A 110,238-nucleotide genomic window follows, 5' to 3' on the forward strand; every position below is an offset into this window, starting at 1 on the left:
ATTCACATATCACAAATGGGTTGCTGGTAACTAGTTTAACCCCCCCCCAAAAAAAACCCTATAGATTTTTTGTGGAAGGGGTAAATCTGAGTTAAATGGGGTGGGGGGAATATGGGATGGAATTTTGATGCCAACAATATTGTGTGGACACTGCAAAAGGTTTGCATACATGACTACCGATCCCACAATAAACATCCATCTGGTAGCACCCTCTTTTCCTTTTTTTTTAATTTAAAAAAATCTACGCATTGTTATTAGGGTTGAAAGCATCAGGCAATGAACATGTGATAAAGATTTGCTGGATGAAAATGAATGCATTGATCGTATTTTAAGTGCTGCTGTACACTTTGCAAATGTACTGATGCCATGGTAGTAAACAGCATGTTAAGCCTTTTGGTAAACTGGGCCTCATTAGGCAGAGTTAGACAGGCTGCATGTGGTGGCAGATGGAGATGGGGTAATATTAAAGGATACCAACTTGTCAAAGACAGTCCCTCTGAATGTTCACTTGAAGTTCCTCTTCCTTTCCATAGAACCTATTGGCAGAGCCACATACTCAGAGCATGTGACTCCCACAAAGAATCCCGGGAACTGTAGTTTGCCCCCCACACAGCTAAAATTCACACCACCCTTATCAAACTATAGTTCCCAGCCATGTGCTTTAAATGAGTGTTGGATGTGCTTTACATGTGTGCTGTGGGTCCTCCCTAGGCCAATGCCATTTTCTCCTTAGACAGGAACATAATCTTTTCGCTATTGGTTAAGGCAGTCTCCCGCAACATGGAAGTCCTCCAACTCCCATCAGCCCCAACCAGAATGGCCAATGCTCAGGGATGATGGGAGCTGTAGTTCAACAAGAGCAACGGAGGGCGACAGATTCCACACCCTTGACTTAGGGGAAAGCACTGTAATAAAAGTATTACAGTGGTCTTTGTAAGATTCCTCCGCTTGATGCGGAGAGCAGCAGCTGCTGCTAGAAACAGATAGCGTTCATGTGGAAAGTTTCCACAACGTGCGGAAAAATTATGAGGAGAGGGCTGCTGTTATGGGAGCAGTGGAGGCAAGGCACCACACGTAGGCTGTTTTAAGAAATTCCTGCATGTTTAAAATAGCATGCAGGCTAGACCCAGACATGGGGAGCCAGCTTGGCATAGTGGTTAGAGTACTGGACTAGGACGTGGGAGAGCAGGGTTCAAATCCCCACTCATGAAGTTTGCTGGGTGACCGTGAGCCACTCACTGTCTTTCAGCTTAATCATTGAATTGTAGAGTTGGAAGGGGGTTCAAGGGTCATCTATCCCAACCCCCTGCAATGCAGGAATCTCAACTAAACCATGCACAACAGATGGCCATCCAACCTCTGCTTAAAAACCTCAAAGGGTTGTTGAGAGAGCAAAATGGGAAAGGGAAGAACCATCTATATACCACTTTGAGCTCCTGGGAGAAAAGGTGGGATATAAACATAATAATACATAAAATGAATGGGAAGAGACAAAGAGTGTTCATTTTCTAAGTGAAGGATAACTTCTTGTGTTTTAGATGCAGGGCTACAGTATCTCCCTCAATTTCCACTTCAGTCCCTGACTTTGAGGTGTCATCAAGCAGTCATTAGGAGCTGTGGAGCAATGGGTACTCTGAGCACACACAACTCTACTTCTCCATAACCCCTGAACCAGGAGAGGCTGTGAAATATCCGGATCAGTGTCTGAATGCAGTGGTGGACTGGATGAGGGCTTGAATCCTGGTGAGACAGAGGATCTTTGGGTAGGTGGTCCCCATGTCCTGGAGATAGGAAAGTTACCTGCTGCAGATGCACTCCCTCTGAAGGAGCAAGTGCGTATCTTGGGGGTACTTCTAAATAAATCGTTGTCATTAGGTGCGCAAGTGTCCTCTGTGGCTAGGAATGTCTTTTGCCAGCTTTGTTGGGTTAGCTGGCTAGAGCCATTCCTGCATGGGGATAGCTTGACCGGCGTAGTTCATGCTTTGGCCACCTTGAGGCTGGATTACTGCAATGAGATCTACATGGGGCTGTCTTTGGGCCTGGTGAGGCAACTCTAGCTGGTGCAGAATGCTGAGGTGGGCAGCTGGCTGGCACCATGTGATGTCCTTGTTGAAACCTATGCCCTGAACAACTTAGGTCCCAGGGTTCCTTAGGAACTGCCTGAACCCTTATATCCCAGATCTATCACTGAGACCATCTGCAGGGCTGTTGTTAGTTGTTATTTTAAGTTGGGGAGGCTCCTCTGACAGCAACAAGAAACCGAGCCTTTGGTGTCATCCGGCCAGCTTTGTGGAATGCTCTGCCAACAGAATTTCAACAGGCACCTTCTGTTTCAATTTTTTAAACGCCTGATGAAAAGTTCTACATTCCATTAGGCTCATGTGGGCCATTAAGAACACATCTTTCCACAGCAGAGAGCTGAGCTCTGATTTTAAAATGGTTTTTATTGTATGGTTTTATGTATAGCTGTTGTAGACCAGTCCCGTATTTTTTGATGAACAGCAGCATATTAATAAAGAGATAAATATATTTCTGTTGGTTGAAAATGAGGTAGTTGTAAATAAGTAATCAAAGAATAAGAAGCAAGAAGCAAAATAGTAATGAACTGATACCTGAACAGTCTCAAGAAGCAAAGACAGTCAGAATGGACTAAGAACTATGGTGACCTTCATGGTACTCGATCCCTAGCAACATAGATTTTAAGTCATGGCGTGAAAGCATTTTTTTTTTTTACTGATTTCTTCCTCCCAAAGCAATCAACATCATGAGAACTGAATGGACCTTCTCATATATAAATGAACAGATTATTCAGGGAATTGGCTTTCTCAATCTATCTTAATTCATGCTCTGAGCTGGGCATTATTAGCAGCTGGAAAAAAATCCCACAAACAGCCGCCAGTTGGGATGCACTTTTAGAATCTTCTTTCTGTGCTTGGTTTCCACCAATGTCATCAGTTTTAGAAAGTTACCCAGCCTCCTTCCCCTCCTCCGACTAGGTCGTCTGCAGCGTGTCCCCTTTCTAAATATATCTGGCACAATCTAGACCAAGTTAAACACTTCTAAATGCCTCACTAATTTCAGTAGGATAAATTTAAGCACATGCTATAGGTCTGCAGTTGGAATCAGTACAACATTAACAGTGCTTGATGTTGTCTGGAGTGTGTAGTGATATTTTTAAAGACAGTAATTTCAGATAGCATAATGCAGTGCTTGCCCCTCCTTGGAAGAAGGAACTCTGAACCCAGGCAAATTATCTGGGGGGCAGGGAAATAAGCAGACGTACAGTAGACACAGGCGGGGGGTGAAAATGAGAGCTGAGACTCTCAGGAAACTTTCTTTTGTGACTTAAAATAAGGCCATGCAGAGAAGCACAGAAGATAACAAAAGATATATGTTAGAGCTTTGATGTCTTTCCCAGTGCTGTTCATTATAGCCAGGATCCAATAAATCATGAAAACGATTTTACAAGCTCAGGGATGAGGAATCTGTGGTCTTCCACTTACTGTTGGACTCCAACTCCCATCAGCTCCAGCCAGCATGGCCAATAGTCAGGGATGATGCAGTTGTAGTTCAACAATGGGAGAACCAGAGATTCTTCACCCATGCACCAGCTCATGAGTACTTTAGCTGCCCCCGTGACAAATCACTTTTGAAATGGAGTGGAAGTTCAAAAGCAAATTGCAATATTGCATTGTAGACCTCTGGTGAATGGGGGGAAAGTCAGAAAAATTCCCATTGGGATCATGAAAGAGATAACTTTTTGGATTGCAGGCTATGTATTTTTGACAGTAAGCAAAGGAACTGCGCATGCACAACACTGAAAGTGCATTTTGGATCTTGATAGGGTATTAAATGTGCTGCTGTACTTTCAATGTCTTTGGTAAACCATTCAAACCAAGACAGCCGTAGTCAAAATAACTTCCCAATCTTTCTTTGGTCATTGTTCTTCAGTACAGCCAAGCAAATACATGCAAGATTGAAAAAAGCACTCTATAACCAGTAGTGTATCTTTTAATTTTTAATATTTGTTCCTAATTTATCAGTGGCTGTCTTTCTGAATTAGCACAACCACATTCTCACAGAAAGCATTCTCTTTTCAAAGAGCACAGCACTGGAAGACATTTCCCCAATTTCAAAGCTGAAGTAACAATTTCCATGTGTGAAAGTGACAGTGAAGCTCTTATCACATTCCTTGTGATAATACTTTCTCTGTAACACAATTTCCTCCCAACACATCCCAAAAGATAGGTCCACAAGACCAAAGTAAAAAATATGGATTTGAGTTTAATATTTTCTCTTCAAAAATATACATGACATATGTTGTGAACCCTGTATAGCTATTTATCTGGAACAAGTTCTTTGCTTTTATAATCAGGATTACTGTACAGGAATAAATTTATCAAGGGACCCACTGATAATGCTTTGATTATTTGAAGGAGATTGCTTCAAGCAAATGGCAGAAATTGACAGCAAATCTGCTGATAGCTGAGAAAAATATTGAAGGGAAGGGAGATCCGATGCAGTTGGCTCCTTGAACGGAAGCCCCTTCCATTCATAGAATGATTGCTGTGCCTGTAAGAATGTGAGTGCTGCTCTCTTTCATTTTACACTAGATCCCTCCTATTAAATGCACGATATTGGAAGAAGAGCAACAAACCCCCAGAAACTAATGAATGGGTTCAAAAGATCTGGGGTGGTGCCAAAACTATGAAACTGGCATCTGCTCAGGCAGAGGAAATTTGGACAATTCCCAAGCAATATGGCAACCTATTATACTAAATGCAAAATGGCATTAACAGGGTTTTTGTGTTATGATTTTGCAACTTTATTTCTCCTCAAAGAGCCAATATCCTCATGTCAGAAATCCTTAGCAACTTCAGAGCTCTGTGTTGAGCACAGACTGAACTCTCCCCCACCTCAGCTTCTCCTATACCCAAGTTGAGGCTTGCCACACAACAGAGGAGGAAAGTTAGGACTTGCCTGGTGCAAAAAGAAATCCAGGTCCTGTTAACCTTAAATGTACTTAAGTAAACAGAAGGAACTGATGTCTTTACAGTACTTTGTTGTTCAAGGTTGCAATCCTATCCCCACTTGTCCGAGAATAAGCCCCATTGAATTCAAGGTGGATGTGGGTAGAGGTACAATTAAAAACAAAACAGAAGCTTCCATCAGCAGAGTCTTTGTGGGAAAAGGAAACAAAAAAATTACTCGCTTCACTCAAAGTGGTGGTGAGGATTCCGTTTTCTGCATCAAAATGGCATCCTCAGTGAATGACAGTTAAACTGTTGGTAAGTAGGCATAAGATTGCAGGCTGCACTCCTGTAGTTACTCACCTGGGAATAAGCCCCACTGAACTCAATGGGCCTTAATTTTGAGTAGGCATGTATATAGGATTGTGCAGCAAATTACTTTCATCACCACTGTACCGTATAATGTCTTTTTAAAAATAAAGTTGGAGTTCTAGCCTGCCATGAGCTGGAAGCCTCTCCACCTCTTTCCTAACACCCTACTAGGCTTAAGAACCAGGTCAGACTTTGGTTTTTGATGGAGTGGGGGGCGACAAATGCACTCTGTGCATGCTCAGAGGCCCCCACCCTTTCAACTCTCACATCTTTCCGCTATTGGGCCGCAGTCACGGCAAACAAGACCAGTGGCTGAGCTCGTAGGGGCCCTAAAATGAAAGGAAGAAACAAATAATCCGTAGCCTACCGACTTTTCAGCGCGGGGTGCATGGACAACGGCTTTAGGACCCGGGAGGCGTCGTTTTGCCTACGGCGGCGACAGCCAGCAGAAGAGCCGAGGTGAGCGGGAAACGGTCGGAACGATCGCGCAGGCGCCTTGTCGGTTGACAGGGGGAGGGGAGAAGAGAGGGAGCAGGAGGGAGAGCACGCCGCGCGCGCGGGCAGATCATGCCGGCGCTAGGACCACCTCGGCGGGCTCGGCGCGGGCGCCGATAAAGGGCTCGCGGCGGCGTTTGACGTCACGGGGAGTTAATTTTAAACCTGGACAAGATGGCGGAAGGGGACGCGGCTCGGTTCGGGCAGCGAGTAGCGCTGCCCCGGCTACAGCCGGACTTGGCAGGTAAACCGGGCGCCTGCCTGGGGTCTGGAAGGCGCGGCGACGAGAGAGGGAAGAGCGCGGAGCCTCGCCGCTCTGGGCGGGGGCCCGGGGCCTAGAGCTCCCCCGCTGCCTCCCCGTCCCCCGGTCTCTCTCTCTCGCTCCCGTAACGGCTGCGGGCGGGACTGGCTTCCCTCACAGGGGCGCAGCGTGGCGGGAGGACGAATCGAGGGGCGTGGGGGGGGAACAGAGCGCCGACGGCAGCGGTCCCTCGGCCTTTCCCCGCTCCCCGGCTCCGGCCAGGCCGCGGCACGGTCTGTGCTGGTCTGGGGGAAGCGGGGTGGGTGCCGTAAGGCCTCCTGCTCCTCGGGGGAGGTCGGTGGGTGGTTGGGCAGCCGCCTTTCCCCCAGGAGGGCGTTGGCATCTGCTGGCGGGGCTGCGCCTGCAGGTGCTAAGTAAGGGGAGTCCGTGGGTCTATTAGGCGGGCCAGGGAGGAGGCGGGTGACACAGCGTGGCTGGTGCGTGGAGGGGAAAGATCTGTAGGATCTCTAGTGGATTAGGAATCGCTACGGCAGGCCCGAGTCTTCTCCCCCACCCCCTTAGAGAAGAGAGAATGTGTGTGTGTGTCTGTGTCTTAAGACACACACACACAGCAGTGCCTCGGAGGCATGTTGTGTTGCAAGCTCTGGCGGGTGTACAGAGCCGGGTGGAAAGAGCCAGTGCCCCACGTGGTAGAGGCTAGCTGGTCTGCGGGGCATGGGAGTTTGTGGCCTCCTTCCCGGGTGCTTCTGGAGCAAAGTGGAGGATTTGCTCATAAAAAGGTGCCTTATACCAAGTCAAGCCCCTGAACCTTTGAGCTCCGTGTTGTCTTCACCAGACTTAAGATTTTTTGTCGAGCTGCTGCTGCTGCTTCTTCCCTGGACTCCTGAGACCTACCATATGGAGCCAAGGACAAAATAGCGGAGGTGGTGGGGTCAGCCTGCTCCCAGAGTTAATGAGCATACTTGATTCATGCTCAGTCCAGGGATTTGTTTTCAGAACTAGAACTGAGCTCACAGTTCAGATGCACAAATATTTGCTCTTGGTTTTCCTCCCAAGCTTTATTCAGCTTGGTTGCCTGAATAGAGAAGGAGAGAATATAGAGAACTGGGAGCTGGAAGTCTTACTGATCTCCTGTTATTCACTTCAGTTTATATTCTGCCCACTCCTGGTCTACACTTACTGGCAGCTATTCTCCAGAGCATGACTCCCAAAACATGAGTCTCTCTCAGCTCTACCTGGAAATGTCAGGTTTGAATCTTGCAGGTTCTACATTCAGAACATATGCTCAGCTATTATCTGTGCCCCTCCTTCATGACTTCAAGGTTGAATAGGTGAATAATTTGTTTATGTGGATCACATAACTCAGTCTTTTGAGGTATGATGTTAGACTTTTTTCAATGTCTACTTCAGTGATATGGGGAAATGTGTAGATCACAACAGTGTTAGACTGTAGAGCTAAGGTATATCAAATGTTCTATATGCAAAATATGGCATACTGGAGATTTTCAGTTGCTAGTGTTAGGAGGAAAGGTACTGTAGCAGAGCTTCACAGGTGTAAGGTACTAACTTCATGATTGTGAATGGGGAGATCTGTTTCTGGCTGGTACTTGGGAGCCATGATTGGTAGTTTTGGATGCAGTGTTGCATGGAGAAATGTCTGATTGCAATGTTCACAGCTTGTATACTGTGACCTACTTCTTAACAAAAGTAATTTCTTTTCTTTCACTCCTGCTTTTCCTACCATCAAAAAGAATCTCAGTTATACTGTTGTATACAGCTAGTTCATGCAACTTGCCCAAACTAGCATTTGCATGTCTTTGGTGCATCTGAAAAGTTGTGTGGGGCAGGGGGAGAAATATGAAATCAAACTGATAACCGGAGACCTTATTTTCCCCTCTAATGTGGTCCAAATTGGCAAATGCCCAAGAAGTCTTGCTTTTGTGTACATCATGTGATAAACTTGTATGCAGGTTTGTTGCCAAACCACTAGGGGGATTTGCTTGTATAATGCTTGTTCCACTTCTTTCCATAAATAAACCTGGCAAATGATAGTGCTTTGACACCATTATGTGTGTAACATAGAAATATTTAAATAAAGTCTCTCTTCAGGGGAAATTCTGTTCTGTTAGAAAGCTCATGGAAACAAATCTGTTAAATAATTGGTGGCATCTATAGTAGCTGGCTTATTTTAACACTTAAAGCTAAGCATGAAACTGAATTAATCAACCCCTTTTCTGGAAAAGTTTTTTTTCTTACAAACTTTTCTAAAAGTGTGTGCAGTTTACCCAAAATAAAGCCTTTGGAAGTCTTAGTGTATGAACATATTCAGAGCTACAGGTATGTGTGTACATTCTGTAACTAGTGCCACACAGGTAAAAAAGCAAATTCAAGGGCTTGGAAGGGTAAGTAAGGTGTGACTGTAGACTTATGGAGAGCTTACATGAGTAAGCATCTCTGGAACTCAGTAGAAATGCTTCTGAATAAATTGAATTCCACACTTGAGGCCAGGAATCTGTTTGGCAGTCACCTCATGGAAGGGCATGAAGTGAAACCTCTTCCAATGGCAAAGTTTTCTGGCACATCCAAAATGAAGGGGCCATTGTCACTTGACTGGTTCAGTACTTTAGAGGCATGTGGAAGTGGTGAGAAGTGTATGCAGCTTTAAAGTTTCAAATGTAAAGCTAACCCTTTATTTCCTCCTGCTTCTTCTGCATCGGCCAGATGACACTGAATGGAGGTTTATTGCAAAATTTAGTGAAAACATGTTGGTTCCCTGGTAAAACATGTATAGGCACATACTGTACTACATATTTGTTCATCTTGGGTACCAAGCATTCTAACACCTTATCCCAACATACTAGTGTTGTCACCAGGCAAAATTTCTAGTGTTGTATACCTCTAGCAATCTTGCTTAAAGTTGCTGGATGTTGTACTTTATGGGTTCATCATGTCACAATTAATAGCAAAAATGTTTTGAGATAGAATTTTAAACTAACTTTTGTGCCCATTAGTTTCTATTAAATTTAATTTTAAACTAGTTCCTAAGTGGTATATCTGCACTACAGTTGTGACTTCCTGTAACACCCATGCACTTCAAGTTCTAACCTTCATCTGTGAGCATATCACCTAGTTTTTAATTAAAAATGAAACAAAAACTTATTCCTTGTTTACAGCAGTAAAAAGCATCAAACCTGCTTTCTAAAGCTGCTGCTTGAAGTCATTCAGAGTTATTTGGGTGGCTTGTTAAAGGGTTCTTCTGGAATGAAGGGCATCAGAAATCTTGCATTCACAGTGCTTGTAATTGAGCCATATGGGTTGGGGTCTTACACAAGATGTGAATGCATTTACTTCTCTCTAATGACCTAATCTCAAGTGTTGGCAAACTAACAACTTTAGATGAGGGTGTACCAGCAGGTGTCAGCTGTGTGTTACGGAACCCTTGCATGAGGGGTACAAATGTCGGTTAACTCTTCACTGCTAAACTTTTAGCTGTAACTCTTTGCTACCATGTACGGGTAGACTTGTAAATTCTTTTCTCTCTCCCCTCCCCATATAGGGCAGGAGTCGCCTAATAAACCCTATCAGTGAAAGCCCTGCGCAAGGACTTCTGCTTGCGCAGCAGGACTTTCCCAGCCCACTGTCCCCCCAAATTGGCTCTAGGTTGGTTGGGAGAGCCCCCCAGGACTGAGGGAGAGGAGGCTCACGCTACCTGGCAAACTGATAAGCTTGTGCAGGTGGAACATTTTTATAGCATGACTTGAATTCTACTCATTAACTTAGAATCATAGAGTTGGAAGAGACCACAAGGGCCATCGAGTCCAACCCCCTGCAAAGCAGGAAACACCATCAGAGTACTCCTGACATATGGTTGTCAAGCCTACAGATACATCTTCTAGCAATGGGAATAATAATTGACAGATAATCCAGTTGCTTGTCTGGTTCATATATAACTCTAAAGTCAGGCTTCTCCAGTCTGGTGTCTATCAGATGTCTTGCATCAGCCCCAGCCAACATGGCTGATGATCAGGGATGATGGAAGTTGTGGTCCAAAGCATCTAGATTCTGGAGGGCATCACACTAGATATCACTGGTTTGGTGTTATATGAGGTGTTGGGAACCTTAGGCACAGGAGCCAAATACAGCCTCAAGGCCTCTCTATCTGGCCTTTCGTTATGCCTTCAGGTGCTTTTGTGTGACTAGACTGTGGCTTTGATTTATAATACTGGATGGAGAAATATGTAGAAACCTGACTTTTGTGTGAAGGGAATATAACAAGCAGGGATAGGGAATCTGTGATTCTGTGGATGTTGTTGGACTCCACCTTGTGGCATGGCCAGTGGTCACGGATTGTGGGTGCTGTAGTCCACCCAGCAGCATCTAGAACAGCTCCAGCCAGCAGGGATAATGGGAGTTGTAGTTCAAAACATCTGGAATGCACCATGTTGGCTATTCCTGATCTAGAGTTCCTTATCCTAGTGCAAAGAAAAAAGGCACATCAATTGCTGTACTCACTTGTCCTGGTCCTTCCCACTGCTCGTCTGTAGCCCTTGGAAGGTTGCCCCAAAGAAAGCATGACAATTGGGCTGAAAAAGGCTTCCCATCTCTGTGCTACATGGACAAGCTTCAGTAAACTCCATGTCAAGCATACACATGTGCACACATACACACACCTCTCCTCTAATGTGGCCAGGATGAGGACTACTTTCCAGAGGTACATTCAGTCTCAAAAAACAACAACAAAAACTTGGCTTAGCATTGCATGTGAATCAACAATCCTGGTTTTAAACAACCAGTAGTTGCTAAATGAGCAAACATCGAAACATGGGTTATGAAGCTGTCTTGATTACCTAACCATTGCTTTAAAGCAAGATTCTTGCTTTGCATGTAATTCTAAACTGAGATTCTTTGAAATTAAAAGTAAATATCAGCAGGGAAAAGATGGAGCATATTAGTTTCGACATTTCACTTGATCCCGCTGAATCTGCTAAACTATGATTTAGTGCTTTTGTCAGTAGGAAAGCTAATCATAGTTTAGGTTACAGTCTGGTTTTGGATGAGGCTGCACTACCCTTGAAGTTTGGGAATGCACCTGGACTCAGCCTTTCTCTTTGATGGCTATGGACACACTAGTGCTACTAGTGTTACTTTACCACTGATCTCTGGATAACCAGTTTTCATGCTGATCTTAATAGCATGAGAGGCAAAATAGAACCTGAAGACACTTCATATGACAGTGGCCATCTTCAGTCCCAGCACCACTCACCTCATCACTCCTTCCCAACTAGGACAATCACAAAGTCATGCCCCTACCCTATTCTATCCTGGCCAGGCTATCCAGAATAATGCCAAAGGCAACATTAACAGCCATTGAGAGGTCCAGCAGAACCAGCAGTTACTGGTTTAGGTAATCTACCAGAGATTCAGGGAATAGGCTCTCTTTATACCCAGTCACCAGTACAGGCAACAACTGTTTTGCACGGGGAGTGCGTTCCTGTCCCCCGTGCACTTTGCCAGAGCACATGTAAGCCCACAATGCCTCCTTTTCCAGTCACTTCCCGTTGCGGCGATGGGAGCATGCATTCTTTCAATGCATGCAAAACGGGAGTTGCCTGTACAGACAAATTCATGGTGCTGCTGTGATGGCCAGGTTCTACTAACACTGTTGGAGACAATATGCATCTGAATACCAGTTGGTGGAAAGAGTGCCAGTTGGTGGAAAGAGTGGAGAGAGTGCCGTTTTACCTGAGCCCTGATTGTGGCCTTTCTTTAGGCTTTTGAATGGCCACTGTGAGAACAGGATACTGGACTAGATGGACCTCTGGCCTGATGCAGCAGGCGTCTTCTTTTCCACCCATTTCTTTAAAAAAAAATAATTAATTAATTTTTATTAAATTATATGCAAGCAACATGTAACAAAACGCTATAAATTTTCTTTATGAACAATACATATATAAGCAATTCTGTTTAAAATGCCCCGGCTGTCAATCACCATACATATATACATCAATATGTCAATTAGTTACAGATTATTTCAGAATTGTCTAATAGTTTTATTTATAAATAAAAATCAATAAATGAAATGAGAATCTGATTAAGCCTTACTTAATGCTCCAGCAGAGCTCTTCTTATGTGCAGCAACCTATAGATAAGTCTGGTTCTAGATCTACTGCTTGGTATACAGCAGGGAGTGCCTTATTTCTGCTTAGCTTGGTGTGTCTGCTGTACCTTTTTTCTGGGAATGATAGATGTAGCCCAGGAATCCCCAAACTCGGCCCTCCAGCTGTTTTGGGACTATCATTCCCATCATCCCTGACCACTGGTCCTGTTCACTAGGGATGATGGGAGTTGTAGTCCCAAAACAGCTGGAGGGCCGAGTTTGGGGATGCCTGATATAGCCATTGGGTGAAACTGGGTTGCATTAATATAAAATTACTGCGATGCAAGTTATGTGTGCCTGCCTTTGCCCAGAATTTAATTATCCAAAATGCAGTGACAGGGCTCCTGACATTAAGGAGCTGTACATGTTGTCATTATGCTTCCAGGCCTATTTCAAAGTACTGGTACCTGCCTTTAAGCCTTTCTTGCATAGATCACCTGCTCCCTCCAGCATAACACACCACATGGGAGGATCAAGATCCTGGGGCATTTGCTGAAGTGTCACTGCTGTCCTATAATTTCCTACCCAGCGTAGTCTGATAGAATGTCAGCTTGGCAATCTTTTGAACTCCTCAGGTGAGCTTTTGGGGCTTTGGCTTACTGAGCTGCTGAAGTGTTTTTAAAAGGCTGACTAATGCTGTTGTGTCACATATGAAGGATGTTTATCAGAAACCTATTATAAGCTAGTTTGGGTACCATTTTGAATTTGGTGTGCATTCCTGCCATTTAGGCATGTTTCTAGTGTCTGATAATAAACACGGGAAGACAACACGTTGAAAAACAAGTTAGGGTCAGTTCACTAGGTCAGCAAACTAGAAATGCCATGCAAGTACAGCAGCTAGAGTAGTGACTGCTGCTAAATGGAAGTCACAAACTACCCTCGAGGGAGGAATGGATTTGTAAATTAAATGAATACTTCGCTTTGGCAAAATTAGCAGCTATTATAAGAAATCAGTCAAATCAAAAATGAAAAAAGGAGTGGAAATGTTTTGATGAATATATGGGAAAATATTGCTCAAAAATATGCTAATATCCCTAGATTAAAATGTAAAGTATCTGAGGGAAGGTAAATTAGTAAGGAAGGATAATAAGAATACATAGAAGATTGTAGAATGCAAAGATGAATGTAATCTCAAAATGTAGAGGAAATCGAGTGGGGGCGGAGGGAAGGACAAAAGAATATTACGTTTGATTGATGATTTAAATGATAAATATATGTGGGGATGGCTTTGGTACATTTGCATTGTGATATAATATAGAAAAAAAACAATAAAAAATGAAGAATAAGAAGAAATGCCATGCATTCTATCCACTTGTGCTCACCACTTCTTCCAGTAAGCTTTCCAGAAAAAGGAAAAATGGCAAGAACTGTCATTTGTATTTGAAGCTTTAGGATACAGCACCATTTCCATAAAGATTTATACACATGCTGGGTTTGGGTAATGTAATTACACAGCAACATAATACTTCCAGTTGTCCAATCATTGGGATATTTGAGAAATCTTGAGCCTAAACCTTGAATATTCCATACCAGAGGCTACAAATTGGAAGGAATACAATAAATTCTTTCCACACTTATTTTAAAAAAGCTACTAAAAATGCCCAAATACTTAAATAGTCACAACTGTTTAAATACTACTGCCCAACATCAGCCAACCAACTTGTTTGTTCAAGGGGTGCAGTAATAAGACCTGACCAGGTTTTGTTTGTTTGCTTGACCCAAATTGCAGGCTTATGCATTTTGGTGATAATAAATAAGCTTGATTGTACAATGTGTTCATTCTTAAAGATGTAAAGAGACTTCTGTTGGTCATACAACATACTGAGTTCCATATGCTGTGACCTGTAGTAGTAGATCAAGTCCATGCTCTTGTTTTTCAGCTGCTATGAAAAGCTGGTCAGTAACTGTCAATTGATCCTTGTTATATAAGCCAGACATTTTCTGAGGAAACATTAGCTAGGGCATTCTTGCTATAGTAACATATGAACTTTTGATCTTGGCTGTAATATCTAATCTAGGGATGACCAGCTGAGAGTCTGTAGGCATGATGTAGTCCCAAAGCAATTTATCTGGCCCCTGGTCAGGGTAACATTTCCCATTCTGTAACTTGGGTATTCTTGAGGTGGGAAATGTATATACATGTATAACACTTAAAATATATATTTGCAACTCAACTTTCATACTGCCAAGGAGCATAATCCAGCACCCTTTGTTATGCAGAGTAGAAGAGTACAAGACCACACAGCTGGATTCAGTAGATGATTAGAATGTGATACAGGACTTGTCTGTTGTTGCATCCAGTAAGGCCAATTCATGACCCCCCCCCACTTTTTAAAAACAAAAGCAGCTTTAAAATTGGTATGTTGATTTTACAGGTTATGAGTCACAGTGATGGACTTGATGCAAGCAAACCAATTTAAACTTAACCCAGACAAGATAGAGATGGTATTGGTCAGTAGAGCTGTCTTGGGCATAGTTTAAGAGGGTAGCACTTGCTTTGAAAATGCAGGTTTAGAGTTTGGATGTGCCCCTGGTTTTATGCTTAACCATGGCTGCTTGTGCCAGATAGCTTTTGCCTAGCTAAGCTCATGTTGCAACTATGCCTGTTCTTGGAGGCTGCAGAGCTCACCAAGATGACATGTGGCTTAGTTCTATCAGGTAGGGACTAACATTTTTCTTTTTAATAAAAAAAATCCTTCCAGTAGCACCTTAAAGACCAACTAAGTTAGTTCTTGGTATGAGCTTTCGTGTGCATGCACACTTCTTCAGATACACTGAAACAGAAGTTGCCAGATCCTTCTATATAGTGAGAAGATGGGGAGGGGTATTACTAAGAAGGATGGTGGGAATGTACATGACTAGCTATTTTTCACCTTCTCACCCCTTGCCTTTTCCTGTAAGACCTATTGCAGTCGTTAAGAGTCGTCAACAGGCTCATCTCAGCTATCTGCCAATCACCCATTCCCACCACCCTTCTGAGTAATACCCCTCCCCACCTTCTCACTATATGGAAGGATCTGGCAACTTCTGTTTCAGTGTATCTGAAGAAGTGTGCATGCACACGAAAGCTCATACCAAGAACTAACTTAGTTGGTCTTTAAGGTGCTACTGGAAGGAATTTTTTTATTTTGACTATGGCAGACCAACACGGCTACCTATCTGTAACATTTTTCTTTTTGAGATTATTTTTTAAAGTCAGTTACTAGACCAGATGAAGTTTTATTTTTTAACTGATTGTTCTTTATCTACTTTCCTCATATGGCTCAATCAAACATTCTTTAAATTAAATGAAACAGCAGCTCCATACTTTTAACATTACAAAATAAAAATGACCCATGTTTAATGTAAATATTACCTTGTTTATTATCTTCTGACTATTTGTATTATTTTTAAACTTTTAAAATACAATAACCAACATTAATAAACAATTATACAACCACTGGCTAAAGAACAAACTCTGAAATATTAACTGTTTCCACTGTCACTGCAGATATATGAGCAGTTGAAATGGATCTAATCTATCCTGTCAAATGTTCTTTTTTACTGTTAAATACTATCAAAAGTGGAGGAAGAGGGGGATAATGCCTCCTAGCAAAAGTCATGAAATGGTGAAATATTTCTGTGTCTTCAACTGTTTCAGAGCAATTTCTGTGACAGTTTTGTCCAACCTGTCTAACTGACTATTAGTCATAAAGACTCCTGGCTGCTCTGAGAAAGTGTGTAGCAATGGCATATTTAAATTGGCCATAATATACAGTGGTGCCCCGCAAGACGAATGCCTCGCAAGACAAAAAACTCGCTAGATGAAAGGGTTTTTCGTTTTTTGCGTTGCTTCGCTAGACGAATTTCCCTATGGGCTTGCTTCGCAAGACGAAAACGTCTTGCGAGTTTGTTCGCTTTTTTCTTAAAGCCGCTTGAAGAGGCGCAGTTGCGATGGACCGTGCTTCGCAAGACGAAAAACATTGCAAGACGAAAAGACTCGCGGAACGAATTAATTTCGTCTTGCGAGGCACCACTGTACAGGCTTTTAGGTCAGGGTATCATCTTACGTAAACAGCACTTCATCCCACTTGAATAGCTGAGACTGTGTTCCAATATCATTCTGATTTGCTGTTAAATTGTGCTACATCCTGCTGAGGGTCTCAGGTTGCTTAAAATGTTTCATGATTTGTTCAGTTCTGTCTAATACACTGACAGGTCCAGTAACAACTAGAAGTAGCACTTTCTTCTGTTGGTCTAGTACAGTGTGGGGAGTGACTCATTAGTGTTTTAAGTTGTGGACTAGCGGTTAGAGAATGGCAGGAGGATGACTGGATTGTTGTGGGATGCTGTCTTGGAAGAATAATATTGAGTCTGTCACGGCTAAAATGGCCGCTGTTTCTTTAATGTGAATAAAGCTGGGTCAGCATGACTCAGCGGTCTGAATCAATCTGTATATATATAAGTGAGAGATGTTAGTTTGTTGGTGTGGCTGGTGTTTGGGTTGGTTGGTGCTGGTGTGTTTCAGTCGTGGTATTCAGTCGTGTTTTGCACAAAGACTTTTAATAAAACTCTGCAAGGATATTCCCGTGGACTCTTTTTGTACCGACAAGGAGACTGAGAAGATAAAGGGAGGTCAGAACCCTTTCCTTCTTCTTTTTTTGCTTTCTACAAACACTGACAGGTTATGGGCCCAGTGTTTCTGAGCATGTGCAGAGTGCAAAACGACTAACAGCATTTCAGCAAGGAGCTGGTGAGTCCTGGTGGTGTACGGAGACAGTGGCTGTGCGTTGGAGCAGTTGGTGGCAAGCTGTAACTGTCTGCAACGACGCTGGAGCGGCTAGGATCTGAGGATCAGGAAAGCACTCAGCGTCGGCTACTGGAACAGTTTGAACTGCTAGAGGACCACAGCAGACGACTCACAGAGCGGCTACACCAGTTGCAGAGCCAGGCGGGACCTGAGGGTCAACAGAGGCAGCAGCTAGAAGCCGGTGAGTGCCAGCCAGGACCATCCAGTTGGACTCTAAGGAGAGAGTCATTAGAGATTGCTGGAGACCCCACAGAAGGGGCTCAGCAAGCACCAGCAGAGATGGCAGATTTCCAGTCTTCCCAAGTTGTAAATATTGGGGGAGGCATCCCTTTTGAACTTCTCTCAGAGAGCAACTGGCTGAGTTGGTCAATTAAAATGCAGCAGTTGTTAAGGAGAGATGGACTATGGGACTGTGTTGAAACTGAGGTTTTGAGACGGGACCCTGCTGAGAAAAAACGGCTGGATGAAAGGGCCCGTGCCCAATTTATGCTGTGTTTGAGCAACTCTCAGTTATTGCATGTAGCAAATGCCAGCACAGCGTTTGAGTGCTGGAATTTACTAAGGGCAATGCATGTCAGAGAAACTGCTGGAACTATAATTTCTCTGACCAGAAGGCTGTTCAGGACTGTTATGAAAGAAGGTGAGAGTTTGGCAACTCATCTTCAAACGCTGAAATCTCTGTTTCTTCAACTACAACAGAGAGGTAAGCATTATGATGAGACTGACCAAACCTACATTATCCTTTCAAGTTTGCCTGAAAGCTGGTTGCCTGTGATTAACAGCATGGAGAGTATGCGTCCCCGAGATCTGACCCTTGAGTATGTGGTTGGCAGATTGACCGAAGAAGCAGAAAGAAGGTCAGATAGACAGGCTGAACTCCAAGAGCGGAGGAGTTACAGCAAAGGGGGCCAGCAGCAGAATCTGCCAATGGAGCAACGCCAAGGTTTGGACTTGGCCATGGCGGTGAGGAGATGCTATAGATGCAACCAACCCGGGCATCTCCAACGTCAATGCAGGGCAAGACTTCCAGGAGACGACATGGAGCAGAGACAGCAATCGACACAGAAACGTAAGCAGAAGGGGTTCTCTTCAGGGAAGAAGAACACGCGTTCTGCTCAGTTTGTGTCTGCGTTTTCTCGAGAGGAGAGAAAGATACCTCGGGGAACATGGTTGCTGGATTCTGGCAGCAGCAGGATTATCTGCAATAGTCGGGAGGACTTTAAGACCCTGGAGAAGCCAGCTGATGGAAAAGACTCAATTTATCTTGCTGATGGTCGTAGAAGCAAGATTGATGGCCAGGGAACATGTTTTCTGCAGTGCTTGAACACTACTCTACCAGAGACTCTGTTTGTCAGCAGTTTGGACTATTGTTTGCTGTCTGTAAGCTGTTTGATTAATGCAGGGTATAGTGTTAAGTTCACGCAGGATGGCTGTCTGATAAAGAATGGAACTCAGGTATGTGGCCATGCAAAGTTGGAAAATGGGTTATATGTAATGCAGGACAAGCCTGTTAAAGCAGCCCAGGTGGTTCAGCATAATTTGCCAGTTCATAAGGGGTGTGTACATCAACTGCACAGAAAACTGGGTCACGCCAATTTCCGTGTGCTTTCAGAAATGCAAAAGGTGTGCAAGAACCTAAAAGTAAATAGCTGTAACTGTTTCCTAGATTGCAATGTATGTAAAATGGCCAAATCTAAGAGGAAGCCTGTGGCTTCTAAAAGCGACAGAGTATCTAAAGAGGTTTTAGAACTTGTCCATTGTGACGTGATAGGCCCTTTTCCACAGAAGACTGAAGGGGGCGCCAGATATGCTTTTCTGGTAATAGATGACAAATCACGTTTTAGTTGGCTGTTTTTGTTAAAGCAGAAATCTGAGTGTTTCCCCACATTCAGAGAATGGGTTGCCCAAGCTGAAAAGCTCTTCGCTCGGCCTGTTGTGCAGCTGCAAACAGATAGGGGCGGAGAATTTCTGAACAAACAATTTGGGGCATGGTTGCGACGTAAGGGGATCACTCACCGTTTGACTAACCCTTATAGCCCTGCTGAAAATGGTCTGTGTGAAAGACGTGGGGCTGTGATACAGTCAGTAAAGGACTGCCTGCTAGTGGATGCAGGATTGGGCCACAACCATAGGCTGTGGGCCGAGGCTTTTCTGACCGCAAACTTTTTGATTAATAGAACCTGGTCTAGCTCTATAAAAGATATTCCATATCGTGTATTGTTTGGGAAAGAACCAGAGTGGACAATGCTCCATAATTGGGGTTCTTGGGCACATGTAAACATTCCCAAAGCTCAGCGCCAGAAAGGGGGCGCTAGAGCGCAGAAACTGCGGTTTGTGGGATACCAGTCCTATGGCAAAGGGTGGCGTTTCAATTTACGCCCAGGATGCGTGGTTCTGTCACGAAGTGCAGACTTCGCTGACCAGGACAGATGGACTGCGATCCATGCCAACCTTGATTGCCTACTGCCCCTACAAGTAAGAGAAGAGGCTTCTTCTCAGCCATTGGCAACACAGGAGCAGAATGAGGAGGAGGCACAGATTTCCCCAAAAGATGTGGCAATAGATAATACTTCTCTAGAGGAAGAGGAAGAAGAGCCAGAGATAAGGGGGGAAGAAGAAGTAGTTGTGCCTAGGCGCTCCCAGCGTTCAAACAAGGGTGTACCTCCTCAGCGTTTGACCCTAGGAGGAGTGAGAGTATGCAATGGCAGGTCAAAATGATTAACTATGCCGAGCTAGATAGATTAACAGGCAGAATACGAGACCAAGACGACCAGAAATTTCAAAAAAATTGGAGTAAATTTTGGAAATATATTGGAACGGATATATAGGAGGAACTGGCGGTATTAGAAAAACTCTATCAGCTAATAATTATAAACTTTAATAAACTAATTACGCAACCCGGGATTTATTTGATACTTACCAAAAGGGTGAAGGGAAGTCAAAGGCTAAGTAGAGCCTAATGTTTATATTATTTTTTTGTATGATTGTACGCTTACTTTTTGTATAGCATGAAAATAGGATGAATAATTTATGTTAAAATGTTTATTTTTGTATCTGTTTGTCCTTTTTTTTTTCTTTTACAAATTCTGAATAAAAATTTACTTGCAAAAAAAAAAAGAGAGTATGCAATGTGAGTTGTGTGGAACCACAAAGTTATAATGAAGTCTTAGACTTACCCCCTGGGGAACGTGCTTTGTGGGAACAAGCTATGAAAGAAGAAATGGACTCTTTTAAACGTAACAAAGTGTTTGAGGTCATAATGCCGCCACCTGGTGGCAGAGTGGTATCATGCAAGTGGGTTTACAAAAGGAAAACCCTTGCATCTGGGGAACCACGTTTTCGAGCCAGATTAGTAGCCAGAGGGTTCACTCAAATTAAAGGGGAGAGTTATGATGAAGTGTTTTCTCCCACGGTAAAGAGTGAAACTTTTCGTTTAATGCTTTCCATTGCAGCTGTAAGACAACTAGCAGTGCACCATTTTGATGTTGATGCTGCATATCTGCATGCAAATTTAGACCATGAAGTGTTAATGAGACAACCCCCTGGGTTTGAAGAGGGGAATGGTGCAGTCTGGCGTTTGAGAAAAGCTGTTTACGGTCTCAAGCAAAGTGGAAGGTGTTGGAACCAGTGTTTAAATGAAGCCCTTGTAAAACTTGGTTTTAAAAGGAGTGTGGCTGATCCATGCTTGTACACCAAGGGGACAGGCAACAAATATCTAATGCTCTTAGTCTTTGTTGATGATTTGCTTGTAGCAGGGAGTTCCACAGATGAGATCCAGAAGCTCACAAGTCAACTGGAAAAGAGGTTTAAGCTTAAAGCCTTAGGGCCTGTAAGCAATTACTTGGGAGTAGAAGTAAGGCAGGAAGCTGATGGAAGCTTCCTATTGAGCCAGAAAGAGAAAATTCTTCATTTAATAGAGCAGTTTGGCATGGAAAACTGCAAGCCAGTTCAGACTCCCATGACACCAGATTTCCCAAAGACACTGTGTGATGATGAATTTGATCAGCCTGAGTTGTATCACTCAAAAATAGGATCACTGTTGTATTTAAGCCAGTGGTCAAGGCCAGACATTGCATGTGCTACAAATGTTCTGAGCCAACGTGTATCTAAACCCAGTACTGCCGATTGGTGTGCTTTGAAAAGGCTTATCAGATATCTAAAGGGGACATTAAATGTATGTTTGAAGATCTCTAGTACACAAGATGAAAAACTAGAAGTATTTGTTGATGCGGACTGGGGAAGCTGTGTAGCTACTAGAAAATCTACAAGTGGAATGGTTATGATGTTTGCGAATTCCATAATTGGATGGAGGTCAAAGAAACAAGGATTTGTTGCAACCTCATCCTGTGAGGCAGAATATGGGAGCCTGTCGCTAGCATGCAATGAAATCATATGGTTTATACAGATACTAAAAGATCTAGATTGTAAAGTAGATTTGCCTATCCAAGTGTATGAAGATAGCCAATCGTGCATTGCATTAGCAGGCTCGGAAATAATGAAATCCGCATCAAAACATATTGCTATCCGTCATGCGAATGTGAGAGATTGTGTACAGAATGGGGTAATCAAACTGGAGTATTGTCAGTCACAAGATAATATTGCTGATTTGTTTACCAAGCCTTTGCCAGCAACATGCCATAATGAATTGATGACAAAACTGGGTTTATGTATATAATGTATTGTATTGTTGTAATGTATGGTTTCTGTTGGGGTTTTTCGCATTTAAGAAACAGAAGGGGTGTCACGGCTAAAATGGCCGCTGTTTCTTTAATGTGAATAAAGCTGGGTCAGCATGACTCAGCGGTCTGAATCAATCTGTATATATATAAGTGAGAGATGTTAGTTTGTTGGTGTGGCTGGTGTTTGGGTTGGTTGGTGCTGGTGTGTTTCAGTCGTGGTATTCAGTCGTGTTTTGCACAAAGACTTTTAATAAAACTCTGCAAGGATATTCCCGTGGACTCTTTTTGTACCGACAAGGAGACTGAGAAGATAAAGGGAGGTCAGAACCCTTTCCTTCTTCTTTTTTTGCTTTCTACAAACACTGTCAGAGTCTTCAGTATCCTTGGGCTAAGAAATGATTTATTTTAAAGGTACTAGCAGTGCCATATTTTAACTATTCTGTAATGTAGATCTTTCCTAGCATGCAACTGGATCCAGGTAGGGGAAAGGGATCTGGTGTTGCTTTCTTGTTGGACTCTGGCCAAAAGTAGTAGGCTAAAGATGAGATACTTAGGGTGTGTTTGAAAGTGTGTCAGAAGTGGTCCATAATCCATGCAGCAGGGATGCTTAAATTTGGCAACCTGAAAATTAATACAGATCCAATAAGAGGGAGATCACTTATTTGTGCCGCTGAGAAAATTGGTGGGGAAGATGCTAAGCGCATATAGATAAGGCTTCTGATAATAGCCTATCAGTGTGACCATTTAAAGAATTCTATTGGGATACCTCTGACATGTTTAAAAACACTTATTATAAGAGTAGCACTCCCTAAGCTATAGAAACTGTGGTCCTTTCTACTCACTACTTTGAATTTTTATTGGTGTTTCATCTCCATTGCTAGGAACGTTGTCTATTGAACTTACTAGCTGTTCTGTTCTGAGACCTTCACCTGATCCATAGGGGGTTCCTAATCAAAGCAGTTTCTAATCAGACTTGTGGAACAACTACTTAGATTTCAGTTTGTAAGAAATCTGCAGGGAAGCAGATTCCAAAAGATAGTATGAATAATGCTTGCACTACTGCGATAAAAGCTACAATTTGGTATGTACCTAGTTAAAGTAAAAACATGGGTAGATAAGACATAGTTTCCTATTTCAGATACATTTTTTGGTTACTTGAGGAGTTTAGTTGCTAAATTTGGATCTTTATTTGAAGGATTTTTTCATCTTATAGAGATCAATAATACAGCACTGGTTATAATTGGACCTTAAAAGTGGGAGGACGGGGATGTTGATGGAAATTCTAAATATTTTTCTGCAGCCTGAATGAATAATTATCAGAAGCAGGTCACCCAAAAATGCCCATGCTAACTTCAAACTGTTGTTGCCAGAGAAATGCTGTATTCAGTTGTAGCTGAGATCCATTAATAGCCATTGGCACAGAACTACAGGCTGTGGAATGTAGTGCATTCCTTGCCGGTTTGTCAGGAAGACAGCCAGTAAAACACATCTTCCAAGGTAGTGTTCTAATTGTTTTTCTAAAAATGTTTCCATTTAAACAGTTAAATTTTTCTTGAAAAATTTGCATAGTAATAGCAGAATTCGGTTTCATACTGAAAATCTATTGTGCAAGAGATTACTAGACCCTCAATCCATTTCAGCTGACAGCCAAAAAAAAAGAGACCATGATTTGTATGTGGTGTGTTTTAAGTAACCCCCCCAACCCCCAACCCCCATTTCTTTAAGTGGAGGAAACAGTATGCAAGCTGCATGACTAAACCCCTGGGCTCATCTCAGGCAATCCAATATCAGCTGTTGTGGAGTTTGAAAAGTGAATTCTTCATGTTTAGTTCAGCAAACCCCCTTGAGTTCCTTTAACACAGAGTGATGTCCAACTAAGCCACACTCTGCGTAGACATATTGAAATAAATGGACTTGAGCCCGTTGATTTCAGTAGGTCTACTTGGAGTATGATTAAGATTGGATATCATTCACCAGTAACATCTACTAATGCAACATTCAGATAAGTGTTGACTCCCTCTTCTGAGAGCTGTCTTGTATACAAATGGTGCTAACCAAATGTGGTGTTTTGCTTTGGCAAACCGGATTTACCCTTCCCCTCTTCCCTTAATGCCCACCCAAAGTTTGCTCTAGAACATTGGGTGACCCTCTGTGGGTGGTGAGGCGTAGAAGACATGGAAATCATATTGTGTCTGCTGGCATGACATTGGATCTTGCTCAAATACTCTTCTAATTTTAATATGTAATCTGAATTGCTTCCTTTGTGGGGTGAAGGTTTGAGTAAACATTTGGTATGTGCCCAAATGAATGGAATGGTGCCATATCCAACAATAGTTCATTGTGGTTCTATAGATTGATTTTAGACATTTTCTTAACAAATGCTTTTCTGTATTTCTCCTTCACAGAAAACTTTATGCATGCATTTCTGTTTAAATCTGAAGTGTTGGACTTTGTAGGTTATGCAAGTGTCAACATGTATTTTGCACACAAAGTCTTAATTCAGCACAATTCAGGAATTAGGGAAGTCAGTCAGCTTAAAACTGTTTGCTAACTTCAGTTCAGCTGTGCTACAGTGTTGCAGAACCAGAGCAAGCAGACAACCATTTCTCACTAATATTTGGCATTCCATCATTTGAAAAATAAGACTTTAGAGCCTTCTTGCTCAAAAATGGCAACTGGACATTCCATTTTGGTGCCTGCAACCCTGGTTTAAGGAGCCATTTGGCGCCTAGTTTATACATCTGAATTTCTAACACTGGCACTAATAGCCACTATGTTTAGAAGCGAACAAGAACCCAGAAAAAAATTTAGGAATTTGCACCGTTCAGAATAAAATAATTCCTTTTCTAAAACTGCACAGACAGAACTTTAATACATTCACAGGCACAGTGGGATAAAACCAGGACACTACGATGAGTTTTGTCCTTCTACTGTAAGTTGACGCAGGGCTAGAAGGAAGAAGTGTGCTTTCTGAATGTCCCATGGTGGGAAGGAGAAAGTTGGCCATCCATGAGAGCAGGTTTGTGGTTCTGGCTTTGGACCAGAAGGTTCTGTTGCATTCCATTTAGTTCATTGGTTCTTCAGCTGGTAAATTGGGTCTCAGTCTGACCCTAGATGGAGCACAACAGAACTACTACCTTTCAAATATATGGTAAGAAATTCAAGAAGTGGATTCCTAAAGGTGTGTTTAGGGTAAAAGTGGGTCCCAGGTCTGAAAAGTTTGAAAGCTACTGATGTAATTCAGCTAGACGGAGAACTACTATATAGTTTTCTTTAATATTGACAACGAGACTATCAGGTCTTCTTTATTGTGGTTTGCTTAGTTTTGGGGCTTAACACAGAATTAAAATGCATGCGAGCTTACTTGATAAACCAAACTGTAAAGTTGCTTCCCAGGTTGAAAATATTTTCTAGACTTGCTGTGGTAAGCGGGAGGGAAAAGGTAATTTTGCTGAAGGGGCAGCTGTTCTGAGATGACTTACCAAGTTGTCATTCCTAGTGATAAGAAACCTATGTTCCATTTCACTTAATGTATAAATGAACAGAATTGTTCTAACAGAATTTGGAAAGAGAATGTAACTAATGTTAAAAAAATTATTTCCTAGGGGAAAACTTTGTGGACGCAGAAGAGAACGCCCTTTTGGATACTGATGAAGAGGTGGTTCCGGAGAAGCCACGCCCAATACAAATTGTTCTTGCTCATGAAGACGATCATAACTTTGAACTGGATGAGTCAGCGTTGGAGAGAATTTTGCTTCAGGAACACATAAGAGATCTCAATATAGTAGTTGTTTCTGTAGCTGGTGCATTCCGTAAAGGCAAATCTTTTCTCTTGGACTTTATGCTTAGGTATATGTACAACAAGGTGAGTAGCTTAAAGCACACCAGCTTGAAAATTCAAACTAGTTTGAATGCAAGTCTGTTTTATTGAAAACATTTACGTCCTACTCTTTAACTGGAAATGTTAAGGTATTTGATTCTTAGGGTTCATTGTAATGCATTCCTAAATAAAACCCCAGTTTGTTCTTAAACTCTTGTGGCTTCGACAGAGTGATCCAATATTGACTTTGGAAGTAAAAGGCATAATTATTTTGGTATAAATTAGTTTAGTGTAAGTGGTTTTTCAGAGAATAACATGCAGAATATGGCCTATGTCCGGTGGTTACTTTGCAGTAGTGGAAAACACAACCACACCTGCAGGATTATTAGCTAATTTTGTCTGATCCACTGTAGATCCCAGGGCCACTGAAAACACTAAAATATGGAGGAGGGAGGAAAACTGGCAAAAATCAGTTGCCTTGCCTTCTGTGAGCTGAAACACTTTGCTATGCTAAGGGAGCATTGGGTACAAACATGGGTGACCAAGCAGTGCCTTTATGAGCAGGGAAGAGCTCAGTGATAGAGGGACACTACTTGCGTCTCTTGATGTTCTAGTCTAGGCATCTAGGCAGCTGAGAGAGTCAGGCAGCAGTTCTGGAAAGAACACTAGTACTAACCATGACCTCTTAAATTGCTATGAGCTCATCAAAGACATGATGGGAGAATTGCTTAGGAATACATGCTGCCTCCTGCAGATAGGTTAGACTTCTTCAGTGTGGACGCACTTGTACAGAGAGCCACTTTGGAATTCCCTGCATCTTGTTTAAAAGGTGTGTGGGTGTGGGTGGGTGTGTGGGTGTGTATGCGTATGCAAGCCTTTACTGATTGATAGAGCTGAAATGGATGGGTTTGTATAAAAAACAGCATGCTGATTCTTGCACAGTTAACATTATTCATGATAGTGACTCAAGCCATACTCGTGTGTAGGCCTATAGAAATCAATAGGTATTACTTAAATCCATTGATTTAATGGGTTTATATTGTGTATAACTAACATTGAATATTGCTTTATGCATTGTGAAGTTGGTTAAAGCGTAGATATATTAAAGGGTAGGGCAGAATACTTTAACAAACTGCTTGGCAAGTGCTGACAAAAGCCAAAGAAATGGAACACCATTACAAGATTTTATGGGAACATAATATGAATAGAAATGCAAATAAGATTACGGGGTATCTTAACTCAGCAGGATCTTTCTTTACAGGTTCTATAAATGTAGAAAGCTTGTACTGTCCTTGAAGTAACATGGACCAAGAATTGTGTTCTTTGAGAGCAGTCACTTTAACTTCTGACTGGTATTGAAAATTCCGCAAAACTGAAACATTCATTTTTTTATTGAAATAAGATTTCCCCCTGACTAGTTATTTTACATGTTCTAATGTAAGATTACCTAGAACTTCTTAACACACTGAATAAGTATGTGACTCCTGTTACAGGAATCATCTTCTTGGATAGGTGGAAGCCAAGAGCCTTTGACTGGGTTTACATGGAGAGGAGGGTGTGAGAGAGAAACAACTGGAATTCAGATTTGGAGTGAAGTGTTCGTAATTCCCAAGCCTGATGGGACAAAGGTATTACTTTAAATAGCTGGCAGGTGTTTACTGTCTGAAGTACGTTGGGTGTGACTGTGGCAAACCTTGGCTCTCTCCTCAAGAGTTGAATAATTTTTTGTAAACCACTTTGAGGGGTTGGTTTTTTGTTTCATTGCAATCAGGTGGCATATAAACGTTATGAAATAAATAATATTAGCTTAATATATTTTATATTATTACCGTGTTTTCTGCATATCTTATTTCCTGCCACTTTGAAAAAAAACGCTGCCATTTTGTAAAGTTGAAACAAGATACGCAGACAACTTGTTACTGAATGTCAGTTGCATGAAGCTGATAAGGTAATCTTAAAGCTTACCTGTTTATGACTTGAACAGTGTGTGCAATAGCCCGACCCCCCACCCCCCAGAAGTTAGGCCATATTTAGAATCTAGTTAGGATCCTGGTTCAGTCTAGTGCAGGGGTCTGCAACCTTTAAGACAAAAAGAGCCACTTGGACCCATTTCCGAAGAAAAAACAACAACTGGGAGCCGCAAAACCATTGCGACATTTAAAACAAATATATCTCCGGAGCCACGATCTGACAGCGGGCGGGAAGGTGACGTCGGGACGGTGCGTGACTAACGCACGCACCGCCCCCATGCGACGTCACAGCCAGTACAGCGCCCGCCACAGTGAGGAGTGTCGGGCGCACAATGCGCCTCCTCCCCTCGCTAGTATCCGCCCCGGAGCCGTGGCAAAGGTGTAAAAGAGCCACATGCGGCTCCGGAGCCGCAGGTTGCAGACCCCTGGTCTAGTGCATAAACATGTATAAAAAAACCAAAGTGCAAGAGAGTGAAAGGTGGCTGGGTTACTTGGCCAGTCCTTAGGCTGCCAATAAAGCAGTCTCTGGCTGGTGGAATATATCTTCTGACAGCCAAATTGAGGTAATTGAGATGGCTTAATAGAAGACAGCTGGGGTAGCTTAAGTTTTTAGCATAGAGATGTCAGAGCTGCCTGTTTAGTAATTTTGCTTCTTCTTTTTAATGGCAACACTCCTCTAGGTTGCAGTATTGCTAATGGATACCCAAGGTGCCTTTGATAGCCAATCAACTATCAAAGACTGTGCAACTGTATTTGCTTTGAGCACCATGACGAGTTCGGTCCAGGTAAGGACCCTTGTTTAAAACTGAGATATGAAAGCTAGGAGCTAAATGGCACCTTAAACCTAGGTTATGGGCGCCACAACGGAATGTCTAGGCATGCTTTTTTAATAAAAAGAATAAAAGCTGAAAATGAATGAACCACAGCTAAAATATTATGTTCATTTTTCACATGGTCTATTAGTCCTTTCCCTGTCCACCCCCCTAATATTATTAAGAGAGTCTCTTCTCCAGTCTTCGGAGTAGCTGGAAATGGGGAGGTAGAAAAAGGTCCTCTTTTTCTTCTACTCTGCAGTTTTAATCTGAAATCTTAGGCATAGTAGTATACCCAGAGCTCAGAAACTGCTTGCGCTAATGAAATTCCCTGTCTCAAAATGCACCTAGAACAATGGGAGTTTCGAAAACTGCTAAGGATATATGTTTTTCAAAGTGGTGGTAGCCTCTGAATATCCTCAGGCTACAGCTTCAAAATGCACAGTCTGAAGCCATATGACACCGCAGCTTTGCTTAAAAGCTAAACAGTCTTAGATCTGGACATTGATTGTGAACCCTCAGTAAGGTTTTTAGAACAGTGTCACCAGTATTTTGGAAAACTGTTCCTATGAAGGCAGACATTGACAATTTTGGTATTTCAATGCCTATTGAAAATAGTTTTAGTTTTGCCAAATGATTTTAGAGAATTAATTGATTCGGCATTGGTCCTGTTTTACAATTTTATGTTTTAAACAGAATCATATATTTGCTGGACAAAGGAAAGTGCCTTAGCACTCACTAAAATGAGAAGGAATGCTCACCATTGCTAAGCTGGGGAGTGTTTTGAAGAGCTCTGGCATATGATGTATGCCCAACCACATAATACCTAGCAACAGGGCTCTGTCTGCTTAGTTAACCACCCAAATCCCATTGGTTTTGATTCCTTATTTCTGTGGCCGTCACAGGTTAGCATTTATTAACTTTTGACACGAGGCAACTTAAGAAATGATCATGCTAGTGTTTGCTTTGCTTTAAAAACTCCCTTTTTACTTCTGATGTGAAGCATTCTGACTAGGATTTAGGACAGTGTGACCCCATCCCTGATTGTTAGTTTGGGTAGTAACTCACTCAGTGCTGGTGTATTTTTTCATAGGAAAATGTATAAAATCTGTTGCAGAAATGTAAAAAAACTAATAACGTGTTTTCTAGGTGTACAATTTATCACAGAACATTCAAGAAGATGATCTTCAGCATTTGCAGGTAAATGTGTCCATAAACAATGACAATCTCCCACTAAGGAACATGACTGTAGAACATGGATTATAATTAGTGTTGATTTGTTGAGTTGAGTGTTGAGTTGTTCATAGGACAGGTCAGAATTCTTGGGGGGAAAATATTCATGTAAGCAGAATCTGGCAAACTTCCTTTAGTAGCTGATCTCAAGGAGTGCTGTTTTGGAATGTAACTGCTACTAAAAGTAGGAAGAGTGATGGGATGTTGAAAGACATGATGTGGACATAGGACACAGCACAGAATGCTTAGGGTCATGGCCATTACATTGCAATGGGCTCCCCGCCCTTTACTTCTGAGATATTAGTCGTCTTCTTTTTTTTTAAGTATACTGATTGTAAAAAAATAAAATAAAATAATATTTGGATTCTATGGAGTTCTAAGCAGTTATGTAATTTTTGTCCAAATTGGCTCTGCTAAATTTGGGCCCCTATTGGAAAATACTATGATGATTCAACAGAAGGATTCTAGGTTTGAAGAATGAAATTATTTGGTTGGTAGAGCTGCTTGGTGGAAGAGTAATGGAAGCATCGGGATCTTGCCACTAAAAGATGATCTTTCTGGTTTTGAGATAGTTTTGAAGTCGGACAGCATGGGTCAAAAGTAACTTTGACATAGATAATATGGGGAGGTGGGCACTGCTGGTACATACCGCTAGAAGATAAAATTAAAGAATTGGTAAATATTCAGATTGGAGCACAATTTTTAGAGCTGCCTATGGTACAAGCTAGTCGATTTATTTTTCAGTTATCAGCTTTAAAGGGAGGTGTTCCCAGACATGCTGAACATTGTGACCCCAAATGGCTAATGCAGCAGTTTTTCCTTTTCTTTTTACAAAGCAGAAATATTGTATAGTATAATGTATTTACAGTAGTCATTTTATTGCCACAATTGGCAAAAGTAGGTTGGCTCCTATTAAACAGAGGATTACTGTTGAGTCACAAGACAGTGGAAGTAGGCAAAAAGTTGTTTAGTACTGCAGGCCTTATTAATGGATTGGAATACAGTTGTACTATGGTTCTCAAACGCCTTGCGACTTGAACATTTTGGCTCCCGAACGCCGTAAACCCAGAAGTGAGTGTTCTGGTTTGCGAACGTTTTTTGGAAGCCAAATGTCCGACGTAGCTTCCATAGCTTCCGATTAAGTGCAGGAAGCTCCTGCAGCCAATCGGAAGCCGCGCCTTGGTTTTCGAATGTTTTCAGAAGTCAAATGGACTTTGGCAACAGATTCTGTTCGAGAACCAAGGTATGACTGTATATTGCTTTCCTTTGTATTATAAGCTTGGTCAGTGCAAGCACCTAACAATGATGAATAATGACTTGAAATCCAGTATTGGGCTACTTTAGTGTCTGTCTGAGCATGTGTTGCAGTACTGTCTGTTTCTGTACTCTCGATGCATGCTTAATGGCTTCGTTTTATAGTTGTTTACAGAGTACGGAAGGCTAGCTATGGAAGAAATTTATCAAAAGCCATTTCAGGTAATAGCATGATTATATTGGTCATATTTAATTAAATTTTGTATGTATATTTAACAACATAGGGCAGTTTCACACACTACAGTAGAATCCAGTAAGCATTAATCATAGCATATACCAACTTCAGCAAAACATTTAAGGCAGTTACATAGTTCCTAACCTTACACATTGATAGTACGTGTAGATCAGGGCAGCCATATTTTCCCTGGGCTCCATCACGTGTTTCATGGTGATTGTGTGTAAGTTGCCTAAGCCATAATGGGCAAAGGTTCCTGTCAAAGTTCATATAGTGTTGGCTCAGTCTGCTATAAAGCTATTGGCCTTAACAGGCTTGTTGATGGTAGCCAAAAGATGTATTTTTATGACCAAACCTTGTGCACATTAAGCAATGACGGTGCACATGGCAAAGCAGTTGGTGTATAATTTTTATGGAAAAGCCAAGGTTAAACTAGGGCTTCCATGGTGGCATTTTCAGGCTACTTGTGTTTTGGGGATTAAAATCCTACTTGTTCAGCTTCTGAGTATTTCTAGTTATGCATGTTCTTCTGTTGGCCAGGGCAACAGTTAACGGTTACTTTTGTCTCTCTCATATAGACACTAATGTTCTTAATTAGAGACTGGAGCTATCCTTATGAACATCCATATGGCTTAGTTGGAGGAAAACAATTTCTAGAAAAACGGTTACAGGTAAGCTATGACCTGCAGTAAATCCTTAGTAAGACCATGTTCCTAAACAAACGAGAACTTGGTTCATGAGAGCTGCACTACATAGAACCTAAAAGCAATTGTTTTGGATTAGGTCAGCTTTAATATTCTCTATAATAAAAGTAATACTAAACTCTGGAGCCAGAAGGATGTATATCATCTCTGATAAGATTGTGTTGTGAAAAATGTGTTTTGCTTGTAGGTTAAGGTGCACCAGCACGAAGAGCTCCAGAATGTAAGGAAGCACATTCACTCATGTTTCAGTAATCTTGGCTGTTTCCTATTGCCACATCCTGGTCTTAAAGTCGCAACAAACCCAAGCTTTGATGGGAGGCTAAACGGTATGAGGTTTTTCACTTGTATTCCTGGCTTTAATAGATTACTGATTTGAATCTGTATTCAAGTGCAAATGCACTGAAGGGGGTAGATGAAGTGCACATAATTCTAAAATTTAGTACGGATGAGCTCTGATATATAGAGTAATATGCTTATTGGAGAAGGAGATGTTCGTATAAATTCTGTTTGAATGCTGTAGTCAAATATTCAGTTGATGGGTGTTGTGGGGGCACTAGTGTATATATTTGAAACGTATTTTATACGCTTCTGACAACAGTGAATGGGATGTTTGATTGAAACCTACACAGTAAGGGGAAGAAAGCCAGACTGTTGCCAACATGGTTTCCCATTACATCTGAACTGGGCTTTTGTTTTGAGAAACTTACTGTACTAGAACTGTATAGGCATGCTAGCTGGGAGTGGGGGGGGGGGGAGCTTCAACAGAATCTAGACATGCTTAAAAAACAGCAGCTGCCTATCATTGCATATTTTTAATGCTGCATTTTTATTTATATTCTTTCGGATGGGCATAAATAGAAACTCTTACACACACCTGAAGCAATGTTTATATTTCACTGATAAGTTTTTGCTCACTTCTTCTGTGCTTGGAATAGAGCACCCAGCAAAGTAGCCATCAGCCAGGGCATATATTAAGCGACTGAATTTTTTTATGTGAGTACTTGTTAGCTCTAACATTCACAGCATTTTAGAAATAAACTGGGACAATAAAGATCTTGCTTATCTTGTGTTTCTGATTCAAGAACACAAATCGATAACAGTGCTGCTGTTGCTGCTCCTCTGGTTTTTGGATAGCCTTGTTATAAAGGACTGGCAATCTTTTAATGAAACAACCTTCAGCATTGGCTAAGGTTTGAAGGTTTTTCTTTCTTTTTGGATATCCAATTATTGAGTTGGGATGTTTCACATCATGTTAAGCCGCCACTGACTCTGGAGAGAAGGAGCGTCTTGTTAATTGCGGCAAAATTGCAACTCCTTTTCTGTGACTGATTCCACTAGACATTGATGACGACTTTAAGAGTGAGCTACGGAATCTGGTTCCATTGCTGCTTGCTCCTGAAAACCTGGTAGAGAAAGAGATCAGTGGCTCGAAGGTGACATGTAGAGATCTTGTGCAATATTTCAAGGTAGGCAAATACTTGTGCTCATTGATCAGTTCTTTAAAATAGTGAACCTATCATAAGCCCTTCAGCTTGTAGGTCAGCACCCTGTTAAGGGACAGAGACCCATTGAAATGCAGTAGTCTGCACATTATGGCCAGCATAATCAAAGGCATGGCAGTTTTTTGGTCATCAAGCTTAGTTCTTTTTTCTGTTCTGTTAACTATGCTCTTGCTAGAGAAATGAAGCTTTCTGCAGCTATATGGCCCCAATTTTCAGTTGAGACTTTCAATGTTGTTTCCTTTCCTGGCTCTTCCAGCATATTGATGTACATAAACCAACCCTTTGCTATATGGGCAACTTCACTCACCCCAGGTTGCCCCAAATCTCATTAGACTGTTTTGCTCTTTATGATGCAAAGTGGTTTCCAGTTGCCCCTGGAGTGATGCAGGAACACCATCCAGGAGCTTAATCTGCAAACTCCTGTTCTTGAAGTAGTAGTCTCCTGCTCTGGCTGGTGGTTGCAGTGTTTTGTAGCGAAGAGTAGGCCATCACATCTGATTTGTCATCACCCAAAGTTGGCATATGTGGGGCAGCATGGAGTCTACTTGTCCTTGAACTGTGTTGCTGCACCCATCTATTGGTGCAGAGTGCTTCCAAAAAGCACACCCAACAAAATGCTCTTAGGAAAACCACCTTTAATTATGGTTATGCTTCCCTACAGCATGGCGGTTGCTCAGTGAATCCAATCTTTAACATTGCTAAAAAGTATAACATTTAATATTGGTGGACATGATAGACCACCTTAATCCAGTAAATTATATTATTTAATTGAACTTGAATTTTGGGTGTTGTGTTTAAAATCTGCTTTTCCAGTCGATTGAAACTAGACAGTAAAACCTTGTTTTGTTTTTAGGCTTATATTAAAATCTATCAAGGAGAGGAGTTGCCTCACCCTAAGTCAATGCTTCAGGTAAAGTTTTGTACACTTCTGTCTCTAAAGGTATCTGACGCCAAGAGTGTTTGATATAGATCAGCCCAGCTGATGGTCAGAGGCTGTATGCTTGTGAATAAAAGCTGCTGGAAACTGCAGGGAGGGGACAGTGCTGTTGTGCTCAAGTTCTGCTTGCAGGCTTCCCATAGGCCTCTGGTTGGCGACTCCTGCCAAAACCGCCCGTCACCTCTCCAGCCGGGAGAGGGTCTCGGGGGGCTTGTTTAGCTAAAGAAGCCCCCCGCGACCCTCTCCCAGCTGGAGAAGTGGTGTGCGGCTAAAGAGGCTCCTGCCATAGCCGCGCGCCACCTCTCCAGCCGGGAGAGGGTCGCGGGGCTATGGCTTCTTCGCTCCATAGGACGCACACACATTTCCCCTTCATTTTTGAAAGTGCGTCCTATAGAGCAAAAAATACGGTAAATGTCAGCGTGACAAACCAAGGTGTACACTGATTCTGCACATGGCCAACTTGTGCTGTCAGATAAACTGAGATTAAATGGGTCTTTCCCATCTAGTACCTTGACGTGCCTTTCTTCAGTGTGAGTTTCTCGTAAAGCAGTGTTTTTTTAGGATTTTCTTTCTGGTAACTGCAGCAGATTAGCCCAGAAAACTGTTTTAAGATTGCCAAGCAATTCTGTCCAAGAGCTGACATCAGAGGGTGGGTGTTGCAAGTAATGATTCAGGAGTTTAGGGTATGAAAATATGGTAAGAATACATTCATTTGGTATTCAGATCACAAATATGGAAACTATGACACAAATGAAACTCCTCCAAGCTGTTTAGTGTCACTTGTTATGCTTTGTTTTTTTAAAATTTAAGGCAACAGCAGAAGCCAACAACCTTGCTGCAGTAGCTGGAGCAAAAGATACTTACAACAAAGGAATGGAGCAGGTATTGATGTGAATGGACGATATGTTGCATGCTTTTAGTTTAATCTAAGAACTGCTCTGCACTGGGTAGATGTTTGAGCTTAGATCTCATAAACCAAGAGTAGGTAGATCAAGATCTACCAATAAATCTCTGAGTGATTTGCAGTGGATTGTCAAGGATGTTTGAGAAAGGCGCACCCTGTTCCTTAATTCTGAATACAGACACCGTGAGCTACTTCTTTGCACCTGGTTCCAGTATATAAATAAATCAAAGTCTGAGCTGTGGTGTTGCCTGCTTCTCAGACTTTTTACTTTTTATTTGCAAATTGAACACAGAAAAGGAAGTGGGGGAAATATTAAAGGGGGTAGGGAATAATGCCGCTCAAATGTACCTGAATATACCAAGATTAATGTTAGTGCAGAGAAACTTTTTTTTGAGGGAGGTAACGGGGACAGCTGGTAAGGAAGACTGATTCCGCAGCATGGTCGCTTAAGCATGGATGTTATGCCTGCATCAGCCCTCGGATGAATTGCTTAGCTAGTACACTGGAAGGATCGTGAATGGCTCTGGAGCTGTTATGTGGTGCTATATATATAAAGGTGATGTAAAATTAACACATTAATGCCCTTTGGTTGCCCTTGCTCCACATGCGTCAGTCTGATTTAGGCACAAGCAGCCGTCTTTCCGAAGGTGATGCTGGAGAGCTACTACATTTTTTAAAAGGAGCAGTGAAGGGAAGCTTCCTCCTTCACCTCCTTTTTTTAATTTATTTAAACTTATTCTGCCTTTTCTGCAAAGGTATGCATGGTTCTCTGCCTCTCACTTGTCCTCGCAATCTTGTGAGATAGGCTGGTCTTGAGGGATAGTGAGTAATCCAGTGAGTTTTGTAGCTGAGTGAGGATTTGAACCTAGATCTTCCCAGTCCTTGTCCAATAGAATAAAACTGCATCTGAATAAACTTACACCTGTAGCCCTCGTACCCCTATAACGCTAGGCGAATTCTAACATAATGCAAGCTAATAGGTCGATTCTGCTTATTCCAACAGGTTTGTGGAGGAGATAAGCCTTATATTGCTCCTGCAGACTTAGAGCGAAAGCACTTAGATCTAAAAGAGCTTGCCATAAAACAGTTCCGTTCTGTGAAAAAGATGGGAGGTGAGGATTTCTGTCGCCGTTACCAGGACCAGCTTGATGAAGAGCTCGACGAAGTCTATGCAAACTTTGTGAAGCACAACGATGGCAAGAACCTCTTCTATGCTGCCCGTACCCCTGCTACTCTCTTTGCTGTTATGTTTGCCATGTACATAATCTCAGGACTGACTGGCTTCCTTGGAATGAACTCCATAGCTACCCTATGTAACCTTGTAATGGGGGTCGCGCTCATCTCCCTTTGTACTTGGGCGTACGTTAAATACTCTGGGGAATTCAGAGAAGTTGGAACACTCATTGATCAGATGGCTGAGCTACTATGGGATCAGGTGGGTACCTTTGATCTAAAAGTTTTCCTTCCAGAAGAAACTTGCCAACTTTGCTGTTCTTGAGCAGTAGTTGGTCTAAATGCCCCTCCTGCAAGAACGAAGAACACCAGAAATAAATCACTAGAGAATGAACCTGGTGGAAATAGCCTTTGAAATCCACCCAGAATATTTTTAGTACCTCCGTGCCCAATCATACAACCAGATTTTGAAAATCCCTAGAAGGCAGAGGCAGTAATGTAAGTTCATCTCCTTTTGTGTGTGTCCATAAAAGGCACAGGTTTGGTTTATACTCTTAAAAAGTAAGTAAGAACTATCTTTCCAAAGACAGATCCTAGCAGTTCTGATTCCATATTTGGTTGTCATGACACTGAATGGAAATTTCATGGAAGTTGAGCTTGAGTACATTATAGGACCGTCTGCCGTAGCATACGTTGGCTTGTTTACTGCACACTAAAATTGCTCGTTCATAAAATGATCAGCTCTTAAAGACTGGTATACAGACTAAATGCATAAACACGTCAGCAGGATATTTGGAATTGGAATGTGACAAGCAGAAAGCTTTAATTAGGCACATGGTAGGAGGTTTTTCATTAAAATTCCTATTGTGTAGGGGAAGGACTATGAGCCATCAATGGCTGGCCACATCAAGGTATGTATGCACTTCAGCAAAGGGTTTCCGAGTTCTTTGTTCAAAAAGATTTTCACATGAATTCTTCTTGATTAAACCTGAACAAAAGAAGCATACATTGTGCTCTGCTGCAACAGCTTCCAAGACATTTGAGAGTGCCTTCTCATCAACTAATTAATAGTTCCCTTAGCACAATCCTTTGCATGTTTTATCTAAGGTGAGTCCCTCTGTGTTCAGTAGGGCTTACTCTTAGTAAAGTGTGTTTGAGTGTAGCCTTAATCTGAAACTAGAGATGGGAGGAATCTTGAATTGTAAATATGTAAAGAATGAACCACAAACACACCACGTGTAGCCCACCATTGGCTCTGATTTTGTACTTTGTGGCTTTTCATGTACACATGTTGAGTCCCCTCATTATTTAACCTAGGTTAGACTTGGCCTAAGAGTCATTTTTTTCTGCTGAGTCCTGTTGCACGACTAAAAGGATGCCCTTATATTGCCACCTGCTGGCTAACTGGAATTTTGCAGCCAGGAGCAGCCGCAGGTCCACTTCTTTTAGAAGTGTAAGAGTAGGAAGGTTGTTCCGAGCTTTTATAGAACTAGGATGTTGCCCCCCACAAACAACTTTTATAAGATTTGGGTACTGAATATCACTAAGGTGTAGAAAGAGCACAAGAGCCCTGATCTATTCAGGTATCCTGAGCGACCAACCAGCTACCAAAGATACATGATTCAAGCAGTCCTGTCGTGGTCCAGCTACATTTCTGTTTGTAGACAATGTAGTAGAAATCTCTGTAGCCCATGTGCTAAATGAACACCCCTTCTGCTGCATCTGGAGACCTTACCTTTACTGATGGGGCTTGGAAATAAAGGGTTGTATCCAATAGTGGCTTTGTACTAGCAGAATGGGACACCCTGCACTTTGGGGGACCCTCCAAAACAGCTTGCAGTATGGCTGGATGAGCTGTGGCAGGATTGGGATCTCCCGGCTTCCACTACTGCAAAGCCACCCATGGATATAGTACATGCAGCTTCTGTAGATTTACTCAGAATGTTTTTTAAATTCTCACTTGCATATTGATTCTTCTCATGGAAATGACCTTTTACTGATTGAAACTTGCTCCATGCCCAGGAACTTGGGAATCTCCCTTGTACAGAGTTGGGTCATTGGTTCATCTTGCTCAGTATCATCAACACTGACTAGCAGAAGCTCTCTAGGTTTCTCAGCCCGACCTGAAAATGCTGGAAACTGAACCTGTGTCTTCAGCATACACAGCAGATCCTGTACTGCTAATAGCCAGATGCTTTCCATTAACCTTTGGAGAAAGCTTTTTTACTGTTCTTGAACTCTCTTTTGGTGCAGTACCTTGGTAGATTGTGGTACAGTGGTACCTCGGGTTACATACTCTTCAGGTTACAGACTCCGCTAACCCAGAAATAGTACCTCGGGTTAAGAACTTTGCTTCAGGATGAGAACAGAAATTGTGCTCCGGCGGCGCAGCAGCAGGAGGCCCCATTAGCTAAAGTAGTGCTTCAGATTAAGAACAGACCTCCAGGACGAATTAAATACTTAACCTGAGGTACCACTGTATAGAACTGTCAAAGCTGCACTCCAAATCTTTTGTGAATTTGAATAACCTGTTCTAAACTTTTAAGGCCCAGCAGTTAGGATTGAAAAGGCAGACCCCAGCCTACAAGATCAGCCTGTACATTTTGAAAGCCAAATTTGTCTTGTTCAGTGTCTAACTCCTATCCTTCACTACTGACCTTACACCTTCCTGTCTCTTGTCTCTTTCTTCCTTTGCTTCAGAGGAGTCCCAAGAAGGTGAGAATATCAGTGGGGACTGACTTTAACACCCAGACTGCTTTCCCCTTCCCCCTGCTCTCTGCCAACTGCTTTTCTAACAACTCGCTTCCATGTTTTAGGTGTGTTCCAAATTCTTTGAAGTTGTTAGACGTCGAGTGATTCGCCGTGCTCTTACCTCAGCACAACGGCAGCGGCTCTCATCCAACAATAACAAGAAGAAAAATTAGCCAGTATTTTTACCCTTTTTCTTTTCTTTTCCTTTCCTTTCTGAAGCATTCACACTTAACTCGTATAGACAGTAAGCAGGACCATCTGGCCCACTTTACATAAATGCTATAGACATACCAGGTTGAAGATGCATTATAGGGTATGAAATTGCACCTGACGTTCTAGGAATTGTAAAGTGATTTGGATTCAGTCAAATACTACCTAGGAGGAAACCACTTAATGCTCTGGAAATTATTAACCATATGCTGGTAGCCAAACTCATCTTTTTTTCCTTTTTGTATTATACTTTGGGATGCATTTCATACATGAATTTAATTTTTGTTCTGTCTAATTTCTTTTTTTATGTTTCAGCGGGTTTGGGGTTTTGAGTTACGTTTATTTATTTTTGTACATTTCTCATGCTGCAGGTGATAAAACCTCTTGGTGATAATTTGATTGAGGACACTATGAGACAATCGGTTACAAACTCTCTCAAAGCAGGCCTGACTGAACAGATGTCTCAGCATGCCAGATTAAAGACAGATTGACCATTCATCTCCTTTCATCTGCCTGCCCATCCTAGACTTGCTTGCTGTACAATGAGAACTCAATAAACCAAAGTTTACATTGACTCTAGAGAAGTAGATTATTCTGACTGGCTTCTCAATTTGCTGCCGTCACGTTGGGGGAGGGTGCGGGTGCAGGGTAAGAAGTTTTGATGGCTTTTAAGGCGTTCTCCTCTTTTTTGCTTCTGAGACACAGCCCCAATGCCACAGAGAACAGGAAAGGGAGGTATCTGCTTCAACACTAGTGTACCCAGGGGGAGGTGGTGTGGGCTCTGTCTTGCAGAAACATATCCACTGTAAAAGGGTTTTTCAGGGAAGTAATTTATCGAGCCTATACAAGGAAATCTTTTAACAGAATGTATGTAGCCACAAAATATCCCATCAAATATTTTAACTTTGTGAACACTTGTAAACCGTTAACATGATGAATCCAGCTGACTTATCAGCGGTCGCAGTCAGCTGTGGAGTCATGTTTGAGCCACTACATTTAGCTACTCCTTGCTTTTCTGCCTTTTCTACCAGTATTACCCAAATGCATGTGTATTATCTCCACAGAAATTACATTTAGAGGTAACAATTGTAACAAAGGAAGCTATCTTCAAGTGTACATTGTCTTGCCTTTTAAACTTTGGAGACCTTGTCCTACAGGATACGCGTATTGAGAAACGAGAGCAGATTTTCTCTGCAGTTTTAGCCTTCATGTATATATAATGCCATTAATACGACTCGCGGGGGAGAAAATCCATCCAAAAACAAAAACCGTTGCCTACAGCTACAAAGCAATGAGTTAGGATTGTCTGTACAGTGTGTCTAGTTATTTTTTAAGAAACCACAGGGCATGTAAAAAATATAAATATATAAATACAATTTTGTATCAAAGTTTTGTAGTTTATGGCAAAACCTGGTTCTGTGATAGGCAAAGTATGGTCCCTGTAAAGGAATGTTTGTGGCTCATGTAAATGTGTGAATGCATCAACACAATTTGGAGTTTTTTGATATATTTGTGATATTTACTGCCTTGAGCACTGCAATCTCACCCCCATGGGAAATCAGTGGGAATGTTTGTTGTGAAACTTTGTCCTCAGTTGCATTTTAAAGTTATTTCCTGTAATTTATTTTCCGGTACATTATTAAAATCAATTGTGTATATATGAAATTAAACTCATGATTTTTATTTAGAAATGTTGATGTAACTTTACTGTATCAACTATATAGCATCTCTTGATGTGCTGGCCAGCAATGGTTATTTGTAAGCATAAGAGACTAACTTTTACAAAATGGTGTTCAGTTCTCTGTGCAACTTAAGTGCCAGTCAAAGTTCATGACACGGCAAAGAGCCCAACAGCGTTTGACCCAGCAGGTGCTGCTACTAAAGAAGAGGAGGGGAGGCGGCTATTTTTCACAACTCAGCCTTCAGCTGCCCCATACTGCTTTCCACCTTGTTCTGCAAGGTGTCTCCAACTCTCTGGAACAAATTTTAAAGAGGTATTGCAATGGGGAGGAAGAATCAGCAAAAGTCAGCTATCAGCAGAGGTATGTGCTGGATCAAAAGCTGTCCAACTGGATTCAACCCTCAGATGTTTAAATACAGTAAGCATTCTGTATAGGAACATCGAGGGAGACAGGGCTGCTAACTTTCATGTAATTCACCTTGGAGAGGAGCTCAACCATTATTGTGGTCCACACTTCAAATGAAGACCACTTTAACAATGATACTCAAGTTGGTCACTAAAAGGCTAGAAACAGCATTCAACCATTTAAAAAGCACTACAGAATGAAAGTCCACATGCAAATGCTGCCTAACTAGATAGTTGATACATTACAGTCACTTTAAGCTAACTCAGAGTGTACCTGTATTGCTCTAGCAAAGCAGTGAATCTTAACATACCTCTGCATCTGACGTAAAATATGGTGTGGTAAAATCTCTTATCAGTACTTGCAATACACACAAATTGTAAGTTACCACTTCCCTGCTATAAATACATAAATAAGATTTTAGAACAGTGAAAAAAGCATGAAAAATGTCTACAGTGCGTTCACTTGCACTGCACCTTTAATTAGAAAATATATAAAATATCATCATCAGAAACTTCATTTAAATTGACCTCTTCACTTGCTAATTAAAAATTGTTTGACCCTGTCATGAGAGGCATGACACCAGAACAACTTGTTCTAAAGCACCAGTTGCCATTCAGCTGACAAGGAATTTATATGAAAACTTCATTGTTTTAATCAGAAAAAAAGATAGTAGCAGGCAGGATGACAATGAACACCTTATTTACAGAGATGCTACTTTTACAGCTTCCATCAAGAAAATTAAAAAGACAGTTTTCTACATTTAGGGTATTCCCACAATGACAATGTTTTTTTAAAAAAATATCACCACAAACTTGTAGCTGCTTCCAATATGCTTTTCACCAACTCTGATCTTTCAGAACCATATTCAGAAGTACAGGCCTAATTGAATCAGATGTACATATAGCTATTTTAGAGTTACAACAATATGGTCTTAAGATAAGAAGCAGTGAACAGCAGCCGGTGCTGTAACAAATCACAGCTAAAAGTCTTCAGTCCATCCTGTTCCTTCAAATAAGGTCAGCAACTAGATTAAAGAAAGAGATAACATAATGAAGGCATGATAATGAGCCAAATGCAAACAGTATTTATCACAATACTTGTGCAGTCTGCTTCAGGGTCAAGCCAAACATTTATCCCTTTGGCATATGGCTTACAACTTTATGTGCATGAACAAAGAGATGAAATTATGCTTAGGGACCAGCTGGAGAGACGCGATTGCAATACACAGAAGGCTGGGAAGACAGTCTGGCACAGTGGATAGTGTCCAACACGGAGGAGCACAGAGCCCTGGATTCCTAATATCCACCACATATTCCATTATCAAGTATATGGCTAAGAAAATGCAACTAACTTTGATAGGGAATGCATGTTGACAGAGCTGTTGGAAGCTTATCTGAACTCTCAGGGTTCTGTTTTTATTTCCTTGCTATACTGTATGGCAGCAGTAACATTTGCACAGGCTTGTTTAGCATTAATATTTGTGCATAAGTCCATAGCATCATCTCTCATCTATCAACAGGATTCCAGCTGGGACAACAGGTCCAATTTAAACTGTCTATACTGTACAGCAGAAATACAATTATGGAGCCTGTTCATCACTGAGCTGGCATGCTGCGTGTGATGGAAGGCCTATCTTCCTTCTCTTCAGCAATCTTGAAATCACAAAACTTCTGTTTGATTTGTGAACAGCTATTTATTTCATACATGCAATGTAACCAGTCAATCCAAAGAAGATAATGGCTATCTGCCTGAGTAGGACCAGGTTAGGCAAAGAATCAGATACTCACCATTCATGGGCATTTCATCAATCTGAGTGGAATAGTACTGCTCAATGTCTCGCAGAATACGGATGTCGTCGTTCTTTACAAAGTTGATGGCGACACCTTTCCGGCCGTAGCGGCCTGATCTACCAATCCTGGTGGGGCAAGAGTGGGACTCAGAATCAGTGAAATTAAATAAGCAATCGCACAAATCAGAATTTTCCTATACTGTTTATTTTTTTACATTTGTTTACATTTATCTTGCTGAGGGCAACCAAAGGCAACTTCAAGCAACCAAAAAACTAATGATGGACATGTGCCATATATTCTAGACAATTCATCTTACAAGTTTTTTAAAAGACACATCTTTCATGTTAAATGTAAGTTTTGTGAAGGACTTAAAAAAGCAGGAGCATTTTCTTTGTTAAACACCATATTCTGAAATCTTCCATCATTTTTTCTGGAAGAAATCTTAAGTGTCCTCCCAAAACATCTGAGTATCTCCCTTTTCACTTGCTCCCCCATTTTTAGACAGCTGGAGAGGGAAAGCTGCTCCCCCAAAACCTTTTTCAAAGCTTCCCATTGCAAAATAAGAGTTTAATATACGTGCACACTTACCTGTGTATATACAATTCTCTGTTGTTTGGCAAGTCATAGTTAATAATCAGGGACACCTGAGGAACATCCAAACCTCTGGCCCAAACATCTGTAGAAATAAGAACTCGGCTGTATAAAGAAAAAGAAAAAAGCAGTTATTGAATTGCAGAGACCCTCATAAATTACACTTGTTCCTTTGTCTGCAAAAATTACTGCAAAAGATCCAAGTAGAAAGGAAAATGTCTTCACAGACTTGTGTTTTCTGCAAATATGCAAAGCGTTGTCCATGATTTTATAATGGCATGCATGCAATTTTCAGGATGAAATTTCATTTCAAAGTTCTATGCAGCTACTTCACAAGACTTGTTCAGCTGTGCATTCATTCTATCTGCATTCTTCTGCTAGGATAACCCTGTTCTTTTTGCCTTTTGCAAAGCAAGGACAAAGGGTACTGGCCAACTTAAAACACACACACAACCTTGGTAAAAGTCTCTGGGGAAAGGTGAAACGTGAATGGATTTAATAATTATATATATACTTCTGTGTCCATGGGAAATAGCTTGGGATCTTGTTCTGCCCAATTCTGGGTCCTGCTCTGCCCACTGTTGGGGGGGGGGGCCCTAACACTACCCAGTAGGATAACGTGGCTCTCTTTCCAGAAATGTTCCCCCATCCCTGCTATATTCAAAAATTACTGCCATACCTTGCCCCAGATCTGAATTCTTTCATGATGGACTCCCTTTCCTTCTGGGGCATGTCACCATGCATGGATGAAACAGTGAAGTTTGCTTCTCTCATCTTCTCAGTCAGCCAGTCAACCTGAGCCAGGGAGCAGTCAGTTAATTTTTAAATTTGGCAGGAGTAATCCTCCCAAAAAAGTTAGTTTTAGTTCTGCCCAACTGTCAGCGCCAACATGAATCATGACTTGACTAAATCAGGCATTGTTTGTTGCTGACGTACCTTTCTCTTGGTGTTACAGAAGATGACAGCCTGTGTGATGGTGAGTGTGTCATACAGGTCACACAATGTATCGAACTTCCATTCTTCCCTCTCCACCGCCACAAAGAACTGTTTGATCCCTTCTAGCGTCAACTCATCACTGGATTGAGACAGGAGGGGGTTGAAATTTTGAGCTGATTGACTTTAAATTGTTAAAGACATTACATTTATAAAACTGAACATTTATCACTGCAGTGTTATTCTCTAGAACTGCCCATTCAAGTCTACAGGAATGCCTATAGTTAAATTGCCAGATGGTAATATAGTGCAAATCTGTCCAATTTTAAAACTCAGTAGTTGATTCTGCAATTAACAAGGCAAAGAGAAGTGACACAATGTGGTGGATAAGAGCTGGAAAGTCCCCACCTGAGCCACAAACCTATTAAGTGGCCTTAGGGTAGTCAATAACCTCTCAGCCTCTGTTTGCACCTTCCCATTTGTAATATGGGGATAACAATGACATGCCTTACAGCGTGCTTTTTGAATATGCAGGCAAAGTGCTATACAAATGCTAAGTACAATGTTTACAAAACACTTTTGTATCTGCCTCAAGAAAATCCAATGGGGCCAAAATCCCAGTTTTCATACCCTCCAGAAGAATTTAGACAGCAGGACAAGGATCAGGAAGGAAACAATCAAACGCATTCAGAGAAAATACTTCAGATATTTAACACTGTCACTGTCATCAGATTCAGAACTACTAATATAAGAGGAAGCACCAACGTGAGCTAAACTCAAACTCACTCACTCACCGCTTGACCAGAATGCGGATGGGGTCAGTCATGAATTTGTTGGTCATCTCCAATATCTCATGTGGCAAGGTGGCACTGATCAGAACCACCTGTGTTGCTGGAGGAAGGTATCTGTACACATCATAAATTTGCTCTTTAAAACCTAGATGAACCAACCAAACAAGAGAGGGTACATTTGAGAACCTTATTGTATCTTGGTGCACATTTATTACAACCAAAGCCACTCCAAATTTGTTTCCTCCATGCCCGATCGCTATGGTCCATGTGTTGGCAACCTCTAGGCTGGATTACAACGCACTCTATTGGGCTTGGTCTGGAAGCTCCAGCTGGTGCAGAATGGACTGGCTGCCCATTTACTACCAAACAAGGTTTAAGGTCTCTGTATTCCTTTACAAAGCCTCAGGCAACTTAAGCCCAGAGTACCCCAGAAACTGCTTGGGTAAGGAGTATTGCTGGCTGTCTGCTGAAATGGTGAGGCTCATTTGACATAGGTAAAGGTAAAAAGGTAAAGGACCCCTGGACGATTAAGTCCAGTCAAAGGTGACTATGGGATTGCAGCGCTCATCTCGCTTTCAGGCCGAGGGAGCCAGCACTTGTCCACAGGACATGTGGGTCATGTGGCCAGCATGACTAAACCGTTTCTGGCGCAATGGAACACTGTGACAGAAGCCAGAGTGCACGGAAATGCTGTTTTATCTTCCTGCCACAGCAGTACCTATTTATCTGCTTGCACTGCCATGCTTTTGAACTGCTAGGTTGGCAGGAGCATTTAGTCATTTTATATTGCCCAGGACAACCCAAAGTGACTTGCAATCAAACAAAATACAAGCTAGCAGTTCTGCAAGCTGTTAATGAATGAAGCACTGGCAATCGTAGAACTGAAGAGTTGGAAAAAGACCACGAGGATCATCTAGTCCAATCCTCTGCAATGCAAACATCTTTTGCCCGACATGGAGCTCAAACTCACCTTTCATCACTTTATCCCTTCAATCTAAAAAGGTAAGGTGCACTCACACTTGTTTTAATGTTATGGCATAAAGCTTCAGTGTGTGGGGGGCTATAGCTGCAGATGACATTTGGCCATAGATTTTTCCTGCCTACTCCCCAAATAATTATTTGGTGCCTTGCTGATAATTAACAAGTACACTGGTACCTCGGTTTATAAACTTAATCCGTTCCAGAAGTCCATTCTTAAACCAAAGCCGTTCTTAAATCAAGGCGCACTTTCCCTAATGAGTCCTCCCGCCACCGGTGCCTTCCACTGTTTTGTTTCTGTTCATAGACCGAGGTAAAAATCGCTAACTGGAACACCACTTCCGGTTTTGCGGAGTTTTTATACCGAATACCGTATTTTTCGCTCTATAGGATGCACTGGCCCATAGGACGCACCTCGTGGGGTTTTTTTGGGGGGGGGGAATGAATAAAAAAAATATTATTCCCCCCCCCCCAGCCACGGGGCTGGGGCAGGGGAAGCCCAAGCTTCCCCCAACCCCAGCCCCCATAACAGGCTGCCGCCCTCAAGCCTTGTGAGCCCGCGGGAACTCCCCCCCTGATGCCACCTGGAAGGAGTTTCCAAGTATTTGTATGACAGAAAAACACACATTGCTCCGACATTTTAGGCAAACTTGTTTTGGATTTTTATAGGAAAAAACCCATGACTTGCATCCACAACAAAAGTTCAGGACACTGGGGTTAAAATAATTCTTTACCTTTATTGAGCATCTCATCAGCTTCATCCAAAACCAACATTTTGATGGCACGAGTTCTTAGACTTCTGCGACGGATCATATCTGAAAGATTTCAGGTTTGCGTCAAGAAACAGGGATCTAGCAGAGATGCTGAGAGTCACTTCTTATTCTGCAAACTGATGGCTCAGAGGAGCAAAGGGAGTCTGATCTCAATTGGGATTATGACAGCAGTGGTATACTTACCAAGCACACAAAAAATCTGATTATACAAAAGTTACAAAGCAACAGCACTACTTAACCTAATTTTCTGTAGTTGCATTTCTGTTTATATGGTGCTTTCATAGATTGTTTAAAACTAAGACAAAGTGCAGAATAAGGGAGGAATGGGGAGGACAGGGTAAGAGAACCACAGCTGTAGTTCCACACCTGGAGCACAGAACCGAGGACTGAAAAGTATCTTGAACATAAAGCTTACAAGCATCTACTCAACACATTAAGGCAAATTCTTTGGTTTTCCTTAATAAAATTAATCTTCTCACCAAATACACGCCCCGGTGTGCCAGCAACAACATGCTGTCCGTAATCCAGCTTCCTGATGTCTTCACCAACGTTGGTCCCACCAATACAAGCATGACACTGGACATTCATGTAGTCACCAAGAGCAAGAAGCCCCTGCAGGAGCAAGCACACAAACAGCTTATATTCAAGGGTACTACACAACCCAAACAGTAACTGAACCAGGGACCCTGGCAAGAGCCATGACATCTCCTGCGAATGCATGTGTCAGAGACTGAAGAGGCGCATTCTCCTGTATGTAAATACTATTTCATTTTCTAAGTCAAGAGTGTTTGACTTCTTTTGTCTTGTTGCTGCAGCCATTTCTACAGCTGTTCGATAGATTCAAAAGTGCTAAATGGTGCAATGCATTCTATATACATCACACTGCTATTCTATTCTTTTCTTCTATCATACAACTCCAGGCGGCATGCAAAGGGCTCCCTGGCAGTCTTTCATCCAAGCACTGACCCAATTCAAACTTGCTTAGCATTTGGAAGGTTGCTGCAATCCCGTGTTCTCAAACCCTGCCTGAGACTTGCTGCTAATTACAAGAAGCTACTGTAGGCAACGGGACGCGGGTGGCGCTGTGGGTTAAACCACGGAGCCTAGGACTTGCCGATCGGAAGGTCGGCAGTTCGAATCCCCGCGACGGGGTGAGTTCCCGTTGTTCGGTCCCAGCTCCTGTCAACCTAGCAGTTCGAAAGCACCTCAAAGTGCAAGTAGATAAATAGGGACCGCTCTCTGGCGGGAAGGTAAACGGCGTTTCCGTGTGCTGCTCTGGTTCGCCAGAAGCGGCTCAGTCACGCTGGCCATGTGACCCGGAAGCTGTCTGCGGACAAGCGCCAGCTCCTGGCCTATAGAGCGAGATGAGTGTGCAATCCCAGAGTCGGTCACGACTGGACCTGATGGTCAGGGGTACCTTTACCTTTACTGTAGGCAAATTATGGGCTTTCAGAATTTAAATCAGGAAAGACCACTGGGATTGTGCTAAGTGTAAGGGCGCTTGTATGCAGCACCATTCTCTTTAGGCAGTTGCAGAAACATTTGCAGCCACTCTAGAAGCATCCACAGGGCACCGAGGCTTCAATATAATGCTGCACCCACCTGAGATAACTGAGCGGCTTGTAGTGGAAGGAGAACAGAGCTTGTCACAGGGCTTAGAGATGCTGCAGCATTCCATTTTCATAAGTTACAATCTTGTATAAGATTTGCTTACCTTCTGAATCTGTACTGCCAATTCTCTGGTAGGTGCCAATATCAACGCTTGCGTTTCACGAACCTGATTGAAATGAAACAGTTTAAGTGTTGCAGCCTTCATTCCTTCTAAAAAGTTATTTGAAGTGTTCACATATCAACTTATGATCTCTCTTAATGAGACAAAGCATGTATAGAGTATTTGGGATGGAATCCAATGTTCAAAAAATGGAATTAATCTGGAACGCTGTCCTTGGTCAATGTTAAGACAATGAGATTATATACTATAACTAGTCAGAACACTATTTGCATCTTCAAAAGTAAGTGTTGAGTATTTGTGTTCCAAAGGTACCTGGATGTCCAGACACTGTAGAACGGAGATGGAAAACGTTGCTGTTTTGCCTGTTCCAGACTGTGATCTAGAAAGAATAGTATTTTTAATAGCTGTGTCTGAAAACATAAGCAATAAATATCACCATATACAATATTAACCTTGTTGAGTACTATCAAAATAGTTTTGACAGATTATCCATTAATGAAACCAGATATGCAAATCTACCTGAGACCAGCCTCCAAATAAAATTTAAGACTAATATATGTACTGTGCTAATCAATTCTAAATGGAACAAACTTTGTCTACTGGGATTATCTGCATTACAGCTTATTTAACCTAAGATAAAAGTGGTTTACAATAGATAAAGCTAATGCTAGAACTTACATGCAAAATAAGTGAGAATTCCCCTGAACACCTATATTGTAATTTTAGACAGTTATAGGTATATGGTCACAATGAGATCAATGTGGGAGGTCACCTACAGCTACCTATGAATGCCATCTATGATAAAATTACCAGATTGTTTTAATTGAATCCAGGGACACTTTTCAACTTCAATGGATTTTGTATGGGGACTGATTTGTAAATCTGGGGACTGTCCCCGGGAAATGGGGATGTCTGGTAACCTTAATCTATGAAAAACTATACCTACAGGTAAGAAGTATAGCTGGATGGGATTGTGCCAGAGAGTAAAAGACACCAAGTAAAGGCATCTCTTTCTAAATGGTTCATGGAGACAGCAGTTCTACACATGCTTACTAGTGAGCGAGTCCCAATGAACCCAATGGGATTTAGTTTTGAGTAAACACGCCATAAATTGCCCTCTTGGAGTTACTCTAGTCCTGTGCATTCAAAAGCATCGTTCCTTACAATTAAAGAACATGGAAAGAGCTGAGTAAAGCATGAAGCTGGTGAGTTGGGGGGGCCTGTTGGGGCAGGGCTTGTGTGGATGAGGTGGAGGACCAACACGCACACACTGCAATCCTGTGAGGCAGACCTTGACTCCCTTTAGAGTGGGGAGTTTTAAGTGGATTGCTATTACTTTTTAAATAAATAAATAAATAGGAACCCATTTTTTTATTGCAAGTTTCTAAGCGGAGGTTGAATTACCTTCTGTCAAGGATGCTTTACCTATGATTCTTGCATTGCGGGGGGGTTGAACTAGATCACCCTTGGAGTCCCTTCCAACTCTTATTATTCAATAAACTATTTGCATTCTTAGTCTGTCAATATCCCAAAGTCGTGTGTGTGTGTGTGTGTGTGTGTGTGTGTGTGTGTGTAATTTCACTTACTGTGCAATCACATCTCTTCCTTTAATGATCTGTTTGATAGCTCTCTGCTGGATAGCTGAAGGCTTCTCAAAACCTACAAAATTCATTTGTAAAGGTTAGATTCCCCTTCCAATTACACGATGTAACTTAAAAACATTGGCCAGAGCAATACTGTAATAAAACCAACATTTAGAAACCAAAGCACTGAAATCTATAGCTGTTGGCACTCAATTTTAAAGAGTAATAGGAGCTAGGGAGGAAAAAGTGACAGTCAGGTGCCAACATTTATTATTTGGGAATGAAAGTGGCCAACGACAATCTGCAAACTTTGCACGTCTCTAAATTCACAAAGTAAAAATTCAATGAGGGACGCAGCTACAAATGACCAAGAAGGGGAAGTTTGGTTTGATGTCTCCGTAAATAACAAAGGGTTGTATCAAACTATCATATTCAGAGTACACCCACTGAAGTCAGCAGACTTAAATAATGACTAACTTAAGTCCACTGATTTCAACTGGTTTACTCTTGAGTATGGTTTAAATCTGATACAAGCTTTTGCATTTATGGGAGAAAAGAGGAAGAAACAAATCCAGGGTAGCTAACATGGTACCTTCCAGGTGTTGTTAGACTAGAAGTCCCATCACCCCGTTGTAGTTGGGGCAGATCAGAGCTCAAGTCCAAGCAGCATCACTGCTTTATATACAGTGGTACCCCGCAAGACGAATGCCTCGCAAGACGGAAAACCCGCAAGACGAAAGGGTTTTCTGTTTTGGAGGCGCTTCGCAAGACGAATTTCCCTATGGGCTTGCATCGCAAGACGAAAGCCCATAGGGAAATGCTGGCGGTCGGGAGCAAAGACTTTCGCCCACAGCCGGCCTTCAGTCTTTGCTCCCCCCCGCCTGCCTCCCCCCCGCCTGCCCCGGGCGATCTTAAAATGCTGGCGGGCGGGAGCGAAGCGTTCGCTGCCGACCCCCAGCATTTTAAAATCTCCCCGTGTCCTGGGAAGATTTTAAAATGCTGGGGGTCGGGAGCGAAGCGCTGCCGACCCCCAGCATTTTAAAACCTCCCCGGGACACGGGGAGATTTTAAAATGCTGGGGGTCGGCAGCGCTTCGCTCCCGACCCCCAGCATTTTAAAACGCTGTTCTGAAGTGGGGCGGGGGGGCGGGGACACCTGCCCCCGCCGCCCCACTTCGGAAAGCTGTTCCGAAGTGGGTCGGGGGGGCGGGGACACCTGGCCCCGCCGCCCCACTTCGGAACGCTGTTCCGAAGTGGGTCGGGGGGGCGGGGACACCCGGCCCCGCCGCCCCACTTCGGAAAGCTGTTCCGAAGTGGGTCGGGGGCGGGGACACCTGGCCCCGCCGCCCCACTTCGGAAAGCTGTTCCGAAGTGGGTCGGGGGGGCGGGGACACCTGGCCCCGCCGCCCCACTTCGGAAAGCTGTTCCGAAGTGGGTCGGGTGGCGGGGACACCTGGCCCCGCCGCCCCACTTCGGAAAGCTGTTCCGAAGTGGGGAGGGGGGGCGGGGACACCTGGCCCCGCCGCCCCACTTCGGAAAGCTGTTCCGAAGTGGGGAGGGGGGGCGGGGACACCTGGCCCCGCCGCCCCACTTCGGAAAACTGTTCCGAAGTGGGGAGGGGGGGCGGGGACGCCTGCCCCAGCCGCCCCACTTCGGAAAGCTGTTCCGAAGTGGGGCGGGGGGGCGGGGACGCCTGCCCCATCCGCCCCACTTCGGAAAGCGGTTCCGAAGTGGGGCGGGGGGCGGGAACACCTTCTGAAGGCGGGCAGGGGGCGAAAGTCTTTGTCCCCCCTGCCTGCCTTCCCAGGGGCTTTTAAATCGCCCCGGACAGCGGAGAAGTCCTCCGCTGTCCGGGGCGATTTTAAAATGCCGCCCGCCAGCATTTTAAGATAGCCCCGCACAGCGGAGAAGTCCTCCGCTGTCCCAGGGTTTTTTAAAATGCTGGGGGTGGGAAGAAAAGCCCTTGTCCCCCCCGCCCCAGCCTTCAGACCTGGCCTGAAGGTGGTTTCCCTAGGAACGCATTAATTGATTTTCAATGCATTCCTATGGGAAACCGTGCATCGCAAGACGAAAAAACCGCAAGACGAAGAGAATTGCGGAACGAATTAATTTCGTCTTGCAAGGCACCACTGTACTTGAAGTCAGATTTATTTCAGAACAAATCCTATCTTGGGCACACTTTCCAACAGCAATTCTCATCACAACCCTCTTCACCTTTTCCTTTTGTATTGTGCCGTGTAGACTTTGATACACCAACACAAAGGAGAGACACCCCCCCCAAAAAAAATACACAAAAACCAGTGCGCCCGTTAAAACTGATGTAGCTGATGTTTTGGAATGCAGTAGCAATACAATACATACTAAAAGTTTATTTAGGCACTGCTACAGGTGCTACATAATAGCCATTCCGCATTTGTATGAACTTGATCATTGAGTGTGGCGGCGCTTACACCTTGGAACTCCCTGCAGATTGATATTAAGCAGGAGACTTCGCTGCTTCGAGGAATTCACTTTGTTTTTACTATCAAGCGGCGTATAAATTTCATGGAAGTAAAACAAATAACCCAATGAAAAAACACGTGGGGACGAATTACAATGGTACTACATTTAAACGGCCTTGGTCCTGTATACCTGAAGGAGCGTCTCCACCCCCATCGTTCAGCCTGGACACTGAGATCCAGCACCGAGGGCCTTCTGGCGGTTCCCTCATTGTGAGAAGTGAGGCTACAGGGAACCAGACAGAGGGCCTTCTCGGTGGTGGCGCCCACCCTGAGGAATGCCCTCCCACCAAATGTCAAAGAGAACAACTACTACCAAACTTCAGATGTGAAGGAAATAAGCAGCTATCTTTTCTTTAAAAGACATCTGAAGGCAGCCCAGTTTAGGGAAGTTTTTAGTATTTAATGCTGTACTGTTTTTAACATTTGATTGGGAGCCGCCCCGAGTGGCTGGGGAAACTCAGCCAGATGGGCGGGGTATAAATAATAATAATAATAATGATAATAATAATAATTAAAATAAAAAAATTCCTTCCAGTAGCACCTTAAAGACCAACTAAGTTAGTTCTTGGTATGAGCTATCGTGTGCATGCACACTTCTTCAGATACACTGAAAACCAGGTCTCTCCATGGTTTTAAGTTTGGTAATGAGTTGCAATTCAGCAGCTTCTCTTTCCAGTCTATTTCTGAAATTCCTTTAGAAATAGACTGGAAAGAGAAGCTGCTGAATTGCAACTCATTACCAAACTTAAAACCATGGAGAGACCTGGTTTGAACAAAGACATTGGATTCTTATCCCATTATACATGACTAAGCCATTTCTCACCTTCTCACCCCTGGCCTTTTCCTGTAAGACCTATTGCAGTCGTTAAGAGTCGTCAACAGGCTCATCTCAGCTATCTGCCAATCTCCCATTCCCACCACCCTTCTGAGTAATACCCCTCCCCACCTTCTCACTATATAGAAGGATCTGGCAACTTCTGTTTCAGTGTATCTGAAGAAGTGTGCATGCACACGAAAGCTCATACCAAGAACTAACTTAGTTGGTCTTTGACGTGCTACTGGAAGGAATTTTTTTATTTTGACTATGGCAGACCAACACGGCTACCTATCTGTAATAATAATTAAAAAATCTTATATAGTATTCCTTTGAATTGTTTTCGAATCTTAACGCCGTTATTTAAATCTCACACCGGCGCCTACCTGGGCAAAGGAGGATACATAAAAAGCACCGAACGCAAGTAAGAATAACGGCCGAAACCGTCCCGGGGGGGGGGGCGGAGAGCTGCTTCCCTTCCCTTCCCTCCCTTCCGCCCGCCCTACTTCCGCGGAGAGGGCCGCGCGGCCAGCCCCCCCCTCCCGCCCCGCCGGCTCGGCGCGCGCACCGTAGGCGTAGATGCCGCGCAGGAGGTCCTCGCGGAGGCCCATGGTGTCGAAGGTGGGGGTGACGTCCACCTCCTCGCTGGTCTCGAACTCCACTTTGGTCATGTCCTCCTCCTTCAGCAGCCGCTTTCGGGCCGAGCCCGCCGAACCTCCCGTAGGCCCCGACATCCCGCCCGCCTGTCACCCGCTCGAGGCTTCTTCTTCTTCTAGCCCTTCCGAACCCCGACCGACGCCGCCGCCGCAGGAGACCTTCTTCTACCGAACCGGCCTCGACCGAGGAGATGCCCGCACGACGCGCCGGAAGAGCGAAGGCCTTAACGCAACACGCACCCCGCGCGAGACCGCCGGGGATTTGCGCGTGCGCCCGTTCCCGACGCGCTCAAATGGACGTGAGCACGCTCGACGCTCGTTCAAAATCCTGCGCCCGGGCGGCGTTGCGTCACTCCCATAGAGATAGGAACTTAGAGGTGCCACGGATATTTCTTAGAGTGAAACAGCCTTTCTTTAACTTGGGCCCCTAGATGTTAGAATTGTAGAGTTGGAAGGGACCATGAGGTTCATCGTCCAGCTCTGAAAGGTTCAGGATTTATTTATTTTTGTTTATTTATTTGTTTATATTTGTTTATTTTCGACCTCTGAGTTTCAGGATTTTTTTTGCCCAGTGTAGATTTCAGAGATTAAGAGGCTCGTGTTTTACAGGCTGAGTTCTCCCACCTAGTGACCTTTGTTGGACTACAACTCCCACATCCCTGACCGCTGGTCCTACTAGCTAGGGATGATGGGAGTTGTAGTCCAACAACATCTGGGGACCCAAGAAGAAATCTCCATAGAAATCAAGAAGGAAACTCATTTTGGATTTTAGCCTAGGTCTAATTATGTGTGTCTTGAGTGTTTTAGACTGAACCCAGTTTCATTTTCTTTAAATAATTTCTAAATGCATGTCTGTCTTTCACATTTTTGTGTTCTGCTTTACATTTCTGGGGTGGAACCGTTAAATGGTTTACCACATGGCTTAAAACATCACATACAACATTACAAGTTAAAATAAAAAAATGTAATGAAGTTACATATGTAAACCAGCATCATAATTAACAATGAAACAAAATGTTGTCGCTTTAAGCATTTTTAAAATACAAAAGTTTCCTCTTTTGCTTTGAGCATGTTGGGGGTGAGGAATGTCAAGCGCGTGTCTATTTGCCATGTTTGAGGCAGGAGTTTTAAATGGGAAAGCAGTGCAGATTGAAGGGTTTGACAAAGTTGCCCAAAGCTTATTTTATAGCCCTGCCACCCATTTCACTGAAAACATCTGCATTCACACCATACATTTAAACCCCACATGCACCCCTGTAAAGAATCCTAGAAACTGTAGTCTACTCACCACAGAGCTACAGTTCCCAGGATTCTTGTGTGTGTGGTGTGAATGTGCTTTGTGCAGTAAGGCTGGGTACATATTATACCTTTAACTGGTTTTAAAGCCAAGAGAACTGTATTTGTTCATTTCGTTAAATATATAATAAATTGATAAATTACAGTTTATCGTTTCAGCTGCAATGTCTCAAATGTGAGATCAGGGGTGGCTTTCTGACACTAGAGAGCACAGCAAATGCAGGAATCTTGCAACTACAGCATCCCTGACAAATGGCTATCGATTCTCTGCTTAAATACCTCCAGTGAAAGTGAGCCCAGGAACTCCTGAGGCAGTCTGTTCCATTGTTAAACAGCTCTTACCATTAGACAGTTTCTTCCTGCAGTGGAGGTCTAGGATTCACTAGGGATTTGTGGCTGAGTGGGTCAACTTCACTGCAGAGACCCGTCTACCTCCCGAGCAGATTAGGCACTGTTGACTTGAACAGGCACCCAGATTGCTTGATGCATCTCCTACGGATGACCATGAACTTGGAGTGTGCACAGCAGTAGAAGACTAGCAAATGTCTGAGCTTATGTGTGTTGTCAGGCTGCTGTGAGTGAGATATAGCCAGAGCTGACTCAGCCATTAGGTGGACTGAAGCAGCTGCCTCAGGCACCAAAAGCCCCCAAAGTGGCAGCTGAATCCTAAGTTCTTCATCCCTACTGCCATTCCTCCTTGCCAGGCAATCAGAATAAAGTTTCCTCAGGTGCCTGATGGTCTGCTCCCAATGCCGCCTCTTTTCCTGAATAAATAGTTTTGTCTAATTTTGAACCAGAAATATTGTGGTGCACTATTCCTGGAATACTGCAATACCCAGTTGATGCAGGGAGCGAATGGAACAAGTTCCTATTCTATCTCCCAGTTCCAAAAATATATTTAATACGAACAGTCCACAAGTAGCAAGCATACCAGATATTGCACTGATAATAATAGATACTGACACTTGATCTTAGTCAATTGGCTGAGAAGCAATGCCAGTTGTTCGGGAAACACATAGGAACTACTTTTCCAATGGATTCTTGGGTACCCAAGAGCAGATAGAGGCTGTAAAGTGCTCTCTGCTGCATTGGAATCAGCAGGTTCACACAATATACTCCAACAACATTTATTATTTCCATTGTCCAACCAAGCAGCCTCTTGACAGACACTTTAACCTCAGCAATTCTCGATTTTCTCAACTGCGTCAATTTCTCAACTGGCTGGCTGGCCCGTTGTGATAGTCTTTGGTGCAGTGTTTGCATAAACCCATCCATTTACTTTTCATGCTCTGTGTAACTGCTAGCTCACTGCATGCCAGTGGAGGTCCCAAGTGTTTCAGTTGGATAGCTTTCTGTTCTTCATATAAAATAATGCAAAAACACAGCTATGTGAACAGAACACTCATGCTTATATTAAAATTTGTGCCCCTTAGTAAAGGGGTGTTTGCAGGAAAAAATGTTACGCATATAACATTGCTATGCTGTAAACGAGTTTTCTGCACATAATAACTGCAGGAGGGGAAAGTATCTGGTTGGTTTTGCATACCCTTTGAAACTTGGCAGAGGCCTGTCCATTAGGGCAAATGCCCCACCAACCTTCATCTGCCCTCAGCTAAATATTTTTATTTTTAAAAAAACATTGACTCTGAATCTGAGTCTGTTTTCTGTCAGACACATTCGTCACACTTGGTCATGCTATATTTGTGACACTCAGAAATGGGGAGCGGGGGAGATGGGGACAGATACCAGTGATTCAGCCTTTATAATGTGGAACGAAGGAAGCACTTCTTAACCATTTAGATGAAAGAAGTTAGGGAGAAGCTTGAGGTTGGTTTGAAGTATGCGGGTTCTACACAACTAAGCATTACACAGAATAGACCAAATGAAATTAATGGCCTCAAATTTCAACAGCTCTACTTTGAGATCACCTTCACACATTTAAAGCACTGTGATACCACTTTTAAGCAGTCATGGCTTTCCCCACAGAGAACTTGTAGTTTGTTCAGGCTGCTGAGAGTTGTTAGGAGACCCCCTATTTTCCTCATAGACTGACAATTCTCAGAGCAGTTTATCGAACAACCCCTCTTCACAGGGAACTCAGAGAATTGCAGCTCTGGGAGGGGGAATATGGCAGGCTTCCTAACTCTCCACACCCTTAACAAACTCCGACTCCCAGAATTCCTTGGGGGAAGCCATGGCTGTTTAAAGTGGTATCATAGTGCTTTTAATGTATGGTGTGAACACAGCTGAATACTGTACAGTGGTACCTTGAGTTACATACGCTTCAGGTTACAGACTCCGCTAACCCAGAAATAGTACCTCAGGTTAAGAACTTTGCTTCAGGATGAGAACAGAAATCATGCTCCGGTGGTGCGGCAGCAGCAGGAGGCCCCATTAGCTAAAGTGGTGCTTCAGGTTAAGAACAGTTTCAGGTTAAGAACGGACCTCCAGAACGAATTAAGTACTTAACCCGAGGTACCACTGTATATACACAGGGCCGTAGCTAGGGGGTGGTGAGGTGGGTCCCCACCAGGGGCACAGGCGATGGGGCGGGCAAAATTGGCTTTAAAATATGTCCATAAATATAAATATTGATTATTGCCTCATAAGAAATGGTTTTAAGTAGAGGGTGAATTGAATGGGTGGAGGGGGGGTTGGAGGAGAGGCGGAAAGAAGAGCTAATTTGTCTGTGATTAGGGGGCCCAATCTGGACGGTTCTGCCAGGGGCACAAGATTACCTAGCTACGGCTCTGTATATACAGCATGTAAAGGTAATGGTAAAGGACGCCTGGATGGTTAAGTCCAGTCAAAGCCGACTATGGGGTTGCGGCGCTCATCTCGCTTCAGGCCGAGGGAGACAGCATTTGTCCACAGACAGATTTCTACCTCATGTGGCCAGCATGACTAAACTGCTTCTGGCGCAATGGGACACCGTGACGGAAGTCAGAGTGCACAGAAACGCTACATAAGGTGTGCATGGGCAAGTAAGTCCTACTGAACTTCAAAAGTCTTGCTCCTTAGCAAAAATGCTTAGCATTTGCTGCAGCTCAGAAAGTCAATTACACTTGCCAGTGTTGAATATAGAGCAGTGCAGGCTGTTCCCGCCCCCCACAGGGCGCCAAGCCGAGGGGGTTCAAAATAACAATACAGTGCTTTTTTATGGGGGTATGCATACCCCTAAAGGTTTTGTGAATCTAAGTTTGGCCTCACTGAGGGGCAGTATTTCAATATGAGTAGGAAAATGAGAGTACCCCTAATCATTCTTTTTAGGGGGGGGAACACTGCCTATATTTATGGGCGCACCTACTGAGTAGACCCATAAGAAAAGCAACTGTACCAGAGCTGGATTTAGGTTTGATGAGGCCTTAAGCCAGGAGTCAGCAAACTTTTTCAGCAGGGGGCCGGTCCACTGTCCCTCAGACCTTGTGGGGGGCTGGACTATATTTTGAAAAAAATTAATGAACAAATTCCTATGCCCCACAAATAACCCAGATATGCATTTTAAATAAAAGCACACATTCTACTCATGTAAAAACACGCTGATTCCCGGACCGTCCGTGAGCTGGATTTAGAAGGCGATTGGGCCGGATCCGATCCCTGAGCCTTAGTTTGCCTACCCATGCTAAGCTACTGAAAGTAATGGGGCCCTTTATATGTCCAGCTGTCCTTTGCCAACAACAAATTGTCAGGTTTTTTGTGTTGAATATATGCTATATGGTAATTTATGGACCTAATAGGTATCTAAAGCCATTTGCACACAACAGGAGCCTACACAATACAAAACACTGTTGCTGTATGTAGGTTTTATTTTCTTTTTAATCTTATATTTTGGAAATGTAAATCCAGGGGTTTTTTCCCCTTTCAATTTTTTGGGGGCCCCGCAAGAGTGTGGGGCCCTAAGCTGTACCCAAATGATTGTGAAAATAATAATAAATATCTGGTGGGGCGCCATAATGCCCAGGTCGCCCCGGCATTTGCTGGCCGGCGGTGGCGTCCACCAGAGCCGCTTCCCCTGTTCTCTGCTTGGCTTCCGCAGCCCTGCAGCCAGGGCACCTGCCGGCTCCTCCAAGCCAGCAGAGGAGGCCAGAAAGCCCATGAAGACACGCTGGAAGTGAGCCCGGCAGCAGGAGGAGAAGAGGGCGAGAGCGGTGCGCTCCGCTCGTCCCCTAGAGGCGCAGCCCTCGCCGAGAGGTCGATCCCCCGCCTGGGAAGAGGAGCGCGCAGGAGAGCCGTTGCGCGCCGCGTCTGCTCCTGAAAGGAATCCGGGGTGGGCGGAGCGGGCTGGGGAGGCTGCAAGGGAAAAATCGCCTGCGAGCCGGAGGCTGCTCGCTTCAGCGTGGACGTCCTCAAGGGAGGAGCATCGGCGGCAGCCTCGGGAGAAAGGGAAGCAGAGCACGCTGGCATTGGCCGAGGGGACACAAAGGGGCCGCGAGCGGCGGAAGGTCGTTTTCTGCAGGGGAGATGCTGCGGACGCGGCGCGGGTGGTAGAAGGGAGAGAAGCGGCCGGAGGAGAGAGGTGGGTACCGCGGAGACGCCCACCGCCCCACCTTTGCTCCTTAGGTTGACTCTGGCTTCTGTGGAGCCCCCCACCCGCCCCTCAAATTATCTTCTCCGCCCTCAAATTATCTTCTGGGACAAGGGAAGCCAGGGAGTTTTGTGAGGGGAGTTGATCCTGGCTCTGCAACTTGGGCGGCAGATTGTCTCCCAGGACCATAGAATTGGAAGGGGACCGAGGGTCGTCTAGTCCAACCCTGCGATGCAGGAATCTCAACTGAAGCATGCATCGCGTGTGTTTACATTTTGTGGAGGGGCGACGGCAAGGATGAACCACCCTGTTCTTATATCTGCGTTTCAACTTCTGTACGAATCTTTCTTGGCGTGGCTGTTCCTCTTTGAGACCAGCTTTTTTGCCGTTGGTCTTTTAAAATCCGAGTTTCCTCACCAGCCAGGGAGGTTGTGCTTCTAAGAGGTTTTCCCCGCCAGCTTTTCTCTGTGGGGTGACCTTTTGTCGATACTCTTTCCACATTTCTTCCCTCCAGCTCTCCAAACTGGCTGGGACCTGCCTTGAAATCCCACTCCTTTCTCATGTACCTGGTGTTTCCTTCCTCACCAAATGTGCCGCTTGTGCTATCATATGAAGAGCCTGGTCCTAGAAGCAACCAAAACTTTATTTTGAAATCTGGTCTCCACACCTTCTCTGTTTTTAAAGAGAAGTAGTTTGCAAGGAACACCAGCTGTTGTTTTGTCTGGTTTTTATAGTATAAATTCCTCCTCTATTATATCTTCTTGTATGGAGGGTGTTTGGGGTGTAGGAGGAATTTGGCCATCCATCTCTTCCATCAAATTTAAGGCAAAATTTCCCAGCTTACCCCCTTTCAGTTCCCTCTCCCCATTCATCAGCTGTGACCTATTTACACTGCAGTTGAAATTTAAACTGGTTTAGGTAGCTGTCCTAACCCTGCTTACCTGGGTGTAAGCTCCATTGAACTCAATATGACTTTCGTAGGAGTAGCAGTGCTGTTAATTTCATTAGTCAGTTGCTTTTTTTAAAAAGGAACTTAAAGTGACATGGTTAGGATTGCTCTGTTAGTCCTAGACAAGTGTAAACTAACAACAGCTAACTATTTGAGCACCCTCTGCCCTCAGGATGTGCTGGGTGGGACAGATGTAGCCCAACACATCTGCAGGGCACCTGGTTGATGAAGGCTCCCTTAGGGCCTATGAGACTTGCTCTGCCCTGTTCCTTATTGTTTTCCCGTGCCCAAAGGAGAAAATATTGTTCTAGGAGTGACCAGAGGACTGTTGGATATCCATATTGAAGGATATGGCCTTTACCTACTTTTTCTAGATGCCCAATCCAAAGTATCAGGGAAAGGATCATCACTCAGTGCCAGAAGATCTGCTCAATTTCAGAAGGCTTCAGATTCAATTTTGAACACCTGTAGGTAGGGCTCAGAGATATTCCCTGCCTGAAACCGAGACAATACTGAGCTGGATGGACCAAGGCTGTAACTCACTATAAGGCAGCATCTTGTGTTTAATTACACTTGTGTCTTGCTGTTCTTCCAAGGAACCCTGAGTGACATTTTAAACTCATGTGTGCCCTTGGGAGTTTTGTCGTATTATTCTGGAAGACGGGTGCTTCTGACAGAACAAATCACCACCATGCATTTCTTACTGTAAAAGCAAAGCTTTGGGGGTTGCAAGAGTTAAAGCGTGCCTCCATCTTCAAATCAGAATAAGGCTGTACCTCAGCTATGAGCAAGGATTTTCAAAGTTTCGTTGCAGCAAGTTTCCACTAGCCAAATGGTTTGTATCTTTCCAAGTGTAAGAAAGACAAACATCAGTTGACCCACGGAGCTCAGCTTTGTCCCAGGCATGAAGCCAAGTCTATTAATGGTGGGTTTTTTGTTTTGAAAAGAAAACCGGCCTGTTGGCAGGCTTCAAGGTTCTCAAAAAAGCATATAATTAAGTAAATATTGAATGGGGGGGAATAAAATGAGCTGTTGTCATCCCAGTTCAGACTTTGCAATTTTAAGGAAAACACTTACAGCACCTTAGGGTGAAGACAATCAAAAGTCTTGTGGTGATGTGTTACAGATTTGTTACGGTATAGGCTTTTCCGCATTGCAGCCCATATATCATCAGATATCTGTGTTATCATTGCTCGTTTAGCAGATAGACATGGTCCTACCTGTCCCATGTGCTCAGCTGGGCCACCAGCTGAGGCACAGCTGATGGGAAAAGGAGAGATTGCCCAGATTATGAAATTCCCTGCCCAATGAGGGCACCCTGTGCCTCATAGTTTTACTGGTGTATTATAGTTTTCAGTGCCAAGTTAAGACGGTTTTTGTATATGAACGCATGTTGGTGTTTACAGCACACTCCTAACTATGTCAACTTAGAAGTCCTCTTGAATTCAGTGGGGCTTACTTCCGAGTAAATGAGGTTAGGATTTTAGTGCATCTCTGTTTGTGCATGTATTCTGTGTTGCTTTCATTTTCGGCGTTGATGTACTTTTTACGCTTTTAATTAATTTAAACATTTTAATGTTTATTTTGATCTACCTTGAGAACTCAAGAGTGGAAAGGCAAGGTATAAATGTTGTAATAAATGCCCCAGAACACTCTCTCAAGAGATGTTAGAAAGCTGCCAGGTTTGTGATTAGTGGGAGCAGGCAAGCCCAGTTGAGATAGTAATTCCTTTCTGTTTTGTGTAGAGGCTTGAGAAGGAAGCTCATGTCTCCTTGTATCAATTTATGCCCTTGTGGGGGGAGGCTTATTCTACCCTTTGATAATCTACTCCTTATTATGACTGATGTCATTCATCAACCTTGAATGCAGTCAGTGTGAAAGCATTGTGGTCTGTCTGTAACAATATAATTGTAATGAGATTTTACAGCTCCCCCCATCCCCAGAGTGTGACTTTGGGAAAAACAACAACTTTGCATTGTCTGATTCTGAGCATTCTTATAACCTTGGCTCATTTTGTAAGGGGTTGCTCAGTCTGCAGCCTGGTATACCTTGTGGAGAAGGGCGTAGCTCAGGGCTTAGAGCAGAAGGTCTCAGGTTGAATCCCTAGCATCCCTTCCTGGGGCAGGGAAAGACTCCTGATTATTGCATATAAATGCAAAGCGTAAATAAATTGTATGCTTTTCATAAGATGAATAGATGGCTAGAAATTAAAGAGATCTGGATCGCTTTCAAGTTATATATGTGTATGTATAGACCAATTTCTTTTTAAAGTCTGTCATACAAGTCCAATGGGCAGGTACAACCGAAAGACTAACCACAGAATAATGAAACAGCCGAATTTAAATTACATTTTTCGTTACATTTTAAGAATGCAGGATTCACCCTTTCAGATATATCAATTTTGAGGTGACGGGAAGATTAAGGACTTGCGTCAGGGTTCGGTTGTCTGCTCGTGGGTGTATTCAGCATTAAACTGTAGAAAAATAGTACCTTTAAAAAACATTTGTTGTGATTTTTAAAATTATTATTATTATTTTTCTGTTGAACTTTTAATGCCAGCGTGATCAGGAAAAGCTAAAGACTCTTACCAAAATTTCAGTTTGTCTGTGTAACTGAGACAACGCAGGAACATAAAAATGTAAAGGTAAATAATAACAAACATAGAAAAAGTCTAGGAAAATATTTCAGATTCCTAGATATTTGTGTCAAAAATTTACTTACCTAGGCAATTGGACATTTGCCACTGGTTCAGCCCCATCTGAAAGAAAGACTCAACAGTATTGTAGAAATGAGTTTTATTCTTGAAAGTTGTAGGAAGAACGCAGAAATTATGCTTACATTTAAATGATTAAAAATGAATAGCTGTGTGTGGTCTGCCAAATTTCTCTCTTTCACAAGTACTTTAATTTTTGGAGCTTAGACTTTTGAGGGAGAACATTATTTCTTAATACACAACTAATTTGGTGTCAATTTCAATCTGCCAAGAAGATTTATTTAAGAGGTTGTAAATTCACCTCGCTACATTCCTGCTTGCAAAACAATTCCTTTAAGGGAAACAGAATTGAAGCCTCTAAATTTGCTAGGCTCGTTGTACAAAAAATTAGAAATGGGCACAAGGGTTATAATCTAAAGATAAGATTCATTAGGAAGGAAATAGAAGGAAGAAAAAACCTGAATAGCTGTTGCACTCTCGTGGGGGAGCCCCTTCACCCTTCTCAGTGACCCAGGGTCTTGGGTCTTCTGATAGAAGTGGCATGGTCTTAGGTAGTGACAACATCCATATTCATTGTGAAGTGGCTTGGTGCTAATGGGTGTGAGATAATGGAGCTTGAGCAAATGGGGTCCTTGTATGTTAAAAATGGGTCCGGGTTTTTTTGTGTGCCTCTTGCAAATAATTATTTTAGTTTCCCAATAACCTGCCTGTGTGCTAAGATAATGTTCTGAGGCCCTTCCCTTGACGCTCCTGCCTTCTAAAGTGAGGCAGATGTTCACTAGGAAAATAACCTTTCCAGCTGTTTCCCTCTGTTTGTGGAACTCTCAAGTGGTCTCCTTGCTGTTCTGTTAAAATATTTTTTTTTCAATGCCAGGCAAATGGCTTTAAATGCTTTTAGTTGAAATTTTAGTCTGCTGCTGTTTTTAGTTTTTTTTAGTTGTGATTTTGATTATATATATGTTTTAAATGTAATTGTAAGCTACCCTAGGACCTCAACTGAAGTGAAAGTCGGGATATTAAGATTTTATAAATAACTGGTGGGTGTTCAGTGTCTTCCCACATTTTGGGCTACATCTCTAGCCAATGAGAAGGAGCTTTTCCAAGTTTGTGAAAGTGATTTCCTTGTTTTCGCTGAAGCGAGTGAGAATCTCACTGCCACAAGAACATTCTTCATATTCAATTTTTTAACCCAAATGTGTATTTGATGTGAGGGAGTTGAAAAACTTAGACCTTCCTCTGCATTGTTGATTAATCTCAACAATGGGATGACATTGTATTATTCGCAGTTGAGTTCAAATGCAGTGATATTTAAATTTCTGGGCTCTTCTGAGTTGGATCTGATGAGACAAAGTTTTTATAAGCAGGAACATTTGGCAGGGACACAACTCAAAAGTATAATACAAATGTCTGCTAGCAGAAAAGACTTCATGACAGCTAACTTGGAGTCTGTTTTGACCAAGCTTTGTGGCTGTGTTTCGGTTTTGCTAGTGAGAGAAATATGATGTGATCTTCAATCAATTGTCCCAGGCTTAGGCTCATAAAAATAATGTGTTCATAAGGTTCTGAAGTGAATTAGCTGAGGATTTCAGCTATACAAAGTCCTGTGCATGAGCAATCTGCTTTTCTGTGTGCCGTCGTGTTGCATGGAGTAGTTTGGTTATTGGAAACCAAGGAAGTAATGTTTTGTTCAGTTGACTGTTGAAACTAATGGACCTAAGTTAGTCATGTCCATTAATTTCTATGGGTGTCCTTGGAGTATTTCTAACATTGGCTCTACCCATAGTGGCTTTTACTTTAAGAAAATCCGGTTCAGTAGAAGGCTGTCTCAAATAACGTTCACTTCTGTGTAATCTTATTTTTTGCTTTGAACATTAAATACATATTTGAAAGCAGTTCCTCCAGACAGTGCTGTTGTCCTCAGGTCTTGCTTGTGTGTTTCCCAAAGGCATCTGGTTGAACACTGTGAAAACAGGATGCTGGAGTAGATGGGCCATTGGCCTGATCCTGCAAGCTCTTCCTATGTTCTTATGTACAGACAAGGTGCCTCCTCCGCCCTCCTTGGAGAGCTGTCTTCAAGAGCACAGCTCAGGAACCTTTGGCTCTTCAAATGTGGTTGGATCCTTCCTCCTCTCATTCCCAGTCAGCGTTGCCAATGGCAAGAGATAATGGTGGTTGTAATCCAAACAAATTATAGAAGGCTCCCAAGTTCTCCATCCTTCTGTACAGTGGTACCTCGGGTTAAGTACTTAATTCGTTCTGGAGGTCCATTCTTAACCTGAAACTGTTCTTAACCTGAAGCACCACTTTAGCTAATGGGGCCTTCTGCTCCTGCTGCCGCGCGGCCGGAATACGATTTTTGTTCTCATCCTGAAGCAAAGTTCTTAACCCGAGGTACTATTTCTGGGTTAGCGGAGTCTGTAACCTGAAGCGTATGTAACCTGAAGCGTATGTAACCCGAAGTACCACTGTAGAGCCTCTGAAGAAGGAGCTGAGCCATGAAAAGTGAAAAATCTAGTATCTCGAGCTGGAAGCAAATCATTAATATTGTTCAAAGGAAAAAATAGGGACAGGGATTTACCAGGGACAGGTAGCAGCACATAGATTCTGTCCCCAGTAAATAGGGGTCTTTGGAGCATATGGGATAGTGATCCTATTGTGGCCTTGCACTCAATGCATTTTATTCAAACATGCCATCTGTTTTCCGGGATTAAGCTTTTTTGGGGGGATAGGAACTGGTTCTACATGGTTGCATCAAGGGTTGTCCATTCAAAGCGCTGATTAGCCCTGCTAATTCAAACCATATTTCAAATACAACACTGCAATGAAAGTGTTAGTGGTCAAATGTCTGTGTAATAAAGATGGACATAGTCATCTTTAAAATATATGAAAAGGCAGACAGTCTATCTAAAGCGTTGGGATGGAGAGTGAACAAGAAAACAGAACAGACGGAACCTTTGATTTGTTGATCAGTATGTTTTTAATTTGTGTTCCAGATGCAGCAGCAATCTGAATAATATGCTCTGTTTGGGGGGGGGGGAATGGAAATGTGCTGTGACTCACATTTTGTCTGTAAGCACTCTGTAGCAAATTTTAAACACAGAAAAGAACGGTGTAGGAAGGACCTTTTTCGCCCCTAAGGTAGGAAATGATTGTAGGAAGTGTGTTAATTATTAGTACAGCACAGCTTCCCCTGACCTGGTGCCATCCAGATGTTTTGGACTGTGGCTGGATCTGATGGGGGGTTATAGTCCAAAACATCTGGAGGGCTTCAGGTTGTGGGACAGTCAAAACAAGTCTGAAAGAGGATGAAATGTTTTGTGTAAATCATGTCTCTGTATTGGACTGAGGGACTCCTAGACAGTAATTGATAAACACTTAAGGTTAGTTTTAGCATTTGTACTAAGCAAAAGAAGGGGTGTTAAAACACTGCTGCTAAATTTGTTTATTTCTTGCAATTTTTTAGTTGTAGGTTTTGAATTTTCATTCCGTTCGAAAAAATAGTTTTTATCTACTATGTATTTTGGAAAGTATTTTGTTTATTTGCTATGCATTTCCACATCTCTTATGATTTAACCAAATTTTGCATGATGGTTCCTGAGAATCAAGGAGCAGGTTTTCTTCTACGTTTGGATACAGTTGGATACCATTTTAATTCAAGATGGCGGTTGAACCTTTCTGAACTGCACAGATTTTAACAACTGATTTCAAAACTGCACTGATTTTGGGCGGGGGGGAGCATTATTAGAATTCCTGAGCAACGTGGCTAGAAGTTTGCTAGTCATTGATAATGTAAGCTTCCTTGAAGACCCTATGGTGAAAAGGCAAAGTTTAAACAAAAATAAATGATAGGAGTGAGAGTATAAACGATAAATAGCAGGTTACAATAGCAAGATGCAGAGCATATGTTTAATACAGTAGGAGACAAGAGTGGAAGATAAGAGGATAGCTAGGGTGGGATTGGTAGAAGCCTAATGGATTGTGGGATAACAAGGAGCTTACAGAAGACCGGAAAGACGGGTGGCAAATAACAGGAAAAGTTGATCTGGGCGACTGAGGGTAAGACTCAAGAAGAGAAGATAACCTTAGTATCTACTTAAAGGGCTTTCTGTTGTGAAAGCCAGTCTGTCTGCCTTCCTCTAACCCCAGTTAAATCTGTACCAGGTGCTTTCTTAAAGCCCTGTCTACTAGAATGGCATTGGTCCCAGGGTCCCTCTATGTTTTACGTCCATAACTTGCACCTGTGACATACATTATACTTTCTGTTTAAAGAGCAATGTGGAGCACTTTCAACCTTTTGTTTGACATGCATATTGCACCATCCATGAGAAACTCCACAGCCTCTTGCAATGTCCACTGCTATTGGGACACCATGGTGTTCAGGTAATATTATGGAAGTGACTCTTGTGCTTTGTTTTGCTTTGCAGAAGGTTGTGTGTTGTCTCAGTGCCTGCCCTCAATTGTTACGGTGTGTGTCAGTCTTGCTGGCATAAACAAGATCCCATTCAACTAAGACCAATCTGATGCATCTGCAAAGAAGCTTTTCCCCTTGCCTTTAGTTTAATAATCATGTGGAAGTACAGGTAGCCTGTTGTTGGCATCCATCTGTCTTGAGAGACAATGAAGTGTGCCTCAGGAGGGAAAGTCAAACTGCTGGGTTAGAAGCACCAAAGTGACTTCACCGGGACGCAAGCTTGGGCAGTGTGTAAGGCGGTTCTGGGATGCCCAGACGACAAGACCCCACTCTCAGCCTCACTGATGTGGTCCAAAGGAAAGCAGAGCAATGTTTGGCACCAGTTTGGCTGCAGGAGTTGCTGGAAAGAGGCGTACAAGGCACCATCCAACCATCTTAGGGACTCCACTCTGGAACAGGGTTTACTCCTTAGTCTTTTCATCTCCGGATGATAAACTGCAAGGCAATGGAGGTTTAGGGTCATAGTTTCCTTCTCCTAGATGGGCTAGCTTCCAAGGTTGATGAGCCCCATCTGCCCCTCACTTCCCTCTACAGCACATGCAGAAACCATCTTCTTGACCATTGGACCTGCTATCGTGTCCGCTCAATCCACGGGAGCCTGTCTTCACATGCAGGGGAAGTCCCTAACACACCGAGGGTTTGAGGCAGGTAGCACAAGCAGCAAAAAGGTGTCTTAGTGTGTGTGGTCATGGCTGCATTGCTTTTTCTGGAGTGTGAGCATTCCCTGCACCTGCTTTGTGGCCAGATTTTGGGGATGTCTTTGTAGGCAGGTTGTCCATGGGCACTGCTCCAGAAGATACGTTAAAAATGCATCAAAAACTTGGAGAGGTTTTTGTTTAAAACTTAAAAGCCTTGATAATGCGTCTTCCCAGCCTTCAGAACGAACGTGGAGATGTTGTCTTGGATGAAGTGTGCCATACTTACAGTTACTGGAGTTTGTTACGATACAGTGGTACCTCGTGTTACATACGCTTCAGGTTACAGACTCTGCTAACCCAGAAATAGTGCTTCAGGTTAAGAACTTTGCTTCAGGATGAGAACAGAATTCATGCTCCGGCAGCGCAGCGGCAGCAGGAGGCCCCATTAGCTAAAGTGGTGCTTCAGGTTAGGAACAGTTTTAGGTTAAGAATGGACCTCTGGAACGAATTAAGTACTTAACCCGAGGTACCACTGTATTAGTTTTGCTTGCAGCTGAGAGAGAGGGCAGGAAGATTCTCCATATTATTTTCCAGGCAGATGCTTAGAAGATCCTAGCTGCCTGATTTTTAAAACGAAATTTAAACCATGAGCCCTTGGGAGTTGCTGAGGTCATTCTCTAAGCTCATTACCATGCACCAGAATTACATTTGCTAACCCCGCCGCTACATAATTCGTTTTTTCCACCTGCATATTCAATTTGTGAAATTAACATTAGCGCTTGCATATAAATAAAACTCGTATGCAGATGCTGTTTTTCTGCTTATCCTGTTGATAGGGGTTTTTTTTTATCCAGAATCCTCCATTATTTGCTCTTTGCCTCCAGCTCAATTAAGCTCCAGCGACAGTGGGGTCTCACAAGAGCAGGTGGCTGTGTGCTTGACCGGTGCAGGACACTGAAGCAGTTGGTGCCGCAGAAGTTTCCATTATAAATAGGTTGTGTTGTGCTAAATGCAGGCCCTACGTTAAAACTCAGTATAACTGGCATGGCACACCCAAGACATTCCTCTAGGTCACTAATGTGGAGAATGAACTTCAGGAGACATCTCCTGGTCCAGATACTACTGCCTGAGCCACTACTGGAACTCTCGATGAAATCAATGTCAGCCTTATGCAACAGTAGAATTAAGAATGCAAAACCAACTGTACTTGGTGAGGTCAGTGGTCCATCCATCCCACAGTTGCCTTCAAATGGGACCTAGAGCTGGGCATGCCCTTGCAAAATGAGATTCTTTTGGGGAAGCTTCTGCTTCTCTGGCTGCTATAGAAGTTATATCATTATTATTATTTTGTTTGAATCTCAGAAAAGTAAATGCAGATTAAAATTTAGGAGAATGTAGCTGAGGGAGCAGCCATGATCTCCATGGTGGAATTCCCCCTGAAAATATATCAAGAGCCTGCTATTCAAAGGGATGGAAAAAAAACTTGCCCACTGCTTAGAGCTCGGTCAGTTCTTCCTACATGAATCTTAAAACAGGTTTGTTTTTTGCCCAGTTCTTCGGGGCGTGGGTGGGGTGGAATCAGCAGCAGGAGACTGGGGGCAAAACTGGATGGACAAGAGGTCCACGTTCTTACGTCTGGATGGTTTGGCCATGAGACGGTAAGGATTGTCTGATAAGCATCTTTGTGCCAGAAGTGCAGTTTGGCTTGGCTTAAAGACAGACTTCATTCCTCTTAGTTCCAGCTGTTGGTGTAGCCAAGAATGCTTCCAGAACGGAAATTCTTGGCTGTGCCAAATGAAAATCTGTCTTCAAGGAGTTTGGTGATGGAGGAAGGAGGCTGTCTAGTTTCCATTTTCTCACTAGCTCTCCCTCTCCTCCAAAGCTACTTTGTTGGATAGAAATGGATGCATGGCATGCTGTACTTCTTAAACAACAACCACCACCATGGTCAATTAGTTCATTTCAAAAGGATACAACATTGAGGCAAACCCCAGACTTTTCTACCCCCTCGCTCTCTTTCTATCTACAAGCTGTCAACATTCCACTCTTACGTAATGATTTGTGCCATGCCGGGAATGCTCAAGGAACTGAGCACCTAAAACAACACAAATCTCACAGATCAGCAAAGTGCCCTGGCGTGGGTGTTGCTCAGAGCAGCGGGTGAGAGGCCAGCTCCTCTGGACACTCAAAAAGAGGTATGTGGTAGGAAGCTGGGTTTGTTTACATAAATGATTGAATCTTCGCCCCGTTGTATTAATTTCAGGCCATTCTGCTGTTTCTCTTGATGTAGAAATCACTCTCTCCAGCCATCTCTCTCCAGCTGTTTGATGTATTACATCTACAGTATAATGCTGACTGACCCTTAAAATGTTACAGTCAAGTCTCCCCTGGGGGGGTGTTCTCCGGTACATGGGCTGCGAGTTACAACACAATTTTTCCCATTGGTTTTTAGGTCTGTGCAATAAATTTAACCTGAGCTGACTGTTAGGGCTTTTTAAAAGAGGTTTAGAAACACAATATTTTCTCCCCGCCTCCCTCCAGTGAAAGGAAATTTGGAAGGAGTTCATGTAGGAAGAAGGCCTTTGAAGGCTACTAGAGGGCTGTGTTCTGCCTCCATGTTTCGAGGTGGCAATACATCAGGAGGGGGTAGTGCTCTTCTGCTCAAATCCTGCTCTTGAGTTTACCACAGGCATGTGAGTGGCCACTGTGAGAACAGGATGCTGGACTTAGATGGGCCACTGGCCTGATCCAGGAGACTCTGCTTACAGTCTTACATTCTTTAAGGAGATTGGGTTCTTCCTCCTGAGATTCCCCTAGCAAGGGTGGGGAACTATGGGACGGATCCAGCCTTCAGCCTCTCTTCTGCTACCGCAGCCTGCCCAAAGCCTCCCTTTCCATTTCCCACCAGATGGGCAAGAGGCACTTCATGGGAAGCTGTTGCCTCAACATACCCCAGCAGTGTGGTGCTCACTGGGTAGAGAAGTGTGTTGTGAGAAGTTAGAATTGTCACTTCAAATCCACTGGAAACTTTCCTCCAGTTAAAAACTACGGATTCTTTATGGTTGGAGTTTTATGCTTTCAACCACCATGTACTGAACAAAGAAACCATCAAATATACAGGAAGGCAGAAGTGAATGGAAGAAGAATAGAAGGAAAACCTGCAACACGGGATACTCAAAACTTTTTCTTATAAACACAATCCCACAACACAGTTGGGGCGTAACTACTCTGTAAAGAAGTTGAGTATGTGTTTCTGCTTTCTGGAGTTAGTGCTGGAATTGGGCGGAGAAAGGAGCTTTGGATAGAAAATTGTGGTGGCTAATCTGCTTTAGGCGGTTATGGTTATGGTTCCAACACGGTTATGGTGTTGGAAAAGTGATAGCGGTAGCCAGTCTGCACAACTGAATGAGTTTTGGGATGGACTGTACCTCAGTGGTAGAGCACATCCTTTGATTGCAGAAGCTCTCCAGGGTCAGTCCCCAGATCTTCAGTAGGGCTTGACAAGACTCCTGGCTGAATCCCTCAGGACTGCTGCCAATCAGTGTGGACCAGCCTCACCAAACCTAGTGCCTTCCGGATGTTGTAGGACTAAGGTTCCCATCACCCCCTGATCATTGGTTATCCTGGCTGGTGCTGTTGGGAGCAATATGTGGATGGCCATGTGTTCCCCATCCTTGGGGTAGAGGCTCCCTGAAGCCAAGGAACAAAGCTTCTTGACTATTGGAACAAAAACGTCTGACAACATCAGAAGGGTGCTAGGTTGGGCAATTCTGAGATCCAGCACCGAGGGCCTTCTGGCAGTTCCCTAATTGCGAGAAGTGAGGTTACAGGGAACCAGACAGAGGGCCTTCTCGGTAGTGGTGCCTGCCCTGTGGAGCGCCCTCCCTTCAGATGTGAAGCGAATAAGCAGCTATCTTATATTTAAAAGACATCTGAAGGCAGCCCTGTTTAGGGAAGTTTTTAATATTTAATGCTGTATTGTTTTTAACACTCGATTGGGAGCCGCCCAGAGTGGCTGGGGAAACTCAGCCAGATGGGCAGGGTATAAATATATTATTATTATTATTATTATTATTATTATTATTTGAGTGAGCTCACATTTTGTTCAGCTTTGAACCTGGAATTTCTTCTTTGGTGCTTTTTACCACTGTGCTGGGCTGTTAACCGCCATTGATCCTTGTCATCAGCACCAGGCAGCGCAGCCAGTGATCAGAAATAATGAGAACTGTAGCCCAAGCACATTTGAGAACGCCATGTTGGCTACCCTTAACCTGCTCAAATACCATATTTTAAATTTAGGTGCTTAAAAGGGGGAAAGAGAGAGAGAGAGAGAAGAAACGTCCTAGTTCTACAAAATGCAAAGGGAGAAAAGAATGGTGGTTGAATGTTTGATATCAGTGCTTACTAGGAATGTTGATTCTCATATTTCCACTTCTCTTTCCTTCCTCCCCTTTCCAACTGACTTGTTTTAGGCTGAGTCTTATACTATGGGATGGGTGAGGAAGAGAACAAATATGTGTCCCAGCTGAAGGACGTGTTCAACAGCTGCGATGCCACAGGCACCGGGTATTTGGACAAGGAAGAGCTGACGGAGCTATGCCGCAAGTTACACCTGGAGAGGCAGCTACCCCTACTCCTGGAGACCCTCTTGGGAAATAATCTCTTTGCCAGGGTAAGTAGGCCCAAAGCCTCTGCGCCTGAATATTGTGAAGGAGCACTTCTCTCATAACGGTTTAAAATAGCAATCTTGTCTCCCGGCCCTTCCCCACCAGTTGTTCCCATCCGTGCATGGAATTCTCAGCTGGTCACTCTTCATCCTTCCTGTCTGGCCCTGAACACTTTTAAATCCCATTGGTGCCTCCTAAAGGCAAGCCTACGGGCATATTCTCCCCCCCAAAAAAATTGCACCACTCGACATGTCTGTGTTGAAGTGGGATAGGATGCCATCCCTGCGCTTTTCAGGGAAACCTAAATAAACCCTGTCCCACTCATTTTCCGATGGACATTATGGAATGGGGCCTAAACTTCCCTCTTGTGTCATTTTTTTTAACTGTCCCGCTTTGGGCATGGCTTGTTCTTCTCTCCCACTTGCAAAGCCTTTGCAATGCCCAGGCATAGCTGTCAACCGTCCCTTATTTGGCGGAAAAGTCCCTTATCCCAGTGCCGTGTCCTGCTGCTGTCCCTTATTGATGTCCCTTAAATTTCCCAGGTTTCAAAGGAAGTAGCTCCTTTCCCTCCCTCCCTGCCGGCCAGGGAGGAGTGAGGTTCCAACTGTGTTGCTTGGCTGCGTTGCTCACCCAATAAGGAGTCTAAGAACGGCGGGGTGGAGCTTGCATGCCTTGTGTCGATCAAATCAGCCGCGTTGCCTGGGGACTCACCTTTGCTCAGCGCTTCCCAGCGGAGAGGTGATGGTGGTTTTCCTTGCTGCATCCCCTTTGCCGGGTTGCTGCGCTGTGGGAACCACCGCTTGAGGCTTCATTTGGCTGCTGGCTGGGCTTTCTGCCTTTGACTCGGAGGGGCTCAGAAGTCGAACATACCTGTGCTCTGAAAATCCCTTATTTTGGCTGCTGATCCCTTATTCCCAAGGCTGCTGGTCCCTTATTTCCAAGGCTGCTGGTCCCTTATTTTCAAATCTGTAAGTTGACAGCTATGCGCCTAGGATGTGATTAGGGGGATCCTAACTCCTTTAGAGTTCACATCCCTGTTGCCTACTGACCAGTCATCCCTTCAGATCTTTCTTTTCCAAGTCCCAGAAAGCAGTGTCTCAAAATAGTGGTGGTGGATTCATGCTGTTTGGTTCTGCAACAACTAGCACCTTACAAGGGCAGTACTTTGTAGGTGACTACAAGGGACTGACCTAGATGGTCACAGAAGCTTCTTATCTCCACCGAAAAACAACATGCTTTGGAAGATTAATAATAATAATAATAAATTATTTATCCCCCGCCCTCCCTGGCCAGGGCTGGGCTCAGGGTGGCTAACACCAAATATAAATTACAATAAAACGTAATAGGGGAAAAAAACAGTTAATTAAAATATGGCTTAAAATACAGCTTAAAATGCAGCCTCATTTTAGTAAAAGGTAAAGGGACCCCTGACGATTAAGTCCAGTCGTGGCCGACTCTGGGGTTGCGGCACTCATCTCGCTTTACTGGCCGAGGGAGCCGGCGTACAGCTTCCGGGTCATGTGGCCAGCATGACTAAGCCACTTCTGGCGAACCAAAGCAGCGCACGGAAACACCGTTTACCTTCCCGCCGGAGCGGTTCCTATTTATCTACTTGCACTTTGACGTGCTTTCGAACTGCTAGGTTGGCAGGAGCAGGGACCGAGCAATGGGAGCTCACCCCGTCGTGGGGATTCGAACCGCCGACCTTCTGATAGGCAAGTCCTAGGCTCTGTGGTTTAACCCACAGCGCCACCCACGTCCCCAGTCTCATTTTAGTAGTAGCCCATAAATCAAGACCATAAAGGGAGGAAACATCAGATATTCACCCGAGCCAGCTATCCATGCTGCTCCTACATGGACCAACAAAAAAAAGCCAAGGGAAAATTCATATACCAAATCCCATATAAGGGGTCAGAGTGAGTCTAAGCTGAAGGGCAAGCGGAACAGCTCCGTCTTGCAGGCCCTGCAAAAAGATGTCAAATCCCGCAGGGCCCTGGTATCTTGTGACGGAGCGTTCCACCAAGTCAGGGCCAGTGCTGAAAAGGCCCTCGCCCTAGTTGAGACCAATCTAACCTCCTTGAGGCTCAGGTTGTTATTTATAGACCTTAAGGTCCTCCGCAGGGTATTCCAGGAGTCCCATAGGTATGAGGGTCCTAGGCCACATAGGGTTTTAAAGCACCTTAAACCTAACCCTGTACTCCACCGGGAGCCAGTGCAGCTGGTAAAGCACTGGATGAATGTGATCCCACGGCAAGGACCCCATAAGGAGCCTCACTGCGGCATTCTGCACCCGCTGGAGTTTTCTGGGTCAGCTTCAAGGGCAGTCCCGCATAGAGCGAGTTACAATAATCAAGCCTAGAGGTGACGGTCACATGATTGTCTGAATGCAACCAAGAGAATACAGAACTATCCTAATACAGAACTATCCTACAGAAGTATGGAGTAGTCTTCGTCTTCAACAGAAAATGTTACCTGGTAGCTGTTGGTTGCATTAAGACAATCTTCCAAAGCATGTTGTGTGTGTGTGTGTGTGTGTGTGTGTGTGTGTGTGTGGAGATCAGAAGCTTCCACTTCTTTGTGTCCAAGTACACTAAACCTTGGTTTGGTCAAAATATAACTTGCATACAAACCAGGATCTCCAAATGTCCTGGCTCACTGCTGCTCATTCCCAATCCAGGATGGCTTAGAATCTTAGTTTATGGACAATCCATAGTTTATTGCATTTGGACACAAAGGCAAATTCTGGTGTGCTGTTAAGTAGCACCTTCCAGTCTCCTCCCCTTGTATTATTGGAGAAGAGGAGAAATTCTCAATCCTCCAAGCCAGTTACGTAGCCCAAATCTTTTGGTGTAGAAGCAAAGCTCTGTTTGTTCTTTTGTTTTATGTGACTAGCTTTCTAAAGTTCAAACTAATTTCCTATGTAAGAGAATTCATGGGCATCCTTGCTGGGTTTTCAGCAGAGAGTTATAAATTGTTGCCTGTCTTTTCTAAATTGGGACCTGGATTAATGGAACTTGCAAGAAGCTGGAAGCATGTTCTCTGTTAACAAAAGCTGCACTTTTGAACTGACCGAGGGTATTGTTCCCATTCTTACAAATGATCCTGGAAAGGTTTCTGCCAATCAAATATTCTCAGTCTCCCAAGTGCAAAAATATAGTGACTTCTCTTTCTTACTGTAAAGAATAAGAAAGATAAGGGTGACTGATTGCAATAGTCAAAACGTTTAATAGAAAGAACATGGAAATTCTAGTATCTCGGAATGCTTGTTAATAGAATGCATGTATATTTCTGGTGTGAAAAATTGAAATCTCAACCCCAGACCTATAGAGCATTTTTTTTAAGGTTTGTTTATGGGACGATAGCTTAGCATAGTAAACATTTAAGGGTGGTTTTATGTATATTTTGCTAATTTTATCCTTATATGTTGTACTCCACCTTGCTATCTTTTTATGAAACACACACACCACACACACACACACACACACACACACACACACACACACACATTTGCACCCCTGCCATAACTGCTGAAGCTCGTCAACATTCTAATTTGATCCCGTTAACTATCTACTCATTTTCAAAGGAGAATTACCCTTTGAAAGTACACTTGTGTACTTATTGTTCAGGGGGCATCTTAAAACACCTTGGTGAATCAAAAGCCAGACCAAATAAACACTTTGGCTTGCCACATTGGTGCCCAAGCTACAGTGCCCTGGAACGGTACATTTTCTAGTGGTGGAGTCTGTAAGAGCTTAGCAATCAGCAGTCTCCTTTTAGGCAGCTAGCATCTGAAGTATTGCATTCATGCTGGTGCCTCTCTTTAAAACCAGAGTGCCAGGGCAGTGATGCAAAATGCATGGGTGCATTGCTCATTCCCCAAACCTGATGAATATCAGTTCCCATCAGGTGAATTAAATTTGGTCTTTGAGACCTCATCAAACATTAGCAACGTCCTCCAGTAGGGGTAGGTTCTGGAGTAACTGAACGAGAACAAGATTTTGCTGGGAATCAGTGCTGCCCTGTTTACCACCAGATCTTCTGTAGCTGGATTGGCAAAAGTGACAGTACACTGTCAGTGTAGACAATATTGAGCTATGTGGACCAATGGTCTGACTCAGCATAAAGCAGAAACAAGAACTGGTATACACCTGACTTAACAATGTCTTGTCTGTCCACTCCTAGGTTAACTTTGAAGAGTTTAAGGAAGGCTTTGTGACCATATTGTCCTCAAGCATCAGTCTTGGTCTTTCAGATGATGAGAGCAGTTACCTGGAACCAGGTGGGTGAAGAGTGGAGGGTGCTAAAAGATTACTTGTTTTGGATTTACTGCTTTCAAGTTCCTTTGTTTACAGTGCGCTATTGACCACTAAGCTTAAGTATGCTGTAGAGCAGAGCTGCAATCAGAGTGGTGATCCTGATCTACAATTGTGTTTCCAACTCTTAGCTGTTCCGGATGAAGTCGAGCCTAAATACATCCATGGGGCCAAGTGGTACGGCCGCCGGACGAGGCCGGAACTGCAGGGCGCAGGTCTGGAAACTCCCAAGTATTTACAGGAACAGCAAGCAAAGGCAAATGGGAAAAGTCAGCTGAGACGCTCAGCATCTTTGGAGAGCGTGGAGGTGAGGTCGAGTCTCTTGAGTTTTACTGTATGTTACTTTAGAAGCAGCAGCCTTGTAAACATGAGGCTTCTTTCATAGTTCATGCTTACCCAGAAGTTCAGAAGTTTCCTAAGCCTGCCCAGCATTCAGTAACAAATATTAGGCTCAGATATCAAGGCAGTGAACGTGTCATTGCAAGGGAGGTGTTTGCATGCTTCTGTGGGATGTAATCCACTGGGAGCAGTCAAATACAACATTCCTTGTTTTGCTAGAGTGGACGTGCAAGGGAATGTTTGGTCCAGCAAGTCAAAAACTTCCTGTTCCTCCTGGCCTGGAGCATCCTTCCTTACATGTGACTAGTGGGTGGGCATGACCTTTCCAGACCTGGTAAAAGGCCAAGGCATGCTTCCACTCTCCCTCTTTTCCATCTTCCTTTCGTCCGGCGAACTTCCTGGATGCTAACTGCAGTCACTAGGTCAACCCACATACGGGGTAAACCTGTTTGTGTATGCTTGTAACTTTAAGCCTTAAGCCTGCCTTCAGGGATCACACTGTGCTCTGCCTGATTGTAAGACTGTGGTGTCTTTATTCTTTTAGGAGGGATTCAAGGGGTCTTACCGGGAAAATATTAGAACACATTTCAGTCTGGACAAGCCAGATTGAATTGCGTATTGTCTTAAGAAACTCACATGAGTTTGCAACTGTGTTTTCTGCTGTGTAAAGGGGAATGCACTCTGCTGAGAAAAGGAACTTGCTAATGCAAGTTAGGAAGGATATTAATAAACAATATATCCTCTCCTGTCACCCTGAACATTCCCACAGTTTCTGTATCCAAAGCCAGCATCCAGGAAGCTGAAGTTACTTAGGATAAGGCTGGAGAGAACCAGTGCATCTCAGAGACAAGTGGGGTTGGGGCCATCTCAGCATCCAGCATGCTCTCAGTTGCCTGTCTCTCTGGAGGGAGCCCCTTTCTGGCAGGAGAAGTCACTTAGTAGGAGGTGTCTGACTAGGTGTATGCAGTATTGCAGGAGCAGAACACCCCTCTGCCAATCTGCTTTGACCCTCTCCTGGATCCAGCTGTCCATTCTTCAGACGACTGATCTCCTCCCCGGGTGCAGATACTTCTTGGGATCCTGATTCCGCCTGCTTTATTCCACTCAGATCCTCCCCAGGGTTGTTCTGGTCACCTCCCTGAGCTCCTCCCATTCTTCCTCAGAATCTGACCATCCCCTCCAGGACACCTCTACAAGACTCATGATAATCCTTAAAAAAAAAAGCTCAGCTCTTTAGCTTGCATGAAACAGTGAATCCTTCTCTTATTTTCAGAGCCTTAAATCAGACGAAGAGGCCGAAAGCACAAAAGAACAACAGCATGAGATGTTTGAGGGTCAAGGTAAGAGAAACCTAAACTCAAAAAATGCATGTTTAAAAAAATTAGAACGGGTTCTCTCCTTTTGAAAGAAGGAAAGGAGAAAAAGCAATACCGAGGATGGAAACTTTCCTTCTTGAACTCTCTGGTCATCTGATTTCAGTCGGTGACTTTAAGGACAGGGTGATAGTTCAGTACCAAAATCCATTTTTTACAGGTAGAAGGTCCCTGATATTTCCAGTTAAATGTAACAGGAAGCAAGTGGTGGAAAACAACCTTTTTCTGAGACCTTGGAGAGCCACTGCCTGTCAGAGTAGGCATAAGAAGCTGTTTTATCCCAAGTCAGACCTTTGGTCCATCTTAGCTCAGTATTGTCTACACTGACTGGCAGGCGGCTCTCTGGGGTTTGAGGAAGGAGATTATTTCCAGTCCTACTTGGAGATGCTGGAATGGAACCCAGGACCTTCTGCGTACAAAGTCCTTCTCACAGCTCAGTACTGGTTGAGGTGGACTTCAGCACATCAGTATTATTTTTTTCAGTAGTTGTTAAAACAATCACCCTAAAATTTTCTTCCCTCAGATTTATTATGGGGCTAACGTTTAGCATTGAAAACTATTGCTATTGTGGAAAGAGCACTCTTTGCTATGACTGACGGAATAATTAAAAGGTAAAATTCTGCTCTTCTTGCTTAGTGGAATTTCTTTATATTTACAGGGCGAAGGTGTACCTGGCATGATGACCTCTATGATAGCCCCAGAAAGGTCTCCCCCTCGTGTTTTGGCATGACTGAGAATCAGGTTCGGGACATCTGGGAAGATCTTGGCGTTGGAAAGAATGGGCACCTTAACAAACAAGAGCTGGCTACTGTTTGTAAGAACATTGGACTCAAAGAGATGGAAAAAGAGGTGGGGTAAATTCATCTGTTGGAAATCTTTTGGCCCAGTATTGAAGGCAATTCCCCAGTGTCGTTTAGGCAATATTTACAACAGCCCTGTATGGTAGATCAGCCTTGCAAATAAATCTGAGAGCCTGTTTCTGCCAGTCCTTATTTAGACTTGACATCTTTCCGCAGGGCCTGCAAGACAGAGCTGTTCCACCAGGCCTTTGGCCAGGGCACAGCCTGACTCCCTCCCTCGGCAATCTTCGTGGAGCTCTGGCCCAATGGTTGCCAGTGGCTTGAATTAATTAATTTTAGAATGAATGATTTTAGAATGTTGTTTATGCTGTACTTTTGTACTGTTTTATTGTTGTTAGCCGCCCTGAGCCCAGCTTCGGCTGGGGAGGGCGGGATATAAATAAAATTTATTATTATTATTATTATTATTATTATTATTATTATTACATTTATGGCTTGCTTTTCTTCTGGGTGGGGTACATTGTTCTCCCCCAACCTTGATTCAATCCACACAACATCCCAGTTTTTAATGTTTGAACGTGTTTTTAATATTCTGCTGGGAGTCACACAGAGTGGCTGGAGAAACCGAGCCAGATGGGTGAGGATAGATCTAGATCTAGTTCTAGATCTATTATTCCCAGAGCTTCTTGACCAAGTGGGTCTTCTCAGTCCTAGTCCGACACTGTTAACTACTGTACCATACTGGCATTTCCCCATGTTGCTTTTTTGTAGATGTTGTAGTACCACACTCCTTTTTTTCTGGCCAGAAAGACCACCAAGGTGGAGCTGCAGCTTTTTGTTGCAGCCCTCAAAGCAGCAGAAGAGGCGCCAGGGCGATAGTGCTGCAGCAGTTGCCCACTAACTGCAAAGAGCTTGAAAGCACTAATAATAATGTCACTTCTCCAAGTCTTTAAGGTTCGGTGGACTTTATTAAATTTTGGTCACAACCCGGTGAGTTGCTTTGCTAGGCTGCCTATTGGTTCTGTTGGAACAAATCAATGTATTTTGATGTGGGGGGCATTATTTGGAGTATTTGTGTTGTGTGTTTCTTCCTGGTACTAGGTTCACCTTCCAAAAGGCAATTTATTCCTCTTAATGACTAGGCAGTAAAATGACTGTTTTAGGGGAAACCGTTGTGCTTCCAAGAGCATTTGTTAGTTAAAATTGTTATAAAATATCACTTTTTGGACAGCATAAAATGGTCCAATTCCTCAAGTAATTTTTTTTCTAAATATAATGTCTGATACTTTGTGATAGATTGCTTTTTTAAAATGTTTTATTCAGGATCTTGAAGATTTGTTCAACCAGTTGGATAGTGATGGAGATGGCAGAGTAAGCTTAAAGGAATTCCAGCTTGGCTTGTTCAACCACAGCCCCATTCTTTGTCCTATTTCTTCCACACCTCTCAAACCAAGATGTCAGAGATCACCATCCCACCAGGTAACTGTCAAAGCATAATTTCTGAGAGAGAGACTTCCTTCAGAAACATAGTTTTAAGACTCAGAGGACCTCCAGCAGTTGCCTTTTCATTCAGAGCTGTGTTATGACACATGGGAAGCCATATTTTCATGCTATGTACCGGTAACTAAGCTGCGACATGCATTTTCGCATGCTAGGGGAGAAGACTGGAACCACCTGCTTTCTGTTTCAAAGTTCTCAGTGACCTCCAAATTTGGGGAAATGTGACTTTCTAAAGCAAGCCACATTCTGAAACCATTGCTGCCTCCTGAATTGTTATCACTAGCAGTGGTTTAAATAAACAACAGTTTCCAAAGTTCAAATGTTGTGAGTGACCATGGTTAGTTGCAAACCAGAAATGGAAGTTTCCCATTTCCTCATCCCTGTGCACATAATGGGCAACCGTGGTTTACTGCTGCATATGAGAACTAGGCTAGAATGTCTTGAACTGACCTTCAAATGTAAAAGGTGACCTGAAAGATTCAGATGCCAAGGGCTGTTTTCATTTGCTCTACTTTTTATGATCCCTGGAAAGCAAAGCAAAGGCAGAATTTAGCAGACTTCATCTTATTAATTCAGTCTGAAGTATTGGAGTGTTGTGTGGGATCTCCGAGTTGCCTTTTCTAGCTGTAAAGGTAAAGGGACCCCTGACCATTAGGTCTAGTCGTGGCCGACTCTGGGGTTGCGGCGCTCATCTCGCTTTATTGGCTGAGGGAGCCGGCGTACAGCTTCCGGGTCATGTGGCCAGCATGACTAAGCTGCTTCTGGCGAACCAGAGCAGCGCACGGAAACGCCGTTTACCTTCCCGCCGGAGCGGTTCCTATTTATCTACTTACACTTTGACGTGCTTTCGAACTGCTAGGTTTGGCAGGAGCAGGGACCGAGCAACGGGAGCTCACCCTGTTGCGGGGATTCGAACCGCCAACCTTCTGATCGGCAAGCCCTAGGCTCTGTGGTTTAACCCACGGCGCCACCCGCGTCCCTGCAATATGGCCTAGTGCCTGTTTAATGAGAGAGTTGCTTACCCGAGATAAAGCTCAGATATAGAGTAATCCCATCCAGTAGGAGCTGTGAACACACCCTAGTTAAAGCAGTTGGTGCAGAAAATCCTAAGTACCCATGCGGATGTAACCCAGAGTAATAATTCACACTGGAGAATAAGCAGCTTTCCAATGGTGGGTCAAAATAAATAAATAAATAAATAGAATACTGTTTACAGAGTTCAGATGGGCTGCATGCATCTGGCTACTAGGTAATTCTTCTGGTCTTCCCAGCTTGAAAGAAGCTAATGTTGGAGCTGGAACTTAACGAGTTAAGTTCTTCCCATGATGCCACACCATTCTGACGTCAGCTTTAGAAGCTGGGAGGAGTTTGGGAGGAGTTAGTCAGTCCCACTGCATGGCTGCAAATAGTCCTGGAAATTCCTGAGAAATGTTGGAATAAATGCTGTAAATAGACAAACTGGACTCTGTGTGTTTGTCTGGAAGCTGAATCAAGCTGGTGACAGTTTTACACCGCTGTGCGAAGCTCTGCTGAGCCGTGACGGAGAGCCGGAGCGGAAGTGTGCCGGGCTGCCATAAATCGCTAATCGAGGTTCGTAAATCAATTAGCGGGAGTCACGGCTGATAACAAATGTCACAGGTTATGGATCCTAAATCATCGCTTGTAAAACTGTCACGGGAGGTCTGCGGTGTCGAGCAGGAGGCACGGTAGGAGGCAGAAGCAAACAAGCAAGCAGAGAGTGCCTGTGTTGCTGTGGAGCCAGGAGCTGAGAGCAGCAAAGTATCGTTTCTCCACGGAGCTGAGGAGCCGGAGGAGCTGGTGTTTTTGTAAGTACAGCTTGGGGCCCCCTTGGGAGAACGGAAGAAGATGGCGGACGGCCATGACTCATTCTCCGTGCCTTTCGAAAAGTTAAACGGCCAGAATTGGGGAGAATGGAGCAGAAAGCTGAAGGCCTGGCTGGTAGCCAAGGGTCTGTGGGACGCGGTCTTAAGGCCTCCACTGCCTCAACCAGCCGCCGGAGCTGCAGCAGCAGTAATTGCAGATGCGCATGCTTCGCAGAGAAAAAACCAGAAGGCCCTGGGAGCTATAGTGCTCAGTTTGGAGGGTTCAGAGCTGCCCCATGTGGAGGGTTTGGAAACTGCGCATGAAGCTTATGCTGCTCTTGAACGAGTGCACCACAGGACCACGGCTGGTGCTAAAATCCACACCACCAGGCGTTTGTTCGAGATGAAGCTGCGTCCAGGTGGGGACATAAGACAGCATGTTACAGAGATGCTCTCTGTGTTTAATGAACTGCGGCTGTTGCAGGTGAACTTTACTGATGAATTAAAGGTTTATATTTTGCTAAGCTCTCTGGACAAAAGTTATGACAATTTATGTCTAACTCTGGAGTCTATGAGTCCGCAGGATCTGACTTTGGCGTACGTCACAGGACGCTTGGCCGACGAACAGGAAAGGCGCATCAGGGAGAGCAAGTCTGGTGCAGGTAGCTCCACCGGGAAAAAGGGGGGGGCTAAGCAAGATGAGAGCTTTGTTCAGGCCTTTGCCATTCGTCGGTGCTACGTGTGTGGATCTCACAGTCATTTGAAAAGAGACTGCCCACAGAAAGGGAGGGCAGCTGGACAGGAAGGCTTCAAGGACACCTATCATGGGAATCAGTCGGGTTTCCATGGGAACCAGTCTGGGAGTTATCAGCCTGGGAACGCAAGAAGAGGACGTGGAAAACAACGTGAGGAGACGTATCAGATAGCAGCGAGCATGGCTTTGTTCGAAGACAGCCGTGTGGAAAATTCCAAGTTTCGTTTTGTTATTGACTCTGCAGCTAATCGCAATTTGATTCCAGAGACACCTGCTGTCGAGAGGTGGAACTGCACGGCAATTCCTGCCGGGAAATCTGTACTGTTTGCAAATGGACAGAAAGGAAATCTGACTAACGTTGTAAATCTGCATTTTCGTATTTTACAGGAAACGCTGGAGTGTTGTACCGTTCCTGGGATGCACCACTGTCTTTTATCTGTGCCTTATTTACTGAAAAAGGGATTTACGGTTTGTTTTCAGGATGATGTGTGCACAATCTCCAAAGGAGGGAGGATGCTTGCCAAGGTTAAAAAGGGGCAGAATGATCTCTTCATTCTTAAAACGTCTCTGGAGGGTGAGGGGAAGGTTGAGAAAGCACAAGCCCTGTGTACTGAAATTCCCGCTCATATGCAATGTGCCCATATTTGGCATGCTAGGACGGCTCATAGTTCAGTAGAAGAACTACAGGTGCTGCCGGAAGTTTCTAAAGGGTGTAAGATTTTAGAATGTGGACATGCTGTAAGTTGTGAAACTTGCAAGCTGGCAAAGATAAAAGGATGCAGTTATCCAAAGATTGAGAGGATAACCACTAGGCCTTTTGAACAAATTCACATAGATTTGTGGGGTCCTGTAAAAGAACCAAGTCTGGGAGGGTCAAGGTTTCTGCTCTCGATGCAGGATAATTTTACACAGAATTCCTGGACACACGGTCTCAAATCCAAGGATGATGCAGCACAGCTGATCAAACGTTGGATTGAGGAGGTGGAAGTAAGGTTTTCCACCAAAGTGCAAGCTGTCACAAGTGACAGGGGAGCTGAGTTTACAGGTTCTGCTTTGCAGAAGTACTTTCGCAAGAAAGGGATACGTCACACAGTGACTTCACCCAATCAGAGGGGGGAGGCAGAGCTGAAGTGTCAGGCTCTGGTTAAAACTGCACAGGTGTTGCTGAAAGATTCTGGGTTACCTCCAAGGTTTTGGCTGGAGGCAATCAAGTATGTGAGCTTCACCTGGAATCGGACCTACAATTCCATGGTAGGGGACACACCGTTTGGGCTGTTGCATGGCAGGAAACCCCAGATTCATTTTTTGCGTATGTTTGGGTCATGTGCATCTGTGTCAGTACCTGCTGCGTTGCAGGGGCCAGATGGATCCAAGTTCCGGAAAATGATCTTCTGTGGGTATGAGCCAACAGCGAATGCATGGAGGTTTGCATTTCCATCAGGTGATCAGAGTAAGTTACTGATCAGCAAGCACGCTGAGTTCTATGAGCAGGATGAAAAGTCAAAACCTGCTTCCAAGCGTGATGTTCTTTCAGAATGTCTTTCTGATTCAGAACAGGAAGATTCTGAGGGGGAGGAAGAAGAAACTGGGTCTGATGATGACGATCAGGTAACTGACCAAAGTCAGGAACAGGAGGAGGTATCTGTAATTTCTCCACAGGTTAAGAGAACACCCAAAAGCGAACCCAGTTCTCCTGTGAGTGTAATGGAGAAGGTTCGAAAACGTTTTAAGTCAGAGGGGGAATCCCGTGAGGCTGAGGACACAGGTCCTGGTGGCAGTGAGTCAGAGGTAACATCTGAGTTTGTGCCCAGAAGGTCTAGTCGCTCAACGAAGGGCATTCCGCCGGAAAGGTACCAGGCGACAAGTGCGTGGGCCTGGTTCGCACAGTGTGATTCTGGGAGTGTTGAAGGGGTTCAACAGGTGCCTGGGAAAGATGCTGGGAAGGAGCACAAGGCAAAGGGAAAGGTGTTGAACTCAAAAAGGTCTTGTCAGAAGGTGCGGCAAGGGGGGGTGTTGGAGCTGGAACTTAACGAGTTAAGTTCTTCCCATGATGCCACACCATTCTGACGTCAGCTTTAGAAGCTGGGAGGAGTTTGGGAGGAGTTAGTCAGTCCCACTCTGTACTCTGTGGGGAAAAGACGCGGTCTTGGCATGGCTGCAAATAGTCCTGGAAATTCCTGAGAAATGTTGGAATAAATGCTGTAAATAGACAAACTGGACTCTGTGTGTTTGTCTGGAAGCTGAATCAAGCTGGTGACAGTTTTACACCGCTGTGCGAAGCTCTGCTGAGCCGTGACGGAGAGCCGGAGCGGAAGTGTGCCGGGCTGCCATAAATCGCTAATCGAGGTTCGTAAATCAATTAGCGGGAGTCACGGCTGATAACAAATGTCACAGCTAATTCTGTTTAGGTGGAGGATTAGAGAACTGATTTAAACTTAGGCAAGCTTTTACAGTGTCTCCTCCTTACAGTGCTGCTTTTACAGCTCACCTTTGGACAAGCTTTTTGAAGGCATTTGTTTGTACATACGATCACAACTGATATTAAAATGCAATCCCTGGTAGCTGCGAACAACCAACTTCCTTTATTTATAGATGCGTAAGGATGTTCTTCATTGGTAAAAACATGTTGCCTTTCAGGTCTCACTTGATTGCTACACTGTTTGTCTAAACAGACTTTTCCTTCTTTTCCTCCCCCAATCCCTTCCCTCCCCAATCCGCCCCCAGATTTTCAAAGACGGTGGGCACAGAAGCACAACTCCATCCTTCTTATCTGGCTCCGTGGCCTTGAATCTTTTCTCCAGCATCGATGATGGCAGTGGCTTTGCAAGGCCTGAGCAAGTTGTCTCCATCTGGGCCCAGGAAGGGGTTGAAAACTGCAAGGAGATCCTTAAGGTTTCTAGCTGCTCCTTACAGATTACGAAGGCTTTGGTTTTCCTTTCATCCCAAGAAAAAGCATTTCCCCCCTTCTCTCTCGCCCCCACCCCCGCATCCCTCTTTCCCACTAAAGATCCCAATGATGAATTGTGGCGCCTTCATATTAATTAGCATCCGTGTGACACATTTTAAGCTACTCAGAAAGTAGTACAACAGTGGCACCCTACAAAGAACCCTGGGAATTGAAATTCTTCCCCTTCTTGTTTTCTTTGCTGTATGATCCCATCTGTTGTTGACCCTTTTTCTCCTCCTTCTGCCCAAGGTTCTTCTGATGGCTTAAATCGGTGTTTCCCAAACTTGGGTCTCCAGCGGTTTTTGAACTCCCACTATCCCTAGCTATCAAGACCAGTGGTCAGGGATGATGGAAGTTCTAGTCCAAAAACATCTGGAGACCCAAATTTGGGAAACACTGGCTTAGATGAAAGGATAGTCAACATGGTGCCTTCAAAATGTTTTCAACTTCAAATCCCATCAGCCCCTAGCTAGCATGGTCAACAGACAGGGATGATGGGAATTGTAGTTCAAGACATTGACTATCCCTGCTGAAACAGCTTTGCCCTCTCTATTAAGGCAGCCCCCCTCTAAATCCCACTTCTGCCAAGCCTTTTCTGGAACACCATAGCCTCACGCTTTCTGCACCTCCTGCTATCGGCCTTTTTAAAGCCCCCTTCTTTCAATTGTTCTGGCTGTTCTGTATACAGAGCCTAGCACACTGGCATTGAATAAATATCGATAGCAGTAATTTTAGAACCTCTTGACTTACATTTCCCTTGATTTTGAGAAGCTCTCTCTGTGTGTGTTTTAACAGAGTCTGGATTTCAACATGGAGGAGAGAGTTAACCTCTTGGAGCTGTCTGCAGCCCTTGATGAGGAGATAACAGTTCCCAAGAGCGGACTTCAACAGGCAGCTTTTGCTTCTTACAGACACGAACTTCACCATCTAGAGTAACTTGTTCTTCGGCTGTTTTGGGTGGAGGCGCCATTCCTGGCCAACCCCTTCTCCCTTTACACCTCGCCCACCCCTTCACCTATTGCTTCACAGTTTGCCCAAACCTACCTCAACTCCCAGCCCTTTTAAAAGAGCGGGGAGCACTTCAGAGAGCAGTTTGTCCAAACTGTTCTCTGAAGCACCTTCCCTCCCTCTGTTAAACAGCTTGTCTGCGCTGTCTGCCACCCAGTGCTGTTTTCTCACCACTCGCCTGCTGTTCTGTTGTCACACAGGAGTTGGTGTGGCCATCTTTTGGTAGCTACCCAAACCACAGCGTGGCGACAGCCTTACTGTTTTATGTATATAGGAAGATAACAGATACATGCAGTTTTTAATTGGATTAAATAATAATAATCTGGTGTTCTTTTGCACTAATACCATGGGAAATGGTAGGATTGAAACTGAACAGAAAGATGCTTCTGCATCATTTCGGATGCATACTTAACAGCACCTTCACTGTCTTTGCAGAGCTCAGGTAGAGCAAATATCCACTGAGAGAGACAAAGCGCGAGTTGAATTGGAGAAGGTGGAAAAGCGGAAGCTGCAGCTTTTTGAGGAGGTGGATGATCACAATAGTGCATTGGAGCACCACAATGAGAGTAAAATGAAGTACGTGAGCCAGCTTTTTGGTGTCCTTATCTGATGGGGTTTATACACAAGGAGGAGTGTGAAGAGCAGATCCAACTTGCCATCCAGTGAAACAGCACAGCATAAGCTATGCAGCCAATGCTCACAAAATTGTGACTGTAGAGAGGCCAACTCCTTAGTCTCACTAGTCATTTCTCTTGTGGACCATTCTGTTTTTATTTTCACATGGAAAATACTTGCACATACCAGTAACAGTGCTTGTATCTTGCAGAGACCTTGAGCAAGACTACAGAGGGAAACTCAGTGTTATGAAGTCTGAAGCGGAGATGGAGAAGGAGCGGCTCTTGCAACAAGGGAACCACCAGAAAACCAAGTTAGAAGCAGACATCAGATCTCTTCAAGAGGAAGAATCTAGCCTGAGGCAGAAGCTGAGCTTAGTGATCAAGGTAAAGATTCAGAGCATCTGTTATCTTCAGGATGACCAGTGCAGCCTACAGCAAGACTGCATATTCTGAGCTTGAAAATAAGAATAAAGTAAAAATCCTGTCTGAAAGGAGGCTGAATTCTGCAACAGTACATATTAAGTATAAATATGCTTTCGTCTCTTCTTATGGAGACTTCACCAGGCATTACTGTTACACTTTAATCTGCAGCCATGAGGACTAGAGAGTTGTATTTTGTTGTTAAATGAATTTAACCCACTTTTCAAAGAGAGCCATCCACCTATCAGGGCTGGTGGAAACTTACTTTCCCTTCCAGCCCCCCCAAATGATCCCTTTAGGATTGGGGCACCTTGTTGGGTGGAGCTAGTTTTTTCAGGATTGCTTCTGAGTGCTAGCCTTTTTGTATCCTACATGTTGGTATCTTGCTCAGGAATCGCAAAAAGGTACCCCAGTGTCATGTTTAATGAGCGTAAATGTGCACTTTCGATTTCATTTTTTTCATATTTTTGGTTTTTTTAAAAGGAGAATAGTCGCTTACAAAGTGAACTTGTTGAAGTGGTTCAAAAGTTGTCTGAATCTGAAAAGCAAGTACTAAATCTTCAGAAGGATCTCGACTTCATGTTGAAAGACAAGGTAGCTTCGGATTGATGAAAATGCTTTCTTCTTTATTGAAAACCAATAAAATTCATATTTATCTCTGTTGTAGGATTTTGACCTCTTTCGGTTGGCTTTCTATTGTGGCCTTATTTGGTTCCTAATCACAGGGATAAGTGCATGTATTAAAAATCACGTTTTCTTGAAGTTGACAGAGCTTCCAAATCAAATGTATTTAAGGTCAAGCTATAAATCTAGCCTTCCGCTGCCGAAAAATTGGCTCCCACCAGCTAATTGTAAACTGCTTGAGGGTTTGTTTTTCCAATCAAGGGGTGTATAAATTTCTTGGAATGAATGAATGAATGAATATAGTAATTTCACCACTAATACTTTTAAAATAAACCTCTTTGCTTGCTTTAGCTGGGGCTGCTGGATCCACACAGCACAGAGCTCTTTGATCAAGAAGAACGCTTTGCCAAAATCATTCAGGAATATGAGCTGCAGTGCCGGGTAGGTGGCCTGTACGTGTTATAAATGGTGTCGTGCAGGGAGGACCCATCCGAGTGCTGAGAGAACAGCCTTCATTCAAGTCTCATAATTAAGGCTTCGTGCCTCTTTTCTTTAAAAGATCAGCAATCTTTTGATAAGCGCCTACACCATTTCCTCAATGGCACGTTTTAGAATAGCAGTTAAAACACAGAGCGTAAGTTCAGATGTAGTGCCAAACCATAGTTTGATGTTATGTGATCAAGCCTCAAGCACTCCTCCTTCCCTTGTGCAGATTTAGCTAGTTACTTCCTGGTTAACTGTAAACCATGGTTTGCTGTTACATTTTTTTAAAAAACCAATGGTTTGGCTATGCCCAAAGAATCGTGGGAACTCTAGCTTGTTACCAGCGCTGAGAATTGTTGGGAACCCCTTTGCCCCTCACAGAGTTACAATTCTCAGGGTGGTTTAGCAGTCAATTCCTCTTTCCAGGGAACTCTGGGAATTGTAGATTGCGGGGGGGGGGGGATAGGAGTTTCCTAACAACTCTCGTCACCCTTAACAAACTACAGCTCTCAGGATTCTTTGGGGAAAGCCATGACTGTTTAAAGTGGTATGATACCACTTTAAATGTATTTTCATTAATTACAGAGCCTCTAGATAGCTATACAACTCTCCATACCAGAAGATAGAGAGCTGCACTCGTACACCAGAACAGTGTGATCCTAACCATAGGATAGCTATATTTTATTAGAATACAAATTGGGGGCACCTTACCAAATGGTTGTAGAGATAACTCGGAGCATGTGACTATTGCCGTTCTGCTCCAGCTCTGCTTCTTGCCAGAAGGAAATCACAACGTAATATCTGTCGCTTCCGACAGTGCGGGTAGAACTACTGCTGTTGCACTAGAGTTATTTCATGTGTCCTGCTACCAATTCAGTTCTCCCTGTTTCTCCCCAAACTCTTGACTTTTGCTGCTGCTACATCCTGATAGAGAGTGAAGGTGAGCACTTTCCGCTCCTCAGGTGTGTGCATGATCCACTTGTTTGTAGCGGTATACTGTTCTTTAGCAAACCTGCATGATGCCTTGTTGCAGCCTGAGATCTTGCGTGTTACCAGGTTTTTTGTTTTTGGAAATGCTTGAGTCCCCATTTCCATGGACTTCTATATCGCGACTTGCTTTTTACCTCCTTTGTGTTGTGTAGGCCTCAGTCCTGTCCCCCTCTAGTCACTTCTGCACTTGTAAAGTTATATCGTTCGTGTACCTTGTCAGCTAAGGAAATGAGAAGTGCAGATCTTTTTAAATTCAGTTCTGTCCGTAGCTCCCAATTCTCCCTCCCTCACAGACTTCACAGTGGCTCCAGAAAACTCAGGTGTCTTTCAGAACTGAGTGGTAGGCTTTTGTTTTTGAGCAAGTCCTTCAGTTCAACAGCTCACAAGGATCCCAGGAACGTTCAAGCCCACACACTGCGACAAGGTGATGATCCAGTGAGGGAGAACAGCTGTACTACAAAAAATTATGAATTTGCTGAAAAGGGTTCAGTGCTCCTGCAGCATCTGAAGCAGCTACCTTTAAGAAAGCATCACAAAGAGGATAAACACTCAGACACTGGGAGTCTATATTTCGAATTATCTGCACAAAGTACATGCCCAGGGGGCTCTGCTGGAGCCTATTTCTGCTTCCCTCTGTCCTTTCACTTTTGTTTGATTGGTTTTACTTTAACTGTATGATAAAGTAAAGGTAAAGGGACCCCTGACCGTTAGGTCTAGTCGTGCCCGACTCTGGGGTTGCGGCACTCATTCCGCTTTACTGGCCAAGGGAGCTGGCGTACAGCTTCCAGGTCATGTGGACAGCAGGACTAAGCTGCTTCTGGTGAACCAGAGCAGCACACGGAAACGCCGTTTACCTTCCTGCCACAGTGGTACCTATTTATCTACTTGCACTTTGACGTGCTTTCAAACTGCTAGGTTGGCAGGAGCAGGGAGCGAGCAACGGGAGCTCACCCCATTGTGGGGATTCAAACCGCTGATCTTCTGATCGGCAAGTCCTAGACTCTGATTTAACCCACAGCACCACCCGCGTCCCTTTTAACTGTATGATACTATGCAGCAATTTGTTCTGTGCTAAAAATCAAGCACTGCTAGGAGTTTCTTCTTTTTGTATTCCTTGTCAATAAAAAACGTGGCATGGAGCGACCAAATTCTTTTCCTGAAAGTGCGGCCCCAAGAAAGAAGTTAGAGAGCCACTGGGCTAGATGGACCACGGGCCTGATCCAGCATGCTTTTCTTAGGTTTCAGTGTCTTGTGTTTTTTAAAGACTGTCTTACAGCATTTCTGTGAGAGTTATTTGCAAGCACACCTGGCTATTTTGTCAAGGAATGGTTGCTGTGCACCCAGCGATGTAGATCTGAGGGAGGCTGTTCCACATTTTGAGCTTCCGGGTTCTTCCCTTTCAGGAGCTGCGCGACAAGAACGATGAGCTGCAAATGGAGGTGGAGAAACTGCGTTCCCAGCTGCACGAAAGCAAGCATAGTCTAGCCTGGTGTCAAATGAAGGCCAGCAGACGTGGAGAAAGGCTGCTGCCTGAAAACGTAAAAGCCAGAATTCTGGGTGCGTATTGCAAGTTGCATTTAGAACGTCAAATCGGGTTAAATCAAATACAGTCATACCTCGGGTTACAGATGCTTCAGGTTGTGTTTTTTCGGGTTGTTGTTGTTTAGTCGTTTAGTCGTGTCCGACTCTTCGTGACCCCCTGGACCAGAGCACGCCAGGCACTCCTGTCTTCCACTGCCTCCCGCAGTTTGGCCAAACTCATGTTGGCAGCCTCGAGAACACTGTCCAACCATCTCGTCCTCTGTCGTCCCCTTCTCCTTGTGCCCTCAATCTTTTCCAACATCAGGGTCTTTTCCAGGGAGTCTTCTCTTCTCATGGGGTGGCCAAAGTATTGGAGCCTCAGCTTCAGGATCTGTCCTTCCAGTGAGCACTCAGGGCTGATTTCCTTCAGAATGGATAGGTTTGATCTTCTTGCAGCCCATGGGACTCTCATGAGTCTCCTCCAGCACCATAATTCAAAAGCATCAATTCTTCGGCGATCAGCCTTCTTTATGGTCCAGCTCTCACTTTTTTCGGGTTACAGACCGCCAAAACCCGGAAGTACCAGAACAGGTTACCTCTGGGTTTTGGTGGTCGCACATGTGCAGAAGCGCCGAATTGCAACCTGCATGTGCGCAGACGCTCCACTGCGGGTTGCGGACGTACATCCTACACGGATCACGTTCGCAACCCATGCTCTAGTTATCTCCCTCTTGGACTACTGCAATGCGCTCTATGTGGGGCTACCATTGAAGGTGACCCGGAAACTACAACTAATCCAGAATCCGGCAGCTAGACTAGTGACTGGGGGTGGCCACTGAGACCACATAACACCGTCTTGAAAGACCTACATTGGCTCCCAGTACGTTCCAGAGCACAATTCAAAGTGTTGGTGCTGACCTTTAAAGCCCTAAACGGCCTCGGCCCAGTATAGCTGAAGGACCGTCTCCATCTCCATCATTCTGCCCAGATGCTGAGGTCCAGCGCTGAGGGCCTTCTGGCGGTTCCCTCATTGTGAGAAGCAAAGCTACAGGGAACCAGGCAGAGGGCCTTCTCGGTAGTGGCGCCCACCCTGTGGAATGCCCTCCCATCAGATGTCAAAGAGATAAATAACTACCTAACATTTAGAAGACATCTGAAGGCAGCCCTGTTCAGGGAAGTTTTTAATGTGTGACATTTTAATGTATTTTTAGTCTTTGTTGGAAGCTGCCCAGAGTGGCTGGGGAAACCCAGCCAGATGGGCGGGGTATGAATAATAAATTAAAAACAAAACAAAACCCGAGCGTCCACTGTAGGTTAAATGCAGTGGTGTCTGTTAGTCACAAGGGGTTTAGGAAGAAGACCCTTCTGTTCCCCCCACTCCACCCCCAATGCTGAGAGGCAGAATAGAGGAATTTATTGGTATTTATGTCCACAGTGTTGTATCCAGGTCCTATTAGCATGGGGAAAGTCGCCTTTTAAAATTTTCAGCCCTTTTCATGCTATGTACCCTTTTCTCCCCACACTGTGCCCTAGTGTGCTTGTATGATTCAAAGTTTTTTGGGGGGCTCTACTGAGTATCCTGATACACTGCTTTGATGTTATATACGCATCATTCTGGCACAATGGTCCTTGCACCCAATCTTCTCTCTTGCACCAGAAGGGCAAGTTGTTGCTGTTGCTGATGATTTGATTTATTACCCACCCTTGACCCTAAGGTCCTAGAGGGGATCACGACAATTTAAAATACAGCAATGAAAACATCTTAAAGCAAATTGTGGTACGCAAGGTCCTCTCTGCCTTTTCCCTTCTGCTGTACCAAATCTTTGAAGAACTCCTTTCGTCATACTGTGTACCTTTTCCTTTCTTTGAAGACACCATACAAAAAGATGAGGAACTCCTTCTTGGACACCAGCACTTTCCGATGGCAGGCCAAAACGGTAAGAAATGTTCCCAGCTGTGTGCATTTTCTAAGAAGGAGTAAGCATTAAGATACATGCCAGCTCTAGAACTCTTCAAGAGAAACCTAATCCATGCCCCGTGCCGTGGGCGGAACGATATCCAGTATCAAAAGCATCTCTTGACAAACCTGTCCAGTTTCTTCTGGATAACCTCCAGATACGGAGATTCCCAGGCAGCTTCTTCAAGGGCTACAGATATTTCCCCAAATGTTTCAGCTGCAGGTGTCGTGGTCTGTAATTTCAACCCACAGCTCTTTTATCCAGTGCGTATTAAAAGAATAATGTATCACGTTTCTCCCCCAGACAGCTAAAACAGTTACCTCTGTTGTTTTTAATATCTTATCCCTTCAAGACTTGTAAGATTTGTTACCTGAGGTGTTATGATTAATCCCACATTCCCAGAAAGTGTACCTGTATAACATGCATTTTAAGCATGTGTGTGTGTTTTCCTTTGTTTTTGTTTTTTTAATAGGTATGCATGACCTATGTGACCCGTGGCTCTTCTGAACATAGCTGTCAACTTTTCCCTTTTCTTGCCAGGAATCCTATTTGGAATAAGGGAATTTCCCTTAAAAAAAGGGAAACGTTGACAGCTATGCTTCTAAACTGTTACCATTTTTTTATTGAATTTATATACTGCCCTATACCCGGAGGTCTCAGGGTGGTTCACAGAAAGGATCACAACATATAAAATCAAAATAGGAACGATAACTCAATAACACCCCTCCCAAAAGAGCCACATTTTAAAAGGGTACAGGTCAACTAAATGCCTGGTTAAAAAGGAGTGGTTTTGCCTGGTGTCTAATGGTGTATAATGAAGGCACCAGGCGAACGTCCCTGGGGAGAGCATTCCACAGATGGGGAGCCACTGCAGAGAAGGCCCGTTCTTATGTTGCCACCCTCCGGACCTCTCAAGGAGGAGGCACACGAAGGAGGGCCTTAGAAGATGATCTTAGGGTCCTGGAGGGTTCATATGGAAAAAGGTGGTCCTTGAGGTATTGTGGCCCTGAGCCGTCTAGACTCTGAAACCTTTCCAGTGTGTCAGTAAACAGTTCTGATAACGGGCCCACAATTTAAGTTATTCAATCACCGTGGCGCATATTTATAAATAATATAAATATAAATAAATTTTTATTTATACCCCGCCCTTCCCGGTTCAAAAACCGGGTTCAGGGCAGCTAACAACAACTTTAAAACACTTAGTAGATAGGTAGCCGTGTTGGTCTGCCATAGTCAAAATAAAAAAATTCCTTCCAGTAGCACCTTAAAGACCAACTAAGTTAGTTCTTGGTATGAGCTTTCTGTGTATCTGAAGAAGTGTGCATGCACACGAAAGCTCATACCAAGAACTAACTTAGTTGGTCTTTAAGGTGCTACTGGAAGGAATTTTTTTATTTTAAAACACTTAATTATAAAAGCAGCATAAAATACAGTATAAAAACATGAATAACAATAAAATTCAAAAATCAGTTTAGGGGAAATAAGCATTAGATAATCCCCAGGGGTAGCTGGCTGAATTGGTCCTACTTGGGCTAGCGAGGAGGCCAGGGGAGAATTAGCTGTGGGATCCCAGAGCGGATAATCTTCATAAAAAGGGAGGGGGAGGGAAGAGAAGAGAAGGGAAATAAAAGATCAGGCTGAATTCAAATTGAAGGCCAGGCGGAATAGCTCTGTCTTACAGGCCTGACGGAAGGAGGTTAAATCCTCTATATGTAGAGCATACAGCTTCGAACCATTGCGCTCTCGTTCCCCTTCCCATGTGCCCTATGTAATACTGTGACCACACCCCAGATAGATGATCAATCTTGGCAGTTTGTTTCCTCAGTGTTCTAAGAACAAAGGAGGATCCTGCTGGATCAGGCCATTGGTCCATCTAGCTCAATATCCTTTTCTCACAGTGACCAACCACATGCCTATTGGCAGTTTGCAAACAGGACCTGAGTTCAGTATCATTCTCTCTTCCTGCGGTTTCCAGCAACTGAGAAACATGCTTCATCCATTCATAGAGGCATGGTCATCCTGTAGTAGTAGTTTTATCCTCCACGATTCTGCATTCTTGGGCCTGTTCTTTTCCTTTCTTTCAAGAATAATTTTATTTATAGGTGTCGTTTTCATTGAATCCGGTCCCTATTCAGTAAGCATAGAAATGGAGCTTCTGGTTGAAGAACTGAAGGAACAGCATCAAGACCTGAAAATACAGCTGGAAACCAAGGTGAGTTGAGGAGGAAGACACAGGCAGGTGTTTAAACGCCAATTCAGGTTTAAAATCGTCATCAGAATCAGTAGACTCTCAATATATTTCTGAATGCAGTCTTTGGGTTACTTGCTCAGCAGGATACATTTGAGTATGTTGACCAAATGATGTAGCTTTTGTTGTTAAAATTAAAATAACTCAGCATTTTAAGTAGTTTTTTTTTATAGATGTAAACTCATTTACGATAATGAAATGTTTTGGGTTTTTTGTGGCGCTTTTCTCCATTGCTGTTGTAAATTAAGTATCTCATCGCCAATGTAAATTAGGAAGAAGAAGAGTTTGGATTTGATATCCCGCCTTTTCACTCCCTTTAAGGAGTCTCAAAGCGGCTAACATTCTCCTTTCCCTTCCTCCTCCACAACAAACACTCTGTGAGGTGAGTGGGGCTGAGAGACGTCAAAGAAGTGTGACTAGCCCAAGGTCACCCAGCAGTTGCATGTGGAGGAGCAGAGACGCGAACCCAGTTCCCCAGATTACGAGTCCACGGCTCTTAACCACTACACCACATTCTCTCAGGAGAATGTGGGATGGCATATTATGGCTGTTTGTAGAAAAGGCTGGGCTTGGTTCAACTGTGGATGACAAGTTAGTTCTGTATGAATGGAGCAAGTCTGTATGGAGTAATAAATCTTTACACAAAATTTCCTGCTGTTAAATGCCCTCATTCTGTATAAAAATCCTACCCTCTTGAAATGCCTAGGCTTCTAGCTCTTGCAGTGCCTCACTTCAAGGACCAAGTTGTTAAACATGAAGTAAGGACTCTTGACTGGTTTGTGCATGTATTAACCATGCTACCTAAAAGAATGTGTAACAGAAGTTTGGTTTGGTTTTACTGCGCTAGGTCAATTACTACGAAAGAGAAATTGAGCTGATGAAAAGGAACTTTGAGAAGGAAAGGAAGGATGTTGAACAAGGTTTTAAGGTTGAGATCAGCGAACTGGAGGAACAGAAGAGCGATTTGGAAGAGCTGAACGCCAAATGCCAGGAGGTGATAGATGGCTTGAAAGACCAGCTTCAGAAACTAGCTCCCGCCCACGAACTCGAGAGGAGCTTTGAGAAGGAGAGGTCAGAAATGGAGCAGTACTATGCCAAAGAGATTTCCATTTTGGGACAGAGACTGGCCCAGGAAAGGGACAGACTGGAAGAAGACATGAAGATGAAGCATGAGGCTGAGACACACTTCATGAGGTCTGGTGACATTACTGTTTTGAAACAGGGGCACTTGGCAATATAAATGGTAGTCTCATATTCTGCTACATTGTGTTATGGTTGAACCCTTGGTAATTTAGGCAAAAGCCTTTCTCACCAATGCAGTTGTATGGTACCCGGTCCAATTCCCTTCTCACTTTTGGGGAATTGTGACATTTTTTGCCATGAAGCAGCTGTCTGGCTGGCACACTGTCTCTGGAATGGCTCTCCATGTGCCTGCTAAAGAATTATTGCTCATATGCTGCTTCACAGCTACCGTTCTATGAAATGTATGGTTCTTCTATAAAAATGCACTCATCTTTTTAAAATGATCTGACTAATCATTGCATGCTTGCTTATTACTTTTGGGCTTGTTCACGTGCTACGTTTTATAGCAGAGATGATCCATCTTCCAATAGAAATTCTGTTCCATAGTGTGCATTAATTCAGACTCTGACTGTATGCACAACAAACAACGGTTTGCAGGATTTGAGGTGTGTGTGCTTTAAATGTGTGATGTGTATGCAGCCTTTCAGTTCTCGTGTGCGTGGATGCATTTTCTTCTGCGAGGGATGCTCAATAGATGCAACTACACAAAACATGCCTGACATCAAAGAGAACAGAGCATGTGTTCCTTTATGGGGCACTTTAGATCTCTGGGTCACAACTACTATTCTCATAGTGACTTGAGATCAAGTTTGTGTGTCCCCTGCCATAGCATAGAGCTCTAGTTTTGTCTCATAGAAGAAAGAAGTCATAGACTGCCTGTGAACAGGATAAGTAAGTAGCAAAACCCGGGAGCCAGTAGTTTCAGGAGGGATGTTTGGCAAGTCCGTAGCACACGGAGAAAGGGTTAACCCCACCCACCCAACAGCTGCCATTCAAAGAATAAAATAAGTGAATGTGTAGTGCTGGCACACATTTAACATTTAACACTTAACATTTAACATGGGTGGCACTGTGGTCTAAACCTCTGAGCCTCTTGGGCTTGTTGATCAGAAGGTCGGCAGTTTAAATCCCCACAATGGGGTGAACTCCCATTGCTCTGTCCCAGCTCCTGTCAACCTAGCAGTTTGAAAGCATACCAGTGTGAGTAAATAAGGAGAGCGGTAAATAAGGAAGGTAAACGGTGTTTCCATGTGCTCTGGTTTCCGTCTGGTGTTCCGTTGTGCCAGAAGCTATTTAGTCATACTGGCCACATGAAATGGAAAGCTGCCTGTGGACAAACTCTGGGTCCCTTGGCCCGAAGAATGCCGCAACCCCATAGTCACCTTTGACCGGACTTAACTGTCCAGGGTTCCTTTACTATTTACCTTTAACACCTGATGTAGTTTGACCCTTACTGAGCAAGTGGTGTAATGGAATAATATGAATAACATCCATCCATCAATTGTTCTCTTTGATTTCTGTGATGTAAGTGGGTATAAACAGCACATTTGGAAGCAGCTACTTTTAAAAGCATTGCGTATAATAAGATTTTTTTAAAAAAAGCTTCTCTTTTAGGGGATTGTCCAGTTCCACTGCCTGTTCTCAGACATATTTATTTTGATGATGCTTAGCTGAGTATGGCTAATCCAGTTGCCTGATATCTTTAACTTCCCCAAATTAACTCTGGTCTTTCAATACTTTTTTGTTTCCCGTAATGCAGAATTGAGCTCCACAGAGTTTCAGAAGACAACCTCATCCTAAAAAATAAACTTGGAAGATTTCAGCAAGAAGTGGAGGATGTTGGTGAAGCAAACAGAAAGCACAGGTTAAAAGGGGGGCGGGCGGTTCTTTGGGAAGCTTGCAGAGGAACTGTAAATGTGAAACCATACATCTTCCCAAGAGGCAACTCACTGAATAAAAGGATTGTGTATTGGCAAGAGGGTCTAGCCGCGCACAGCGAGCCCTCAGAATGTGGCTGCATCAGTGCAATGAAGTGTGTGCTCCAGTGTACCTGACGGGATGCTCAGTTATAGTGTTGTATGAATACAGTGGTACCTCGGGTTACATATGCTTCAGGTTACAGACTCCGCAAACCCAGAAATAGTACCTCAGGTTAGGAACTTTGCTTCAGGATGAGAACAGAAATCGTGCTCTGGCGGTGCAGCAGCAGGAGGAGGCCCCATTAGCTAAAGTGGTGCTTCAGGTTAAGAACAGTTTCAGGTTAAGAACAGACCTCCGGAACGAATTAAGTACTTAACCCGAGATACCACTGTACAAGAATTGCCAGTCTGGTCCTTAAGGTCTGTGTACCTTAAATCTGTACATAGACATGGTGGGAGGACTAAAAATAAGAGGGCTAGATCCAGCTGCCATGAAAAACAGCTTTGCTTTTAGCAGACCTACTATTAATATTATTTAAAAAAAAAATTCAAGATGCTTGAGAGTTGAGGACCAACATAACTCATTTTCTGAAGTTGCGTTTCCCCCTTTTTTTTGCAAGCCACTTGCACGGATGTTGCAAACAATAGTGAAACATCAGCTGTGACTTGTGGCAGCGTGTTTCCTGCTCCCGTTTTAGAATCTATGCAAAATATGTTTAAATGGTTGTACAATTTAAATTGTTTTCCCTCCCTTCTTCAGAAAACGTATTGACGAATTGATGGTGGAAAAAGAGAAGGTGATGCATGGAATAGAAGAATTAAATCAACTGGTAAATTATATATATATATATAGAGAGAGAGAGAGAGAGAGAGAGAGAAGTACAATTAGATATGCCTTTACATAAGACCCAGTCCTGGGATTTTGATAAAATGATCTACTAGTAAGTGAGGGATGGGGGAAGCTCTTCCTAAAACCTTGGAAAGCTGCTACCAGTCATAAAAAACACAACCTTATACCAAGTCAGACCATTAGTCTATGTCGTCTTCTTCTTCGGCAGTCACTCATAGCCGAGTAAGATTGTCTTCCATAAATACGGTTTTAACAATGAGTCCATAAGTGACTGTGGAGGCCAATTCTGGATCCACACATCCTTCCACCGTGGCGACATAGATTTCCGGGTGGGAGTTGATCACAGTGTGGATTTGCCAAGCGTGCCTTCCTCCTAGCACATTTCTCCCTTGCGTCCTGAGTTTGAGTGTCTTCAAAGCCCATGACACCTTTGGTAAAGGCTGTGTATGTAGCTCAGTATTGTCTACACTGACTGGCAGCTGGCTCTTTGGGGTTTCAGGCAGAGGACAGGGTTTCAACTCCATCTGGAGACACAAGAAATTAAATTTCTATATCCTCTTTCCAATGTTTAAATGCTTTACAACCCTTCTAACTTCGTCCATGCAAGGTTAGGCTGATGGACACCCATTTTGCCCAAGGTTTATCTTATCAGCTTTGGCTGAAAGTTGGATTTCCAAGTGCCAAAACCATACCTTGTCCCACCTTGCAAAGAGTTAAAAAATGCTAATTCAGTAGGGGTTGAGTTCTTTTGCAACCTTTTGAATCTTTCAGCACATGTGCCTTTAACAATGTACGTGTAACGTTGGAGTCAGTCTTGGGTTGCTCTGGCAGTGCTTCCTTTTGTTCTGCCTGCCATAGCTCCAGTAATTCAACCATCAAACAAACCAGCCCTTTCATCCCGAGAAAATGCATTTCTTAACTTCTGCCACGCTCGTTAAGAAATGTACACTAGTGTGCTCCAAAAAACAGGGAGAAGACCCCTGCACCCGTTCTTTGCAGGCAAGCAGTATGAGACACCCCCCTGATGCAATACTCAAGATTAGATGTTAAGATGTTTTCCCCTGGTTGGGATGAATGCCGCAGCTCTGAATGTCTGAAATGCCTCTTTAGAATAAACACTACGAGGTGGAAATCTTCCAGTTAAACACCAGGATAGATCAGCTGAGCCATGAACTCTCTGAACTGAGCAGTGATAACAATGTCAGCCGGAACACCGTCAATTTACTGAATCGGAGGCTTGTCGAGCTGGAGAGCCAAAGGGACCACGAAGCTGCGGTTGCCAGGCAATTTCAAGAGGCCTCTGCTGAATTGACAAAGGAGCATCTTCAGGAGCGGTTGGCATGGCAGGGAGAGAAGGCCCTGCTGGAGCAGCAGCTGAAGGCCTGGAGGGAAAAGGTAAGGTTGATCGGTACGGGGAGGAAGGGGCACATCAGTTCTAGGCTGCCATCTCCCACTGCACAAACCCACCTATAACGTTGAGCCAGCCATGCAATATTCTGGTGGAAATTTCTAAGGCCTAATACGTGGACCATGGATACAGGGATGCACTGCTTTTTACTACATCAATGGAAAGCTTGGGTTGCTGTGGTGGTCACTGAGTTGCTGTGTTTAGGCAAAGGAGATGGTTTAAAATATGTTGCCTTCTGGGAGAAGGCGGGTGAAATTCTGCAGCACCTTTCATTTACTTCATTCCTCTACTAGAACTAAAACTAAAGTTTGAATTTTGTATTCCTTGTATAAACCGCTTAGAGGCTTTATTTACAATCAAGCAGTATGCACATTCTGTTATATAAAATAAAAAATAGAAGTGCTGAACAGGGGAAGAGGAGTACTTTCAAAAGGAGCCATCACAATGAAAATTCTTCCATTCTTTTTGCTGCGCACTTGGTTTAAATTATAAACTATCTGAGCATGCTTATGATTTCTTGCCTGTGTACTGCTAGCCCATGGCTAGTGGCAATTATTTTCTGGGAGTAATAAAGGGTGAAATGGGCTGCCCATTAACAGCCCCATAGAGCAAGTCTGTGAATATCGGAGTGTAATTGGGTTGACTTGTTTGCCTAGTGAATTTATTAATGCAATGGAATTTAGAAAGAGTGTCATTCTAGGCATATCGGAGGAAGACTACAATGGTCACACATAAGGTTTGGGTTTGCATGGATAAATACGAAATCAAGCATCCCTAACCTTTTCAGGCCCAAGGACACACCTGGGAATCTAACAAATCGTCACAGGTACCTCGAAATACCCCTTTCACAGAAGGAAAAACCTAGGGATGCTCAAAAACTCTTCCAAAGCCCCTATATTCCCTGAAACACAAACACAAGAAAGCAGGCGTGCACCAAGAGGATTTGTGTCTTGAGTATGTTGTGTCCCACAGAGGACCTTACAGTTTTAAAACAAAAACATCTTGGAGGTCCTGGGCCACAGGGAGGTTAGGCTGGCCTCAACCAGAGCCAGGGCTTTTTCAGCTGTGGCCCCGATCTGGTGGAACACTCTGTCACAAGAGACTAGGGCCCTGTGGGACTTGACATCTTTCCGCAGGGCCTGCAAGACAGAGCTGTTCCACCAGGCCTTTGGCCAAGGCACAGTCTGACCCCCTCCTTTGGTAATCCTCAAAGAACGCTAGGCCAATGGTTGCCATTAATTTGATTTTGAATTGATTTTAGAATGAATTGATTTTAGAATGCTGTGTTACTTTTATTGTTGTTAGCCGCTCTGAGCCCGGCTTCGGCTGGGGAGGGCGGGATATAAATAAACATTTATTATTATTATTATTATTATTATTATTATTATTATTATTATTAGATTCCACATTGTTGCTGGCCTCATCCTTTCCTGCCATTCTCTCCTTGAACAGGCCAGCCAGTCTCAGGAGCTGGAGGCTGAACTGGAACGCTCGACACAGGAGTGTCAGATGCTACGGCTAACAAAAGCACAGCTGAGAGAAGAGGTGGAAGAATGCCAGGATCGGGTAGGCTGGTGCAGCTGAATATGACCTGCCTTTGGCTCACTGGGAGCATCACTGCCTGTTACAAATGAGGGCCTAGGCACGGCTGAAACAGCGGTGGTTGGACAGAGGAGCAGGCCTAGAGCCTTTACACCTGGTCAAAGAAATGTGTCCAAACATTAAACCTAAGAGAAGATCTATTCCCAATGTCATAGATTTGAGGGGAGGGTAGCATTGTTGTAGCGCGATAGCAGTGTTGCTGTTTTACAACTTTAAAGAAAAACAGAGCTAGATGAATTCACTGACAATGGTTGTGCACTTCTTACTCTGCAAAAGCAAAAAGTACCAGGGCAGTTTCTACTGGAGTTCGCCTGTTTTGCCTGTGTTTGGATATATATTGCAATAAATTAATAAATTCTGGCTTCGAGATTTTCCAAGAGAATTAGTAGTGGATTAGTACCACTACTTTATTTTGAATTGATCTGATGAGAAATAACCTTTAAATGGACTGTGGAGTATTTCAGTTCTCTGTGTGCTACTGGGGCCCAGCCATCAGCTATTAAGTAGGGAGGGGAAAGGGATTTGTTGTGCAAAATGCACAATTTTAAGCTTCTTGCTTGGCAAGATCTGCTGCAAGGAGATCAAAGCAGAGACGATTTTTAATTTATTTAAAATTATTGGTAAACCACTTAATATTTATTTAATTTCTGAGTGGTATACATGGTGCAAAACAAAGAACCGCTGAAACAATAGAACGAAGCTAAAAACTCCATAGAAGAATACCAATGGTACAGGATCTAACCTTGTGGATCAGGGAAAGTTTTATGCTCTGCCAACACAAGGACATTCTGGGTGGCTACTGGCAGTTACCCTTGTCGCAATCTGCTCAAGTGCAAAGGGGAAACCCCTGAGCCAATCTATTCTGTTAAATGTCTGGCTCATTCTGCAGCTGGGCTAAAATGTTCTCCTGCCCCCCATTGGCTGATGGCAGAATGGGGGGGGGCATTTCGGGGGTTATTTCAAGGCAGCTGGATGTCCCCCGCCCAATTTGATGTCTCAGGCTTACGTGTAGTTTCTTGCAAATAGGCAAAAAGTAACCCCTGCGTATTGGAACTACATGCATGCATTTTTGCAGGAAGCAATTGCATTTTGATGTTTGAGGCTTTATTTCAGTTTAGCAGTGCATCTGCCTTGTTTGCATTCATCTGGGATTAAGTTCTTTCTGCCTTTGAACAGGCAAGACAGATGAAAGGTATTGGAGAGGTGTTTACTTTTTTGTTTTTTAAAAAAAGCCAGGGTATGAATAAAATAGAGGACAAAGCTTTAGATTTAAATATATGCCTGCTTTTATGGGAAATAGCTTTGTGGTGGGGTTTGTCCCTACCCACTATTAGAATGATAGTTTCCCCCAGTGCTCAGTCCAAGAAAGGTGCTCTGTTCCTGGTCTTCAGCATTTCAACATTTAATGATGTTTTAAATTTTCTCTTGCATTGCAGCTACTAGAAGCCAACACGAGCTTGAGCATGGCCAAGTTTCGGCATTCACAGGAGCTAGAAGAGTTAAAGGGCCAGGCAGGCAATTCCGTACCTAAGGCCTGCCTTGCAGAGCTAGAAAAGAGATTGGCAGAAGAACAGAATGTGGTCAGGCAGCTGCAAGGAGAGCTGGACTCCCAGGCGAAGCAGATGAGATGGCAGGCGGCCACATATCAGGTAGGGAAGAATGGTGCTCGAGTTGCGTCTCATACAAAAATAAAGGCTCCCTAGGCGGAAACGCAGTATGTGTACATGTGTGGTTTTTACACAGCCTCTTCCTACCTGAAACAGGCACTTTCAAACAGCGACTCTCGCCTAGTCTTCATTTTTTGTTATGTAATTATTTCAACCGTTTATACACCATTTAATGCCATAGTCTCTAAGCATTGTAGAATAAAGTTACAAAAATCATCCAACAGAGATAAGATCGGTTAAAATTAATAGTGAAAATCCGGGGGCTCGGGGGGGGAGGGAAGGAACCCTTACTTAATATGCCTGTTTAAATAAAAAAGTACAATAGATCCAGCACATGAAGCAAAATTCTGTAACTTAAATTATACAAGCCTCCTTTTGTTATTGGTGCAGGAGTACCACATGCAGTTAAGTATCTGCGGCAACGCGGCATGTAAAATACTGTGCTGGGAAAGTTATATCCTAGTGAAAAGTGGACTCTTAACTCTGAATAAAATACAGTGGTACCTCGGGTTACATACGCTTCAGGTTACATACGCTTCAGGTTACAGACTCCGCTAACCCAGAAATAGTACCTCAGGTTAAGAACTTGGCTTCAGGATGAGAACAGAAATCGTGCTCCGGCGGCGCAGCGGCAGCAGGAGGCCCCATTAGCTAAAGTGGTGCTTCAGGTTAACAACAGTTTAAGGTTACGAATGGACCTCCGGAACGAATCAAGTGCTTAACCCGAGATTACCTGTACCTGTATTATGTAAAGGCTTGGCTGCAGACAGCACAGAGAGCATCGATATACATCTGGGATAATTTGTGGATTGTGTTTGAGAATGAGCTCTATTCTGCCTTGGTCCGACCACACCTGAAGTACTATGTCCAGTTCTGGATGCCATGATATAAGATTATGTACAATCTAGAACGGTTGCAGAGGGCAATCAAGATGATAATAAATGGTCTGGAACCAAGCCTTATGAGGAATAGTTGAGGGAGTTGGGTATGTTTAGCCTGGATAGGAGGAGACTGAGAGGATATAACGGTAGCCATCTTCAGATATCTAAAGGAAATATCACATGGTAGATGGAGCGAGCTTGTTTTCTCCTGCTCTACAGGGTAGGACTTGAACCAGTGAATTTTAAGTTACAAGGAGATTCCAATATAATAAATCGTTATTTCAGATGCAGCATTGGGACTTGTTTGAAGTGAATTGATTTCCCAAGGGTAGTTACTTCCCATAACTGTTGTAATATCACGGCTATGACTTGGTCCCTTTATTTGGCAGGAAGAGCATGAGAACGTGCATAGATTAATGGAGGAAAAGGTGGGAGAACTGGAAATGAATTTGAAGAACGTGCAAACAATGCTTCAGGAAAAGGTGGCTGAACTCAAGGAGCAGGTCAGTGGAATGGGGATTAGGTGTCTATGGGCCCATGATCTGTTTACGGCATTAATTCTTTTATTAAATGTAAAAATATATAATTTGTCTGGAAAAGGACATAAGCTGGCCAAGAATAGCCAGGGCACCACCAAGATGTTTCCCGAATTATGTCAATGTATTTGGCACTGAATGATTTTCATATATATTGTATTTGAGTGACCCTGTTTCATGGTTGCTACTGCTTCTGGTTCCCTCCAGTCATTTGTAAGTGTCCTGCACACTGTGTGAACTGCAAGCTGCTTGGCTTGTAGGCAACACATAAAAGCTCCATGTGGCAAAATCCAGGATTCTCCACTCTTGGTATAAGCTGTGACCCCATCAGTCAGTGCACTTCTGGCTACAGTATATGGAAAGACAAAAGAACAACTACCCCCTTTCCCGGGCAGGTTTGGTAGGACACAATACTAGAACAGGCTATCTATAGCCATTCTTAGAGCACATCTTCAAGCTAAAACTGGATCTGTGGTTGTTCTAAACTTTTCCAGTTTGGATTTATAGCAAAGCTGTTATTCTGGACAGTTTGTACATCAACTATTTATTCCACGGTAAAAACACGAAGGGAATGGGAAATGTGCTGACATAAATTGTTATTTTTTAAAAAGAGGGAAGATGGATGAAAAGGGATTATTCTAAACTAGTCATGTTGCTACTTCCAAGTGGTTTACAGAAAAGTCAAATCAAGAAAAAAATCACTATACCTAAGTGTACAAAAGTTAAAACACTAAAACATTAAAATTACCGCAACTTTCTAAGAACCATCATTTTAATTAAAGACGTGATTGTCCCTGTGTTTGGACTGGTTCATATTTTCTGTTTAAGATGGGCTACATTCTGGGAATGAGGGAGAATGGTGGTTACCTCCTAAGGTCTTGATATAAAAACAATTGTTCAAAGCAGGGGCAGCTAACTTGTGGCCTTCCTCTCCATGCTTTTGAACTACAACTCCCATAATCCATGGCCACGCTGGCTGGGACTGATGGGAGTTGTAGTCAAATATCATAGAGCATCATAGGTTAGCCTGCTTTAAACCTGTTGTTAAAACTTAAAACCAGTGGACCATAGCACTTGCTTATTTCCTAGTTAATATTCATGAGACTGCTTTTCTAGCAAAACAGTAAGCAGCATGTTTTTGAGTTCTGTATCATCACCAAACACAGATTAATGGAGTGCTATTCATTTTATTTTCCAGTTTGAAAAAAATGCCAAGTCGAATCTATTACTGAAAGACCTGTATGTGGAAAATGCACAGCTGATGAAAACTCTGCAGGTTACAGAACAGAGGCAGAAGAACACAGACAACAGAAATTTAATACTGGAAGAGAAAATCTCATCCTTGAACAAATTAGTTAGAGAAATAACTCTGGCATCTCAATGAAATCTGCTTTTCAGTTGTTGGCATTAAAGCAAAAATGACAATCTGTGGTAGAAGCAATACTCCATGCAGCGGTCCACTTCACTGTATACATTTCTGATCTTGGCCAAATGAGTATTATTTACTTCTCATGAGACTCAAAAAGGACATGATATTCAAAGGATCCCTCAGCTCTTTCATGTGGGGAAACCATCACAGAAAGCAGCATAACCAGCTTGAGAAACATACTCTCAGGGATAAGTTTGAAGAGGGAGATGCAGCTCCATTAGTCAGTAGCAATAAACTACTCCATCTCATTTTTTTGCAATGGGGAAGCTAAAGCTTTTAGTGCCTTCTGATCATTTTCACGGAAGTCTCTTTGGCTCTCGTTCTGTCTCAGGACTGAATATTTATTGTGATTGCAATATTCTTACCTCCCCGTGCCTCACCCCCACTCTAGTCTGTACACTGGCTTGTATTGTGTATATATATGTACAGTTTTCTACAAGTATAATATGTACTCCTTTAAATCAGTGTATATCAGATGTAAACAGAAAAAAAACCTATGCTCCTTTTTGGTAAAATTTGACATGACTTTTTTAATTAAATGATATTTATACTGCTTGTGAAGTCACTGGATTTTCTCTGTGTGCAAATGGCTGGGGTAGATATGTCGGGAGAGCAGCAAATGGGTAAAGCTGGAACCTAACTAAATGAGAGGAACATGGCTAAGAGCCCGTCCTAAAATAACTAAGACAAATGCAGAAAATAGACTACTTTTTAAAGTACCTTCCTATTTGGTGGATTAAATCTCATTTAGTTTAAAGTAAGAGAGCAATTGTTTTGGTGGAGTTTTTATGTTTTGTTTGCTTATGGACAGAGACACCATGTATCAGATTTGTAGAGTTGGAAGGAACCACTGGGATCATCTAGTTCAATCCCCTGCAATGCAGAAATCTTTTGAATGAAATACTTTATTGTCACTTGTACAACTTGTACACTGGTCTTGAAAGACCTACATTGGCTCCCAGTACGTTTCCGAGCACAATTCAAAGTGCTGGTGTTGACCTTTAAAGCCCTAAACGGCTTCGGCCCAGTATACCTGAAGGAGCGTCTCCACCCCCATCGTTCTGCCCGGACGCTGAGGTCCAGCTCTGAGGGCCTTCTGGCGGTTCCCTCATTGCGAGAAGCGAAGCTACAGGGAACCAGGCAGAGGGCCTTTTCGGTGGTGGCGCCCGCCCTGTGGAATGCCCTCCCATCGGATGTCAAGGTGATGGACAACTACCTGACATTCAGAAGACATCTTAAGGTGGCCCTATTCAGGGAAGCTTTTAATGTATGATATTTTAGTGTTTTTTGGTTTCTGTGGAAGCCGCCCAGAGTGGCTGGGGAAACCCAGCCAGATGGGCGGGGTACAAATAATAAATTATTATTATTATTATTGTATACAGTGAGATTACACGAGCACCCTGCACTCAGCTCTATTAGTCTTAATTCC

General features: G+C 43.6%; 3 protein-coding genes across 8 annotated transcripts; 2 read left to right on the forward strand and 1 right to left on the reverse strand.

The window, feature by feature from the left end:
• The first annotated feature begins 5,856 nt into the window (after positions 1 to 5,856).
• Positions 5,857 to 40,920, forward strand: ATL2 (atlastin GTPase 2). Of its 4 annotated transcripts, XM_083494470.1 has the most exons (14): positions 5,857 to 6,081; positions 25,330 to 25,589; positions 27,038 to 27,172; positions 28,195 to 28,299; positions 29,476 to 29,526; positions 30,979 to 31,035; positions 31,627 to 31,719; positions 31,940 to 32,078; positions 33,091 to 33,218; positions 34,108 to 34,164; positions 35,002 to 35,073; positions 36,099 to 36,530; positions 38,969 to 38,983; positions 39,085 to 39,583. In XM_083494470.1, the coding sequence occupies exons 1-14, from the start codon at positions 6,012 to 6,014 to the stop codon at positions 39,190 to 39,192; spliced, it is 1,722 nt and encodes a 573-aa protein (XP_083350596.1). In that variant the 5' UTR covers positions 5,857 to 6,011; the 3' UTR covers positions 39,193 to 39,583. The 4 variants fall into 4 exon arrangements, with proteins under 4 accessions (XP_083350596.1, XP_083350597.1, XP_083350595.1 ...); XM_083494471.1 differs by lacking the exons at positions 38,969 to 38,983; positions 39,085 to 39,583 and adding an exon at positions 39,601 to 40,920; XM_083494469.1 differs by having other exon boundaries at positions 38,969 to 39,584.
• A 1,024-nt stretch (positions 40,921 to 41,944) lies between these two features.
• On the reverse strand, positions 41,945 to 54,751 carry EIF4A3 (eukaryotic translation initiation factor 4A3). Its single transcript, XM_083494665.1, has 12 exons — positions 54,370 to 54,751; positions 50,491 to 50,563; positions 49,217 to 49,283; positions 48,887 to 48,949; positions 47,652 to 47,784; positions 47,134 to 47,214; positions 45,425 to 45,566; positions 44,634 to 44,772; positions 44,377 to 44,492; positions 43,695 to 43,802; positions 43,104 to 43,231; positions 41,945 to 42,340 (listed from the first exon to the last, which is right to left on the reverse strand). The coding sequence occupies exons 1-12, from the start codon at positions 54,533 to 54,535 to the stop codon at positions 42,324 to 42,326; spliced, it is 1,233 nt and encodes a 410-aa protein (XP_083350791.1). The 5' UTR covers positions 54,536 to 54,751; the 3' UTR covers positions 41,945 to 42,323.
• Positions 54,752 to 60,015: 5,264 nt separating this feature from the next.
• On the forward strand, positions 60,016 to 109,370 carry NINL (ninein like). Of its 3 annotated transcripts, none has more exons than XM_083494143.1 (24): positions 60,016 to 60,269; positions 73,522 to 73,721; positions 77,899 to 77,995; positions 78,161 to 78,336; positions 79,642 to 79,708; positions 80,400 to 80,590; positions 81,865 to 82,020; positions 87,343 to 87,510; positions 88,361 to 88,497; positions 89,009 to 89,149; positions 89,400 to 89,574; positions 90,094 to 90,204; positions 90,586 to 90,675; positions 93,111 to 93,264; positions 95,100 to 95,165; positions 97,289 to 97,398; positions 98,282 to 98,628; positions 100,277 to 100,381; positions 101,197 to 101,266; positions 102,397 to 102,681; positions 104,147 to 104,260; positions 105,733 to 105,945; positions 107,234 to 107,347; positions 108,579 to 109,370. In XM_083494143.1, the coding sequence occupies exons 2-24, from the start codon at positions 73,542 to 73,544 to the stop codon at positions 108,762 to 108,764; spliced, it is 3,453 nt and encodes a 1,150-aa protein (XP_083350269.1). In that variant the 5' UTR covers positions 60,016 to 60,269; positions 73,522 to 73,541; the 3' UTR covers positions 108,765 to 109,370. The 3 variants fall into 3 exon arrangements, with proteins under 3 accessions (XP_083350269.1, XP_083350271.1, XP_083350270.1); XM_083494145.1 differs by lacking the exon at positions 60,016 to 60,269 and adding an exon at positions 70,564 to 70,584; XM_083494144.1 differs by lacking the exon at positions 60,016 to 60,269 and adding an exon at positions 71,963 to 72,287.
• Positions 109,371 to 110,238: the final 868 nt, after the last annotated feature.

Source organism: Podarcis liolepis, assembly GCF_965112155.1.
Source record: "Podarcis liolepis genome assembly, chromosome: 3".
Lineage (NCBI taxonomy): Eukaryota > Metazoa > Chordata > Lepidosauria > Squamata > Lacertidae > Podarcis > Podarcis liolepis.

Coding starts and splice junctions, on each gene's coding strand:
- ATL2 (XM_083494469.1), top strand. CDS start 6,012: ATGGCGGAAGGGGACGCGGCTCGGTTCGGGCAGCGAGTAGCGCTGCCC. Junction 27,173..28,194: donor CCAAGCCTGATGGGACAAAG/GTATTACTTTAA, acceptor ACACTCCTCTAG/GTTGCAGTATTGCTAATGGA. Junction 35,074..36,098: donor ACAACAAAGGAATGGAGCAG/GTATTGATGTGA, acceptor TTATTCCAACAG/GTTTGTGGAGGAGATAAGCC.
- EIF4A3 (XM_083494665.1), bottom strand. CDS start 54,535: ATGTCGGGGCCTACGGGAGGTTCGGCGGGCTCGGCCCGAAAGCGGCTG. Junction 48,950..49,216: donor TACAGTGTCTGGACATCCAG/GTACCTTTGGAA, acceptor CATTTCAATCAG/GTTCGTGAAACGCAAGCGTT. Junction 44,773..45,424: donor ATCCGCATTCTGGTCAAGCG/GTGAGTGAGTGA, acceptor GTCTCAATCCAG/TGATGAGTTGACGCTAGAAG.
- NINL (XM_083494143.1), top strand. CDS start 73,542: ATGGGTGAGGAAGAGAACAAATATGTGTCCCAGCTGAAGGACGTGTTC. Junction 93,265..95,099: donor CGTAAAAGCCAGAATTCTGG/GTGCGTATTGCA, acceptor CTTTCTTTGAAG/ACACCATACAAAAAGATGAG. Junction 104,261..105,732: donor TGGAAGAATGCCAGGATCGG/GTAGGCTGGTGC, acceptor CTTGCATTGCAG/CTACTAGAAGCCAACACGAG.